Source organism: Myxine glutinosa, chromosome 3 (assembly GCF_964187855.1).
Source record: "Myxine glutinosa chromosome 3, kmMyxGlut1.1, whole genome shotgun sequence".
Classification (NCBI taxonomy): domain Eukaryota; kingdom Metazoa; phylum Chordata; class Myxini; order Myxiniformes; family Myxinidae; genus Myxine; species Myxine glutinosa.
Window position 1 is genome coordinate 32,367,744 of NC_136263.1, and position 110,235 is coordinate 32,477,978.

Below are 110,235 nucleotides of genomic sequence, written 5' to 3' on the forward strand. Positions count from 1 at the left end.
AGTTACATGGTACAGGGGGTTAAATTTTCATTGATATCCCAAAATGGTAACCAACAGTGACGCGTGTGCTGTGGAACCGCTGATCTCCCAAAATGGTAACCAACAGTGACGCGTGTGCTGTGGAACCGCTGATCTCCCAAAATGGTAACCAACAGTGACACGTGTGCTGTAGAACCACTGATCTCCCAAAATGGTAACCAACAGTGACGTGTGTGCTGTGGAACCGCTGATCTCCCAAAATGGTAACCAACAGTGACGCGTGTGCTGTGGAACCGCTGATCTCCCAAAATGGTAACCAACAGTGACTCATGTGCTGTGGAACCGCTGATCTCCCACAATGGTAACCAACAGTGACACGTGTGCTGTAGAACCACTGATCTCCCAAAATGGTAACCAACAGTGACGCGTGTGCTGTGGAACCGCTGATCTCCCAAAATGGTAACCAACAGTGACGCATGTGCTGTGGAACCACTGATCTCCCAAAATGGTAATCAACAGTGACGCATGTGCTGTGGAACCATTGATATCCCAAAATGGTAACCAACAGTGACGTGTGTGCTGTGGAACCGCTGATCTCCCAAAATGGTAACCAACAGTGACGCGTGTGCTGTGGAACCGCTGATCTCCCAAAATGGTAACCAACAGTGACGCGTGTGCTGTGGAACCGCTGATCTCCCAAAATGGTAACCAACAGTGACTCATGTGCTGTGGAACCGCTGATCTCCCACAATGGTAACCAACAGTGACACGTGTGCTGTAGAACCACTGATCTCCCAAAATGGTAACCAACAGTGACGTGTGTGCTGTGGAACCGCTGATCTCCCAAAATGGTAACCAACAGTGACGCGTGTGCTGTGGAACCGCTGATCTCCCAAAATGGTAACCAACAGTGACTCATGTGCTGTGGAACCGCTGATCTCCCACAATGGTAACCAACAGTGACACGTGTGCTGTAGAACCACTGATCTCCCAAAATGGTAACCAACAGTGACGCGTGTGCTGTGGAACCGCTGATCTCCCAAAATGGTAACCAACAGTGACGCGTGTGCTGTGGAACCGCTGATCTCCCAAAATGGTAATCAACAGTGACGCATGTGCTGTGGAACCGCTGATCTCCCAAAATGGTAACCAACAGTGACGCGTGTGCTGTGGAACCACTGATCTCCCAAAATGGTAACCAACAGTGACGCATGTGCTGTGGAACCGCTGATCTCCCACAATGGTAACCATCAGTGACGCGTGTGCTGTGGAACCGCTGATCTCCCAAAATGGTAATCAACAGTGACGCATGTGCTGTGGAACCGCTGATCTCCCAAAATGGTAACCAACAGTGACACGTGTGCTGTAGAACCACTGATCTCCCAAAATGGTAACCAACAGTGACACGTGTGCTGAAGAACCAATGATATCCCAAAATGGTAACCAACAGTGACACGTGTGCTGAAGAACCAATGATATCCCAAAATGGTAACCAACAGTGACGTGTGTGCTGTGGAACCGCTGATCTCCCAAAATGGTAACCAACAGTGACGTGTGTGCTGTGGAACCACTGATCTCCCAAAATGGTAACCAACAGTGACGCATGTGCTGTGGAACCGCTGATCTCCCACAATGGTAACCAACAGTGGCATGTGTGCTGTGGAACCGCTGATCTCCAAAAATGGTAATCAACAGTGACACGTGTGCTGTGGAACTGCTGATCTCCCAAAATGGTAATCAACAGTGACACGTGTGCTGTGGAACCGCTGATCTCCCAAAATGGTAACCAACAGTGGCATGTGTGCTGTGGAACCGCTGATCTCCAAAAATGGTAATCAACAGTGACACGTGTGCTGTGGAACCACTGATCTCCCAAAATGGTAATCAACAGTGACACGTGTGCTGTGGAACCACTGATCTCCCAAAATGGTAACCAACAGTGACACGTGTGCTGTGGAACCGCTGATCTCCCAAAATGGGAACCAACAGTGGCATGTGTGCTGTGGAACCACTGATCTCCCAAAATGGTAATCAACAGTGACACGTGTGCTGTGGAACCACTGATCTCCCAAAATGGTAATCAACAGTGACACGTGTGCTGTGGAACCACTGATCTCCCAAAATGGTAACCAACAGTGACACGTGTGCTGTACAGTGCCTTCAGAACGTAATCTGAGTGAGTAATCACACCCCTTGACTTTTTCACATTTTGCTGTTTCAGCTTGAATTTAAAATGGACTAAGTTGAGACTTTTTCTGTCACTTATCTACACATAATACCCCATAAGGTAAGTGGGATTTTTTTTGCTTCAGAAATCTGTGCAAAATCTATATTTGACAAGGATGTCTGTCTGTTCGTCCGTTCCCTGTTATCATTTTTTTTTATCATTATCTAGGCTCGGTGCACTGAGATTGGCTCCTGGCAAGATTATCGTATAGGCTTATTAAAAGCTGATATTCGAAATCTGATTCAATATTTTAATGATCGGAACGCATGTCTTAAATAATTACGTCGAAATCTAGAGTGAAATTGGAAAATAATTCGGAAAATCCAATTTTTTAAAACGCAATATGTAATTAAATAATATGCTCCACTGGATGTGAGGTAAAACTGCTCCAAACAGAAATGTTATATTCACAATCGCAATGAGTTTCCTATACCTTTTCTCATCAGTAGACTACGGATTTTTATGTTAAGAAAATAGGCCTTTTATGTTTTGAAAAGCGGAATTTTTTTTTTTTTATGTGAAAAAATCCCGAAATTTTTTTTTCCCCCGTTTTATTCATTTTTTATTATTACCAAGTTTTTCAGAAATCAGTCAAAAAAAGCACAAAAAATGGTAAGCTTTTTCCTGCACAACATTAAACACTCTGGGCTAGTAAACAGGTAAAAAATGACGTTCAGGTACCTTTATTGCAACCGCATTGTTTGATAAGTAGAGGACTAGAAGAAATTGACAAGACCCTTTTAGGAACGGTTAAAGTAGGTGTTTGAAATCATTATCTTGGTAATGTTCTCCTTGGTGAGGCGGTGTCGGCGGTCGGTGAGGACGTTTCTGTAGACGGAGAAGGACCTTTCCACGTCGACGCTGACGATGGGGCAGTACCTCAAGAGGGGGATGTCGGCAAGCTTGACTCCAGCCGGCACACCAACCTCAGATCCGTGCTGATCTCCATCCAGGATCAAAGCCACTGTCCTCAGCACACCAATGTCGGGATTGCGCTGCAGCACCGCCTTGAACTTGGTGAGCAGGATCTCCTTACGGCAGCCTCGGATCTTTTCGAGCTCCTCCTTGGCCTGATCAAGGAGCTGGAAGGCCTTGGCCAGCTCCATGCCGGCCTCCTCCAGCTGCTTAAGGATCTTCGGGATGAACGACACGTGGGCATTTAAGAAGACCAAACTGAGCTTGATGTCCGCCTTTCCGAACAGGTCCTTGGCACTCCAGATTGCCATCGCGTCATCGTTCAGCTGGTCCACAATGTCCTTGACGGCCTCGAAGTGCTCGGCGTAAAACACCGCGGCGTCGATCCACGTCCCCCACCGAGTCAGAATGGGCTCCGGGGGGAGAGAAAGATTGGGCTGCTGCTCCTTCCAAAAGACAACACGCGACGGGGCTTTGACGAACACCTTCTTCGTCGTGGCAATCAGGTCGTTGACGTCCTTCAACATTTCTCGGACTGTCTCGCAGACACGGTGGAGCGCGTGGGCAACGCAAGTCACATGCAGCAAGTCCGGGAAGAGTTCCTTCAGGACATGGCCGGCCTTGATCATATAGGCCGCGGCGTCGCTGACGAGAACCTTGAGGCACTCCGGCTTGAAATCAGGCCAAAGATAGCGCAGCGTGTCATTGACTGCACGCACGATCTCCCCGGAGTTGGTCTTCTCCAGAAACATGCACTGGACGAGGTGGGGACGAAAGTACCCCTCCTTGGACAAGCGTCCCGCGATGATGTTGGCCACATATTGACCTGCCGAATCGGTCGTCTCGTCGACGGACAGCCAGATGGGCTGCTGTCCGAGGTCGGCACGGATCCCCGCCAAGGCCTCGTCGTAGCACTTGTCGAGGTAGTGCTTTCGAATCCAGCTTTCATCGGGGATCTGGAGAGTGATGTGCTTCTCCAGGAACGACCGGAGGGCAGGGTTTTCCAATTTCGACCATGGGATGCCAGCGGCCAGCATGGCCTGGCACAGCTCCTGAGCCACGACGTCGCACTTGTGCCTCTTTCCGCCACCAAAGTCCTCCATGGTGGCTTGCGTGACCGTCCTCTTCTTCTTCAAGGCCAAGTTGCTCTTGTGGCGGTCTCCTCGGACATGTTGGGCCAGCTCAGACTTCTGCTTCGCCCGGAAAGTCTTTTCACAAGCTCGACAGAAAGCCGTGTCACTCGACATGTACTTGAAGGTGGCCCCATCGCCGCCAGCGTTGAATTCCTTCAGCCACTTGTCACGAAGAGCAGCACTCATCTTGATAGGAGACTTGTTCACACTTTGTGTACACTCTCTCACTGTAGTACACCGCCTCACTGCTGTACACGCTGGGGACGCAACGCACGCAAGTGGACGCAATGTTTTGTTTTCGAGATCGATCGCAGTTAAAAATTTCGATCGCAGTTACAAATTTCGATCGCAGTTTAAAATTTCGAAAAATTCCCTAATTTTTTTTAGCGTTGCCAGACATTTTCGACCAAAAAGGGCATTTTATTTTATTTTTCCCGAAAAAGGGCAAAATTCTTTTTTTCTCCGAAAAAGGGCGAAATTCTTTTTTTCTCTGAAAATAGCAAAATAATTTTTTTGCACGCAAAAACGCCGTTTTATGTGAAAAAATATTTTTTATTTTTTCACATAAAAATCCGATGTGCACTCATCAGTGTGTAAAGACCAACAGCGACTATTAAAAGCATCATCAAATGTCGAAAGGTTGCAGCCCATCGGCATCACAGGCGTTCTGAAGCACAGTTTGTGTAGGCCTCAGGCTTCAAGCCTACCGGTCTATAGAAGAATTCCTTTTTGGCCCAGTGGAATTGGAATCGATCAAAGCTAATATAAACACGATGTATTATTCGAGTACATGCACATAAGCAATAGCAATGTTTTGGCGTCATTACATAACCCGAGTTGTTATTTTTTGAGGCATCGAGCAATCAAGCCAGCATTCTGTGCCTATACACCGCCCGCGGTAGTCTTCATCCTGATGTAGCAGCACTTGCACGGAAGGAAGAAATCCCGCCAGTTTTGACCCGTTCATGTTTAGAATCCCATCTTGACCCGTTCCCATTTCCCATTCCCTTATTACTCCCGCTAGGGAGTAATGCATTCGATCGTGTCCGTCCGTCCGTCCGTCCGTCCGTGTGTGTGTGTGTGTTCGTGAACAAGATATCTGGAAAAGTTCTGAACGGATTTGGATGAAAGTTGGTGGGATGATTGCCTTTGGGATAAGGAAGAATTGATTAGTTTTTGGTGAAGCTCAGGATATTATTCCGGATCCAGGAATTTTTTACCATTGGAAGATAGGGCTCAGCAGCGGTCACCCACGGCGGGCGTTTGTGCTCTACTGAGTGGCGTTCTAGTTAAAAGCTGTAATTATTTGATTTTTATTTGACACCATATTTTGATTTTATTTTATTATCGGCCAGGGACACCAGTCACGATCTTTTTGGATTCGGATTCTACTTTGTGTCAATTTTTGTTGATCCCATGAGTCATTGTCTGTTCTGTGTTCTTGCTCTTCCATGATTCTTTATGATGTATAAAAAAATCCAATATTCTTTTATCATGTATCTCTTTACCAATATTAATTGTTTATTCATAAAGTAGTGCCACAAGTGCGTAAGATCGCCATCCATGTGGCGACTGTTATTGATTTGGGTGTCAGCAGAGTGTTTCTATGCATGTCCACACACTACAACTTCTTCTTTCACTGGCAACGTATTTCACTCCCAAAATGTCTGTCTGCAGTTCTGAACTCCAACCCTGTACCTTCACCCGATTATCTACCATTGGAAAGGTAATCTTCAATTTACTTGGTTGAAAAAATAAAAGTTGGTATGGTTATGTATTCCGTTTGAACGCACGTGACGATGATTGGGAAGAGAGGGGAGAGTGTGGAGATAGGAGATGGAGAGGGGAGTGTGGGAGCGAGGGGGAGGGAAGAGAGGGGAGTGGGGCAGAGAGGGGAGTGGGGCAGAGAGGGGAGTGGGAGAGAGATTGGGAGAGAGAGAGTGGGGGAGGAGAGAGGGGAGGGGGATCCTATGCTAGCTTTTCCCGTCACTTGGGACGGGTACTTTCCCTAGTGTTTCAATATATCATGGAAACTTTTGACCATTACCTCCCCTTCTCTTGTTACCTCCTCTTTTGTGGACTAAACAGTCCACATCTTTAACTTGCTTCTTCTTCGTTCGTATTCAGCACATGGCTGCAGGGAAGCATCATTGGATGAAGGCACTCACCAAATTGGAGATGTCGCGAGATCTTGGAGACGGCGGCAGGGATTTTCGAAGCTCCAAACGGTCTCCACGTTTTTCGAAGTTAAGTCTGTTCACAATTGTATTTTGTCGAAACTGTATTTATCTTTCGGTGTGTGAAGTTATTGTGTGCAACTTTGGTTGTTTCTCGGTGTTTATCTTTCATAAATTGATCGTCTGTTTGCCGTGTCGTGAGCAAGGCCTTGTACAGTGTGCACTGTACAACCTTGAGGCTTTGTTTTTCTCTCAGTGGTCCGTCGTTTGTGATCCAATAACTTTCGTTCTCTGTATTCCCAGGCTTTTCACCCATAGCCTACTTCCTTGTGTAAATCTCAACTCAAAAAAAAACAAAAAAAAACATTTCCTTCTCTGTTCTCATTCGTTTATTCATTCTTATTCGTTCGTTCGTTCTTCGACCACGTGTTTCTCCCCCATTTCCCCAGATAATTTTCACTCATTAACCTTCAATGTTTACACTTTCCCCTCAAGTTATGTATTCCGTCATATTTTATAACACCTTTTTCTTCTTCTTCTTTAAAAGGCTGCTTTCGACTTGCTCACCAAATCAATTCATCCCAAAAAAAATATCCATCTCCTATAGTGCCTTTGTTCTACATTCCCTAAACTCTCCTGCACTCCATCCTCCATCCAGCGTCCTTAAACGTATTTTTAACTCGAAGGTCACAAGAAACTCATTTTGCAATAAATGTTCGTTTCCCATAAATCGTACACTTTCAAAAATCCAATCTCACCCCTCCCCTCCAAATCTTCCCCATAACCCCTCCCCTCCAAATCTTCCCCATCACCCCTCCCCTCCAAATCTTCCCCATCACCCATCCCTTTCAAATCTCCCCCCTTGCCCCCTCCCTCCTAAACTACCCCCTCACCCCTCCCCGCCAAGACGCCCCCTCGCCCCTCCCCTCCTAGAATCCTGCCTCACCCCTCCCCTCCAAATCTCCCCCATATCCCATCCCTTTCAAATCCCTCCCCTTGTCCCTTCCCTCCCAAACTCCCCCCTCACCCCTCCCCTTCAAATCTCCCCACCCTCATTGCTTCTCAATTTCCCCCCGCTCACTCCCCCTCCTCAAAGCGTCCTCCCCGCTTCTTCCCCCTTCAAACTCTCACCTCCATCTCCCCCAACCTTCTGCCTCGCTCTTCCCCCTCCTCAAATAACACCTCATTGTGGCTCACCCAATCACCATCAAACCTTTTGTCCGCCCCATCCTTCCCTTTCTCCGAGCTATTCTGAAATCTCTGACACACCTTCAACAGCTCTCCCTACCTCTTCCACCTCTTCCACATCTTACCCTACCCCTCCTCCCCCCTGTTCTGTATCTGATGCTCCCCCTTCCTCTTCATTAACGGTATGGACCTCAAACATCCGGGGCCTTCGTTCAAACTTAACCGATCTCTCCATACAGGTTGCTTCTGTCAAACCAGACGTGATCTGCTTAACAGAAACTTTCCTCCTTTATGATGTCTCTGATTCCATAGTATCTCTCCCGGGCTACTCCCTCCTCCGGTATGATAGACCTGAGCCTCGTCCTGGAGGCGGGGTTGCTATCTTTATCAAAAACTCTCTTCCTCACTCGCCCTGCACTGCACTCTCTCCACCTCACCCCCAGGAATACCTCTGGCTACGGCTTCCCCTTCGCTCCCACCTCTTGTTCATATGTGTGTTGTACCGTCCACCAAACAGTGATGACTCCATCTACATCTCGCTGTCTGATGATATGGACCAACTTCTATCTAGTCATCCCAACTCTCTCTTCCTCATATGTGGTGATTTCAACTGTCATCATGCCAGTTGGCTGGGTGTGGGTACCTCTCTCACCAGCCATGGCTCCTCAGCAAAGGACTTCTGCGACTCACTGGGACTGACACAATCTGTCAATTTCCCGACCCGGATCTCAGTCAACGGAACATCTTCTCTTCTGGACTTGGTTATGACTAACTTCCCTGAAAATGTCTGCTGCTCTTCTTCTGCTCCGATCGGAACATCTGATCATGTCCTTGTTAAAGTGGACATCTCTCTGACCATCCTCAGGGAGCCTGCTCAGCGTCGACGAGTCTGGCATTTCACTCAGGCCAACTGGCACGGTCTTCAAGCAGCCATCAATCATCTGGACTGGTCTCCCATCTCTACCACCTCTGACATCAACTCATCCTGGGAATTCTTCCAAAGTAAATTGCTCTCTCTCATGCACAGATTTATCCCATCTCGTCTTCAGTTGTCATACCCTTCCTCCCGTCCATGGTACACGGAATCTTGTGGTGAGGCTGTTGCCCAGAAACAACTTGCCTTCGTCTCCTGGAAAGCAAATCCAACGGAAGGAAATCTCATTTCCTTTCACAAAGCCCGAAACAAGTGTGTGTCCACCCTCAGGAGAGCCAGGAAACAATATCTCTCCGTTCTCAAGACCGAACTCTCTTATCTGTCTCCCTCTTCCAAATCCTGGTGGCGTCTGGTCAAATCCGTTTCTGGTGTTTGTTCCCCCTCCATCCCCTCCCTTACCTCAAACGGCTACACAGCTGACTCCGCACGTGAAAAAGCTGAATGCCTCAACTCTGTGTTTGCCTCTAAATCTTGTGTCCCAAACCCATCCCTCTCTGTACCCACCATACCCAGTCGTACCCTGCTGCTCCTGGACTCCGTGTCCTTTCCTCCTGACAAGGTGGAAAAGTTTCTGTCAACCCTCGACTCTGATTCTGCAACTGGACCCGACGGCATCAGCCCACGGGTCCTAAAATCCTGCTCTGCTGCTCTATCTCACCCTCTCTCTGTTCTCTTCACCCTCTCTTTTGCTCAAGGTCAACTGCCATCTGCTTGGAAATCAGCCAACATCACCGCTTTGCACAAAAAAGGTGCAAAAACAGATCCTAGCAACTACAGACCAATCAGCCTTCTCCCAATTATCAGCAAAGTCATGGAATCCATCATTGCTTCTGATATGAAATCTTTCCTCTTCTCCAATGGCTTGATCTCTGATCATCAATTTGGTTTCAGACCAGGTCACTCTACTCTGGACATGCTGCTTCTGCTGTCTCAACAATGGATGGAGGTCCTCAATGCCAAACAGGAAATTAGAGCTGTCTCCCTCGACATATCACGTGCCTTCGACACGGTCTGGCACCCCGCTCTGCTCACCAAACTCTCCTCCTTTGGTATCCATGGAAATCTCCACGCATGGCTGGCGGACTTCCTCTCTAGTCGTCGTCAACGTGTGGCCCTGAATGGGTTTCTCTCATCTCCTCTTCCTGTTCAGGCTGGAGTTCCCCAAGGCAGTGTTCTGGGCCCCGTGCTTTTTCTGGTCTTCATCAATGATCTCTCTGACTCTCTCGAAAATCCTCTCTATCTCTTTGCTGATGACTCCACTCTCTGCCGCTCCATTCCTCTTCCCTCAGATCGGCAGTCTGCTGCCTCCTCACTCTCTGAAGACCTGGACAAAATCACAGACTGGTCAAACAAGTGGAACATGTCTTTCAATCCTGACAAATCTCACACTCTTACTATGTCTCTCCGAAAAGATCGACTGGACAACCCTCCCATCTACTTTCTCAACAATCCTCTCCAAGAAGTTCTGTCGCTCAAGATTTTGGGTCTCACTATCTGCCATGATCTTTCTTGGGAAAACCACATTTCCAAGCTGGCCTCCAAAGCCAGTCGCCGACTGGGCATCCTCCGTCGTGCGAAGTCCTTCCTCGGCACACCTGAGCTCCTCACCACATACAAGGCTTTCATCCGCAGCTCAATGGAATACTGTTCTCCCCTATGGGCCGGTGCTCCTGCCTCACACCTAGCTCGGCTTCACGCTGTTGAAACCAAAGCTTTCAGAATTATTGGAATCTCCCGCGATGAAGCTATCTCTGAGGGCCTTTCACTCACTCACCGCAGGCAGGTAGGTGGTCTTTCTGTCTTCTACCGACTCCTCTCCGGCCTTGCACCCCCAGCTCTCTCTGTGCTCTGTCCCCCAAATATTCCTACAGGTCGCACAAGATCTGCCAGCAACCCTCTGATGGTTAAACTGCCGAAATCTCGGCTCTCCGCTCACCTTCACTCTTTCATTCCTCTTTTCTCCCGCCTCTGGAACAAACTCCCTCACTCCCTTCAATCCCACTCCTCCCTCCAGGTCTTTAAAACAGCTGTTCACCACCATCTCTTATCTTCCCCCATCCAAAACCTTGATCTTTTCTACCCCCGCTAATTCACCCCAGATCCACCTTGTTTGAAATTCCAACTTCTTTCCTGGAAGTCCTGGCAGTGTCCATATGTTTTATACCTCTCCCACTGCCCCCTTCCCACGCCCCCCCCCTCCCCCCAAAGCCCTCGCCCTCTCTCAGATCTCTCGATGTCTCCATGTCTCTCGGTCCCTGCTCTCAAATGTTGTGTTTGTGTCCTTCCCCCTCTCTCCCCATCTTGTCTACCGCTCCCTATGTTATATGTTTTATGTGTCGGTTTGTCTTTCTGTGTGATTAATGTTCGCTCTTTCACGAGCCTCGATATTGTATACAAAAAAAAAAAAAAAAAAAAAAAAAAAAAAAAAAAAAAAAAAAAAAAAAAAAAAAAAAAAAAAAAAAAAAAAAAAAAAAAAAAAAAAAAAAAAAAAAAAAAAAAAAAAAAAAAAAAAAAAGGCATGGCTGTACCACTGATGCAGTGCCCTCTAACTTCACGCAGCAATTTGGTAGTTTTGATATCTCACCTACTCTTCGCGAAAGACATCATGAGATATTTAACGTCCACTAACGAAAGCCATCCAAGTTTAATGTCCATCCGAGGACATGTCTTCTGTGCTGTCCATGTACATGCCTGTGAAATACCTGGATGACAGTTTATAGCTGGGTCGGGATTCAAACCCATGTTCGACATCGTAGAGGCAAGTGCGCATACCTCACGACCATCCTGTCAGCCCTGCAACCTGCTTATTGTGGCCAAGGGCTTCTAAATTAAATCCTCTTTTCAAATTGCCCATGTCTTCTGTGCTGACTGTAATCAAAAACCTCTGCAGTTATTTCTTTGATTCATAATTGTATGCCTTTGTTCACTCCATTTCCATCATACAAGATTGACCATTTCATGGGAGTAAATTTAACACTAGATATTGCAAGGTCTAATCCTCCCAACTTCTCTTGCGAATGGATTGCAGCAAATGGGTCTATGGGACTGTGGTGCATCTTCCCCTCCCCTTACCCCCGCCAAAAAACAAATTGGACCTTCGAACCACAATGACGTGCCCAGCCTGCAGAAAAATCGGTGCACATCCACAAAAATCGGTTCCGATTGTTCCACAGTATATGCAAGCACTGAAGGACATCACTGAATGATGTTAAACATTACCTATCAGCAGGTCAGATGGGTTTATCATATGTAATCAGGAAAGCTATTCAAGCGTGCGTGGTTCATTTAAAACGTCCTTAACCCAGTTTAAATGCACTGTGTTGAAGATGCTTTTAGTATAAACAATATGGATATACCAGCTTTGATTTTAACAAAAAAAGCCGTTTTCAATAGGAAACTACAATGTAGGACCGGTGTTGATGTAAACCTTTTCCTGGTGATTTGCTTAGTATCATCTCCACACCAACAAGCAAACAAGGCATTGTGCAGAGCAATGCTTGCAAAATCCACCCTCACCGCCCCCCCCACCCCCCCCACAAAAACGCTGCCATGGATACATCAACTTGTCCATTTCATCAGGATTAAAATTAAAGATCTTAATCAATGCTCATTGCTCAGATGAAAAATTATTTTTCAGATGAAAAGTAATGATTTTAGAAGTTTGACCTTGAGTCGACTTTTGACCTCAAAAATAGTTCCTTTCTCAATTCAGTCACTCAATATGTAATTGTCATTTAATTTTCAAATTAATAGGATGAAAATTGTTGATTTTTCAGATGAAAATTGATTTTAGAAGTTTTACCTCCAGTTGACCTTTGACCACAAAAATAGTTCCTTTCCCAATTCAGTGATGCAATATGCAATTATTATTCAACTTTGAAGACAATCCGATAGAAAATGATGATTTTTCAGACAAAAATTGATGATTTTAGAAGTTTTACCTTTTGACCTGAAAAGATACTTGGTTTTCCAATTCAGTGAGGCACTCTGCAAATTGCTGTTTAAATTTCAAGTCAATCAGATGGAAAAGAATGATTTTTCAGACAAAAATTGATGATTTCAGAAGTTTGACCTTTGACCTTTTGACCTGAAAAGATACTTGGTTTTCCAATTCAGTGAGGGACTATGCAAATTGCTGTTTAAATGTCAAGTCAATCAGATGGAAAATGATTTTTCAGATGAAAATTAATTTTAGAAGTTCACCCTTGAGTTGACCTTTGACCTCAAATCGTTGGTTTCCCAATTCAGTGATGCACTACGCAATTGCCGTTTAATTTTCATGTCAATCGGATGAAAAATGACGATTTTAGAAATTCGACCTCAAGATGACCTTTGACCTCAAAATCAATAGGCTTCTCAGTTGTGACGACCTCTGCAACTTGGTAAAGTTTCATGACGATCGGTTTAGAATTGTGACCTGTGGGCGATTGACATACAAACAGACGGACAGGCAGACAGAGACAGAATAACGCACAAGACTACCCAATATACTTGTAAAATCTTCGATTTTGCAAGGAATAAGTAAAAAGAGATGTAAACCACGGAATGTAGGCATTTTATTCAAGGATATATTCACAAACGAGGAAAAGGAATACAGCATATCCATGTCAAATGCACCAGTGCACGAGCTGCACCGTACAGTTCAATATTGCACAGAGAGTCATTGCGATCCTAAAGAAACAATGCAACATTTACTTCTTTCAAAAGGTGGAATTTATGGGGCACTGAAAACATTGACATTTACATGTTTTTTTTCTCCTTTTCATTTCTTTTTCTGTCTGTCTACAGAAAGGTGAACTCTTGCAAATAGTTTTTGTCAGACTCACTCACTTGGCTGCGCCTGAATGGGTCTGAGGGCAGAGGAGTCACAGCTGAAACCCGAATCCTATCCAGGTTCCTCCTGACGACTCCACCTTTACCTATTTGGGTTCCTCCTGATTGCTTCAGTGCTGCATTTGATCTTTTAGCTGATACAATTGAGAATATGATGGAAACATGATAGCCAAAGAGATCATCAAAAACATTCATTTGTTAAGCGATAGCATGCAGACAGATAGGAAAAGTAAATTACAAGGACAACGCTGTGTTGATCGACAGTTTCAAATACAATTTGTTTTTTTTTTGAGAAATAAATAAACCAATTCGATCGAGTTTCACTTTCCACTGCATTTTGCATCACGTGATTATTTATCGTGAAATTTGGATATTTTACGTAAATATTTAATGCGGGAAATAAAAAAAAATTAATGTGGGAAATAACATGTAGATCACTCTTTGTTTTGAAAGATAAAACAACCAGGCTGCAGATAACATCACCATTCAAGACGAATCACGCACACACGTCACTATCATCGTTGAGCTACAAAAACTGTTCCGACCAATCAAATCTGAACAAGGAAATGTTTAAATTATGGTGCATTTCGAACATTTTTGAAATAACGTACGATACCCTCTTACCACCATAATCCGAAATGTTTTTTTGAGAACGAACAATAAATGACCCACTTTTTCTGCAACGATCACGTTGCAATAGACACTGAGAAACCCACAGCATGCAAAAAACGTTTCAGGAAAGCAAAACGACAAACACCCAAATGAACACAACCTACGTACCGGTTCGTCCTTTCGAGAACGCTCCGTAATTTACCCCGTCTGAGACAACGATGCCGAACAGCACTGCGCAAAGAGACTCTAGTATCGGTAGAGAAAAATCACGAATGCAAAACAATGCAACACATGCATACAGCATACACGTAACTAATATTATTTGTAAATTTTTCATCATTTTTACATTGACTGACTATTCCAATGTGAATAAACGAGTGATCAATCTGTTCAATAGCTATGTTTGCATTTTTATTTTAAAAAAAGCTACTTTCATTCAAGGATAGGTATTTGAACTTTTAGGTTACTTCGCAGCCCATTCTGTAAACCGTTAGTCCTGTATTTATAAACGATTTTACGCAAACTTCGGTCAACGTGCAAAACTTCACATGCCGCAACTGCAACGACAACGACAAATGGGGGAAAATAAATTGAAGTGTTTCTGATTACAAGAAGAAGAAGAAACCAAATTCACAATGAATCATTGTCCCTGAACCATTGTCACTGCATGAATCATCACTTGAATCTCAAAACTTTCCAAAATCATTTAGGATTTCATTTACCATTCTCTAAAACAAACTGATCAACTAGTTAACTAATACATTTAAATTGTGCTCTCAAAAAAAACGGAGTGATTGGTAATAAAATAATTTTTCACGCACACTTAACTGTCCTCCCCACCTTTCCCATTATTTCACCCGTTTTGCTTTTCAGGTCACCTGTATGCACAAAATGGCAAAGCGTTATTTGGAAGTGGAGCGGTACAAAACGACATCAAACATGCATGCACAATGTTGCTTTTTTTATTTCGATAGGAGATGAATTTGCGAAATAAAATTCAGCTGGGCTCTTTAGTAAGTGAGAATGCAAACATTTAAAAGGTGTTACTACTCGAGGGAAGAGCGGGGTGGAATGAGCTATTCATCGAAAGTACCAGATGGTGTTTTTTCTCTAATGCATTCAAAAGAGCAGCATTATATAGATGATGCATTCAAAATAGTAGGATGCCACAATAACAGCTAAAGTTTGAAAAATAAAATGTCCCCAAGTAGAATTTGTAGAATACAGACACCCAAAAAAACCCCCCCCCAAAAACCCAGAATTTAACCTGAGCTGGGATAGCTTTACAAGTGCTAGGTCAATTATGTGCAGTTTTCACAACCAAAGTAATTCTCCCAAGATAACCTCAATCAGTGCCAAACGAAGAAATGCAACACGGGCAATGATCAAGCAACAAACTGCACCACAAAACTCCAATTGATGAACAGGTGTTATAATAAAGTCGGAAACACGAAGGGAAAAAAATAATAATAAAATGAACAACCTTAAAGCACATCACAAACCCTCCAAAACGCGTTCTCTTTTCCATACAAAATGCTTGCAATGGAAAAGCATTGATGATGAGGGAAGTCTGAAGCTCAGAGGCATTTGTAGTGTGCACACAGGTACGATTCAATACAATAACTCTGCTAACCCGTTCTGGGTAGTAACGTTGCAAAACTCAGTTCGAGGTGTCGCCTGTGTAGCGGGGTTTCATCTTTGCATTCAACTGTGTTGTCTCATTGGCAGATGAAGGCTGCACAATAACGGGTGAGTCACCTGGTAAAGGACGATTCAGTTAGCGTGACACAAAGCATCATCATAAATTGCATGTTGTTGTGCACATGCACACAAAAAACTATTGTTATCCCCACCCTTAAAAAAACCAAAAAAAACAGGGGGATATTGTAATCAGCTCTGTCTGTCCGTCCGTCCGTCATGCTATCTCCTCCTAAACGGCTTTGCAGAAATTCACCAACTTGGTAGGTATAATCACCACATGGCACGAAGGTGCAAGAGCAGTATCATTTTTGGCCCTTACCCCTGGGATGGGGTCAAAAGGTCAAATAACAAATAAAGCCATTACGGGCACACATTCATACATTATTCAATGAAACTTTGTATATACAATCAATATTGGGAGGGACGCATGAAATATGGAACGATTTTTTGTCATTTGGCCCCCGGTTCATGCCCCAGCGCATTGGGACTTTGGGGTCACAGGGGTCAAAACGGGGGGGGGGGGGGGGGATATTTAAACTCAGTCATATGAGGTCATTCCTCATGGAACCTTTTGCCATCTTTCAAACTTTGCTTTAGGTGAGAAACGTGGGGATTCGCGATGGCGGAACATAGACTTCGCTCCAGTTATTTTTGTTGAAAATAAATTGAGATGGAGTGAAGTATCAATGCCAAACAAGGAAAAACAGGGCACAAGAAGAGGGATGTGGACTGTGTGCCCACTGCTAATGCGTTAAAGCCCGGAGGTGAGCACTTATTTTGAACAAACAACCGTGGAGACCAATGGGCCTTTTTGATGGGCCTTCTACATCACCTTTTTAATTTTTATTTTTTCTTGTACACAATGGCGAGGCTTGTGTAAGAGCTAACATTCATCACCAAAAAAAAACTGACATAAAACATGATAAAGGGCATGGGAGACAAGATGGGGAGAGAGAGGGAAACACACAAGTACAACAGTAGAGAACAGGGACACCGGGAGATCTGTGGGAGGAAGAGGGCTTGGGGGGAGGAGGCATGGGAAGGGGGCAGGGGGGGGGGGAGGCGAGGCATGGGAAGAGGCCGAGCTAGGAGGGGTGGGAGAGGTATAAAACACATGGACACTGTCAGGACTTCCAGGAAAGAAGTTGGTATTTCAAAAAAATGGATCTGGGGTGAATTAATGGGGGTAAGAAAAGATCAAGGTTTTGGATGGGGGAAGATAAGAGATGGTGGTGAACAGCTGTTTTAAAGACCTGGAGGTAGGAGTGCGATTGAAGAGAGTGAGGGAGTTTGTTCCAGAGGCGGGAGAAAAGAGGATTGAAAGAGTGAAGTGAGCAGAGAGTCTTGATTTTGGCAGTTTCACGAGAAAAGGGTTGCTGGCAGATCTTGCGCGACCTGCAGGAATATTTGGGAGACAGAGCACAGGCAGAGCTGGGGGAGCTAGGCCGGAGAGTAGTCGGTAGAAGACAGAAAGACCACCAACCTGCCTGCGTTGAGTGAGTGAAAGGCCCTTGGAGTTAGCTTCATCGCAGGAGATTCCAATGATTCTGAAAGCTTTAGTTTCAACAGCGTGACGCCGAGCTCGGTGTGAGGCAGGAGCACCAGCCCAGAGGGGAGTACAGTATTCCATTGAGCTGCGGATGAAAGCCTTGTATGTGGTGAGGAGCTCAGGTGTGCCAAGGAAGGACTTCACACGACGAAGGATACTCAGTCGGCGACTTGCTTTGGAGGCCAACTTGGAAATGTGGTTTTCCCAGGAAAGATCATGGCAGATAGTGAGACCCAAAAGATTGAGTGACAGAACTTCTTCAAGAGGATTGTTCACAAAGTATATGGGAGGGTTGTCTAGTCGAGAGACGTAGTGAGAGTGTGAGATTTGTCAGGATTGAAAGACATGTTCCACTTGTTTGACCAGTCTGTGATTTTCTCCAGGTCTGCAGAGAGTGAAGAGGCTGCAGACTGCCGATCTGAGGGATGAGGAATGGAGCGGCAGAGAGTGGAGTCATCAGCAAAGAGATAGAGAGGATTTTCAAGAGAGTCAGAGAGATCATTGATGAAGACCAGAAAAAGCACAGGGCCCAGAACACTGCCTTGGGGAACTCCAGCCAGAACAGGAAGGGGCGATGAGAGAAATCCATTCAGGGCCACACGTTGACTCCGACCAGAGAGGAAGTCCGCCAGCCATGCGTGGAGATTTCCATGGATACCAAAGGAGGAGAGTTTGGTGAGCAGAGTTGGGTGCCAGACCGTATCTAAGGCACGTGATATGTCGAGGGAGACAGCTCTGATTTCCTGTTTGGCATTAAGGACCTCCATCCATTGCTGACACAGCAGAAGCAGCATGTCCAGAGTAGAATGACCTGGTCCGAATCCAAATTGATGATCTGAGATCTGAGCCGGTCATTTTACGAATATACCCACCACAAATTGCAATAGTAATGAAACTTGGCATTTTTGCTTCTTTTGACCCATGTAATAACATAGTAAAAGTCAAGGAATAACGAGGCATTGGAACACATTCATTTCGAGCAACCACTTTTTGACAGTTATGCACGAAAATAAGCTAATAAAAATGCTCATGAGAAGTGTGAAAACCACAGGGGGACTAACAAGGGGTCGTGGAATGAGCGAGCCGCAAAGGATCACGTGGCTGCTGTCCACCCCCATATGTGCAGAGGTCAACATGGCTTTGCAAGAGTACACATCAGTGCAGTATGGGACCAGTGACCAGCACAAAGAACAAAGCGCAGCTCGACAAGGACGGGACACAGATGACACGCACAAACTTATTCGCTACCTGTCATCAAAGGATCCCTTTGGAAACGATCCAACTCTGCAAAGCATTGACACTGGCATCACAGCTGGAGATTCGGTCAATGCTGACCAAGCAGCGTCAGTCGGCAGGAAGATCTTAGATGGAATGCTTGACAAAAAGGTTCTTGATCACACGTTCAAGAAGAAAGATCAGGTTGTGACTCTTGACACACGTTCATCATTGAAAACTGGCAGACAATCCGTTCTGATAGATCCACAACTGTTGTTCCAACGTCTGAGTACGGCAGGATCACGCTGTGATGACCTCAAAGATGTCTTCAAGTACGAACTAAGCAGTTTCCCACCAGCACTGTTTAAGACCACTGATATCCTGCTTGAGGCCGACAAGCCAGCGCTAGCCGAAGCCATTTGGAAACAACTCCCCCTTGACGTTCGCAACACAGTGCTGCCACAGAATGTGCAATATGTTCTGGATGGTGGGGCATTGCTACACAGAATTCCTTGGAATTCTGGCGAGACATATGGAGGAATCGCCAGTCACTACGTGCGATATGTTGGAGACAGGTATGGTAACGCTGTCATAGTGTTCGATGGATATGTGAGCGCACCCTCCACCAAAGATGTAGCGCACAGCAGGCGCGTTCGATCTCACAGCAGTCCCCTTGTCAACTTCACAACGGACATGGTATGTACTATGAAGAAAGATGACTTCCTTGCCAACCAAACAAATAAACAACGTTTCATCAATCTACTGAGTGATGACCTTCAACGGCGGCACAACGCTGTTCATCATGCCAGGGCAGATGCAGATGTTCTCATAGTGGAGACAGCCATTGCATGTGCAAACACCAAGGACACCGTGATAGTTGGCGACGACACCGATCTTCTTGTTCTCCTTTGCAGTCGTGCAGGGCCCACATCTCACAACCTGTTCTTCCGACCTGAGCCTAAGCTGACGTCAAGGAGGCAAGCAAGATGTTGGAATATCGAGCAAGTGCAAAAGACACTTGGACGCAATGTTTGTGACAAGCTTCTTGTTGCACATGGACTCCTGGGTTGTGATACCACGTCAAGAATTTACTCGATTGGCAAATCAACAGCCTTGAAGAAGCTGAACTCCAGTGCGTATTTCTCCGAGCTTTTGGCAAACTTCAACACTCCTGGAGCGTCAAAAGAGGATGTCATGACAGCTGGAGAGAATGCCCTGGTTTGCTTGTATAATGCCCAGCCCGGGGAAACACTGGACATGCTGAGGCTTCAACGCTTCCACCAGAAGGTTTCAACAAGCACTGTCAGAGTTGAGCCTCGTACCCTGCCCCCTACATCAGCATCTGCAAAGCAACATTGCCTACGGGTGTATGTTCAGGTTCAGCAGTGGCAAGGAGTTGCCATGGATGCCAATGGTTGGGGATGGGCTATCCGTGACGAGAGAATGGTTCCCGTGATGACCGAGATGAAGCCTGCTCCAGATTACCTTCTAGATGCCATCCACTGTGGCTGCAAAACAGACTGCAGCACCCTACGATGCAGCTGTCGCAAGTACAGCCTGGAATGCTCTTACGCATGCAGTGAATGCAAAGGACTTCACTGTTCTAATGTGACCTTGTCAGAACCAGAAAGTGATCCAGAAGAAGAATAAGCTCTTAGGTTGGTGCTTGAATCGCAGTTCATTCAATTATTAAATAAAACACTTTTTTTTTTTTTCAATATATATATATTTTTTTCAATATTATTTTCAATATTATTTAACGATTTTTTTTGTATATATAATACGATATGAACTTGTTCACATAAAGCCATTACATTGCAGGCCTCAGGGACATAAAATTGCAGGTTCTCATAAGGATTTAGCACGGAAACAGTTTTTGGTCTGAAAAATTTATGCAGATTTTCGCTTAAAACCTTCTCTTAAAGATTGCAAAAATTGGAAATGTTCCAATGCTCCGATTCTCCTTGACTTTTAGTATGTCATTCTCCACTAAATTTGACATTGAAAAATGCATGTTTCATTACTATTGCAATTTGTGGTGGGTTCGACCCCAAAATGGCGTAGATTGACTGGACTAAAGAGGAAGGATTTGATGTCAGAAGCGATAATGAATTCCATGACCTTGCTGATTATTGGGAGCAGGCTGATTGGTCTGTAGTTGCAAGGATGTGTTTTTGCTCCTATTTTGTGTAAAGCGGTAATGTTTGCTGATTTCAAAGCAGATGGCAGATGACCTTGAGTAAAAGAGAGGGTGAAGAGAACAGAGAGATGGTGAGCTCGAGCGGCAGAGCAGGATTTTCGGACCTGTGGGCTGATGCTGTCTGGTCCAGTTGCAGAATCAGTCAAGGTTTGACAAAAACTTATCCACCTCATCAGGAGAGGACACAGATTCCAGGAGCAGCTGGGTTCGACTGGGTAAGGTGGGTACAGAGAGAGATGGCTTCGGGCACAAGATTTAGAGGCAAACACAGAGTTGAGGCATTCAGCTTTTTCACGTGCGGAGTCAGCTGTGTAGCCGTTTGAGGTAAGGGAGGGGATGGAGGGGGAACAAACACCAGAAACAAATTTGACCAGATGCCACCAGGATTTGGAAGAGGGAGACAGGTTTGAGAGTTCAGTCTTGAGAGTAGAGAGATATTGTTTCCTGGCTCTCCTGAGAGTACACACACACTTGTTCCGATCTTTGTGAAAAGAACTGGAGATTGCCTTCAGTTGGATTAGCCTTCCATGAGATGAGGGCAAGTTGTTTCAGGGCAACTGCCTCACCACAAGCTTCAGTGTACCATGGACGGGAGGAAGGGTATGGCAACTGAAGACGAGATGGGATAAATCTGTGCATGAGAGAGAGAGAGAGAGCAATTTACTTTGGAAGAATTCCCAGGAAGAGTTGATGTCAGAGGCGTTAGAGATGGGAGACCGGTCCAGATGATTGATGGCTGCTTGAAGACCGTGCCAGTCAGCCTGAGTGAAATGCCAGACTCTTCGGCGCTGAGGAGGCTCTCTGAAAATGGCCAGAGAGATATCCACAAGATATAACAAGCAAATGATCAGAAGAACTGATTGGAGCAGAAGAAGAGTAGCAGACATTTGCAGGGAAGTTAGTCCTAACCAAGTCTAGAAGAGCAGATACTCCATTGACTGAGATCCGGGTCAGGAAATTGACAGATTGTGTTAGTCCTAGTGAGTCACAGAAGTCCATTGCTGAGGTGCCATGGCTGGTGAGAGAGGTACCGACACCCAGCCAGCTGGCACGATGACAGTTGAAGTCACCACATATGAGGAAGAGTTGGGATGAGTGGATATAAGTTGGGTCCATGTTGTTCGACAGCGAGATGTAAATGGAGTCATCACTGTTTGGAGGACAGTACAGAACACATATGAACAAAAGGTGGGAGTGGAGAGGAAGCCATAGCCCGAGGTACTCCTGAGGGTGTGGTGGGGGGCGGGGGGGAGTGGGCAGTGCAGGGAGAGTGAGGAAGATAGTTTTTGATAAAGATAAAAACCACACCACCAGGACGAGGCTGAGGTCTATCATACCGGAGGAGGGAGTAACCAGGAAGAGATATTAAGGAATCAGAGACATCTTGAAGGAAGAAAGTTTTTGTTAAGCAGATTAAGTCTGGATTGTCAGAAGCAACCTGTATGGAGAGATCAATCAGGTTTGAGCGAAGGCCCCGGATGTTTGAGGTCCATACCATTAAGGAAGAGGGAGGGGGAGCATCAGGTACAGGACAGGACAGGGAAGGGGTAGGGTAAGATGAGGGGTGAGAGGGGGAGGTCGGGAGAGCTGTTGATAGTGTGTCAGAGATTGCAGAAGAGTTAGGAGAAAGGGAAGAATGAGGAGGACAAAGGGTTTGATGGTGATGGGATGAGGAAATCAATCAAGAAATCAAGATGATATCAAAGATTGATATCACCTAACATGGCAATTTCTTGAGAAATCAAGTGCTGTTTTGGGCCGAAGCAAGCAAGCATGGCCACAGGGAATTCTTTGTGTGATATGATTGACACAGCAGCCTCAAAGTATCACAATAAGCGAGAGGTCTTTGCGCTGTCGAAGGGCAAGGGCAAAACAGACTACTAAGACTAAGGCAGGGCTTTCAGGATGTTATCATGGAATTGTAAAAAATTGCAGCAATGTTGGAAGGAATAATAAAGAAGGAGCTGATTCTCTCGGTCCCCGGCCTTTTGGTTGGTATGAGGAATAGATGGGTAATATGAAAGTTTAAATCTTGAACGTTTTTTGAAATACCTTGTACAAAAGCCAAGTTACCAAGATGGTTGCCATGACAACATAATTCAGCCAATCACAGACATGATCTATTCTGGTTGAGACAATGTCATGATAATGTGAGGAATAGATATCTGCAATATGAAAGCTAAATGTACAATGGTTTTTTAAATACGGTACCACGTACACAAAAGTACAAAAGTACATAGAAATATCTACAGCTGCACCAAAGCAGGCAACTTGTGCGCCAAAAGGACACAAGAACTTCGGTTGGTTGGTTGGTTGTAAGACCAAGAAAGACTTTTTCAGTGTCTATGAAAACTAGCTGCAACCACCCCACCTCACTTGCCAAACATCTATAGCTAATAGAGGAAAGCATCGAGTTTGTGCTGGACCCTCTTCACCAAGGATTCAATGTTACTGTACGGCAGGATAGCTGAGAGGTATGTGGACTATGTGCATTGTGCACTCACCGTTGTGCTGGCTTTGAATCTCATCTCGACCCAGCTGTAAACTGGCATTCTGGTGTTTCATATTCAGGGCAAAGAATCAATGTGTGTGCCTTCCATCGGAAGGACGTTAAGCTGCAAGCCCCATTTGCCAGCATTGGCTGTTGATTGACCTTGAAGATGCCACGATACTTATTCGAATAAGCATAGGTGATTTTTTTTATCTTGGGCAAATTCCTGTCTTAACCAGTAGGGAGCACTGCATCGATGTCACAGCCAAACCCCAGTAATGACCTAACATACAGCTTGGTGCTTCACAGAAAAAGAATGAAAGATTCCACGCTATGCCGTACGATACTACACCTCACTGTCAAGCTGACAGCAGATTCCATCTCTGCCGATCTGGAAAGACAATATTGCTGGTTTCACAATGGAACATGCCATTCATTCCAGAAAAATGTCATTCTTCCGTCGTCGTCTTTCCAGAAGGAATGCCAAAGCAAGCACCTATCTTTTTTGATGATCAATCACTCAGAGATTCAGTCACTTGAACTTCTGGGTCTCACAATCAGTCAAGACCTCTCCTCGGAAGGCCATATAATCAAAGCCTACCTTCAAAGCCAGCTCTAAACTAGGCACCCATCATTATACAAAGTCATTCCTTGTTGAAAAAAAGAGCTTCTGATGGCATGTAAAACCTTTATCTGTAGTTATATGGCGTACTGCTCCGAAAAATCGGCCGATTTAGAAGTGGTAAATCATGACATCATAGTGCATTGTGCACACATGAAGTGGATACCATGCTGGATCAGTGCCGTGCCCATGATTGACATTATTGAGTGGCTGTGAATCGATACATTTAAACTCCCTTCTATAATCGATTGGTGTATAAGCGTATCGAGTTAATTTCAAAATCATAATTTTATTAAGGATTTTTGAAACCTCCTACCTACCTTACAACATCTGATGGGACCCCAAAACGCTCCACAGGAGGTTTGGCGGGGCTTAGCCCCAAAACTGAGGGAGTAGTTTGGAGACGGACAGACGGTCGGATGGATACTCCTGTTTTATAATATAGATGTGTACATATAGAGATATGTACATATAGAGATATGTACATATAGAGATTATATATATATATATATGTACATATAGAGTACATATATATATATATATGTCTATGTGGTGGAGAGGTTGGGTATGTGACAGACGAAATGGTTAGATTTTGGTAAAGATCCGAAAATCCGAATCTAAGAATTTTTCAAGTGATTCTTCACTATTGGGAGATAGGGCCAAAAACGATAAATAGCAGGATATCTCAAAAAGTTGTGGACAACTTTTGACAAAACTTGGTGAATGAGTTGGGCAGGTGACAAGAACAAGCTGATTAGCTTTTGGTTCAGGACCGGATCCAGATCTGACCTTTCAGTGGGATACAAAACGGAGATATGCTCTCCAGAGTGCCGTTATAATTACCTCCGCCACCAAAGGTGGATGGAGGTTATGTTTTCACCCCTGTCTGTCTGTCTGTCTGTCTGTGAACAAGATATCTCAAAAAGTTGTGGACTGATTCGGACGAAATTTGGCAGAGGTCTTGTGTGTGACACATACGATATGAATCTGGTGAATATCCGGATTCAGATCCGGCTCGTAGAATTTTCCAAGTGATTCTTCAACATTGGGAGATCGGGCCAAAAATGATAAATAGCGGGATATCTAAAAAAGTTGTGGACGGATTTGGACGAAACTTGGAGAGGTTGCGAGTGCGACAAGGAAGAATAGAGTCGTTTTTGGTGAAGATCTGTATCTGGATAGAAGAATTTAAGTGATTCTTCACCATTGAGATACAGTATATGGCCAAAACGATATATAGCAGGATGTCTCAAAAAGTTATGGACGAGTTCTGACATGGACGAATTATGACAAAACTAGGTGCATAAATTAGTCAGGTGACAAGAAGAAGCCGATTAGATTTTGGTTCAGGTCTGGATCCAGATACGACCTATCAGTGGGATACAAAACGTAAACTGTTCACCCGGCGGAGGTACGCTCTCTACTGAGTGCCGTTCTAGTTAGTCATGTCTTTCTTGGGCACTGACAGGAGGTACACACACTTGCCTCTAAAGCTGTCTAGCCTGGGTTCCAATCTTGACCCAGTTATAAACAGTAATCCCTGTGTTTCACAGACAGGGTGATTCATCGATGTGTGTGCCGTCCCTCGGATACGTTAACCTGGCACCCCGTCTGGCGACATTAGTTGGTGAACGCTAACAATCTGATGGTGTCCTTCGCGAAGAGCAGGCAAGCTATTGGCAGCACCACGAACAAATTACAAATTCCTGCCGCAACTACTTAATCGAACATCAGGCTGGGCCAGGCGTTTCGTGTGAAATACTTGGGCCAAACTTCCCCTGGCCAACCCCACAATTGGGATTAAGAGTGGCCGCTAAAAAAGAAGTTGTGTCAAATTTCACGAATCGTTTTTCATGCCTCTGCCGAGGAAGTTGCATGAGGCATTATGCGTTTGGGTTGTTCGTCCGGCTGTTCACGTGTCCATCCATGAAAGGTTTTTTTTTTTAGCTCACTTGGAACGAAGTTCAGGGGAGCCTATGCGATGGCACGTCGTCCGTCCGTCAGTAAACACTTGAAACTTCTTCTCCGAAACCACTGATGGGATTGCGACCAAATTTGGCACAAATGATATTTGTTGTGTTGTGACTAAAGTTTGTTCACGGCATTAAAAAAAAATCGAGGTCTAAGGGAGTTTACCGGGGTCAAATTGGGCCAGGTTTGACCCCCCAAAATAGGAATTTGCTATTTCCTCTGAAACTACACACAATATTTTGATGAAACTTTATCACAACCTTCACCACCAGTGATGTACTAAAGGTTGTTTGCGGCATTAAAAAAAAAAGTGACCCTTTAAGGGTCCGCGGGGGGTAGGGGGGAAGTTGCTCCCCAAAATAGGTATTTGCTTTCTTCTCAGAAACTACACACGCAATTTCGATGAAGCTTCACCCCAACCTTCATCACCCGTGCTGTACCAGTTTGTTCAAGGCATTAGAAAAATTGGGGTCTGAGGAGGTATACGGGGTTGGGGGACAGGGGGGTTCCCCCCAAAATAGGTATTTTTTGTTTGTTTGTTTGTTTAAAGTCTTATGATTATGTTAGTATGATTCTACATGTTGCCCTGTCTTCTAGCAATCATTGAAATTGGTTTAAAATACCTTTAGTCAGTGCAGTATACCGTTTATTCTACCAGGTGAGCCCTAAGTGTATTGCCCCTATGTTTACCTCCACCACCAAAGGTGGATGGAGGTTATGTTTTCACCCCTCTCTTGGTTTGTTTTCATGGAGTTTATGTCTGTCCTCCATGTCTGTTTGTGAACAAGATATCTCAAAAATTTGTGGACGGATTCAGACGAAATTTGGCAGAGAGGTAACGTATGTGACAAGGAAGAAATTATTAGATTTTGGTGAAGATCCGGATTCAGATCCGGCTACTAGAATTTCATTTTAAGTGATTTTTCACCATTGGGAGATCGGGCCAAAAACGATACATAGCAGGATATCTCAAAAAGTTGAAGACATATTTGGACGAAACCTGGTGGACCGGTTGGGTGTCTGACAAGGACAACTATATTCGATTTTGGTGAAGATCTGAATATGGATTCGGATCTGAGAATTATTTAATTTTTAAGTGATTCTTCACCACTCGGTGATAGGGCTAAAACCAACATATTGCAGGATATCTCAAAACGTTATGGATGGACTTGGACGAAACTTGGTGGATAGGTTGTGTGTGTGAAAAGGACGAATCGATTCAATGTTGGTGAAGATCCGGATCTAGCTCGGAGAATTTTTTTAATGATTCTTCACCTTTGAGAGATAGGACCAAAAACGATACAAAGCAGGATGTCTCAAAAAGTTGTGGACGGATTATTTTGATTAAATGCGATTCTGTGTTGTGATTTTCTGGTCGACTCTAGAATACAAAACGTAAATTGTTCACCTGGCAGAGGTATGCTCTCTACTGAGTGCTGTTCTAGTTGTTACTGCGATAACTTGAGAACGGGTGAAGGGATCTAAGTCGAACTTGGTACAGGTGTGTGTAAAGATGAACTGATTTTTAGATTATGGGGTCAAAAGGTCGGATTTGGACGAAACTCGGTGGACAGGTTGTGAGTGTGACAAGGACCAATCGATTCGTTTTTGGTGAAGATCTGGATCTAGATAGAATAATTTAAATGATTCTTCGCCATTGAGAGATAGGGCCAAAAACGATATATAGCAGGATGTCTCAAAAAGTTATGGACGAGTTCTGACATGGATGAGTTATGACAAAACTAGGGTGCATACATAGGTCATGTGACAAGAACAATAAAGGTCCAGTTTGGTAAAAATTCTGTTACCGAGCTAACTTCTGAACCAGTGATGGGATTTGGACCAAAAATGGTGTAAGTGTATATGATGATACAAGGATTAACCGATTGTATTTTGGCGTCAAGGGTCAGAGGTCATGATTAGTTTAAAATGTGATACTTGAGAACAGCTGAAGGGATTTAAATGAAATTTGGTGCCAGTATGTATAATGATGGAATAATGTTGGCGAAGGCATATTGGTCGACGTCGCGACGTCGAAGAGTGCAGTTCTAGTCTGCGATGTTTCTATTTTAGCTTCTTGTTCTAAATGTATAGGCTGGTGCAAAAATGTGCCATGTAAAAGGTTAATAAAAACACACTAGCCACTGGTGGAATGGGAAAAAAAAAAAAAAACTCACTTCTACAGGCCAGGTCAAGATGCATTGCAATCAAAAGTCTCAAATTGTCATGTTCAGTGCCTAGTACATAAAATGTCTTCTCGTCAAAGATGTGCAATTGGAGGTGGTGGTGAACCATCTATCTATAATTCCAGTAATCTCTGTCTGTCTGTCTGTACGTTTGTTTGTCTGTGACCGCTGTTTCTCGACAACCACGGGTCCGATATACTTTTAACTTGCCAGGTATATTGCTGGGGACCCGAGGATGTGCCTTTTCAAGGTTTCATATTAATCGGACAATTACTTACCGAGCTATGTCCAAAAAACGATTCAACCAATCAGAGAGCAGCGAACGATCGCGTGTGCCGGCGTTGCGAATGGACCAAACCATTCCATGTAAATAGAGGGGGGGGGTTCTGTGGTCGTTGCGAATGGACGAAACCATTTCATGTAAATAGAGGGGGGGGATTGTCACTGTACTCGCAAGCCGTTCGCCGTTCGCTTTGGCGTTGCGAATGGACCAAACCATTTCATGTAAATAGAGGGGGGGGATATAATTTTAGATAGATATATAGTACGGGCATATATATAGTACGGGCATGCCCTAGTACTACGCAATTGCAGTAGCCTATTTTCCAACAACTTAAGACCCTCATTAAAAGACAACATTTCATCAGTAGCTAGTTCTTTATCCAATCTGCCAGGCTTCCCAAAAATACTAAACTTATCCACTTGAGGAGCTTGAACGATTTTCAAAATATGATACCATGGTTAAATTGGTCTATCAGAAATGCAATCATTTTCATTAAATAACATTTGCTCATCGTTCATACCAAGTGATCCATATATAATCAAACCAGTGACAGATTCCGCAGAAGGAAACAACTTGTAATCTCAAATACCTTCTCACAACTTATAATATAATATATTTATTTGTCTGTGTACTTTAAATTCTTTCAACAACAACACTTGTCACATTCGAGGAGAAGGGGTTTTAAAGCTCTGCTGACAAAGCCAGCTATAATTACATTTTTAGGTGTTCAAAAGTTCTCATTTATTCAAACAATCACTTACTAATGCGACTTTAGCAATCCAATCATTGGCTCGAAAAACAAAAATAAAAACATTTTTTCATGAATTCCTACCAAAGTTTGCTCGATTATTTAAAAAAATCAAATAACAACCTGGAAATCAGCAATTTTAATCAAGAATTCACTTTCTGCCGTCAAAATCCCAGCTAATCCAAGAAATGTTGAAGCTGACGTACGTTTGCTCTTAAACTTGGGGACTGTGTTCATAGACTTGTAGATTCATTGTTCAAGGGGAATAGCACAAGAGGTGGGCTGGTTTCTTACAGTTACTGTTCATGGCACACACATCAGCACATGCAGTTAAACATCCACCAAAATAAAATAAACACCAAGTTCAACTTAGAACACAAAAGCAAAAAGCTGAAAATAATACGTGAGCTGCTAAGGCATTTGAATGGAATACGTTTTTCAGTCTATGACATTGAAACAAAAAAAAGTTACAAAATGAAAACATCACAGCATTTAAATAAATAATAGGCACTCTCACTCAGTATTGTACTTTACTGTGAAAGAAAAGTCAAGAAGAATTAATTAATTATGGTCCTGGCGGAGGAGAAGGTGGAAAGACCCGTTCAAAACCACTCGGACAAAGAGGCCTTCTCCGTGTCGTTTTCTAATGAGAAGCATCACATTCCTCCTCAGAAATCATAACTCCGCATGACAGTAGAGCAACCACCTATAGACCAGTCAGCTTGCTACTTGTAATGAGCAAAGGAATCAAGTTCAAAATCAATGCTGAAATCAGGTCATTCCATTTCTCATATCATCTAAATATGAATCAACAGTTTGATTTCCACCCCAGCCAAACAACTCTGGACAGGCTATTCCTCCCTGCACAACGATGAATAGAGACCCTGAATCATAAACAAGAGGCAAAGGGCTATCACTTACCTTCAAACATTCTGGCATTCAGCCCTGCTCACCAAGTCATCTGATTTGGCATTTATACAGATATACAGTCACGTGAAAAAGTAAGTACACCCCATGTAAAGTTTTGAATTTTTCAACATACAGCTATTTGATCTTCATTTCAACAATATTGATAGATAAAGGCGATTTGTTATTGATAACACATATCATGAAACATTTACATTTTGTAGTCCATTGTATAATTTAAATAAACATAAATGCAAATTTCGCATGTGGAAAAAGTAAGTACACCCTTGGCTCTAAAAGGTGGTATTGCCCCCTTTGGCAGAAAGGACCTCAAGTAGGCGTTTCTTATAACTGTCTAACAGTCTCTGACATCGACTGGGAGAAATTTTTGCCCACTCCTCCATGCAGAATTCTTTCAGCTGTGTGATGTTTGAGGGGTTTCTTGTATGCACAGCTCGTTTCAAATCCCCCCACAACATCTTGATGGGATTTAGATCCGGGCTTTAACTTGGCCATTCCAGAACCCTCCATTTCTTTCTTTTCAGCCATTCCTTGGTGGATTTACTGGTATGTTTAGGGTCATTGTCATGTTGCAAGGTCCACCTTCGGTTGAGCTTCAACTTTCCGACAGATGGCCTCACATTATCCTCAAGCACCTTCTGGTACAATGAAGAATTCATCGTGATTCTATGATGGTGAGCTGCCCAGGCCCTGATGCAGCAAAGCTGCCCCAAACCATAATATTTCCACCACCATGCTTTACAGTTGGTATCAGGTTCTTGTGGTCAAATGCTCTCTTTGGTTTTCGCCATACATGTCTTCTGGTACTGTGGCCAAATAGCTCTACCTTTGACTCATCTGTCCAAAGCACATTGTTCCAGAAGTGCTGGGCTTTACCTAGGTGTTCATTGGCAAACTTTAGTCTTGCCCTGATGTTCTTTCTGGACAGCAAAGGTTTCCTCCTGGCATACCTCCCATGTAGGTCAAATTTGTGCAACCTCTTTCTAATGGTAGACTCGTGCACTTTGACATCAACAGTGGCAAGAGCTACGTGTAGGTCCCATGATGACATTCTGGGGTTCTTAGAGACTTCTTTCAGCATCTTGCGGTCTGCTCTCGGGCTGAACTTGCTGGGGCGGCCTGGCCTGAACAAGTTGGCAGTTGTTTGGAATCTTCTCCGCTCGTAGATGATCTTCCGGACAGTCGAATGATTGATTTCAAATTGTTTGGAGGTCTTTTTAAATCCCTTCCCAGACTCATAGGCATCGATAACCTTCTTTCTGAAGGCCTCAGAGAGCTCTTTTGATCTTGGCATGGTGACGCCGCACACTTCAACAACAAAGAGGAAACCAAACGAAATGTCTGAGGTTTAAATAAGGCAGGTTCCTCCAAGATCCTCTCTAACGATGTTCTAATCATTTGCACCTGAGCTGGTGCACCTGATTCTAATTTTAGGTATTTGAAGTAATGATAAATGTAGGGGTGTACTTACTTTTTCCACATGCGAAATTTGCATTTATGTTTATTTAAATTATACAATGGACTACAAAATGTAAATGTTTCATGATATTTGTTATATTATGTCACCTTTATCTATCAATATTGTTGAAATGAAGATCAAATCGCTGTATGTTGAAATATGTTGAAAAAGTCAAAACTTTACATGGGGTGTACTTACTTTTTCACGTGACTGTGTATATTTTTTTGCATACAAGATCGAGGCTCGTGAAAGAGCTAACATTAATCACAGAAAAAGTCAAACCGACACATAAAACCGAAAATAAGGGGAGTGGTAGACAAGATGGGGAGAGAGGGGGAAGGACACAAACACAACATTTGAGAGCAGGGACATTGAGAGAACTGTGGGAGGGAGAGGGCTTGGGGGGAGGTGCGAGAGGGCTTGGGGAGGTGGGAGAGGTATAAAACATATGGACACTGCAAGGACTTCCAGGAAAGAAGTTGGAATTTCAAAAAAGTGTATCTGGGGTGAATTAGCGGGGGTAGAAAAGATCAAGGTTTTGGATGGGGGAAGATAAGAGATGGTGGTGAACAGCTGTTTTAAAGACCTGGAGGGAGGAGTGGGATTGAAGGGAGTGGGGGAGTTTGTTCCAGAGGCGGGAGAAAAGGGGGATGAAAGAGTGAAGGTGAGCAGAGAGCCTAGATTTTTGCAGTTTAACCATAAGAGGGTTGCTGGTAGATCTTGTGCGATCTGTAGGAATATTTGGGGGACAGAGCACAGAGAGAGCTGGGGGAGCAAGGCCAGAGAGGAGTCGGTAGAAGACAGAAAGACCACCAACCTGCCTGCGGTGAGTGAGTGAAAGGCCCTCGGAGTTAGCTTCATCGCAGATTCCAATGATTCTGAAAGCTTTGGTTTCAACAGCGTGAAGCTGAGTTAGGTGTGAGGCAGGAGCACCGGCCCAGAGGGGGGAACAGTATTCCATTGAGCTGCGGATGAAAGCCTTGTATGTGGTGAGGAGCTCAGGTGTGCCAAGGAAGGACTTCGCACGACGGAGGATGCCCAGTCGACGACTGGCTTTGGAGGCCAGCTTGGAAATGTGGTTTTCCCAAGAAAGATCATGGCAGATAGTGAGACCCAAAAGCTTGAGCGACAGAACTTCTTGGAGAGGATTGTTGAGAAAGTAGATGGGAGGGTTTTAGTAGATGTAGTAGTTGTAAAGTACATGGAATTGTTGAGAAAGTAGATGGGAGGGTTTTGGTAGATGTAGTAGTTGTAAAGTAGATGGGAGATGGCTAACTTCTTTCTTGCATGCAAACAGCATGTAGTGCTTGATGACTTTAGCTCTTGCTTTGGAGACTGGCATAGCGTTTCACTACATATTGGACCAATTCTCTTCTTTGTTTCCATTGAATAGTTGCCTTTTTAAAATATAACGCACTTAGATAGATGACTACTCCAGTGATATTGGAAGTATCCCTCATAAGCAGACCTCTAAAAGATCAAAAACTGGTCCAATGCCAATAACACACTTTCAAATCCAAGTAGGTGCCACATCCTCACAGTCTTTCTTCAAGAACCATCAACCAAACACGCTTATTAACTCTGCCACTGAAGGTGGACAAAGCTTATGTTTTCACCGTTTGTCTATGAGAAGGATATCCCAGAAGAAAGAAAAAGTTGTGGACTAATTCAGACGAAACCTGTTGACACCCTTGGTGACATGACAAAACTTGTTCAGACACCCAACCTTGGTGGACAGGTTTGGTGGCTGACAAGGACGAATCGATTAGATTTTGGGGAAGGTCCAGATCCAGATACAAGAATTTTTAAAATTTAACAAGTTACTCTTCACCATTGAGAAATAGGGCTGAAAACGATATATAAAATAATATGCCAAAACGTTGTGGATGGATGACAAAATTTGGTGGATGAGTTGGGTATGTGACAAGAACAAGCTGATTAGATTTTGGTTGAGGTCTGGATGCAGATCCGGCCTAACTGTGATACAAAATGTAAACTGTTCAGCCTGGTGGAGCTAGGCACTCTACTGAGTGCCGTTCTAGTCCAATTCTGACAACTTTTAAAGGTTCAAACCCTGAGCTATTGGGCCAAACGATCATATATGAATTCTTCTGAAGAGATCACATTTCCAAGCTGGCCACAGAAAGCAAGGCATAGACTGTGCATTATGTGCATTATGCACCAGAAGAAAGGTTTTCCTTGGTTATGCAGAACTTTTAATGGCCTGCAAAGCATTCGTTTGAAGCACAATGAAGAACTGTTATTCTGTGTGGGCCAAGACACCTGGCATTCACTTCTCACTCATGGAGGCCGTGGATCGTAAGGCTGCCATAAAAAGTCGACTGCTTTCTCACTGTCTAACAATTGATGGTCTTTTGCTCATCTACCAGCCCTTTTCCTGTCTTGATTCATCTACCCTTTCAGCTGTCTGCCCTTCCCCAGCTCAAACAAAGGAAACACAGTAACCTCCTCCTTTTCAACCTTTCAAAGTCCAGATTTCTTGCTCCTCTGTTTTTACCTCCACCACCAAAGGTGGATAGAGCTTGTTTACACCCCTATTTGTATGTCTGCCTGTGAGCAGGACATCTTGAGGTTGTGTACTGATTCAGACGAATGTTGGTGGACAAGTTGGGTGCATGACATGGACGAATTACTTCGATTTGGGTGAAGATCCGAATAGGACAATTTTTTAAATTTTCTTTATACTGTGGGACCCCGCTATTCGCGGGAAATACGTTCCTGGAAAATCCTGCATATTGCGAAACAGTGAATAGTGGGGCATTGTTTCAATGGAAAAAGGGGGGATAGGTTCCCAAGTTGTGAAAATCCACGAATAGAGAGGAACAAACCACGAATGGCGAGGCAAAATCTGCGAATGGTGAGGCAAATCCCGAGAATGTCGACGATAATCCACGAAAGTCGATGAAAGTCCCGGAAATGGCAGGACAAAACCCGTGAATGTCGCCGATAATCCGTGAAGGTCGATGAAAATCCCATGAATGTATGCCACGACATTGTTTCAATGGGGAAAAGGGGGATAGGTTATATGTTCCCGGCAGTGCCCGATTCATAGGGGAAATTTTTTAAAGTTTAAATGTTTTCGACTGCAAATGCACATGATTACAGTTTCACAAAAAATGCGTACCAAAAAAACCGACAACACCAGGTACCATTTCCAATTTATTGAAGGAATGCGCTCAGTTTATTAAAAGTGCTTAACCAGCTTAACCATACCGTACCTTGAAAGTAAAAAAAAAAACACCACCATCATGTACCGTTTAAATTTTTTATTTTACAAACACACGCAACTTTCAAATGATGATGATGATGATTATTATTATTATTATTATTAATTAAAATCCCATGAATTCCTCGAACTTTGAGGGTGACCTAAATGATGGTGCAGCAAAATCGTGCACTAAGGGAGAGCCAGGAGAGGTAGGAGAAGGTGAGTACATTGGTGAGAATGCTGGTGAGGACGCTGAGAGGGCGGCAGGAGAGGGTGTTGATGGTCTTGAGGTGGAGGGAGCAGGGCTGAAGAAATGGGTAATGGGGAGCTGCCTGACAGATTGGCCAACATTTTGATGTAGCTCTTTGTATGGGAGCAGCACATCATCCAAGCCCCTCTTGAACTTGAGGTACCTCTCCACGACTGGGTCAGCATCTTGCACCCAGTCGGCAATCGCTCGCATGTCCTGCAGCACCTCGCCCAGGAACTGGACTGTGAGGTTGGACTTCGGTACCTCTTCCTCATCACTGCCTGCCTCCTCCTCCTCCTTGGAAACCTTTGGAATGGCCTTCAACTCATCCTCAGCGAGCGGGTTTAGGGAACGGTTCAGCATCATGGTTATCAGCATGAAGTCCCTCGTAGGCGTGTTGTCCTCGATACATATTCTGAGAGTCTTCTCCCTCCTTTCCATCTGGACATCTCAGGCATGGGTGACCACCTTCGTATTAAATGCAGTGCTCGCTGAAACTCTCTCACGAATTGCCTTCTCCTTCTTCCGTATGTAGCGAACGATGGAATCGTTGACGCCGTAATGCCTGCCCACAGAGGCCACACTCTCTCCTCTCAAAAGCCGGTCGAGCAGCTCCATTTTCTGGCTCAGGCTCATCCCTTTCTTCTGCCTCTTGGGAGTCGACATATCTCCGGCACTGGTCTTGCGCTTGGGAGCCATGATTGAACGATGAGCAGAGCGAGAGTCAAAAACGCAGGTCAAAGCAACGGAACGAGAAGAATGATCGAGATCCAGGACACAGTCTGTATATGTAGGAATGCGAGCATTGTGGGTAGCTGCGGGATGGGTGAATCTCCTGGACATTTTTTGTGGGGGATGTTATCGGATGTTGCCGTATTGAGCCTGTCTGCTAATTTCAACAATATATTTAATGAAGCATTTGCCTTCTATAAATCGCGGGGTTGACATGTTTACGCAGCTGATGGAACATCTCTTGAAGCGTTTTCATTGTGTAAGATCTCTGATGATGTTTTATCATAAATTGCAAATTGTAATAGATTTAATGAAGCGTTTGCATTCTATAATTCGAGGGGTTGACTTGTTTTCGTAGTTGGTGGAACATCCCGCGAAGCTCTCAATTATAGTCCAGCTAAAATTTACGGCCACAAAAGCCATGAAAACACAAATCACACAGCAGTGAATGTACAAGCAGGTCATGCTCGTGGCTCGTAGATGTTTTTTTTGCGTACGTACGTATGTCCAGCTGCTTTATACATGGCTGGTGAAAGATGGGTTTTATAAATGTGTCACGCTAGTGTTACGGATTCGTCACTTCCGTCTTTGTGGTTTTCATCCACTGGAAGCATTTTTAGTTCCATGTACTATTATTATTATAGTTTGAGTCGATCAAATTTGTATGTATTTACAAAAATTCTCTAAAAATAGCGGCAAAAGTTATTTATCGAAAAAAAGTTGTACTTTCACAAATTCCGTGGATGTCAGTGACCATCGTGAGATATGTACAAATTGAGACAAAAAATTTAGAAAAAAAAAGAAAATAATCATGATTTACACAAAAAAAAACGAAAATCTGCACACAACCCGAACAATTTTTCACAGGTTCATCATCGTACTGTATAGATGACAAAGGCTTACCTTGTTCACCTGGGCAGTCGATCCCCGTACGGGCCACCAAGGGGACCAAAAAAAAACAACAACAACCACGGTGCCCGAAAAAGGCCAATCCCCGCTTTGCGGGGAGAAAATGGCCTCTAAAGGTGTTTTTCTTTTTTGAGTGAAATGGAGATAACTGTCTTCAAAAGGAAAAATTAGTGTTTTAAAAGAAAAACGAAATGGATTGGGAGAAACCGGAAGAGGGAGAAGAGGAGGCTGAAGCGGAGCAAGTGAGGACGGGAGAGAAAGGCCGATCGGCTTCAAGGTATCGAGCGGACGCTGGCGAACGTTGGTCACGAGCGAATATTGGTTTCCCCGGGAAAGGGATTCCTGTGACAGAGTCGATATCGCTGTGGCAGATAAACTTGCGTGAGGGGTTTTGTGGTTCCGAAGTGAATCGTTGTTGAAGAGCAGGTACGCCTCCATTACGGGCCCGTCCACCATTTCACCTCACTCCAGCCATTTCACCGTGCCCCAGCCGTTAGCCTGGTTCGCGTGTGTAACTTGGATTTCGATTGGGAATTCGCTGTTTTCCGCTTAGGGAGCCGCTGCTTGTTCATATCAGCGTCATTGTCTGGTGAACCGAAGGTGTGAATTCCCAGTCGCCTTTTGGGTGAACTTTTGCCTGACCGACGTCGGCCCGACACCCACCCAGCGGCTCTTCGGCAGCGTCGACTGTCAGCCGACCTGGGGTCTGGTCTCAATACGACCTTTTTCTTGTGATCACCGGAGCATTTGATCACCGGCAAATGCTTGTGATCACCGGATCACCGGATCACCGGATCGACTTTGGCCTGGTGCCGGGACAGTGACTTTGGGGGTGTTACATTTCGCTCACGTGGAGCACCGTGAGTTATTGAGTTAAGAAGCTGGTGGTACCATCATAGGAATTGTATGGTATTTGTTGTGCAATTGAGATTTTATTGTACTTATGCAAGTTGTTATTATTGTGTGATCTTAATACAATACTTGGTTTTTGGTATCAACTGATTGGTGTGGTTTCACCATTGGTCATTGGCACACATAATAGCACATCTTTCTGCCGTGACTCCTTTCGGGGCTCGGAGGTACACCGTGACCGGGGTTTGGGGAGGAGCACGTAACACTAGCGGCTGCAGAAGCAGGTCCAGTTCGCAGCTCGTAGAAGATGTTTTTTTGCGCAAGTATGTCCAGCTGCTTTATGCATGGCTGGTAAAAGATGGGTTATATAAACGTGTCAAGCTAACAGCTCGTGTAAAAAAAGCATTTTTTGCGCCCCTGAAAAACCGCGAATTCACGGAACACGGCCACGAATGGGGGGGGGGGGGGGGGGGGGGAGGAAACATTTTTTGCGCCCCTGAAAAACAGCAAATTCACGGAACACGGCCACGAATAGGGGGGGGGGGGAACCGCGATTTCGTGGGACACAGATGAGAATAGAAAAAAAACATGAATAAAGAAACATGTCGCATTTTATCAACCGCGAATACGTGGATCCCGCGAATAGCGGGGTCCAAATGTACTCGCAGTGGACTCTTCACCATTGAAAGATGGGGCCAAAAACGATATGGAACTTGCTATTTCAAAAAGTTGTGGATGGATTATGACAACGTGGTGGACAAGTTGGTTGGATTTTGGTCCAGGTCAGCAGATACAGCCCATCAGTGGGGTGCAAATCGTAAACTGTTCAGTCTGGTGGAGGTATGTACTCTGCTGAATTCAACCTGTGACATTACCTTTCTGCATCTGCTGCATCTTTTTTCTCCCTGCACTACTGTAATGTTGCAGATAATCACCAGCTCAAGTTGACTTCCATTGATGATCTTAACCCTAGCTATAAAAAAAAAAAAAAGTACCACATAACAAACCAAACGCACCTTATCCTTTGCCTTCAGTTATTTATTTGTATGCAGCTTGTGGCTGCTGGCTGCATCATTTTCTGGGGACACAGCTGTACCACTGATGCAATGCCTCCAGCCAGCTGGTACTCATTTTGCCAACCTCGGAAGGATGACAGGCTGAGTTAACCCACTTGGTGTTAATTCAGCGGAACGACAGGGGCTTGAACTCAAGACCCTAGGATCCTACGCCGGCCACCTTAACCGTTAGGCCAACAGCAGGTTACGTGCCTTCGGTATTGTATGGGAAATACAACAGAGGTGTAAAATAAAAAAATTAAAAATTATTTTTGTATCGACAATTTATGAACAACCCATATATCTGAAGATGTGGAAGTTATATAGGGTTTATGAAATAGTGCATAATGATTAAAAGAGGAAACAAAACTTCTCAAAAGGAAGAGGAAGAAAGCAACGGATCGAAAGTGAAACGTTCATGACATTGTCAAACATTACCATCAGCAAGATCCTCGGCCTCTAGGTCTTCAGGGTTCACATGTGAATAATCTGGCTCCTCAGGGATGCGTGGTTTGCAACGGCCACAACAACAGTTGCAGCAGCAGCAAAGACAGCAACAGCAGTAGCAGCCCGTTATTGCAGCGCAGAACACAAACAATGACTGCAAAGATAATCATCGGAAATAATTGGTGCAAGACAAGTAAGGAAGGACATGAAAAACGAAACAACAAAATATGAGTATATACCCAGGCCCAGTCTCCACGGGACTAGAATTAGTGCAAAGAGTAGTTGCACATTACTGTATGACCTTGAATAAGGAAATGAAGAGGCCATTTGGCCCACCATTGTCATGTTACAGTCCAGAGTTAATTTTCTCGACAGCTTTAAGCAACAATCTTGTTGACATTTCACTAAAGTCTAAATAACCTGATCGTGATCAGGTGACCCAACGTATGTGTGTGTATGTGTATATGTTTATATATAAATACATTAAAAATATGTTTTTAACCATTTTCAGTGGTTGCTTGGAGACAGTGCAGCATGTAGAAAATCCGTTATAAATAACAGTTTGAATATTTGAATAACAGTTCGATTCAGAGGCACGTGGGGTGTACGTGCTGGGTGGTGAACATGTTGTATATAAGGTAAGGTGTGTATGATTTAATATACAGTATTATATCATGGAAGGTGTGATGAGAGTTATAAATATGTGATAATACATTACACCCTATAGCGAGTAAAGTTTGAATAGTGATGTTGCACTGATGGGCTGACTGACTGGATGCATCTGAGGTTGTGGATCTACTGATGATCCGTGCGGTCGGGAAATCAGTAATTTGCTAACAGGTTAAGATTCTTGTTTGAGGTAGGGGAACTATGTTTTGAGGTTAACAATTTAAACAAAGTTGAATATCGGATGTTGTGAAATCAACATCATTTACAGCAATCCTTTGAATTATATTTTAGGAATAGCCGATACTGTACAATTAATTTTAAAAAGTGTCAGATGTGTGTGTGTGTGTGTGTGTGTGTGTGTGTGTACGTCGATGGTTATCTCCATATGCGAGTTTTAGAAGATGTAACGAGTCATCGAAGATGGAGTCATCCAAGGTCTCAGGAATGGATCACGATTCATGGACTAAATTGTGAAGTTTTCTTGTTCTTAAAGTTTTGTTCCGGGATGTTTTTTTTTTAAAGACCTCTGTGAGGTTCTTCTTCATCATTCCCATTGCTCCAATTATCACTCGTACAATTTCGGCGCTCTTCAGATTCCAGGATTTTTCACATCATTTTTGAGGGCTTGGTGTTTGGTCATTTTCTTGATTTCTGTGTTGCTTATGCCAAAGTCGCTGTGTACTGACATCTCAATTAGCAATGTCTTCTTTTCTTATTTATACTTATGTACTATACCCAATCGCCATGCTTTTGTTTTCTATGTTCACGCTCGATGGGATCATCAGGTCGTACGTGAGCATTACTTCCTTGTTTTCAATGATTGCTTTTGGTTCATTTTTCCATTAGTTTTCTGGAACTGGGATACTGAAGTTTTTGCAGATGTACCAGTAGATTACTCAACATACTTTGTTGTACCTTCATATATACAGCTGTTCTGACATCGGTTTATTCATCCCGATAGGCGGTGACCAGAACCGTATTTTTCTATCTTGCAGAACCTACACCATCTCTGATTGACTCAGTCCTGCCATTTTCTTAAAGCCATTTGTATAGTGTCCTTGGTGTTAGGCATTTATTAGGCTTCCAGTGAGGTTCCCCCTGGAAGCCTTTTGTTCTTGTAAATATTATTATTCTCACTAAATTTGTGGAGATTATTTCAAGAAAACCGTTTTAGCTAGCTCTATGAAACTTTAACTCATTATAAGATACGAATGTAACTTAGTGCATCACGAAGTTTGTTTTCGCAATTTTGAGTTACATTGGCTGCCATTGCCTATGACATCATAAACTTTAAACATCTTCTCCAGAACAGCTGAACGAATCGATGCCAAACTTTACAAATAGCATCACCTAGCCATGGGGGTAAAAGTTTGCAAAAACAAAACAAAAAAAAGGTCATCGCTCACGTGGTAAGGTTAAAAAAAAAAAAAAAAAAAAAAAAAAAAAAACTTCTCCGAAACCGATTATCTGATCGATATGACACTTGAAATATGTTTACACACTGAAAGGGAAAAAAAGTTTTTTTGCAAACTATGATGTCATCAGTCATGTCGTTTGGCCGCCATCTTGAATTTAAGGATGTAAAAATTAATATTTTGCAGAGAACCGCTTAACAGATCAATACGAAATGTCACACATATGATCAGCTACTGATGGGGGAAAAAATATTTGTAAACTATGACAATCACGTCAGGTGGTATGGTGGCCATCTTGGATTTAAGGAAAAAATATTTGAAAATCTATATCTGCAGAACTGCTCAACGGATCAATCCGAAACTTCACAGGCATGATTGACTACATGAGGATTTTTTTTTTGCAAATTCTGACATCATCAGTCATGTGGTATGGCAGCCATTTTGCCTGGAAGCCTATATAATCACTGCTCGCAGTTCGAGTTACAATTTGTTCTCCATCACGGTTGAGCTGACCTCTTCTTAACCATTCCAATGAGCCTTCTTTGTCTATGTCCAATCTGTCCAACTCGTTTTATACCTTCCTGCTCTTTTATCATTTTTCCAGTTGTCGGTGTATATCTGATATTTCGTTTTACATTTTAGTTTTGTCTTTTTTGCAATCAATAGGGCTGTATATGTTGCTGTTTTGGTTTACTGTGTGACATCTATCATTCGCTCCAGTCTTTGGAAATATTTCGCTAGGTGGGTTAGGGATACCTTCTTTGGTTTGTTGTCTTCGTGTTTGCTTTCAAATTGGATTCTGTAGTCTGCTGCACTTTTTGAGTACTTAGCCAATCCTACTGTTGTCATTCTGTGCATTTGGTTGAGTTCCATCAGAACGCTACCTCCATCTCATCTTGGCAGGTACATTATCGGTATGCATTGATTTTTGTAAAACATTTTGTGGATCGTAAACAGTTTTTGTTTTGATATCAAGTTGATCGATTTCCACTTGTGGCCAGTTTATTATTCCACAGCTGTATCTAAATACTGGTATTTGCGAGTTGGTTTATGGCTTTGATTTTGTTCCTTGGAGAAAGGTATGTTTTCAGGATCAGCCTTGTTCTACACAGGTATTCTTTGGTAATTGTTTTGCACATTTGTTTGTGACATATTTGATGACCCTCTTCTACCCCAAGGTATTTGTATGATGCTTTGTTTTCTAGCTCCTGTAATGTTGTATTTGTGTCTTTTTAGGTTTTCCCTTTTTGATGGACTACCTTATACGAATGTGCACTTGGCACACTTATCTAGGCCAAATTTCATTTGAATGTTGTCGGATCAGATCATTCATATAAACCATTCTAATACGTCCCTGTTTCACCAAGTCATGGAAATCGCGGGGGGGAGTGGAATTTTCTCTTCCATCAAATAAATCAATTTGGAGGCAAAAATGCAAAAATTCACCAAATGGAGGAGGTCTTGCACATCAGACATGCACACCTCAAGGGAGTGGGCTCAAGCACGTGCAGCAGCTTTTATTTTCAGATTTTACATGTACTGTATCTCAAAGCAGAAATGTACCGATCATATTTTGGCCTCAAAATAATTATATGACAGGTGACAATTTTTGTAAACTTGCATTCAATGACCAAATATAATCAAATTACACAAGCATAAATTCAACAAAGTTAAAATTCGATTTTTGGTTGAACTAATTTTAATCCAACTTAAAACTACCTGGAACCCACAACATCCATAAAATATGTGAAAACAACTAATATGACCTGGGCAATCACCATAGGAACATAATGTAAACTTATCCATCAAAAAAAAATAATCCAATACTACTTTACTCCTCCAACTTCCCCCTTCATTGTCATTCACAGTGTAGACTTAATTCTTTGTGCACACTTCATATTCCTGTACATTTATGCAGTACACCACCAACAATTATTCAAACATGACAAATGTCAATTGTCAAGGTGACTCGAAGAATTTTTTTATTTTGGTTCCTACCTTTGCCCACCAGCTGGAGAACATGAAATATGTATGGACATTGTCTTCACCAAACTGCTCGGCTACATAGAGCCCAAGTGAGCCATACTGATCATATATGTTGCGTTTCTTGAGGTCTGAAAGTATAGCATTTGCGTTGTTGATTTCTTTGAATTTATCAGCTGCCTCTGGATCATCGGTATTCTTATCCGGGTGGTACTTGAGAGCAAGCTTCCTGTGTGTGAAATTTGTGTGCCGCTGTTAATACCACATAGTACGTCACTGGAAGATTACCTTTAGTATCTGAAAATTTTGAATATAGTTTGGCTTCCTAGTCGTACTAAAGCAACAATGACTTAAAAAAATAGCCATTGCCATCTAGAGCAAGGTCAAAGCCAATCAATGTAGCTGGCAAGCTGACAGGATGGCCTTAGAGGTATACACACTCACCTCCAAGCTCCTTGGCTTTAATCTCTACCCAGCTATAAACTGTTATCCCAGTGTTACACAGACATGGTGATTCATCAGTGTGTGTGTGTGTGTGTGTGTGTGTGTGTGTGTGTGTGTGTGTGTGTGTGTGTGTGTGTGTGTGTGTGTGTGTGCCATCCCTTGACAGGCTTTTTGACTAGTTAATAATAATGAATTATGCAAAACTCAGAAATTCTTCATTTTATCTTTTTTTTCAAAAAGTATTTGCCTCAATCAGCTAAGTTTCTAGAGGATGTTGGGGGGTGGGGGGTAACAAACCTGTAAGACTTCTTTATTTCATCTGCAGTAGCACCCTTTTTCAAATCCAAAACAAGGTACAACGCTTCTCCAGCAGTCGACATTGATCGTTGCCTTGCTTGTCCAGCCATATTGTCTTCAATGCTGAGGACTTCACTTTAGTAACTTGGGTGAAACAAAAATGAGAACAAAACGCAGCGAGGAAAGATGAATTTTAATAACAGCATCAAAATGGCAGTTGACAGAAAATTGTAATACTCAGTAAATACTGTATTATATAATCTCTGAAGAAAATTATATTGTAGATTATTTTAAAACATATTGTTATTGTTACGTGTATGGGGGTAGGCAATGAAATACCATAGTCCAAATAGGATGGTATAGAGTAGTGTGCTCTGAATGTCGCAAAGAAGAAACCTTCCTGTAATTAAATCAGGCCCGGATGTCCATGTAAGCGTTATATGATCCACCAGGCGGTAACCTGGGTTGCCCCGTGATTTTTAATCATTTTACATAATTAATTAATCTATTTTAGGGGGAGTGTAACCCGGGTTCGTGTGATAGGAAAATCCTGTCACATTGATTAAAAATCAAGGGGCAACCCAGGTTACCGCGTGGTGGATCATATGTCTCCAAGTGAGGGGTGGAGCTATGCTAATTAGTTAGGGTATAAGGGTAGATGTCCTGTGTGTAAATTGCCTCTGTAGTTTTCCCTTTGTTCTTATAAAGCACACTCGACCAGCCATGCACTCGACACATAATTGCCTACGATACCCAGACACGGCTACACCACCCACCGAATCATCTCAATGGGCACAGAGTGTGGCCATGAGACCACGCCCCGAAGTACGATTGGGTAAGGAGCGATGCGATGGTGCGGCACGATTGGTGAGAGTGACGTCAAAGAGAACGCTCGAGACCAAGGAACAAAAAGGCCAAGGGCCACCATATATATATTTTCCTGTGTTTTTTCTTTTCTTCTTCTTCTTCTTCCTTCTCTCTCTCTCTCTCTCTCTCTCTCTGAATTTGGTCGCATATCATACTTTCTCTCTGTTCTGGCATTCGTGGCAGGCGGTTCGAGTTGCCTCGTCTCTCTTGTGCTGGGCAGTCGCATTTTCACTCTCCCTGTTCCAGGCTGGGGAAAAGGCGGATGCATCCTTCCCCTTGTGTTGTATACGAGTCTGTATGGGGGTGCCCCAATTAGGAATTAGATTTTACCGTATTCATTTTTGTTATCCTGGTATTATTTTCATTAAATCATTATTTATTGCATTTCCTTGTTGTGCCTGTCTTGTACGTTTATTTAGCTGTGGGGATCGGATAACCACCGTGCCGCATCCGTCCGTACAGGTAAGCCCTCGCTGCCATCCACTACCCCCCCCCCCCACTCCCCACGTTTGCACAAGGTACTGCCATAGTTGGGTGTATGCCTCGGAGTTAAAGCTCGTTTGGTCATCTGTCGCCCTGAGGTCTTCACTTCAGGGTAGACACGCGACAATATTATACAGTATAGTATGGAAATTATATTGCAGCAAACATTTACTTGTACACAATCTTGTCCATGCAAAGACTCACCATGATTGTACATACACTACCAGTCAAAAGTTTTAGAACACCTCAATTTTTCCAGTTTTTATTGAAATTTATGGAGTTTAATGTCCAGTAAATAACCTGAAATGGTACAAAGGTAAGCAGTAAACTGCTCGAGGTTAAAAAAAAAGTTTAGGTTATCAAAAACAGGAAAATAATGTAAATTGCACAGTTATATTGTAAAAAAACAAAACCTTCTTCAGGGAAAAAGTAATGGGTTAACAACTTACAGCTGTTCTGCAGCAATGTAAATAAATTAAGCCTTGAAAGTTGATGCAAATTGCTCTGTCCCAACCTCTGCTGATTATTTGATTACAAACCCCCTGTCTGTATAAAAGCAGTATTGGAACAGACTGTTATTACACCCTCTGAAGCATTATTTGGACAATATTGCACTGCAGGAAGTAGTATATTGGAAACTGGAGGAAACTGACAGGAAGCGGTCTGGCAGACCCAAAGCCACAACAGAATCAGAAGACAAGTTTCTGAGAGTCAACAACTTGCGTGATAGGCGGCTCACAGGACAAAAGCTTCAAGCACGGCTTAACACTGGTCGAAGTAAGCAAGTCTCAGTTTCAACTATGAAGAGAAGACTTCGAGCTGCAGGTTTGACAGCTCGAGTGGCAGTAAGAAAGCCATTGTTAAGATGGCAAAATAAGAAAAAGAGGCTTGCCTGGGCCATGAAGCACCGCCAGTGGACTAATGAAGATTGGAAGAAGGTCTTATAGACCAATGAATCAAAATTTTAAATCTTTGGTTCATCACGCAGGGTTTTTGTATGCCGTCGAGTAGGCGAAAGGATGGTTCCTCAGTGTGTGACACCAACTGTCAAACATGGAGGAGGAAGCATGATGGTCTGGGGCTCTTTTGCTGGATCCAGAGTCGGCGACTTGCACAGAGTGACTGGCACCCTGAACCAAAAGGGCTGCCACAACATTTTGCAGCGCCATGCAATACCCTCTGGTATACGCCTAGTTGGTCAGGGGTTCATCCTCTAGCAAGATAACGACCCTAAACACCTCCAGGCTATGTCAAAACTACCTTTGAGGAAAAGAACAAGATGGTAGGCTTCAAATCATGGAATGGCCAGCACAGTCTCCAGACTTAAACCCCATCGAGCTGGTTTTGGATGAACTTGACAGCAGGGTGAAAGCAAAGCAACCTACGAGTGCAACACATTTGTGGGAACTTCTGCAAGTGTTGGGAGGAACTTCCCGAACAATATTTGATTTCCATTGTAGAAAGAATGCCACGAGTGTGTTCGGCGGTTATATCTGCAGAAGGTGGCTACTTTGCAGAGTCAAAAATTTAAATTAAATTTTGTTAAACAAAATGATTCTATGATTTCTTTTTTATCTCCAATTGTTTATTTGTTCTATGCTTAATTTCAGAGTACATTGAGACATTAAACTGCATAAATTTCAATAAAAAGTGGAAAAATTAAATGTTCTAAAACTTGTGACCGGTAGTGTATTAGCATTTATGTCACAGCATGTTCAGGGCCAAGATCCCTGCTCCAAGTCAAGACCCATACACAGCTCCTTTTTGGACTCCTTCCCATTTTTTCTGCACCTGCCCAAATTCTAGCCGTCTTTTCCATTCCCCTTGTTTTAATGTTCAAAAGCCTCTAACTTTTCCACCTTTCCACACTCACGGCATCACCAAACTCCTCTGTGATCTTCTGATTCCAATCCAGTCTTGAAGCAACTTTCGAACCTCCCATGTCATTACTTTCGATGATTCACACTGCATTTCCAAAATTTTTGCTCTGTCCTTCGTTTTTACCAAATTGCTCCAATCAATCATTTTTCAACTGACATTTACATTCTCAAGGTAATTACCTGAGTTCGCACTCGCATTCATGCAATCAATCTGGGCTTTCATACTCTTCGTACATGCATTCATTCATTCAAGATTTTGCTTTATTTCGGCTTTCCCACTTTCTACACACACTCAAGGATACAAATCAACAACTTCAACAATTTAAATCTGTATTCCCACAGGAACCATGTCCGATTACCTGCAGCTATTACCTATGACTACCAAAATGTAAATTTAACGACCAGGGTTCAAATTCCATGAAGCTAACCCGGGTTTATGTCCGCAAAATCCGCGAGTAGCTGGAGCATGGTGGGCTAGGAATGTAGGGACAGAATACATGTAAAAAAAATACCGTGAGTAGCTGGGTTACGCGAATTGCGAATGTCAGGGTTTCATGGTATATTTGAGCTAAGCTGTGTTGTAATCATAAAGTTCAATTTTGCAATTGTTCTCTGACCAAAATGGTGATGTTGCACATACCATTAGCCAGCCATTGCTGCTTGGTTCTCAAATACACACCTGTTGATGCATAAATAGGTACGATTTAATCTAAAACCCGAGTCCATAAGACTTTTCTTTATTTTTAAAACGGTTTTACTTTGGACTGGTAACACGAGGTAATAAAGGGAGATACCTCACAAACACCTAAATTAATGTCGATCCAGATATATCAGGAAAATGATGAAATTAGGAGTTAAGAAAAATCAAAGCCAAACAACCTACCAAGTGCTGATATGTTTAGACAGGCCATGATGTCTCTTCTGTATCACTGACAACCTGCTATGTGACAACTGACTATGATGGTGAAGGAAAATAACACAGAGCCAAAGTTCCCTATCCTCGGCAGCCATTAGTACATTGTGGCATTAACCGTGTATTGGATGGAGTGGTGTTTATGTTAAATAGAGTGCGTACAATATTGTCATGAGCCAGATTCGTTAGTGTACATTGTGGAAAAATAGTTGGTGTTGTATTATTGTACACATCTTGTCATTGTCCAAATTGTTTTACATGTTTCACCTGCACATATGTTCTGCACATTATCTGTTTGAATCTGGTAAAAGAGGGCAAATAAGAAATCAGCATCTGCGTGACTTCATTGCTGGTGATGTAAGCTGAAACAGTAGAATGCACATCGAGTCACATTTGTCTGTCTTCAGCATTGTGCATAATTCTAAATAATCAACGTCATCAAAAACAATATTATTGGGGCATTCTACACCATCTTAACTCACCCTACCAAAAAGTCTCCCAGCTGACTCCATAATCAGGAGAATCCTACCTCACTCCTAGGTTGACCCAAAACACACTTTTAATAATTTTCATCATTTGGAAAAGTACAAGCTCACACAGACACTTTGTCGGTGGAGCCATAAAATAAATAAATAAATAAATAAACTTACTGCAGCTGATACCTGGGAGTGTCAATGGTGAAACTGCAAATCCCATAATCCGCGAAAAATTGGTTCGTGCGCTTTAACCAACCGAAGCTTTAACTTTCAACATCGCAAATGGGTTGTTTTAGGAGGTTGTATTACAATATCTCACCCCCGTCACATATTGTGGTGGCAATGAGGTGACAAGGAATAATGTATTCAAACCACATCAACTCAGTAGTAATTTTCCAGGTGTCAAATTGCGTTTCGACTTGTGTAAACCACAGCTGAGGGTCATTCAGCCAAAATGGCGGTAGCTTTATCGAAACCGCCACCACAGATGGAACTGGTTGAGTGATCGGAAAAGCCATGGCTGGTTGGCCATCCCCGGCAACTGGCACCATGCTTGCGACTGGTTGCCTTGTCCGTCCATTAGGATTACATCAGGGTAACCAAATTTAGTGTGTGTTAAAATGACACCTGAAACGTTCGGAATCCGACTCAATTCCTTCATTAAAACCAGCAACCGACAAACCCGCTCGTCTCTCTTCTAAAACCACCCGGTACCGGAAATCCCTCGATCAACCAGAGCTCAAGCATATTTTTATATTATAGCATCAAAGGCAAAATGATGCTGTGGAGAAAGATTGGCGTTGTTCAGGTGAAAATCTAAACCCTCCCATCTACTTTCTGAACAATCCTCACGAAGAAGTTCTGTCACTCAAGCTTTTGGGTCTCACTATCTGCCATGATCATTCCTGGGAAATCCACATTTCCAAGCTGGCCTCCAAAGCCAGTCGCCGACTGGGCATCCTCCATAGTGCAAAGTCCTTTCTGGGCGCTTCAGAGCTCCTCACCACATACAAAGCTTTCATCTGCAACTCAATGAAATACTGCTTTCCCCTCTGGGCTGGTGCTCCTGCCTAACACTAAGCTCGGCTTCACGCGGTTGAAACCAAAGTATTCAGAATCATTGGGATCTCCGGCGATGAAGCTGATTCTGAGGGCCTTTCATTTGCTCACCGCAGGCAGGTTGGTGGTCTTTCTGTCTTCTACCGACTCCTCTCCGACCTTTCTCCCCCTGCTCTGCCTGTGCTCTGTCCCCCAAATATTCCTGCAGGATGCACAATATCTGCCAGCAACCCTCTTCTTGTGAAATTGCCAAAATCAAGACTCTCTGCTCACCTTCACTCCCCTTTTCTCCCACCACTGAAACAAACTCCCACACTCTCTTCAATCCCTCTCCTCCCTCCAGGTCTTCAAAACACCTGTTCACCACCATCTCTTACCTTCCCCCATCCAAAACCTTGATCTTTTCTACACCCGTTAAAACACCCCAAATCCGCCTCTTTCAATCCCCAACTTCTTTCCTGAAATTCCTAGAAGTGTTAATTTGCTTTACAACATGTACCCCTCCCTCCTCCCCCAGCCCTCCCCCTTCCACAGATCTACCGACGTCCCTGTTCTCTACTGTTGTGCTTGTGTGCTTCCCTCTCTCTCCCTTCATTGCATGTTTTATGTGTATGTGCATGTTTTCATGTTCAATGTGTTAGCTCTTTCATGAGCCTCGATTCTGTATACGAAAAGAAAAAAAAAAAGCAAAAGCAAAACACAACTGCATTAAGATATTACTGAGCCAGCAAATGCTTGCACATGCAGTAGGAGCAGTTTTAAATCAGAAAATAAAAATAAATGGCATTGACAAAATTATTGACACCCTAGACTTAATATTTGGTAGCACAACCTTTAGACAAAACACTGCAGTCAAGCACTTCCTGTAGCCATGAATGAGCTTCCTACACTTCTCTACTGGCAGTTTGGCCCACTCTGCTTGTGCAAACTGCTCCCGTTCTCCCAGTTTTGAAGGGTGCCTTCTCCCAACTGCTGTTTTCAGATCTCCCCACAGGTGTTCAATGGGATTTAGATCTGGACTCATTGCTGGCCACTTCAGAACAGTCTAGCGTTTTGTCTTGAACCATTCCTGGGTGCTTTGAGAAGTATGTTTGGGGTCATTGTCCTGCTGCAAGACCCATGACCTTCGACGGAGACCCAGCTTTCTGACACTGGGTTGAACATTGCGCTCCAAAATGCCTGGGTGAAAATGAATGAATGATCGTTTTAAGGCCATTTTTCCCCGCTAGGGCGGGGGTTAGCCTTGCGGGCCCCATGACAATCATGGTACCCTGTTTGAGGCAATGTTAATCTCCTGAGAAGGGTAATCTCCTGATTTCATGATGCCATGCACACATTCACGGCACCCAGTGCCTGAGGCAGCACAGCAACCCTAAAACATCGCTGAACCTCCTCCATGTTTGACTGGAGGGAAGGTGTTTTTCTTTGAAGGCTTCATTTTGTTTTCTGTAAACACAGGGATGATGTGCTTTTCCAAAAAGCTCTAATTTGGTGTCATCCATCCACAGGACATACTCCCAGAAGGATTTTGGCTTGTTCAGGTGTGTTTTGGCAAACTCTTCTGTCTCTCTCTCAGCATTGGGGTCCTCCTGGGTCTCCTACCATAGAACCCCCTTTCTTTGAGTTGGCGACGGATGGTGTGAGTTGAAACTGCCATGCCTTGTGTCTGAAGGTCAGCTTGAATCTGTTTGGCAGTTGATGGAGGTGCTTTCTCCACCATTCGAACGATCCTTCGCTGCAATCTTCGATCAAGTTTTCTCTTGCAGCCAAGGGAGGTTGGTCTACAGTGCCATGGACATTAAACTTCCTGATAACATTGCGTACGATGGAAACAGGAACATCAAGGTCTCTGGAGATGGACTTGTAGCCTTGAGATTGTCCATGCTTGGCTACAATCTTGTGTCTGGCCTCCTCAGACAATTCTCTGGTTTTCTTTGTTTTCTCCATGCTCATTGTGGAACACACAATGACACAAAACAGCAGAATGACTCCTTTTCTCCATTCAAACTGGCTGAATGAGTGATTTAAAAAAATATTGAAGGCACATGCAACTCACCTCAGGTGAGTTCAATAAATTCCAAAGTAAAGGAGAATCACCTGCTTGAAATCTAATTATTTCTAACAACTTCTAAAAGGTGCCAATAATATTGTCCGGGCCATTTTAAGATTTCTGTGTGGAATAAGCTAAGATGTAGTGATTTTTTCAGCTTTTTTTGTTTTGTTCCATTGCAAACAAAAGAAATACATTTGTGGATACCAAAATATTTTTTAATTTCAACAATTTTCTGGAAGAAATGGTGCATTATTTGAAAAAAGTGCAAGGGTGCCAATATTTTTTGGCGACAACTGTACATACATACTATCATGTCGCCAGTGATTAAGATCACAGGCGGTAGATAGGCGAACAGTTTGCTTTAACTCTGAGGCGAATAGTTCGAAACTTGGCGGTACTTTTTGGGGAGCACAGGATGGGAAGGAACTGAGGACTTACCTACACTACGGCACACTGGGTTAATCTGAACCCCACAACAAAGAAACGAACGCCACAAATGAAATGCAACAATAAAGGATAAAATGAAAATAAATGCAAGAGATAAAAATGAAAGGCAAGGTAAAAACTAGAATTCCTAATTGAGACGTCTCCACTCGCAGACTCACAACGACACGACAGGGGAAAAGATAAAATAAAATCCCTTTTTAATGTGCTGGCACTCAGCTTTGGCTTCAACGAGGATGTGTAGGAGCTAGGTGGTCGGCAATCATTGAAGCCGCCGAGTGGGAAGCGCACAAGATGGCGCGGAGTTGCGCTCCTCGACGTCCCAACGTGAGGTACATTTCGACGGTGCCCTCCTTCATGTTCCTCTGCTGTCCGGGGAAGCACAACACAGCCCATCCCCCCACCCTCCCCCCAGCGCCTCCAAAGAGCACCACCGTCGCCAATGCCTCCTCCTCACGCTAAAACGTGAAAGTTGTCCACAACAGCTCTGGAAAAGCTCTCCTCGCAAGCGCACCTGAGCCAGACGCAGCCCCGAGCCCAAGACAGAAAACGTCCGCTCGCCATCAAGCCAGCATGAGAGAGAGGGGGAGAGAGAGAAAGAGAGAGAGAGAGAGAGAGAGAGAGAGAGAGAGAGAGAGCGAGAGAGAGAGAGAGAGAGAGAGAGACTCAGATTCTTCCTCTTCAACGCTGCCCATGCAGCCAAGAGCTCCTCACTCTTCAAAAGCACGCACCAAAACTTACATGAGCAAAATTGCAACAACACCACCAAAGATAAATATGTTGCAGCTTCTTGTTCAAGCCAGAACCAGCAGAGAGAGTGATTCTTCTTCCTCCCCTGCTCAAACCCCTCAATGACGTCACCCCCGCCAATCATGGATTTCGGGGGCGGGGCCTGACGGCCGTCTTGAGCGCCCACTGATTCTCCACCTCTACTGGGCGGGGCTTATTGCCGATTACGATTGTCGGAGGCGGGGAATATTTACCGATCGTAAAGTCTGGGTCGCTGTCGGCATTATGTCGGTTGTTGTGGTTGGTTGATGGAGTTTTGCATGGCGGCCTGGTAGTTGTAAAAAGCCACATAGGGGAAAATCACAGGAGGCAATTACATACTGGGAATTATCCTTCAGCCCTATCTAATACAAAACCACCCTCCGTGTGGTGACACATAAACAACCTTAAGCTCACAATTTTTCTACTTAAGTACATCAAAACGTCTTCTTACTCGTCACACAGTCCATGCTAATCTATATATTTCTGTCTCCACTAGGGTATGTCATCACCTACCCCCAAAAACGTAACAATACATTACAAATTAATTTTGTTTTTAGTTGTTCCTCTTCATAAAATAAATCGAAATCTTATTTCAATTGAAATAATGCAACGTGTTTTTCCAGGGCAAACCTGCAAGCAAACCAATTCAATTTAATCTGCAATTCACCAATGAATCTGCAAGCCAACTAATTCAATCAGGTAGTCAGTGAACTCACCTGTTATTTCAGTGCTTCAACTATAGGACTTATGACAAAGCATCAGAAAAAACCCTCAAAAATATCATGGCATGATGAAAACAAAGTTTAAAAAGGTATAAATCTACATCTGCTTACCCCAATTGACAGATTATTGTTTATATTGACAGACACTTGAAGGATTTACAGACGTCTTGAAGGAATGATATGGGTACAGTCTTTATGAGATGCAGCAGTTAGGCCCTCCTTTGTTTTCTATGACATTCAATGAAGCTGTTAAGAGAAAGAAAAAAAAAAACACATTGTTAGAGCAGCAGAAACTTTGAAACCATGCAAACATCATTTCCATTACAAAGTAAAAGGAAACTTGTGATGACTGATGACGATAGACAAAATAACATAAAAAAGAAAATTAACCAACTCCATTAACCCAAATAACATTGATATACTGTTCTCAAAATATCAATTGCAATCGTGCTGAAGCAATTTTACTACACTAGTAAAAAACTAGTCTTTACAAAACGTATGATTCCTCCAGAATTGGCATATTTTAATACGACTTGTAATACCCGCACATACCAGAAGCGGCGCTTTACCATTCACATTGAGAGAATTGTGGTTCTCACTCACCCACTCCCCAACCCCCAAAAACTGAACCCCCGAGGCACTTGAAATTTTTACTGCCGAAAGCTTCCCGTGCACACCCCGAGTATAACCACCAGTTTTCAACGAATTTGGTCCAGTGGTTCAGGAGTGCATACAATTTTAAAAAAACAAAAAAAAAACACAGACAAACAACAGGCACTTCAAAAATAATTGCATGATGCTAAGTTTTCTATTTGAACACACCCCTCATTAATCTGCAATGCCATCTATTGACAAGACTTTGCAAAAGGACTACAATATCACATGAAAGACCAAAGTAAATAAATAAATTCAGTAGGTTTAACTTTGTCACCGAGCTACAATTGCATCTTCATCACAATCAACATCGGCAAACACACAAGGACTAAATACATATTTTAAACCAAGCATACACAGCAAAGGCATCGACGCAATTGAAATCTTTTGCTGACGTGACATCATTTTATCTCCTTGAGCAGGTTTATGCATATACAAGGCACGGCATACAGTCGTGGCCAAAAATATTGGAACTCTTGCACGTTTTTCAAATAATGCACCATTTCTTGTTTATATTCAGCGCTTTTGGAGATATAGAAGTGCAAAGTTTTTCGTACTCGAAATATGAGTCCATATTTCGTAAGAAATATGTACTCGTATTTCTTTGGTTTGCAGTGGAACAAAACAAAAAGAGCTGAAAAAAAATCATGAAACCTTAGCTTATTCCACACAAAAATCCTAAAATGGCCTGGACAATATTATTGGCACCTTTTAGAAATAATTAGATTTCAAGCAGGTAATTCTCCTTTACTTTGGAATTGAACTCACCTGTGGTGAATTGCAGATGCCTGCAATATAAAAATCACTCATTCAACCAGTTTGAATAGAGAAAAAGAGTCATTCTGCTGTTTTGTGTCACTGTGTGTACTGCAATGAGAATGGAAAAAAGAAAGAAAACCAGAGAATTGTCTGAAGAGGTCAGACATAATATTGTAGCAAAGCATGGACAATATCAAGGCTACAAGTCCATCTCCAGAGACCTTGATGTTCCTGTGTCCACCGTACGCAAAGTTATCAGGAAGTTTAAGGCTCATGGCACTGTAGCCAACCTCCCTGGACGTGACCGCAAGAGAAAACTTGATCGAAGATTTCAGCAAAGGATTGTTCGAATGGTGGAGAAAGCACCTCGATCAACTACCAAACAAATTCAAGCCGACGGTCAGACACAAGGTACGACAGTTTCAACTCGCACCATCCGTCGCCAACTCAATGAAAAAGGGTTCTATGGTAGGAGACCCAGGAGGACCCCACTGTTGAGAGGGAGACAAAAGAAATCCCAACTGGAGTTTGCCAAAACACACCTGAACAAGCCAAAATCCTTCTGGGAGAATGTCCTGTGAAGAGTTGAGACCAAATTAGGGCTTTTTGGTAAAGCACATCATCTCTATGTATTCAGAAAGAAAGTGAAGCCTTCAAAGAAAAGAACACCTTCCCTACAGTCAAACATGGAGGAGGTTCAGTGATATTTTGGGGTTGCTGTGCTGCCTCTGGCACTGGGTTCCATGAATGTGTGCATGGCATCATGAAATCAGGAAATTACCAAGGCATTTTGGAGCGCAATATTCAACCCAGTGTCAAAAAGCTGGGTCTCCGTCGAAGGTCATGGGTCTTGCAGCAGGACAATGACCCCAAACACACTTCAAAAAGCACCCAGCAATTGTTCAAGACAAAACGCTGGACTGTTCTGAAGTGGCCATCAATGAGTCCAGATCTAAATCCCATTGAACACCTGTGGGGAGATATGAAAACAGCAGTTGGGAGAAGGCACCCTTCAAATCTGGGAGAACTGGAGCAGTTTGCACAAGAAGAGTAGGCCAAACTGCCAGTAGAGAGGTGTAGGAAGCTCATTCATGGATATAGGAAGCTCTTGACTGCAGTTATTTTGTCCAAACTTACTTTCCAAACTGTCCAAATTGTCCAAACTTTGTCCAAACTACCAGGTATTAAATCTAGGGTGTCAATAATTTTGTCAATGCCGTTTCTTTTTATTTTCTGATTTAAAAGGATATATTAAGGTCTGAATCAAAAGCAAAGGTTGTGTAATATTAACAGTGAAATAAGGAATTGTGGAGACTAAATACTTTTGTCAATTTCAACTTATTTTTAGAGAAAATTGTGAATTATGTGAAAAAGGTGTAAGGGTGCCAATGTTTTTTGGCCATGACTGTATATGCATATGCACAAATACCCAAAAGAGACCCTGTTGCCCATTTCATGTTGAAAAATAAAAGGCAAGTTAAATGCTAAACCTTACTGGGCATCACATTAAGACTTCAACCCACAAATGTACCAAGGTAAAGCTGTAAGGCCTTTACTTACAAAACTGCTTCACAACTAGTGACCTCTATGCTATAAAAGGAGCCACCAGGCATGTGAGTTCCACCCATTGGTTGGACAGTTCCCCTGACTCCACCCACAATTTCTATACTACGGCCGCTAATTTAGGAACCCTTTAGACATTTAGAACTTACCCTTTGGAACACTTTCTTTGAAGCAGCGCTTTTACTGTGGAGTGCGGAAGTTACACAGGTTCTTGCTATTATTTCCTATTTTCTGTTAAAATTGTGAGTTGAACAGGTGACTGACGGATTTTGGTGAAGTCGTTGATAGAATGATAGGGGAGCAGAAAGCGTTAAATATTCCACTGTTTTGACATGGGAATGCCCATTTGCTTTAATGAGCTGCAGCTGCTCCTGGACTCTGTCCTTCTCTCCTGACAAGGTGGAGAAGTTTCTGTCAAACCTCGACTCTAATTCTGCAACTGGACCAGACGGCATCAGCCCATGTGTCCAAAAGTGCTGCTCTGCCGCTCTATCACACCCTCACTCTGTACTATTCACCCTCTTTTGCTCAAGGTCATCTGCCATCTGCTTGAAAAATCAGCCAACATTACCACTTTATAAAAAAAGGTGCAAAACAGATCCTTGCAACTATAGACCACTCAGCCTGCTCCCAATCATCAATCAGCAAGGTCATGGAATCCATCATCGCTTCTGACATAAAATCCTTCCTCTTCTCCAATGGCTTGATGCCAGATCAACTTGGGTTCAGACCAGGCTGTCTCAACAATGGATGGAGGTCCTCAACGCCAAACAGGAAATCATAGCCGTCTCCCTTGACATAGCTCATGCCTTCGATATGGTCTGGCACCCCACTCTGCTCACCATATGGTTCTCCTCCTACGGTATCCATGGAAATCTCCACTCATGGCTCAGGGACTTCCCCTCCGGTCATAGTCAACGTGTGGCTCTAAATGGAATCCCCTCATCTCCTCTTCCTGTCCAGGCTGGAGTTCTTCAAGGCAGTGTTCTGGGCCCTGTCCTTTTTCTAATCTTCATCAATGATCTCTCCCACTCTCTGGAAAATCCTCTATCTTTTTGCTGACGACTCCACCCTCTGCCGCTACATGCCGAATTGGTTAGAGAAACATTCAAATCTACAATGCATAATCAGGTACCATTATGAAATTGGATTTCACAATTTCTCTGGGTCAGTCGCTCTCCTCGTCTACTGCATTATATGCACAATGCATATTAGAACACCCGGTACACACACAGCTCAGTGAATACGACATCGCTCACACGACATGAGCATCACTTTGACTCGCAATTGCTTTTTTACCTCCGCCACCGAAGGTGGATGGAGGTTATGTTTTCACCCCTGTCTGTCTGTTTGTTTGTCTGTGAACAAGTTATCTCAAAAAGATATGGACAGATTCGGCCGAAATTTGGCGGAGAGGTAGTGTATGTGACAAGGACGAAATGATTAGATTTTGGTGAAGATCCGTATTTGGATCCGGCTAGTAGAATTTTTAAAGTAATTCTTCACTATTGGGAGATGGGACCAAAAACGATATATAGCAGGATATCTCAAAAAGATGTGGACGGATTCCGACAAAATTTGGCGGTGAGGTGGCGTATGTGACAAGGTCGATATGATTAGATTTTGGTGAAGATCTGGATCCAGCTAGTAGAATTTTTAAAGTGATTCTTTACCATTGAGAGATAGGGCCAAAAACGATACATAGCAGGATATCTCAAAAGGTTATGGACAGGCACTTGTCCACAACAGCTCCGGAAAAGCTCTCCTTGCAAGCGCACACGAGCCAGACGCAGCCCCAAGCCCAAGACAGAAAACATCCGCTCGCCACCAAGCCAGCACGAGAGAGAGAGAGAGAGAGAGAGAGAGAGAGAGAGAGAGAGAGAGAGAGAGACTCCGATTCTTCCTCTTCAATGCTGCCCATGCAGCCAAGAGCTCCTCACTTTTCAAAAGCATGCACCAAAACTCACACGAGCAAAGTTGCAACAACACCACCAAAGAGAAATATGGCGCCGCTTCTTGTTCAAGCCAGAACCAGCAGAGAGTGATTCTTCTTCCTTCCCTGCTCAAACCCCTCGATGACGTCACCCCCGCCAAAAAATAATGATGACATCATCGGTCACGTGGTTCGGCCGCCATCTTGGAAAAACCGAAAAACTTTGCACTTCTACATCTTCGAAAGCGCTGAATATATAAAATTGAGACACGGCTCATTGTAAAGAACTCTCCATGGGGAATCTATATTATAATAGGCGACGGTGATTCTGTCTGTCTGTCTGTCCGGGGGTGTGGCTTACTCCGTTTAGACAGTAGCTCCACCCATTCTGGGAGAGGCTTCATACAAACAAATATCCACCATTTTATTAACTCGAATAGCTTTGAGGCCTGTTTAGTTAGGCCCGTGCTGTCTCTCCCTCTCACAGGTTTATTTCAACTCAAATTCGATATATCATTTCATTTTTAACAGTCGCTAACATAGTTTTAGACTCGGTTGAAAAAAAACGGGAAGAAAATCCCATGAAAGTTTCCGTTTATAGAACGAAATGAATTCTCAAAGGCCTTTAAAATAAAGCCCATTCATTGAGTCACCCTCACGATTTTATCTCGAATTCTCCATCTGATTTAATTTTATCGATGGCTTTAGACTCGGTGTCAGAAATAATTGAGAACATTCACGCACACACGGGAAATGCAGAGTTTTTTTTTTGAAATCGCGCCACGATGATATACGAAAATACACCGCCTACAATAACAGATGGGGGAAATGTCGACATATATTAAAAATTCGCTTTTTCTTTTCCGTTAAGATATTGTTGCGGTTTTCAGTTTTGTACAGTCAGTATAATAAAGGTTAAAATTCCCCCACATAGTTAGTCACACAAGCAACATGTAGCCTCACGATAGTGTAGTTATCTCTTAGTATTTGTGAGCTTAGTCCTTTTCCTATGTTAGTTCTGCGTTGAGTAAAGTAAGGAGAATAGGTCCTACTTCTATTGACTATCCCGCCTCCTTAGCCTCATGCCCCTTTGTGCTGACTTTTGTTCATTTTGGGCGAATTAACACGAGGCAGGCCTAGGAGGGTCGGGGCGGAGCCGAATGAGGGCGGCAGAGGAGCTGACGGTAAGCACGAGCTGTCAACCAGGGCTCAGAGGGTGTGGCGGCAGCACTGCATCACAGGGCGTGGTTGGAAGGTTTGAGAGGGTTCGAGCAGGTTCGGGGGCGTATCTATATAACCCATCGCGCAAAGCCCCCTTGAGGACTTGAGGACTCGCTGATGAGAGAGAGGACTTGAGGACAGGAGGACAGGAGGACTCGCTGATGAGAGAAGGACTTGCCCCCGAGAGGACTCGCGCGCACTGACCAACCAGGAGGAATCGTTGACGAGCAGTAGTTGAGAGCGTCAAAGAACATTGAGAGATACGCGGGTGAAGAAAGACGCGCATGAACCGGATTACACGCTATTATAAAGTGACGCTCGGTTGGGCTGGAGGCCGAGCCGCGTACAGTGCATTAAGTCACGTGAGTGATAACGGCTGTGTAATTGCCAGCCGCGCTAGGAGACGCGCCTTTTTCCCTTATACCTCATCGGCTGCCTTTGTTCGGGAGACGTGCTACAAGGTTCCTTCCACCACCTGCTGCCATCTTCGTGGGACGTGCTGGGACCGCGGAGAGCCAGACGGGGCCGTTCCTGGACGACCACTTCGACGCGTTTGGCTGAACATCAACCCATCTGCAATTCCCTGTGTGAATGTGATGGGCTCGAGTCTGGGAAGTAAGAAAAGACTGTCTAAGTGCTGCTCTGTGTCTCTGCGTCCCGATCATTGTATATACGTGTGGGAATAATTAAACCTGTGTTCTTCCTTTGATGTCATTGGCTAAGCGTGGTACGAATAGAACCGCTCGAATCGGGTTCCACTACCTAAACTGCACGGACCACGTGGTACTCAATCCGCTCGGCGTACCCAAACCACACGTGGCCCGTGCGAGGCTTGCTTCCTCGCTTCCGTGGCGGCGCAGGGATTTAGGTACGAGCGAGACTTGGTCCCGAAACCCTACTTTGCGTTTTGCCCGGAAGAGGCGTTTCAAGTCTCGGTTCCGCCAAGCCCAGAAAGAACAAGGGGATTAATCCCCCTTTGGTAAGGGGAAGAAGGGTGGCGGAGAACCGTAAGAATATATTACTTTTGATGACAATCATCACACTAACGTCAACAATGATGCCGATATATATATATATATATATATATATATATATATAAATACGTGTGTGTGTATGTATGTGTATATAATATGTATGTATATATATATATATATATGTATATATATATATATATATATGTATATATATATATATATATATATATATATATATATATATATATATATATATATATATGTGTGTGTGTGTGTGTGTGTGTGTGTGTGTGTGTGTGTGTGTGTGTGTGTATATATATATATATATATATACCTATATATACCTATATATATATATATATATGTGTGTATGTGTGTGTGTGTGTGTGTGTGTCTGTGAACAAGAGAGACAGAATTGTGAGGAACAGAAATGAAAAAACGAGGTGTGTGTGTGTGTATGTGTACAATGTACATGTGTATGTGTACGTATGTGTGTACGTGTGTGTGTGTGTATATATGTATGTATATATGTATGTATATATGTATATATATGTATATATATGTATATATATATATATGTATATATATATATATATATGTATATATATATATATATATATATATATATATTAGGGTGCATCAAACGCCCCTATGTCAAGAAAACAATCTGTCCCCAATTTTATTTTGTTCCAGTCATAAAATAAAGTTCCTATGCAAAATTTGGTAAGGTTTTGATATCATCTTCTGGGTCCACCTCAGCAAATTAGATTTTGGGTCGGTAGTATCAGAGTCAGAAATTTGACACGCAGCTGTTTTGAGGCCCATAAATAAAAATGAAAGGATTGACCGATTGCTACATACAATAGCTCTTTGGAAAGGTATTATTGTGCTCTGTAGCAATATATAATCATCATAGGGATAGGGATATAATTCACTTATACACAAATAGTCAAAATCATGATTTTATTGGTATAATCATATGTATTATAGATACCAGAATGATATAATTTTTATTACAGTAGAATCATATATACACAATCTTAGCATTTATCATCTTAATACGAGTACATCTGACTATGGATGAACAAGAAAATAGAAACAAAACAAAGATACTGTAGTTTTCATGGATATTTCTGACAGTTTAGTCTTGAGCTGCTCGCTTTCGAAGATTCGGTTCCTCCTTGCGGTTGTGCTCAACAACTTGTAGCACATTTTGGTAGTGGTCTTCACTTCTGGCTGCTGAAAGGAAGTCAGAGCTAAGCTTAACTCCCCTTTCTGCAGAGTCATTCACCACATTCAAGGCTTCAACATTAGTCCATGATGTCTGGTAGGCTGCAGAGTTAGTCCATTCTTGAACATCGGTAACTAGAAATGCCCAGTCAAGCTTCAGATGATGAAATAGGTACCATGAATCTGGTCCAACAAAATCAGCCAGAGTGGTCTTCTCAGTCAAGTCATCAGGAAATCTGGGCTTTCCAAACCCAGTACCAAACCGTCCATGTGGGTTGGTTACTGGAAAATCTGGCTGAACCTCCAGAAGTCTGTCTGCCAGAGCACGGCGATGGTCATGAGGAACAACTGAGCTGAAGAGGGCAAGTGGAACCATCTCTTCTGTGAGGTACCAGAGATGTCGTTTGAAGGCTTTCAGGGCACTTCTTGAGATTCCAGCATTGACAGCTTCATACTGTTTCAGTTTGGAGATGAGCTGCAGGTCATTCCATGGGGCATCGGTGACAGAGGTACATGTCATCCACCAGGAGCTGTATACTAGAGTGACAAACGTGACAAATTCTCTGATCTTTGGCACTTGTTTTTCTGTGGTAATTGTACCTGCTGGAAGATCAGCGATTTGTTTTTCGAAGAGACATAATTTGATTGAGTAGAGGAGCTTCGCCATCCATCTGGCTTTATGCAGTGCACCAGGACGCTTGAAGGTTATTTGATGTTCAGCTACTTCACCATCAAGGAATACAGTACATAGATCAACAAATTCCAAATAATCATCACGTCTTAGAGATTGCTCGGTGTGACAGAGTCTGAGAACATTATTTTGCCAGTCACTTGTCAAACTTGTTGCTGCTTCATTTAGTTGAGATGGATCAAATCGTGAAAGTGGTTCATTGAATGTGTGTGGAAACATTTCAAAGTTCTTGCGAAACCTTGAGAAGAGGAAGATATCTGGTGACTTAGATGCTTCAACTTTAAGATCAGTAAAAATGTGCGTAAGAATGACTTCACAAATGTGGTGTCTGCAGCCTGACCACAGAAGAGCTTTGTTAAGCCGTTGTTGAATTGTTACACAAGCTGCACTGATGTGGCCGGTGTTAGATACAGTTGTGTCAAATGTCAAGTTGACAACATTCTCTTGGCAGTTCCATGATTCAAGTAGGTTATTAGTCAGCTGAGCAATTATATCTCCAGATTTACGGTCTGTTCCAGGCTTGTAGGATGGAACACCCAGCAGCTTCATATCAGTTTGAGAACCCAAAAGCACAGCCAGGCGTTCTTCAAAAGTGTTTTGGTTAGTTAAGCATGGAAGCAGCTTTGAGTCCCAGTGCAACGTAGCAAGCTTCAGAGGTATCCATTTGTCCTTACAGGTAGTAGCAATATGCTGTCCAATTTTGCGTCTTGATTTATCTGCTGTAGCATATGATGTTGACACCTTCGCTACATCCCCTCCTGTTTCTTCAATAAGAGCTTCTGTGAAAGCAGCCTGTTGGGTTGGTGTCATCTTCATCCTTGTTGCCAGTGAAACAAGACTGGGCCTCTTCAGGATGTCATGTGGAATGAAAACTGATGTGCCAGGTCTAACTAAACGATGATGACTTCTTGAGGTTGTTGGTGTGCTTGTTGAAGGTCCAAGAGTTACTTCTGTCACTAATATTATACACAGTGGTTGTAGTATTTATGTTGAACTCCAGCTCCATACTTGCTCGCCTCTCTGATTCTTTTTCCTCGCGGTTCACTTTACGCTGCATCTTATCTGCCAACAGTTTATCTTGGCAGCCAAATGTTGCACAGCGATCTGTCTTCATAGATTCCAGGAATGCTAAGTCTTCAGGATTCTTGATGTGAGAACTAGCATCATTGGGCCACAAGGGAAATGTCTCCATAAATTTCATCTCCATTTGATTCACCTTTGTGATGCTTGCTGGAGTTGTTCTTCGGTTGATAGGGATTGATCTAAGCTTGGAATTATCATCTGCAAGTTTGATAATTTTCTCAATAGCCTTGCGTTCAGAGATGATAGGAATATTAGCCTTGCCATAAAATGGTGTCACTTTCTGCAGTACAAGCTTTGCTGATTCCCACCGAGAGCGTCGTTCAAGTTTGCCATCTTCCGTGTGCCACATGAAACAACGTAGTACTTGTAAACAAGTTGGAAGTCTGGTGCCATTGATCTGGGAATCTTGTTCAGTTATGGCACTTCCAAGACCAAACACCTTGGTGGACTCTCTTGTTGCAACAGATGCTTTCTTTACTGTGCCATCCATTGTTTTATCTGAAAGAAATAGGTAGTATTAGAAACAATAATGTCATTTCATAATTATGTACAACAAATAAATCAATTATCCAATTTTATTAGAGTATAGCCTAATAATTGTTTTAATCATCTTGTCTAGTTAAAAGATCTCTGTAAAGACAAGATGACTACAACATTCAGGATATTCTTTAATTTATATATTATATTTTAAAAATACTCTTCATTTAGCTTTATATCCATATTTTGAAAAAAATCATTATTTTGACTATTTGTATATAAATGAATTGTATCCCTATCCCTATGATATATTGCTACAGAGCACAATAATACCTTTACAAAGAGTTATTATATGTAGCAATCAGTCAATCCTTTCATTTTTATTTATGGGCCTCAAAACAGCTGCGTGTCAAATTTCCAACTCTGATACCACCGACTCAAAATATGAAATGGTGACGTGGACCCAGAAGATGATGTCCAAACCTTACCAAATTTTGCATAGCAACTTTTTTTTAATGATTGGAACAAAATAAAATTTGGGACAGATCAATCCAACATCTTTTAAAAAATAGTTGGGCGTTTGATGCACCCTAATATATATATATATATATATATATATATATATATATATATATATATATATATATATGTATGTATGTGTGTGTGTGTGTGTGTGTGTGTGTGTGTGTGTGTGTGTGTGTGTGTGTGTGTGTGTGTGTGTGTGTGTGTGTGTGTGTGTGTGTACATGTGTGTGCTGCAGTTGGTAGATTCAAACAAGTTTTCTTTAATCTATCTATAATTCCAGTAATCTCTGTGTGTGTGTCTGTGTGTGTGTATGCGACCGCCGTTTCTCGACAACTACCGGTCCGATATACTTGAAACTTGCCAGGTATATTGCTGGGGACCCGAGGATGTGCCTTTTCAAGGTTTTAAATTAATCGGACAAGTAGTTACCGAGCTATGGCGATTTCTTTACCAAACTCCGCAAGCCGTTCGCTTTGGACCAAACCATTTCATGTAAATAGAGGGGGGGGATTGTCACCGTACTCGCAAGCCGTTCGCTTTGGACCAAACCATTTCATGTAAATAGAGGGGGGGGATTGTCACCGTACTCGCAAGCCGTTCGCTTTGGCTTTGCGAATGGACCAAACCATTTCATGTAAATAGAGGGGGGGGGATATAATTTTGTACGGGCATGCCCTAGTCTATCTATAATTCCAGTAATCTCTGTGTGTGTGTCTGTGTGTGTGTATGCGACCGCTGTTTCTCGACAACTACCGGTCCGATATACTTGAAACTTGCCAGGTATATTGCTGGGGACCCGAGGATGTGCCTTTTCAAGGTTTTAAATTAATCGGACAAGTAGTTACCGAGCTATGGCGATTTCTTTACCAAACTCCGCAAGCCGTTCGCTTTGGACCAAACCATTTCATGTAAATAGAGGGGGGGGATTGTCACCGTACTCGCAAGCCGTTCGCTTTGGACCAAACCATTCCATGTAAATAGAGGGGGGGGGGGGGGGGGATTGTCACAGTACTCGCAAGCCGTTCGCTTTGGACCAAACCATTTCATGTAAATAGAGGGGGGGGATTGTCACCGTACTCGCAAGCCGTCCGCTTTGGCTTTGCGAATGGACCAAACCATTTCATGTAAATAGAGGGGGGGGGGGGGGGATATAATTTTGTACGGGCATGCCCTAGTATCACAAAAAGGCATCAAATCGAATTAGTAAAATACAATACGAATATTTAAAATATTATTCATGAGATCTTCATGTAAATACAGTACAATATAATAATTAAGGTTGACTGACTGCCTGGACCGGTGTGTACCCCAGTTTAGAATAGGTACACCGTATCCCTGCGTGTCGTAAAAGGCGACTAAAAGGGTTGGCGTCAGGAAGGGCATCCGGCCAAAAAAACATTGCCTCAAAAAGGGAACCATGACAATTACAACTAGATATGGGCAGGGTACAGCCCGAAGTACCCCGTGGGGGACCCCACTCCCTCTCGTCAAAACTCAAGGTGGGGAACCCGATCGAAGCAAGGGTGGAAATCACTCCATTTATGATGAAAAGTCTGATGCCCGACGTGGAGATCGGTTTCTGAGGTTTGAGACGTGGAATGTAGGGACAATGACAGGGAGATCAGGAGAAGTGGTGGAAGTATTGGTCAGAAGAAGAGTGGACATATGTTGTGTGCAGGAGACAAGATGGAAGGGAAGTGGTGTGAAAATGGTGAAGGGTAGGCAGGGACAGAAATACAAGTTTGTGTGGCAAGGGTGCCCAGAAGGCGTGAATGGTGTTGGTGTCCTGTTTTCTGAGGAGTTTGTAGATAGTGTGGTGAGTGTGAAGAGAGTGAGTGAAAGGTTGATGATGGTGAAAATGATGATTGGAAAGCTCTTGGTGAACGTCATCTCGGGATATGCTCCGCAGGTTGGTGAGAGCGATGAAGAGAAGGACAAGTTCTGGTGTGCAATAGAGAAGCTGATGGAAAACGTGAAAGATAAGGAAGTTGTTGTGGTAGGAGGACACCTAAATGGACATGTGGGAAGGAGTATGGATGGTTTTGAGGGAGTTCATGGGGGTTACGGATATGGTGTGAGAAATGGAGAAGGTGAAAGGATTTTGGAGTTTGCTGATGGAGCTGATTTGTTGATTTGTAATACTCAGTTCCAGAAAGAGAATAATAAGCTTATTACATACACGTCAGGTGGGTCGACGACGACCGTCGCCTACCTGATGGTGCCTCGGCAAGATAGGGGGCACCTCCGGGACACAAAGGTGATCCCGGGGGAGGAGGCTGTTTCACAGCACCACTTGGTTGTCTGCGACATCAGGTTGAAAGGTGCGAGGAGAGCTCGGCGGGTGAAGTACCAACCGAGAATGAAGGTGTGGAGGTTGAAAGAGGTGACAGTGAGGGAGGCATTAAAAGAGAGGCTGAGTATGGTAGAGGATGATGTGGTTGAGCTTGAAAGTGGTTGGATGTCAATGAAAGAAAGTCTGTTGGGAGCCGTTGGTGAGGTATGTGGATGGACAAAAGGACCACCGAGGCACCCGGAAACATGGTGGTGGGATGATGAAGTTGGAAAGAAGATTGACGAGAAGAGGAAGAAGTTCAAGGAGTGGCAGAAGGCGAAGGGTACGGGGGCAGAAAAGGAAGAGCATGAAAGTTATAAGGCAGCCAGGAAGGCTGCAAAGAAAGAGGTAGCAAAGGCGCAGGAGGCATGTCGGAAAATGTTCGGAGAACGCTTGGATTTGGAAGAGGGTCAGAGAGCGGTATTCAGGATTGCAAAGCAGATAGCGAAAGAGAGGTGTGATGTGATGGGGGTGAGTTGCTTGAAGGAGGAAGTGGGACAAATCGTTGTGGACCCAGATGGATTTAAAGGAAGATGGAAGAGATATATGGAAATGCTGTTGAATGCAGAGAATGAATGGGATGGCAACATAGAGAGTAACCCAGTTTTAGGACCGGCCGAGAAGATAACCGAGAAGGAAGTTGAGGAAGCGATTAAAGCAATGACGAGTAGAAAAGCGGGAGGGCCGACAGGAGTTGTGGGAGATATGTTGAAGGCAGCGGGAAATTGGGGTGTGAAGAGAATGACAGAGATCTGCAATCTGGTGGTGAAAGAAGGCCGCATTCCAGTGGATTGGGAACTGAGTACCCTCGTCCCTCTATACAAGGGGAAAGGTGACCCTCTGGACTGTGGCTCGTATCAAGCGATAAAGTTATTGGAGCATGGCATGAAGGTATTGGAAAGGGTGTTGGAGAGGAGGATAAGGAAGAAAGTGAAGATTGACGAAATGCAGTTTGGATTTATGCCAGGAAGAGGAACGACAGACGTGCTTTTTATTGTGAGGCAGTTGCAGGAGAAGTACATGGAGAAGAGGAAGAAGTTGTTTCTTGGGTTTGTTGATCTGGAGAAAGCATTCGATAGGGTTCCACGTGAAGTAGTGACATGGGCATTGAGGAAGTTAGGAGTGGAGGAATGGTTGATCAGAGTAGTGATGGCAATGTACAAAAGGGAGCGCACAGCTGTAAGGACGAGAACAGTGGTGAGTTTGAGGTGAAGGTGGGAGTGCATCAGGGGTCAGTACTAAGTCCACTACTATTTGTAGCTGTGATGGAGGTGCTGGCTTGGAACGTAAAGGAGGGTTTACCGTGGGAGTTGTTGTATGCAGATGATCTGGTGTTGATTGCAGAAAGTATGGATGGACTGAAGGAGAAGATGAACAAGTGGAAGGAATGTATGGAGACGAAAGGTCTGAAGGTGAATATCGGAAAAACAAAGGTGATGGCAAGTGGTAAAGCATGTGGTGAGGTGGAAAGAACTGGGAAGTGGCCATGTGCTATGTGCAGGAAGGGTGTCGGAGTGAACTCAATTCAATGTACAATGTGCACTGAGTGGGTTCATCAAAAATGTAGTGGTTTGAGAGGGTCGTTAACCAGTGTGGCAGCTACATTCAAGTGTAAGGTGTGCACAGAGGGAGCTGCAGATGGAGGAAATGTTGAGATGGATCTTGGAGACGGCGTGAAGCTGGAAGGTGTGAAAACATTTTGTTACCTCGGGGACATGCTGAATGGAGAAGGTGGATCAGACTCGGCAACGGTTGCTCGAGTGAGATGTGCATGGAAGAAATTTCGGGAACTGAGTGGCGTGCTGACGAGGAGGGGAGTGTCGTTGAAGCTGAAGGGAAAGGTGTATGCTGCATGTGTGAGAAGTGTTATGATTTATGGGAGCGACACATGGGTAATGAACGTAGAGCAGCAACTAAGGCTGGAAAGGGTGGAAATGCGAATGGTTCGGTGGATGTGTGGAGTATCGTTGAGAGAGAGGAAGCCAAATGATGAATTGCGAAAGATGATGGGAATAGAGCCTGTGATGGATGCTGTGAAGAGAAACAGTTTGAGATGGTTTGGTCATGTGTTGAGGAAGGATGAAAGTGACTGGTTGAGAAGAGTGATGGAAATGAATGTGGAAGGAAGTAGAGGACAGGGAAGACCGAGAAAGACTTGGCTAAAGATGGTCGAAGAAGAAATGCGGGCCATGGGGTTAACAAGGGGAGATGCAGAAAATAGGGAAAAATGGAGAAGATTGTCATGGGGACCGCAAGGCTAACCCCTGCTCTCGCAGGGAAAATGGCCTTTTAAAATGCCTGTTGTTGTTGTTGTTTGACTGCCTGGACGCAACTGAGGTTGTGGATCTACTGATGTACCATCTATTGATGTGGATCCATGATCGAGGTTGTGGATCTGCCGTTTGGAGAGGTCCTGGGCTGAAAGGATCGAAACCTCGAGGAAGAACGTTACCCAGCTGATGATCCATGCAGTCGGGAAAACGAGTCAATTGCTTACAGGTTAAGGTTCTTGCTTTAGGTGGAGAAACTATGTTTGAGGTTTACAATTTAAATAAAGTTGAATATGGGATGTTGTAAAATTAACATCATTTCCAACAATCCTTTAAATTATTTATATTTAAGTTTAGGAACAAGCGATACTGTACAATTATTAATTAAGTGTGTGTGTGTGTGTGTGTGTGTGTGTGTGTGTGTGTGTGTGTGTGTGTGTGTGTGTGTGTGTGTGTGTCTGTGAATAAAAGATATAATTTTGAGGAACAGAAATGAAAAAATGAGGTGTGTGTATATATATATATATATATGTGTGTGTGTATATATATATATATGTGTGTGGGTGTACGTGTGTGTGTGTGTGTATTTGTGTGTGGGTGTGCACGCACATTCATTCACATGTTATCAGAAGTAAATACATTGTGTAGATGACATATCATTTGTGCATCTGATAAATTGCCAGTAACCATTTTGTGAAACTGAATGTGCAGGTGCAGCATCTAACTCAATGTCGAAATGTCACACACGTCAATGCCCGTGGGATTCCCACGGGTGACCCCACCAGTAAAATATGTTAATGATGTCATAATTCGACAAGTACAAAACTTCATCCTATCAAGATGAAATTTCTTGTGTCATGTAGGCATCAATTGGCGGAGAAAAAAAAATGACGACGTCATCGGTCACGTGGTTCGGCCGCCATCTTGGAAATACGGAAAAACTTTGCATCTCTATCTCCAAAAGTGCTGAATAGAAAAAAATTGAGACATGGCTCATTGTAAAGAACTCTCCATGGGGAATAAAATATGTTAATGAAGTCATAGGCGCTTCCATTATGACGTCATAATTTGACAAGTACAAAACGTCATCCGATCAAGATGAAATTTCTTGAGCATCTCGGAATAAATTAATGAATAAAAATAAAATAATGATGATTTCATCGGTCACGTGGTTCGGCCGCCATATTTCTTAAACACAAAATCCTTAAAAACCACTGAAAATACATCCTGGCGAGGGTTTGCAATCTCCGATTGCTCTTTTTCTTGTTTACATTTGCAATGGACCAAATTCAGGAGTTCATCGTGTGCTGGCTCCCTGGTCATCCACCTAATGCTGAGGGTGTTACATTCCACCCTCCACCCACAAATATCTGGACTAGGGGCCTGAATGTACTGATCAGCACATGTTGATGGAGGGAAGTCTGATAATTTGCACGCAGGGAATGCTGCCACATGGCATATCACTTGTAGGTGGCAGAGAGTGGTCCTCGTTTGAGGTGAGACAGAACAACCAATAACAGGCTTCATCAAAAGACACATACTTCTGGTCGTCTAGGTCCATGACAAAGGCCTCAAGCAATAATCACAAATGTTGGAGGGGATAAAATGTCCAGAGTTGCCAGAAAGTGTCAGTGGTGTGGGGAAGCAAGGACTAAATCTACAGGCTTTTTCTTCCCTTTATCCTGGAAGCAGCTCATGGAGTCACATCCAGTGAATGCATGTAAACCGACAAGGGATTTACAGAGATACAGAAGTGTCCTGTTCAAATTGATTGTCTTGGCAGTACCTTTGAAACCGGTATGGAAATGTACCTCACCAGGAATTTTGTCCAACTGTTTAAAACATGGATCAAATATATAATTTGAAAACATCTGTAGGTATTATTTGCGTGGTAGGAGTCAGGATTTTTTAAATTTTATTTTAAACTGCCATAGTCTTATTTGATTTCCCTAGTTATAGTCCACCTACCTACTGACAGGAGCCTGCCACACCTTCTCTCCCTTCAACATGGATCGGTTTTTTGTTTTCAAAGATTTCTCTACAATTATTCATGTCATCAGTGTGGAAATTCACCTGCATCAGAGTCAGGTCTCACACAAAATTGAGTCCAAGCGCCAACATGGTAACTACATTGTTGTAGGAACTGTTTCAGAAGCTCCATTGTAACTTTGTATGACGAAACGCCATAACCCCACGGATCTCTGTTGAACAAACAGTCGGTATGTATACATGATAGACTTGTGTGTCTCTTGTATTTATACATCCATGTAGACACCCTGCTACCACGTGTCCACAGAAAGTGCATTGATCAATGAGGAGGGGGATGACAAACAAACAACCACCTTTTCGTTTGGCTTCTTCCACCTATTTTCTTACCTTCTCCTTGAAGTTGCTCACTGTGGGCAATGATTCCGTCAGCACCATCTAGTCTGGATCACTTCAAAACATACTCTTTTGCCCGTGCTCAACTATACTCTTTGAATAGAATCAAATTACTGGCGTTTTTGGAACATAAATGGATCAAACATCGTAATTTATCCTGGCACGTCACCTGACACACGCCTCGCATGGAGGTCGGCATCCTTCAATGAGCAGATAAAAACAATCACTTGTTAATCCACGGACGATTTGAAGGCTTCCGATTGGTAGTGCGCTCAAAAACTAGCGCGATTTTTGGCGGTAAACGCCAATAAACATGCCACTGAAATGAAATCTCGAATGTGAAACTACTTTTTCATGCTGAGCGTAGCCTATGACTTAGAAAAATCTAAATTTCAAGTGGAGGCCCGATGGGTGCAAGGAGCTTGAAAGAAACATCCACTTGGCTTATGGCCTATGTTGGACTCAGAACCAGGACAAAAACGTTTACATCTCAAACATCACTGCAAGCACTTTCACTCAATTATTTAGCGCTAGGTAGAGGCCTGCTGAAAAAACAATCACATAAACAGCTATTACTTGTGACTGCCAAATGATGTCAATAACATCTTTCCATGATGTGACTAATATACAACATAGCCACAGTCTAGAATCTAGATTGACACAATAGTCAGGTTCACTATGTTAACAAATATAATTTCGTTCCAAATTTTGGGAGATTAGCAAACCTGTACATTTTTGGAATAATCAGAATATGGAGAATCCGAAAATCAATGTTGGCATTTGCACAGACACCTGCATGGCCGCCATTTTGGATTTTCAAAATGGCCGCCATAAAATACATATTTTGCGCTATCTCGGCTTCTAGTGAACCTAGAAAGTTAATTAAATATGCTACTCCTATGTTTTCTGGGTTAAGGAATCCAATAAAGGCCTCAAAATAGTGCTCAGGATTATAGAAAAGCAACAAACAAAGGTAATTGAAAACCATTGTCTTTATATTTGTGATATACCTGTATTACATAATACATGATATTGCAGGTCCTTTGAAGTTATAGGTTGTTATAGGTAGTATCAGATTGAACTATAAGTCCTATACACAGGATCTACTGGGTCTACACCATTCAGGAATATGCTTTTACAGATCTTCATCACTGTCCTGAGGGTCATTTTCGCAAAGGTGTCTACGCAAATGCAAACATTAATTTTTGGATTCCTCATGCTCTGAGTATTCCAGAAATGTATAGTTTTGCTAATCTACCAAAGTTTTGAACGAAAAAACATAGTGAACCTGACTACAACTTATTAGAGAGTACTTTCAGTGTAAAAAAAGATGCTTTGTCAGAGTATACTGACAGATATTCAAAGTGGTAGGGTCATAATTTGCTATTTAATATTGGTGAGGAAATGACTCCTAAGGGTTAACATTCTAGTATAACAGTAAAAGTTTATAATTGAAATAAAGCGGTTATAGGATAAGTTAAGGTTTTGGTTAAATTCACTGTTACGTTATATACGAGCAAAGGTACCTGGCATTGCCAGGCAACAACGGTTTCCTCCTCCCACCCATTCCCCTGCCTCCTACCATCCAACCCTCTCCCTCCCTCCAGACTAGACTCCCACTCCTCCTCCTCCTCCACTCTTTCGCTCCCACATCTATTGGACGACCGCAATTAAGCACGTATTTAGGGACAAACATTTTATTTATCAAGCTGCAAAATATTGAGCAGAAATATCAACAAAATAAAAAAACATATTGCAATGCTTTTGGGTAGACAATATTGAATGTTTTTCCATCAAGGGCAAGAACATGTATACGGATCTTGTATTAAATTATTCCGCAGGGTGTATGTGTAGAGCCGGTAGCTATCTATGGTGGTAATCTTTTTTTCTACAAACTATTCTTTCACCCTTGAGCGTTATGCCATTAGATGAATAGTAAGTAACATTGCCTTTAAATCGCCATAAAGGTTGTATTTGCACCACTTTCGCTCATCTTACCAATCGTTTAAACGTCCTAATTAAGTTATTTTTCACATTTGATATCATATTTGACGATAAGTGCTCACCATCTCACCATCCGGGTAGAAATCCGAAAGAAATTGGGCTTTTTATAAAGCATTGTATATATGTATCTACCCCCGGAGATGGCAATAGGTGGTGGCTCGTGTGTTTATAACATGAATTGTGAGAAAATGACTTTGAAACCCCTAGTAAGGTGCATCGTGGTAAAATATGATCACATTGAGTTTTGTCACAATTAACGTTGGGAGGTCAGAGGAGTCGGGGAAAATCGCATCATATAATGGAGTATGGAAAAGAACTGAGTTTAAGACCTATAGCATTGACACAAGCGATTCATAGGTATGAAGGTCAGGCATTCGATATGAGTGAGGAGGTGAAATAAAATTGCTCCCTTTTTAGCTTTCACGAGCCTCGATTCAGTATACAAAAAAAAAAGAAAAAAAAGAACGTTGTGGCCTGCTCCAAGTCAAGGCATTGTTGAGCAGGCTGAAACAAAATGATGGCTTAAGACCCGTGAGGTGACAGCGGGCTGACCAAGATGACGCGCCGCCATCTTGGTAAGCCTTTTTTGTTTTATTATTATGAGCAGCCCATAAATTATCTTCAAACGTGGTGTTTAAATTTACCCAAGTACCCAGTTTCCATTCATGCACTCCACTGGAGTTCGCTTAGTATGCATGCAAAGTTTTGCGCCGCTAGGTTTCATGGTTAGCTCACCTGGAACGAAGTTCAGGAGAGCTTATGCGATGGCACATCGTCTGTTCATCAGTAAACACTTGAAACTTCTTCTCTGAAACCAAATAGGATTGCGACCAAATTTGGCACAAATGATATTTGTTGTGTTGTGACTAATGTTTGTTCACGGCATTAAAAACTAGAACACTGACTGTCACCAATATACCTCCGCATAGTCCCACAACGGGTAGATGCCATCATCTCTCTGGTAATTGCATATGTATGAGTAGGGGATCAGGTTTGTGAAGTTTCGTTTTGATCGAATAAGGTTCGTTTTTCTATCCTAGATGGCTGCCAAACCACGTGACCTATGACATCATTTTCAAACTATATGCAACAGTGCTGTTAGATGATATTTGTAAAATTTCACATCAATAGGGTGTGTTTTCAGATACAATTATTTAATATTTTCTTTCAATCCAATATGACTGCCAAACCATGTGACCTATGATGTCATAAATGTAATATTTCAATACAAATGGGTCATAGATCATGTGCATGCAATTTCAGATTTTTAGGATAAGGAATTCGATTTAAACATTTTTGGCTGGTATACCACTTCACCTATGATGTCAACATTATCACATCACTTCCGCTTCCGGTCCGGTCCGGAGAGGACGCTGGCGTCGCTTGCTCGCCGCTTCTCCGACTGGGCCATTGTCTTTAGCTTGCTTCTCTGGTGGTCGTGGCGGATTTTTGGCCATTGAGTCTGCCCTCTGCATGGTCCCGGCTCTGCTCCTAGCTTCGCCTGCCCGGCTCCTTCGCTGTTTCCTCGGGCCAGCTCCCGTGGGTTGTGGCCATTGTTTGCAGCGGTGGTGGTGGCGGTTTGCCGCCGTGATCTTGATTAGCGGCGGCGGTCGTTTGCCGCTGCATTTGCCGCTTTGCCTCCTCAACCTTGGCCTCGTGCTGGTCTCTTCGCTCCTGTCTGCCCTCTGCTCGGTCCCGGCTCTGCTCCTGGCTTCACCTGCCCGGCTCCTTCGCTGTTTCCTCGGGCCCGCTCCCGTGGGTTGTGGCCATTGTTTCGCCTCCTCAACCTTGGCCTCGTGCTCGTCTCTTCGCTCCTGCCTGGCATGGCTCTGCGGTACTCCGCCGCAAGGCTTCTTCTGCTTGATACCCGCTTCACCCCATCATGCATCTCTGCAATCAAATCCAATGGACTCCTGCAACGACCCAGGTACATTCACCGTGGCTCCGGTCGTAAGTTTGTTCATTTACAATCAGGTCACTCCATCCCCGTCCTCTGGTCGGCTCAGCGCACTCCCACTCATCGTCCCAGCGCACCTGGTCACAGCAACGCACACAATCGCACCTCCTGTCTGCGAACCCTGGCCAAATCACCCGAGTTCATCCCCGCCGTACAAAAACAACATCAAGCTCACCCTGTTCAATACCCGGGCCCTCAACAGAAATCCCTCATCCTCAACGACTACATCCTGGAAAATAAACTGGACTTTCTCTGTCTCACTGAAACCTGGCAACAACCTCTGGACTACTTCGCACTCAACCTCACCACACCCAATGGATATTCCTACATCAATAAAACACGCTCGGAGGGCCGAGGTGGTGGAATTGCTGTTATTCACCGACAAGACATCAGGATCAGCCTCATCTCCATCGCATCTGCTCCATCATTTGAACACCTGGCTTTTAAACTCTCTGGTCACACACAGTCAGTCATGGCTGTTGTCTACCGCCCTCCCAAACCACACCCATCATTCCTGTCTGACTTCTCCTACTTTCTGACCCAGCTATGTTCCCTCTCCCCCTCAATCCTCCTCCTTGGTGATTTCAATATCCACATGGACCCCACTGACTCCACGATAACCACTGACTTCACTGATTTACTCACCTGCTTTAACCTCACTCAGCATGTCAACTTTCCTACCCATAACCGTGGTCACATTCTGGACCTTGTCTGCTCTACTGGATTAATCTTGCACCATCTCTCTGGCTCCGACCTCACCCTCTCTGACCACTTAGCCATCACTATGACCATCAACATCCCCGCCCCAACACCAAGGCATTATCGCACTATCAACTTCCGTAAGCTAAACGCTCTTTCACCTACCTCATTCTCATCCACCCTCTGAAAAAATGTCCGCTTCTCCCTTCGTTGACCTCCACAACCCTTCTGATCTCACTGACTACTACAACCACACTCTCTCCTCCTGCCTTGACCAACTTTCGCCTATAAAAACCAAAACAGTTTCTTTCACCAATTCTGCTCCCTGGTTTACCCCTGAACTCCGCCTGATGAAAACTCGTGCTCGCCAACTTGAAAGACTCCGCAATAAAACATGTCTCACAATTCACTCCCAAGCCTACAAGGACCACCTACAACACTACAAAGATGCCCTCTCCCGCGCCCGCTCCGCCTACTACTCTCAAATTATCCACTCTGGCTCCGGAAACCCAAAAGCACTCTTCTCTACAATAAACAAACTCCTCAGCCCCCTGAGCACCACCACCCAGTCATTCACAGGAGACAACTGCATCTCCTTCCTTTCATTCTTCCAACGCAAAGTTGAAAACATCTACAACAGCTTGACCACCGCCACACCCGCTCCCCCTCAAACCACCTGCCCCCCCTTATCCTGCCATCCCCGTCTCAATTCTCCCCAATCTCCCCTACTGACCTCTCTGAACTCCTCACAGGAATGAAAACTGCCACCTGCACTCTTGACCCCATCCCCTCCAGCTTTGTCAAGGCCTCCCTTCCTGCTCTCTCTCCACTTATCATTGCAACAATAAACTCCTCCCTTTCTACAGGCATCGTCCCACCATCCCTCAAAATTGCTGCTCTTACCCCCATTCTGAAAAACCCTGGACTAAACCCTGACACCCTAAACAACTTCAGACCCATCTCCAACCTACCCTTTCTGTCGAAAGTTTTGGAACGCGCTGTAGCCGCTCAACTCAAACATCACCTCTCTGCCAATAACCTGTATGAAACATTCCAATCCGGATTCCGCTCCAACCACAGTACTGAAACTGCTCTCCTCAAAATCACCAACGACCTTCTCCTCTCCTCTGACGCTGGCAACCTCAACATTCTCATCCTCCTCGACCTCAGCGCCGCCTTTCACACCATCGATCACACCATCCTCCTCACCCGACTTGAAACCACCTTTAACGTTATTGGCACTGCCCTCTCTTGGATTAAATCATACCTCTCTGACAGACGCCAGTTCATCTCCATCAATAACTGCAAATCCCCCACTGCTCCCCTCCCCCAAGGTGTCCCCCAAGGTTCAGTTCTTGGCCCCCTCCTCTTCATCCTGTACCTGTCCCCCCTCGGTCACTTAATCCGCCGTCATGGTCTCCAATTCCACTGCTTCGCCGATGACATCCAGCTTTTCATCTCCACCGCCACCCACTCTATCCTGACAAACTGCATCACTGAAATAAAATCCTGGCTTCAAATTAACTTCCTCAAACTTAACTATGATAAATCTGAAATAATCATCATTGGCCCAAAAACGCTCATAAAATCCACCAATAACTTTGCCCTCAACATCGACGGTATCCCAGTATCCACCTCCCCTCACATCCGGAATCTTGGCATCATCTTTGACCAAACCCTCTCCTTCGACAAATACACTAAACAGATCACAAAGCCAGCCTTCTTTCACCTGAAAAACATCACCCGTCTCCGTCCATCCCTCTCCTCCATGGCTGCAGAAACCCTCATCCACGCCTTCATCACCTCCCGTCTGGACTACTGCAATAGCCTCCTCTATGGTTCACCCTCAACAATCACCAATAAACTCCGATACATTCAGAACTCCGCTGCCCGTCTACTCACCCATTCCCGGACCCGTGACCACATCACCCCCGTCCTTTACAAGCTTCACTGGCTCCCCATCTCCCAGAGAATCCAGTACAAAATCCTCCTCTTGACCTACAAAGCCCTCCATAACCTGGCCCCATCCTACCTGGCTGACCTCCTCTCCAGACACACTCCCAACCGCAACCTCCGCTCTGCTGGTACCAACCTCCTGACCCCCCCCCCCATCCGGACCAAATTCAGATCCTGGGGGGACAGGGCGTTCTCCATCGCTGCTCCCACCCTCTGGAACTCACTACCTCACACCATCAGAGACTCCTCCTCACTCACCACATTCAAAACATCACTCAAGACCCACCTGTTCAACACTGCATTCAACATTTAACCCACAGCATTTAACCCCTGACTATCTCTTCTCCTTCTCCCTCCTTTTTGCTTTGAATATTTCCCTATTGATTCTTGTTTTTTTGCAATTGTTTTTATGTTTTGCTATGCATTATGTTTTGCACTCTGTCAAAGCGTCTTTGGGCTCCCTGAAAAGCACTATATAAAATAAATGCATTATTATTATTATTATTATTATTATTATTATCATCTTCATGCTTTTGTTCCCCATTGGGAGTACTTGACAATGTGTCAAGTTTCAAATTTTTCTATTCAGTGGTTTTCGAGAAATATATTTTAATTATTTGCTTTCATCCAAGATGGCCGCCATACCACGTGACCTTTGACGTCACAATTATCATACAACAACAACAACATGCATTTTAAGGCCATTTTCCCTGCTGGAGCGGGGGTTAGCCTTGCGGTCCCCATGACAATCTTCTCCATTTTGCCCTATTTTCTGCATCTCTCCTTGTTAACCCTCTTGCACGCATTACTTCTTCCAACATCTTTAGCCAAGTCTTTCTCGGTCTTCCCCGTCCTCTACCTCTACTTCTACTTCTACCGAGAACCCGTTCAACAATGAGGGTACAAGGCTTGACGTGTGTCTCCCCAATCGAGTGGGGTTTTTTTCTTCTTTGCAATTTCAAGAGAAACGTCATAAGAAGCCTGGACAGTTGCTACATTTTGTTGTTGAAAAGCTCCTCCTTCATCCAACTTCTGTCGCTTTAAATTTCTTTCATGCCGCTTGAAAAATTCGGGATCCTGCTTTGCATGTTGTGCGTGATTCGTCTTGAGGTGCAACTTCAACTTGGATGGCCTCATGGAACTTGTGACACAGTACACATTGTGGTTTCTCTTGGCCATACACGGTAATGGACATTAATCCAAGCTTTATGTATTCGTCAAGATACTTTATTTTTTTACTCCCAGAAACAACGTCAAATTTGCAATAGGAAGAAAAAAAAAACAATATCAAAGTCAAAACAATATCAATACACAGTGCGTATCAAAAAAAAGGTAATCCGAATTCAAGGGGTTAATATATGCAAAGGTTATTTATTTTGACAATTTACATGTGGTTTACTAAGAGGAGATCCTCAGCTTTCCATAGATACCTTCCATGCATCATTGCTGTCACACATGACCGAGTACATGTTCATTTTCAATGACCGAGTTCATTGAAAATGACAAGTTCAAATCGCATTTTTACAAGTTTGGCTAATCGATGCAAGTCAGGATAATTGGTGCAGAATGAACGTCAGATGTGAACTTTTCTCAGGAATGATTGGCCTTTATGCACCCACACCTTCAACATGACTACCTCCCCTTTCAACAAAAAGCTTACAGCGGCGGAGCATGCCCTGAACTGCTCGTCTCACCATAGACGGGTCATTGCGCAAAGCATCCACTTCATGTCGAATACAGCCCTGCAATTCGTCAAGATCACGGGGAGGAGTTACGAACACCTTGTTCTTTAAATGTCCCCAAAGGAAATAATCACATGGTGTGAGGACAGGTGATCTTGGAGGCCATTCCACTGCATGGTTGAGGGCGATGTCTTGGTCTCCAAAGAGTTCCCTCAGTCGATCTCGGACAGCGATAAGACGATGTGCTGGGGCGCTCTCTTGGGCCCACCAGAGATATCTGAAGACACCACGAACCTGTCGCTCAAAGTTCTCCTACAGCTGCGGTAAAACCATTGATGATTGATTGATTCATCATTGATCATCTGCAGATACCTGTTACCATTGACATTCCTTTGAAAGAAAAAAATGGTCCGATCACCTGACCACTTCCACAAAGTCCCAACCAAACAGTCCACTTTTGTCGATTCATGTTGGTGTCAAAATTAAATTCCGGGGGTTGTCCTGTCGGTGCATATTCAAGAACATTATGGGTATTGACCTTGCCGACCATGGCGAAAGCAGCTTCGTCACCGATAACGAGATACCACAGGAAATTGACATCTGCTTCGCAACGTGCTATCAACCATCTGGCAAGCACCAGCCTCCTGGCAAAATCCCCTGGCGTAAGTTGATGCCGGATGTGAATCCGATATGGGTGTTGGTGGAGATCCAGTCTTGTGATTCGGTTGAATGTTGCCGGAGGCAATCCCGTCCCATTTCGTCTTGCGCTGGTATTCCTAGGATGCTCCAAAACTTGCTGCCTTACTGCTGCAATGTTCATTTCCGATCGCCCAGTGCGCCTCCTACCAGAATTCCCCTTGTTGAGGTTGAGGCTAGTGCCATGCTCTTGGTATTTTCTAACATTCGCCCAGATGGTTTTGGCTGCTGGAGGCTCCCGTTCTGGGAAACGTTCCTTGAACGCATCACGAGTTTGCTGCAAACTTCCAGTTTGGTGAAAGGTTGTAACCACGAAGGTCCGCTGTTCAGTCGTAAGTTGAACCACCTTTTCAATGACTCAGACCGTCTCTTAAACCCATACACTGTAGGCCCATCTTAAACTCATCTTAAACAAAGGATGACGCAACCGACGATTACCAGACCAGCTTAAAATTTTACATAATCAACTTGGCAGTCGACAAGTAATGCGTCCATTTAAAACTGTCTTGCACCGATTAGCCAAACTTGTAAAAATGCGATTTGAACTTGTCATTTTCAATGAACATGTACTCGGTCATCTGTGACAGCAATGATGCATGAAAGACATCAATGGAAAGCTGAGGATCTCCTCATAATTGGTTAAAAAACAAAACAAAAAAAAAACACCTTTAGAGGCCATTTTTCCCCGCAAAGCGGGGGTTGGCCTTTTTCGGGCACCGTGGTTGTTGTTGGTCCCCTTTTTGAAGCAATGTTTTACGGCCGGATGCCCTTCCTGCCGCTAACCCTTTTTGTCGCCTTTTACGACAAACAGGGAATTACCAGTGAACTGGTACTCAATTAGCCAACCTCAGAAGGATGACAGGCTGAGTCAACCCCCCTGGCGTTAATTCAGCGATCGACCGGGATTCGAACCCAGGATCCTAGGATCCTAAGCTGGCACCCTAGCCGCTAGCCCAACACCAGGGATTCTCCTCATAATTGGTAAACCACATGTAAATTGTCAAACTAAATAACCTTTGCATATTAACCCCTTGAATTCGGATTACCTTTTTTTTGATACGCATTGAATATATATATATATATATATATATATATATCGTTGTGGTTTTGAGAATAAAGGCAACCCCCCTTTAGTTAGTTGCACCACAACATGTAGCCTCGCTTTAGTTCAGTTATTTCTTATTAAATGTTAAGTATAGTCTCCTTCCCAGTGTTAGTATGAGTTGAGACAGGTAAGTAAGTGTAGGCCTCATTGGGCCTGGAATGCCATGTGCTGGGCCTGGGACAAGTCTAGGAGGCCCGAGGGAAGAGCTAAAGGGGAGTGGCCAACAACGGCAGCCAATGGGAGCTCAAGGGGAGTGGCTAACGACGGCAGCCAATGGGAGTGGCCAACAACGGCAGCCAAGGGGAGTGGCCAGCAACAGCGACCAGGGGAGGTCCTTGGAACATTCTAGTGGGACTCCGGGGGGGGGGGGGGGGGGCTATAAAACACGGTCCCGGGTCCCCGAACTCTCTCTCTGTCCCGGGATTCTGAAGCACTCAGCGCTCTCTGCCCAAGCTCTCTCTGCCCCGAAGGTTGAAGCTCGAGGTCTCTCTGCGTTCTACCCCTGCTCCCCTGTTATAAACGCTCTCGCAGGACGATCTCTCTCGTGGCCCTGTGCTCTAACGATCTCTCCTGCCTGGACGCCCTGCACGTGCGCTTCGCCTCGCCGACTTCGGGACACGCTGCGGAGATTCCCGTGCGTGCACGACTGGAGGCCGACGTCCTTGCCGCGAACATCCTCGAGGGACACGCCCAACGAGCCGTCCGGGGCGAGCAGCACCAAGCGGCCGCGCTTTGAGCGCGTCCTCTTCTTCCTTCCTTTCCCTGCGTGAGTCAGAGGGCCCTTGTCGGGGAACGTAAGTTAAGAACAGTTAAGTTTCTATCCTGTATCTCTTTTCTCTGGCCATTGTACATTGTGAATAAACCTGTGTTTTGCTTCCAACTTGGCCATATACGTCTTTTCCACCATTGGCCTCGCATTGCACAAGATAAAACCGCTCGATCGGGTTCAGAGTAATTAACGGCACGAGTCGCGTGACACGCAAACCGCTCGGGCGTAACAATCTAGCGCGACTCGTGTGAGGTTCAGCCCCCGTGCTCGCAGCGGCACGTGTATCGAAGGTACTCGGGTATTTGACCGGAAACGCTTCCGCGCGCTCGCTGCGGGGCTGGTGGCTGGAATTGTTTAACAATCCACCCCCACGAGTGTAAAGTGGGTAGCGGCCTCGTGGACTCGAAGCTCGAGGGGGAGAACTTAATCCCCCCTCAGTACGTCGACGGGCTCGAGATCCGCAATATATTTAATTTTTAGTATGGTTCAAATTACCCCCATGGCCCCCCGAGAAATACACCATGGCCCCCCAGGGGGCCATGGCCCCCAGGTTGGGAACCACGGCACTAGCGTCTTACCTCATACCAATGTTCTTACCTCATACCAAGGCATGCCCGAGTGTATGCGCATGCGCTATTCAATAATTACACCTAATTTGTGTCAAGTTCTGTGAAACGAGATTGATATGAAAACATTCATGTTGTCTTTGTTGCTAAATTTATTCTGGTTTCTTCAAACAAATCGCGATTTTAGTCCACGATGTTCTTACCTCATACCAACGCACGTCCGAGTGTATGCGCATGCGCTATTCAAAAAGGCACCCCAACAACAAGAACAACAACGCGGTCCTCTCATAGAGCTGCTCGTCACATCTAAAAACACTGTGCATGAGTGTCACTCCTACACTGAAAGTTTCGTCTCAACAGGACATATGGTTGCTGAAAAAAAACGAGGTTTAGCCCGTACGGACGTACGGACAACCCAAAAACATAATGCCTCCGGCGACTTTGTCGGCGGAGGCATAAAAATAATCGGGGTCTAAGGGGGTCTACCGGGGGTCAAAGTGCATCCAGGTTTGACCCCCAAAATAGGAATTTGCTTTTTTCTCTGAAACTACACACAATATGTCGATGAAACTTGACCATAACATTCATCACCCGTGTTGTACCAAAGTTTGCTCACAGCATTATAAAAAATTTAAAATAAAAAAAATTCGGGCCGTGAGGGGTCTACTGGGGGGTTTGCCCCGCAAAATAGGTATTTGCTCTTTTCTCTGAAACTACATACACAATTTCAATGAAACTTCACCACAACCTTCATCACCCATGATGTACCAATGTTTGTTCAAGGCATTAGAAAAATTGGGGTCTGAGGAGGTATACAGGATGGAGGGATGGGGAGGAGTAAGGGTTGCCCCAAAAATAGGTTTTTTTTTTTTTATGGGATTTTGCCTGCCACAATGCCTACGAAGCCACTCGAGGTGGGGGCTATACAAAGGAAAGAAAAGTATAGATATTAGACAGAAAGGAGTAATCTATTGACATTCCTCTTGAATTGAGGTAGGTTGGGGGTAAAGGGGAAAGCAAGATGCAGGTAAACTGTTCCAGAGTGATGCAGTACAGGGAAAAAAAACAAGAATACCTCAAAGTCTTACACCTCGGGACAGATACAGTGTATGAATGGGAAAAAACTGCTAAACGTGAAGAGCAACTGAAAATATGCACAGGTGGGACAACCTGTGAAAGACCCTCAGAGCACATTCCATAATAATATCGATAGAAAAGGCTCATGGAAGCAACAGAACAGCGGACTGAGAGAGACTCCAGGGATGATGCAAACTCCTGTCCCACCAGAATGGTGGCACATCACTGGATTATATCAAGAAGAGATAGGTGACAGGCTGGGGCACCAGCCCAAATATGGCAACGATACTCCATAACAGGTCATATATAGAGACCTTGTATAGATGGATGGAGAATAGCAGCTTGAGAAAGGTATCGCCGAGCACGAAAAAAGCAGCCAAGGCGCTGGGAGGCTCTTTTAGCGATATTAGAGATGTACTTTTCCCAGCTGCGGTTTGAGCTGATGTCCAATCCAAACAGACAGATAAACAGGAAGTTCCTGCAAAGGTGAAAGATCCATAGACAGGATTGGAAAACAAGGATTTGTATACACCAAAAGAAAAAAATAAGGTGATCTTGAACTCGACAAAGACAACAAGTGGGTCTTGTTTTGGTTCAAAGTAACAAGCCAGTCTTTTCCCCAGTTTATCACCCTCTCAAAATCCTGATTGAGGGTGGTACTGGCATGGTCACGGGTAGAACGATACAAGGTTCCTGGGTAGGTAGTATACAGTGTTGAGTCATCTGTGTAAATGCATAACTGAGAAAGAATCCAATCAGACAGATCATTGATGTTCAACAAGAACAATATTGGACCAAACACAGACCCCCTGAGGAATACCAGCATTAGTATTATGGACGGAGGATGACTGTCCCTCATGTACCACAAAGATTTGGCAATTTTTAAGGAAATCAGAGATTATATCGAGCAATCTTCCAGAAATGCCGTATGATATTAGTTTATGGATGAGGCCCTTGTGCCACACTTTGTCAAAAGCCTTCGAGATGTCGAGTGCAACAACCCCTGGCTTCACCACGATGATCCAAAGTCCTATTCACATGTTCAGTGATGAGAGATAGAACATCACCAGAAGACCTAGACTGTCGAAAGCCATACTGGACATCAGTTAGGAGATTGTGGGTTTCCAGATGAGTCATGAGTTTTTGTTTGATCAAAGATTCAAACACTTTGCTCATAATGGGCAGAAGGCTAATTGGCCGATAGTTAGCAGGATGAGATTTCTCACCAGAGCCTTTAAAGACAGGGACTACAGAAGCTTGCTTCCAGCTAAGTGGAAACAGACTTTGACAACAACAACAACAACAACATGCATTTTAAGGCCATTTTCCCTACTAGAGCGGGGGTTAGCCTTGCGGTCCCCATGACAATCTTCTCCATTTTGCCCTATTTTCTGCATCTCCCCTTGTTAACCCTCTTGCCCGCATTTCTTCTTCGACCATCTTTAGCCAAGTCTTCCTCGGTCTTCCCCGTCCTCGACTTCCTTCTACATTCATTTCCATCACTCTTCTCAACCAGTCACTTTCATCCTTCCTCAACACATGACCAAACCATCTCAACCTGTTTCTCACAGAAAACACAGACTTTGACAGACATAAGCAATACAGTTTTGAGAGAACAGAAGATGGTTCAAGTGAACACATCTTCAAAACAATTACAGGAATTCTATCTGGTCCAGTAGATTTTGAGATATCAAGCCCTTGAACAATCTTAGCAACCCTCCTCGATGTGATGATGATAGTGGAAAGCCTGGCGTCAAGACGGGAAGGACAATTAGGCAATGGATGTCTGTGGTCTTAAAGTGTAGAGTTTGCAGCAAAATGCTGAACGAAGAGGTTAACTTTATCAATAGGAGAGGTAAGCACTTCAGGACCATTGAAGAGGACAGGAATCGATGAACTCTTACAGTTGAGAATGCTGTAAGCAATTCTCCAAAAATCTCTGGAACCTAGCTGCTTATTTGAGATAGAATCACAAACAGATTCTGCATATCTAACATTCTTCAAAGGTATTTTTTTTGTTTGTTTGAAGTCTTATGATTATGTTCGGATGATTTTACATACTGCCCTGTCTTCTAGAAAACATTAAAATTGGTTTAAAATACCTTTAGTCAGTGTAGAATACTGTTTATGCTACCAGGTGAGCGCCAGGGGTATTGCCCCTATGTTTTGGAGTTATGGAAGAGACACACTGACACGCACACGCACACTTTATTTATTTATTATTGTTATAGGATATATCATTTCTGGGGCAAAAGCTCCATTCCTAATCGTGCCAGGGGATAGGACACTGCTGTTGTCATTATCACCTACACCAATTGCTGTGTTTATGATCCCCATGCTGTTTGAAGGAAAAAAGGGGGAAAAAAAAAAAGTGGGGAAAGGGGGATATTGTAATCAGCTCCGTCTGTCTGTCTGTCTGTCTATCTATCGATCACGCTATCTCTTCCTAAACAGTTTGGCAGAAATTCCCCAAACTTGGTAATTATGATCACCACATGGCAAGAAGGTGCAAGACCAGTACCAACTGGGAGCTGGGACAAAGAGGTCGAATACCAAAAAAAAAAAAAAATTGCAATTATGGGCACATTTTAAAACATTTTGCACGCAAAAGAGAATGTACAACAGTGAAGGAACATATTTCTCCTGGGGGGGAAATTGGGTCATTTCCCACATCATCACTTATGTGGAAGTGATGATGTGGCAATTTACAATATCTAAAAAAAAAAAAGAAGCTGAAAAGAATTGAAAATGGAACTACTAGCTTCATATTCTCATGAATAATTAATAGCTGGCAGACTTTGCATGACAAAAAAAGTTTGACTAACTTGATATGCACCTTCTATTCACTTGTGCCCACTCATTTTTCTACTTTTCATGTTTATTCTTACTATTTCCTGAATATAAATGAGCAAGGAATTTTTCACATTTATTTATGGAATATGCAGCACTTATGTCACCTCTTGAATTCAATCAAGGATGTGATGTAGCAATCAAGAAAATTGAAAGATATGATCAACACAAATGTATCCTAAAGAGGAATAACAGCTGGCTGAGCAGAAGTTTGTTATAAAATCTCACTCTATGAAGTTCAACAGGAGCAATGGTCATTGGTCACTGTACACAAGTTATCAGGAAAACTTGCCAATCCAGCTACACTCGATACATAGGACTAGTAATCACATAGCATGATCTCGAAACTCACCTCATTCTTAGAGAAGTTTATCAGAAGGGCCAAACAGCACACATGCTCCAAGAAAACGGCACACATATCATTCCTGTAAAGAGACTAAGAACAAGTTCGTGATATCTCAAATTCAGATTTCAATAAGTGTTTTACACGGAGAATAAAACGCCAGAGCATGAAGAAAAAGAAAGCACCAAAAGTTATCAACTGTGTAATTAACGTTATCAACTGGCCAATTTCTTTGTCATACTTCAGGTATTGAAGAGAAGAAAGTACGAGAGAGGAGGGAGGGATGATCAAGCCCAAACAAGTGCAAAATAAAAATTCAAGCAAAGAAAAGACAGCGACAAAATTGAAATAATGATGGGTGGTATAAAAGAGGATTTAACAAGTGCGTGGGATGTGAAACATTTTTGAGGTCAGCTTTCACACCGATAACATACCAGATTCAGCCCTCCCCACATCCACCGACGAGGGGCCCTCTCCCCACAGCCACCGACGAGGGGGCCCTCTCCCCACAGCCGCCGACGAGGGGCCCTCTCCCCACAGCCGCCGACGAGGGGGCCCTCTCCCCACATCCGCCGACGAGGGGCCCTCTCCCCACAGCCGCCGACGAGGGGCCCTCTCCCCAAAGCCGCCGACGAGGGGCCCTCTCCCCACAGCCACCGACGAGGGGCCCTCTCCCCACAGCCGCCGACGAGGGGCCCTCTCCCCACAGCCGCCGACGAGGGGCCCTCTCCCCACAGCCGCCGACGAGGGGCCCTCTCCCCACAGCCGCCGACGAGGGGCCCTCTCCCCACAGCCACCGACGAGGGGCCCTCTCCCCACAGCCGCCGACGAGGGGCCCTCTCCCCACAGCCGCCGACGAGGGGCCCTCTCCCCACAGCCGCCGACGAGGGGCCCTCTCCCCACAGCCGCCGACGAGGGGCCCTCTCCCCACAGCCGCCGACGAGGGGCCCTCTCCCCACAGCCGCCGACGAGGGGCCCTCTCCCCACAGCCGCCGACGAGGGGCCCTCTCCCCACAGCCGCCGACGAGGGGCCCTCTCCCCACAGCCGCCGACGAGGGGCCCTCTCCCCACAGCCGCCGACGAGGGGCCCTCTCCCCACAGCCGCCGACGAGGGGCCCTCTCCCCACAGCCGCCGACGAGGGGCCCTCTCCCCACAGCCGCCGACGAGGGGCCCTCTCCCCACAGCCGCCGACGAGGGGCCCTCTCCCCACAGCCGCCGACGAGGGACCCTCCCCCCAGCCACTAACGCGGGCATTGAATGGGCAGCCAATTGTGCAGATATACAATCATCATCAGCCTGCCAGCAACGCATGAATGGAGGCAGGCCATTCCAGCCAGTCAGTTAACCAAGCATGCAGTCCGTCAGACAGGCAATCAGACATTTATTCAGGAAGTGAAATAGCCAACCATGCACTCATGCAGTCACAGCCACACACATCCTTACCATCATCCACGGGGCAGTACGCGTTTGTCGCACTACTCCTCCTACAGTTCTAGCCGATTACATCCAGATTTGCTACATAGGGTAAAGCATGACCCCAATTAGTGCACAGGGGTGTTTTTCATATTTGCCAGTTTTCTTGGGGTCGGTGGGGATGGGGGGGGGGGGGGGGGGGGGGTGAAACCCAACTTCTCTATGTAAATGTGTATCGTGTAGCGCCACCTATAGGTGGGAGCAAGTATTACAGGTCCCGCCCTTTACAGTGTTTACACTTTACAGTATTTTATTCCTGTCCCCACGTTCTCCAGAGTCGTGAGGTGTTTTGAATGACACGTTTGAATAAGGATAACACAACCCCCGCCGGCTACTCCTGTCGGGAGAGGGTGCTTCTCGTGTACATAATTATCCATATCGGGAAATCGAACCATATTGTATTGAGAGCAGCTCTCTCCCTCATTTTTTTCCCGGCATTTTCAATCGAATAACTGATTGCTAAGCGTTAGTCTCGACCTCGATGAATGCTTAAATAAATGACGGCGAATTGTTTTTTCCTGAGAAAAACGTTGTACCAACAGCACGTTGCCTTATCTTAATCTCAGCTGAGAAAGATAAAGCCTGAAACCGATCACCAAACTCGGGCTGACTGGAAAAAGACAGTAATCAGTCTATTTCTTATGCCACAATGAGCACAACGTTGTGTCGAACTCAGATTATGCTTATTGTCATGCATACGATACGTACAACGCAGACGTAAGAAATCTCACAGTTAGATAGATATGCGAACACGGTAAAGAACGCTTTTTGCAAACGATATAAATATAACTGAGGTGATGGAGGTCATGCATCGTTAAATTGCGTTAAAATATATAAACTGAAAAAAACCATCCATTTCAAAATCACGAAACGCTGGTGGACTGACTGACCTGAGAATTTCCAATTCCTGACAAGGCAACTGCAGCGTGACGTCACCGACACGCCTTGTCAAATTTGTCTATCACTCAGAACATTTGTTATTTATACTGGAATATTATCCGTCAGTTCAGGATATTCTTTGTTTTCCCTTCCGTTTTGTATAAATTTTAACAAGGCGTTATCCGATGAACAAAAAAGGGATAAATTACCAGCCTAGCTGTTTAATACACCTAAAGCACCCTTTCCGCTTTCCCCCATGTGACTCTCGAGAGACCGATGGTGATGACTTCATGCAGTGACTCACAACAAATTATGATTACAAAGCTCGATGGTGTTGTATTTACCTATGAGCTGTCTTGTGTGGGTTCGATTCCCGACTAAACCCGCATCAGTGAGTTCGCCTTTGTTTGGAAGGGACGTTAAGCTGACGGTCAGGTGTGTTTACATTCGCCGATGGACGTTCAAAATCACCGGTACGCATGGAAAAGCCTGTGTGCCGGTACCCTGCGGCCACACAATGTGTACATCTACGAGGGTCATGCTGCATTACATGATGATGAAGATCACATAAAGTTACACAATCGCCATTCATCGATAAATTGGTGGGATCGAACCCCGTGTGGTTACCATTGGTCTGTGCCGCGCAAGCTACCAATGCGTGCGGCTCGTGAGCTTACCTGTACGTCCATTTACCTGTAAGTCCATTACCATTTGATTATTTGAAGAGGAGGAAGGTACCACCATTTATTGTGTAAACCTGTAAGAATATAACGAGTGAAGCCATTGGTTCAACTCCTATTTTGATCTACACGATGCATGGTCGACAAGTGACCGAAAGACAATTATTACTAATAGTAATACCCATTAATAGTAATACGGACTATCAGAAACCATCTACATTACCACTACTACTAATATTACTACTACTATTATAACTACTACAACTATTACTACTACAAGTACTACTACGACCACTACGTCTACTGATACCACCACTACTCACTTTTATAACTATGACTATTGTTACTACAACTACCCCGACCACCACTACCACCACAACTACTAATACTACTACTATTACTACTACTATTACCACCACTACTACATAATAATACTACTAGTACAACTACTACTACTACTAGTACTACTACTACCACTACGTCTACTGATACCACCACTACTTACTTTTATAACTATGACTATTGTTACTACAACTACCCCTACCACCGCAACTACTAATACTACTATTACTACTACTATTACTACTACTACTACCACCACTACTACATAATAATACTACTAGTACTACTACAACTACTATTACTACTACTAGTACTACTACAACCACCACTACTAATACTAATACTACCACCACTACCACTACAACTACTACTATTACTACTACTACAACCACAACTACTAATACTAATGCTACTATATTACTACCACAACAACTACAACTACTACTACTACTACTACTACTACTACTACTATTATTACTACTACTACTACTACCACCACTACTACATAATAATAATACTAGTACAATTACTACTACCACCACTACTACATAATAATACTACTAGTACAATTACTACTACTACTACTACTACTACTACTACTACTACTACTACTACTACTACTACCACTACTACTACTATTACTATGACTATTGCTACTACAACTACGTCTATCACCACTACCACCACAACTACTAAATCTACTATTACTTCTACTACTACTAGTACAACTACTACTACTACTACAAGCACTGCTATTACTATGACTATTGCTACTACAACTACTACTACATAATAATAATACTACTACTACAACTACTACTACTACAACCACCACTACTAATACTACTACTACCACTACTACATAATAATAATACTAATACTACTACAACTACTACTACTATCACCACTACCACTACAGCTACTACTACTACTACTACCATAAAGGCCCCAAATGTTCCCCCCTTGTACGGTCACCTAGGGAAAGTTTTTGGCTCAAGTCTTTCATGATCCGGTTGGGCAGGCTTTATATTTTACTGAAGGTGCCAGGGATTTTGAATTTAGCCAGGATGCCGGTGATAACTTGCCCACTCCTCGTAAAGAACAGCATGGCTGTAACACCCACCAAATAATGCTGCTTGCCTAACAGTTACGAAGGTCACAGTATTTGCCATATGGTTGGGCGAGCGGGATTCGAACCCCGGGCTGGACAGCTCACAGGTGACTGCGCATTCCTCGAGGCTCTCCTGCCATCCACTGATCAGAAAGGCTTGGGATCCGAGGATCCTGGGTTCGAATTCCGGTCGATCGTTGAATTAACGCCAGGGGGGTTGATTCAGCCTGTCATCCTTCCGAGGTCGGCAAATTGAGTACCAGCTTGCTGGGATGAATGTGAAGGTGTGTGCCCCGGTTTAGAATAGGTACACCGTATCCCCGCGTGTCCTAAGAGGCGACTAAAGGGTTGGCGTCAGGAAGGCCATCCGGCCATAAAAACATTGCCTCAAAAAGGGAACCATGAGTCCATGATGATTGTCATGGGGCCCGCAAGGCTAACCCCCGCTCCAGCAGGGAAAATGGCCTTAAAAAGGGAATTTTTAAAATACTCTTGTTATGTAATATATATTCTCCTATTCCTGGTATGTAATATATAGACTCCTATTCCTGGAATGTAATGTATAGACTCCTATTCCTGGTATGTAATATATAGACTCCTATTCCTGGAATGTAATATATAGACTCTTATTCCTGGTATGTAATATATAGATTCCTATTCCTGGTATGTAATATACAGATTCCTATTCCTGGAATGTAATATATAGACTCCAATTCCTGGCATATAATATGTAGACTCCTATTCCTGGTATGTAATATATAGACTCCTATTCCTGGTATGTAATATGCAGACTCCTATTCCTGGAATGTAATATATAGACTCCTATTCCTGGAATGTAATATATAGACTCCTATTCCTGGAATGTAATATGTAGACTCCTATTCCTAGAATGTAATATATAGACTCCTATTCCTGGAATGTAATATGTAGACTCCTATTCCTGGTATGTAATATGCAGACTCCTATTCCTGGTATGTAATATATAGACTCCTATTCCTGGAATGTAATATGTAGACTCCTATTCCTGGTATGTAATATGCAGACTCCTATTCCTGGTATGTAATATATAGACTCCTATATCTGGAATGTAATATATAGACTCCTATTCCTGGCATGTAATATATAGACTCCTATTCCTGGTATAGGAGTCTATATATTACACTATATAGAATTACCCTTTATAATTACCCCTCAGAATCACCCTTTCTAAATACCCCTTAGAATTACCCTTTGTAATTACCCCTTAGAATTACCCTTTATAATTACCCTCAGAATTACCCTTTAGAATTACCCCTCAGAATCACCCTTTATAATTACCCCTTAGAAATACCCCTTTATAATTACCCCTTAGAATTACCCGTTAGAATTACCACTTAGAATCACCCTGAAGAATTACCCCTCAGAATCACCCTTTAGAATTACCCCTCAGAATCACCCTTTATAATTACCCCTTGGAATTACCCCTTTATAATTACCCCTTAGAATTACCCCTTAGAATCACCCTTAAGAATTACCCCTCAGAATCACCCTTCATAATTACCCCTTAGAATTACCCCTTCGAATTACCCCTTAGAATTACCCCTCAGAATTACCCTTTATAATTATCCCTAAGAATTACCCTTCAGAATTACCCCTTAGATTTACCCTTTAGAATTACCCCCTTTAGAATTACCCTTTAGAATTACCCCTTTAGAATTACCCCTTAGAATTACCCTTTAGATTTACCCTTTGGAATTACCCCTTTGGAATTACTTTTTAGAATTACCCTTTAGAATTACCCCTTTAGAATTACCTTTTAGAATTACCCCTTTAGAATTACCCTTTATAATTACCCCTCAGAATCACCCTTTATAAATACCCCTTAGAATTACCCTTTATAATTACCCCTTAGAATTACCCTTTATAATTACCCCTTAGAATTACCCTTTTAATTATCCTCAGAATTACCCTTTCGAATTACCCCTTAGAATTACCCTTTATAATTACCCCTTAGAATTACCCTTTATAATTACCCCTTTAGAATTATCCTTTAGAACTACCCTTTGGAATTACCTTTGAGAATTACCATTAAGAATTACCCCTTAGAATTACCCCTCAGAATTACCCCTTGGAATTATGCCTTTATAATTACCCCTTCGAATTACCCCTTCGAATTACCCCTTAGAATTACCCCTTAGAATTACCCCTCAGAATCACCCTTTATAATTACCCTTTATAATTACCCTCAGAATTACCCTTTAGAATTACCCCTCAGAATCACCCTTTATAATTACCCCTTAGAATTACTCCTTAGAATCACCCTTAAGAATTACCCCTCAGAATCACCCTTTATAAATACCCCTTAGAATTACCCTTTGTAATTACCCCTTAGAATTACCCTTTATAATTACCGTCAGAATGACCCTTTAGAATTACCCCTCAGAATCACCCTTTATAATTACCCCTTAGAATTACCCCTTTATAATTACCGTCAGAATGACCCTTTAGAATTACCCCTCAGAATCACCCTTTATAATTACCCCTTAGAATTACCCTTTATAATTACCGTCAGAATCACCCTTTGTAATTACCCCTTAGAATTACCCTTTATAATTACTGTCAGAATGACCCTTTAGAATTACCCCTCAGAATCACCCTTTATAATTACCCCTTAGAATTACCCCTTTATAATTACCCCTTAGAATTACCCCTTAGAATTACCCCTAAGAATCACCCTTAAGAATTACCCCTCAGAATCACCCTTTATAATTACCCCTCAGAATCACCCTTTATAATTACCCCTTAGAATTACCCCTTTATAATTACCCCCTTATAATTACCCCTTAGAATTACCCCATAGAATCACCCCTTAGAATCACCCTTAAGAATTACTCCTCAGAATCACCCTTTATAATTACCCCTTAGAATTACCCCTTCATAATTACCCCTTAGAATTACCCCCTTCGAATTACCCCTTAGAATTACCCCTTTATAATTACCCCTTAGAATTACCCCTTTATAATTACCCCTTCGAATTACCCCTTCGAATTACCCCTCAGAATTACCCTTTATAATTATCCGTAAGAATTACCCTTTAAAATTACCCCTTAGAATTACCCTTTAGAATTACCCCTTTAGAATTACCCTTTAGAATTACCCCTTTAGAATTACCCCTTAGAGTTACCCTTTAGAATTACCCCTTTAGAATTACCCTTTAGAATTACCCCTTAGAATTACCCCTTAGAATTACCCTTTAGATTTACCCTTTGGAATTACCCCTTTGAATTACCCTTTATAATTACCCTTTTAGAATTACCTTTTATAATTACCCTTTAGAATTACCCCTTTAGAATTACCCCTTTAGAATTATCCTTTATAATTACCCCTCAGAATCACCCTTTATAAATACCCCTCAGAATTACCCTTTATAATTACCCCTTAGAATTACCCTTTATAATTACCCCTTAGAATTACCCTTTATAATTACCTTCAGAATTACCCTTTCGAATTACCCCTTAGAATTACCTTTTATAATTACCCCTCAGAATCACCCTTTATAAATACCCCTCAGAATTACCCTTTATAATTACCCCTTAGAGTTACCCTTTAGAATTACCCCTTTAGAATTACCCTTTAGAATTACCCCTTAGAATTACCCTTTAGAATTACCCCTTTAGAATTACCCTTTAGAATTACCCTTTAGAATTACCCTTTAGAATTACCCCTTTAGAATTACCCTTTAGAATTACCCTTTAGAATTACCCTTTAGAATTACCCCTTTAGAACTACCCCTTTAGAATTACCTTTTAGAATTACCCTTTAGAATTACCCTTTAGATTTACCCTTTAGAATTACCCCTTTAGAATTACCCTTTAGAATTACCCTTAAGAATTACCCTTTGGAATTACCGCTGAGAATTACCCGTTAGAATTACCCCTTAGAATTACCCCTCAGAATCACCCTTTATAATTACCCCTCAGAATTACCCTTTATAATTACCCTTTTGAATTACCCCTTTGGAATTACCCTTTAGAATTACCCTTTAGAATTACCCCTTTAGAATTAGCCCTTATAATTACCCCTCAGAATCACCCTTTATAAATACCCCTTAGAATTACCCTTTGTAATTACCCCTTAGAGTTACCCTTTAGAATTACCCCTTCAGAATTACCCCTTAGCATTACCCCTTAGGATTACCCCTAAGAATCACCCTTAAGAATTGCCCCTCAGAATCACCCTTTATAATTACCCCTCAGAATTACCCTTTAGAATTACCCCTTCGAATTACCCTTTAGAATTACCCCTTTAGAATTACCCTTTAGAATTACCCCTTTAGAATTACCCCTTAGAGTTACCCTTTAGAATTACCCCTTTAGAATTACCCTTTAGAATTACCCCTCAGAATCACCCTTTATAAATACCCCTTAGAATTACCCTTTGTAATTACCCCTTAGAGTTACCCTTTGGAATTACCCCTTTAGAATTACCCTTTAGAATTACCCCTTCGAATTATCCTTTGGAATTACCCCTTTATAGTTACCCCTTAGCATTACCCCTTAGAATTACCCCTAAGAATCACCCTTAAGAATTGCCCCTCAGAATCACCCTTTATAATTACCCCTCAGAATTACCCTTTATAATTACCCCTTAGAATTACCCTTTCGAATTACCCTTAAGAATTACCCTTTGGAATTACCGCTGAGAATTACCCGTTAGAATTACCCCTTAGAATTACCCCTCAGAGTTACCCCTTAGAATTACCCCTTTATAATTACCCCTTCGAATTACCCCTTAGAATTACCCCTCAGAATCACCCTTTATAATTACCCCTCAGAATTACCCTTTATAATTACCCTTTTGAATTACCCCTTTGGAATTACCCTTTAGAATTACCCTTTAGAATTACCCCTTTAGAATTACCCCTTATAATTACCCCTCAGAATCACCCTTTATAAATACCCCTTAGAATTACCTTTTGTAATTACCCCTTAGAGTTACCCTTTAGAATTACCCCTTTAGAATTACCCCTTAGCATTACCCCTTAGAATTACCCCTAAGAATCACCCTTAAGAATTGCCCCTCAGAATCACCCTTTATAATTACCCCTCAGAATCACCCTTTATAAATACCCCTCAGAATTACCCTTTATAATTACCCCTTAGAATTACCCTTTATAATTACCCCTTAGAATTACCCTTTATAATTACCTTCAGAATTACCCTTTCCAATTACCCCTTAGAATTACCCTTTATAATTACCCCTGAGAATTACCCTTTAGAATTACCCCTTTAGAATTACCCTTTAGAATTACCCTTTAGAATTACCCTTTAGATATTACCCCTTTAGAATTACCCCTTTAGAATTACCCTTTAGAATTACCCTTTAGAATTACCCTTTAGATTTACCCTTTAGAATTACCCTTTAGAATTACCCTTAAGAATTACCCTTTGGAATTACCGCTGAGAATTACCCGTTAGAATTACCCCTTAGAATTACCCCTCAGAATTACCCCTTAGAATTACCCCTTTATAATTACCCCTTAGAATTACCCCTTAGAATTACCCCTCAGAATCACCCTTTATAATTACCCCTCAGAATTACCCTTTATAATTACCCTTTTGAATTACCCCTTTGGAATTACCCTTTAGAATTACCCTTTAGAATTACCCCTTTAGAATTACCCCTTGTAATTACCCCTCAGAATCACCCTTTATAAATACCCCTTAGAATTACCCTTTGTAATTACCCCTTAGAGTTACCCTTTAGAATTACCCCTTTAGAATTACCCCTTAGCATTACCCCTTAGAATTACCCCTAAGAATCACCCTTAAGAATTTCCCCTCAGAATCACCCTTTATAATTACCCCTCAGAATTACCCTTTAGAATTACCCCTTAGAATTACCCTTTAGAATTACCCCTTTAGAATTATCCTTTGGAATTACCCCTTTATAGTTACCCCTTAGCATTACCCCTTAGAATTACCCCTAAGAATCACCCTTAAGAATTGCCCCTCAGAATCACCCTTTATAATTACCCCTCAGAATTACCCTTTATAATTATCCCTTAGAATTACCCTTTAGAATTACCCCTTAGAATTACCCCTTTAGAATTTCCCCGTAATTCCAAGGGGTATGTATGTAATATATAGACTCCTATTCCTGGAATGTAATATATAGACTCCTATTCCTGGTATGTAATATATAGACTCCTATTCCTGGTATGTAATATGCAGACTCCTATTCCTAGTATGTAATATATAGACACCTATTCCTGGAATGTAATATATTGAAGTGTGGTGCTGCGCACACAACTTGCTTGCCAAAGAGGTAGGCCACAACGCGTTTGTTAAAACCAAAAGAGTCTTTATTTCGAAAGCTCGAACTGCAGCACTGAACGGGCTCGAGCTTTGAGCCCGCATATATGTGCCGAGGCCACGCCTAGTCCCCGGGCGTGCCCGATCGGTCGAAGGGCGGGGTATGTACCATCGGTCCCTGCCTAGGCGCTCGCGCCACCCACTGGTGCGCGGAATTATTACCCCTTGTGCCCTCCACACGCGCCCCCCCAGAATTCCCGCGCACCTGAAGGGTGAGTTTGCGGGGAAGCCGGATGACCCGGCCGAAACGCCCCCTGGCGATGGGTGCAGGGCTGGGGGGTAGCGGGCCGGCGGGGCTAGGGCGTGCCGGGGGTCCGACAGCCGGGGGGCGGCCCCGACGCGGAGGCAGAGCTGCTGGCGGGGGTTGGTCCGGATCGAGGTGGGCCGGCTTGAGGCGGTCCACGGAAATGCGATCCGGTGCACCGCCGATGTCGACCGTGAAAAATTTGACCCGTCGTACGCTTCAGCACGCGGAAGGGCCTGTCGTACGGGGGCCGTAGCGGTGCCCGGTGGGCGTCGTGCCGGATGAACACGTACTTTGCCGTGCGAAGCTCCAGGGTGACGTGGGAAGGCGGGCAACCGTGGTGTGCCGTTGGCACCGGGGCGAACCCCCATGTGGTCTCCTGAAGGGCGGAGCGCTGTTGCGCCGCGGACCAAGGAGCCGTGGAGTCGGGGATAAATTCACCCGGTACCCGCAGTGGTTGCCCGAAGACCAGCTCCGCCGAGGACGCGCGCAGGTCGTCCTTGGGCGCCGTCCTGAGGCCCAGCAGGACCCAAGGGAAGCCTGTCGACCCAGCCGCCGTCGCGGAGGCTGGCCCGGAGCATGGCCTTCATGGAGCGATGAAAGCGCTCGCACAGGCCATTGGCTTGGGAGTGGTAGGCCGTGGTGTTGTGTAGCTTCACCCCGAGCCCTTGCGCCACTGCGGCCCAGAGCTCCGAGGTGCACTTGGGGCCACGGTCGGACGAGATGTCCGAGGGGGCACCGAACCGGGCAACCCAAGTGGAGATAAAGGCTTGCGCCACCTCAGCCGCAGACGTCGCCGCCAATGGGACGGCCTCCGGCCACCGCGTGGTGCGGTCGACCATGGTGAGGAGGTGGGTGAACCCTCGCGAGGGGGGCAGAGGTCCCACCAAGTCGACGTGCACGTGGTCGAACCGCCGCTCGGGCACCGTAAACGGGGCCGACGGTGCCTGGGTGTGGCGGTGGACCTTTGCGCGCTGGCACGCGAGGCATGACCTGGCCCAGTCGCGGACGTCCTTCCTGAGGCCATGCCAGACGAACTTCGCCCCGACGAGTTTCTGGGATGCCTTCGCGCCAGGGTGGGACAGGCCGTGGATGGCGTTGAACACTGGGCGCTGCCAGCCAGCAGGCATGATGGGGCGAGGCCGGCTGAGGGAGACGTCGCATAGGAGGGCCGTGCCCGCGGCGTCGAACGGCACCTCGGTGACGCGGAGGCCCGTGACGGCGGTCCGCAAGGCCTGGACGCCGGGGTCGGCGGTCTGGGCCTCCGCCATCCAGGCATAGTCGACCCCGAGGTGGACCGCATGCACGACAGACCGGGAAAGGCAATCCGCCACCGGGTTGTCCTTACCCGCCACGTGACGGATGTCCGTCGTGTACTCGGACACGGCAGAGAGGTGGCGCTGCTGCCGTGCCGACCCCGGCTCGGCGACCTTGGCCATCGCGAACACAAGGGGCTTGTGGTCAACGAAGGCCGTGAACGGGCGGCCCTCCAGCAGGTGGCGGAAGTGTCGGACCGCCAGGTGGAGCCCGAGCAGCTCGCGGTCGAAGGTGCTCTACCGGCATTCGTGCGGGCGAAGCTGCCGGCTAAAAAACGCCAGTGGTTGCCAAGCACCACGCACCCATTGCTCGTGCACCGTGCCCACTGTGTAGTCCGACGCGTCGGTGGTGAGGACGATCGGTGCATCGGGCGCCGGGTGCACGAGCATGGTGGCGTCGGCCAGAGCCAGCTTTGCGCCCGCGAATGCCGCGGCCATCGGCTCCGACCATGCGATGTCACCTTTGCCCGGCTTGCCCCGAAGGGACTCGTGCAAGGGGCGGAGGAGCCGGGCGACGTGGGGCACGAAGCGGTGGTAAAAGTTTACCATGCCCAGGAACTCCTGGAGCCCCTTGATCGTGTGGGGCCGTGGGAAATCCCTGACCGCCTCCACCTTGGCCGGTAAAGGGACGGCCCCGTGCTCGGTGATGCGGTGCCCCAAGAAGTCGATGGTGGTGACGCCGAAACGGCACTTGGCAGGGTTGATGATTAGGCCATGCTGGCCCAGGCGTTCGAAAAGCGTGCGGAGGTGGAGCAGGTGCTCCTCCCGGGACGTGCTCGCGACTAGGATGTCGTCCAGGTAGACAAACAGGAAAGGTAAGTTGCGCAAGACGCTATCCATAAGCCGCTGTAACGCCTGGGCCGCATTCTTCAACCCGAAGGGCATCCGTAGGAATTCGAAGAGGCCGAAAGGGGTGATGACGGCCGTCTTCGGGACGTCGTCCGGTTGGACGGGGACCTGATGGTAGCCCCGGATGAGGTCCACCTTAGAAAACACGGTCGTGTTGGCCAACCGGCCGGAAAAGTCCTGAATGTGTGGGACCGGGTAGCGGTCGGGGGTGGTGGCATCGTTGAGCCGGCGGTAGTCCCCGCACGGCTGCCATCCCCTGCCGGGCTTCGGCACAATGTGCAGCGGAGAAGCCCAAGCACTGTTGGAGCACCGTACGATCCCTAGCCGCTCCAGCGTGGCGAACTCCGCTTTCGCCACGGCGAGCTTCGTGGGCTCGAGCCGGCATGCCCGGGCAGAGACCGGCGGCCCGACCATGGGGATGTGGTGCTCCACCCCATGTTTAACGGCCACCGCTAAGAAGGTGGGCCGCGTGAGGGCCGGGAAACTGGCGAGGAGGCGGGTAAAGTCGTCCGCTGCCGGAAGCGTGCAAACCAAACTCGCCGGGACGGAATCTTCCAGCAAGCCGCTTGGCAAGCCGCTCGGTGAGCTGCTCAGCGAACAAGCGAGTGAGCTCAAGGTTTCGGCCTGGACGAGCCGTCTGCGCTTCACGTCGACCAACAACCTATTCGCACATAGGAAGTCCACACCAAGCAATGCCATTGGCACGCTGGCGGTCACGAAAGACCATTGAAAGTGCTGCCCTCCGAACCGCAGGAAGAGGCAGCGCTTCCCGAACGTGCGGATGGGTGTACCGTTGGCGGCAAGCAACGCGGGGCCCCGGCCCGCGGTTCGCTTGTCGGACGTGGAGGCGGGGATGACGCTTACCTGCGCTCCTGTATCGCAGAGGAAACGGCGCCCGGACAAGGTGTCCGTGATGAATAGGAGGCTGCCAGAATGGCCGACGCTCAGGGCCGCTAACGAGCGCCGGGCCGGTCGTTTCCAGACTTGTCAAACGAGCAAGGCGGGCAACACTTCTTAGCCTTGTGGCCGAACCTGGCGTGGAAATAGCACCAGGCTTGCGGCGGCGGCGGCCGCGGCGGCCGTGGTGTTCTCGGCAGCGGTGGTGGTGGGCGGGCGTGGCAGCGGCCACGAGGGACGCTGTAGCCTCTGCCCCGGGATCCACGACGGTAGCACCGTAACTCGACCGTGTGTCGCAAGCCACGAAGAACTTGTCGGCCTCTATGGCCAGGGCGCGGGGTTCCCTTATTTTGGAACCGGCCAGCGCGAGGCATACCTGTAGAGGTAGCTGGCGTAGGAAAAGCGCCCGGAATAAGAAATCCGGGGCTTGGTCACCCAGCAGCGACAGCATAAAATCCATCCGCACGGATGGTCGTGTGTCGCCGAGTTCGGGAAGGTCCAGGAGGCGGTCGGCCAGTTCGATCTCCGTGAGGCCGAACGTGGCGATGAGGAGACGCTTGAGCGCCCCGTACTTGTGGTCGACCGGTGGGTGCCGCGGGATGGACACAACTCAGGCGGCAGTGCCGGGCCCGAGGGCGGCGACCACGTGGTAGTAACGGGTCTCATCCGCCGTTATGCCTCGAAGCTGAAATTGCGCTTCGGCCTGCACGAACCACACATCGGCCTGTGCTTCCCAAAACTCTGGGAGTTTTACTGTGACGGCGTTGGTGGCCATGGCGCGTTTGGTGGTCAGCGATGGCTGAACCAATCGGGGTCACCAGTGAAATGTGGTGCTGCGCACACAACTTGCTTGCCAAAGAGGTAGGCCACAACACGTTTGTTAAAACCAAAAGAGTCTTTATTTCGAAAGCTCGAACTGCAGCACTGAGCGGGCTCGAGCTTAGAGCCCGCATATATGTGCCGAGGCCACGCCTAGTCCCCGGGCGTGGCCGATCTGCCGAAGGGCGGGGCATGTACCATCGGTCCCCGCCTGGGCGCTCGCGCCACCCACTGGTGCGCGGAATTATTACCCCTTGTGCCCGCCACAATATCTATCTATAATTCCAGTAATCTCTGTGTGTGGTCTGTGACCGCTGTTTCTCGACAACCACGGGTCCGATATACTTGAAACTTGCCAGGTATATTGCTGGGGACCCGAGGATGTGCCTTTTCAAGGTTTCATATTAATTGGAGAAGTAGTTACCGAGCTATGTCCAAAAAACGATTCAACCAATCAGAGAGCAGCGAGTTATCACGTGTGCCGAACGTGGCGAACAGACTCTGCCTCGGACGGCACATTTGAGAGCGTATTCATTTATTTCACGTTGGCAAACTATGTTGCCGCTATGTTGGCGTTAAACTATGTTTTAAAACTAATTAAAACTAATTTGCGATTCTTTCGCTTTCCTGCGCGTTTGTGCACGCTATGGCGATTTCTTTACCAAACTCCGCAAGCCGTTCGCTTTGGACCAAACCATTTCATGTAAATAGAGGGGGGGGATTGTCACCGTACTCGCAAGCCGTTCGCTTTGGACCAAACCATTTCATGTAAATAGAGGGGGGGGGGATTGTCACCGTACTCGCAAGCCGTTCGCTTTGGACCAAACCATTTCATGTAAATAGAGGGGGGGGGGGGGGGGATTGTCACCGTACTCGCAAGCCGTTCGCTTTGGCTTTGCGAATGGACCAAACCATTTCATGTAAATAGAGGGGGGGGGATATAATTTTAGATATATATATAGTACGGGCATGCCCTAGTAATAATAATAATAATAATACATTTATTTTATATAGCGCTTTTCAAGAAGCCCAAAGGCGCTTTGACAGAGTACAAAAAACAAGTGAAAAAAGACAAAAATCAATAGGTAAATAATCAAAGCAAAAGGAAGCAGAAGGAGTAGAGATAGTCAGGGGTTAAATGCTGTGGGTTAAATGTTGAATGCAGTGTTGAACAGGTGGGTCTTGAGTGCTGTTTTGAATGTGGTGAGTGAGGAGGAGTCTCTGATGGTGTGAGGTAGTGAGTTCCAGAGTGTGGGAGCAGCGATGGAGAAGGCCCTGTCCCCCCAGGATCTGAATTTGGTCCGGATGGGGGGGGGGGTCAGGAGGTTGGTACCAGCAGAGCGGAGGTTGCGGTTGGGAGTGTGTCTGGAGAGGAGGTCAGTCAGGTAGGATGGGGCCAGGTTATGGAGGGCTTTGTAGGTCAAGAGGAGGATTTTGTACTGGATTCTCTGGGGGATGGGGAGCCAGTGAAGCTTGTAAAGGACGGGGGTGATGTGGTCACGGGTCCGGGAATGGGTGATTAGACGGGCAGCGGAGTTCTGAATGTATTGGAGTTTATTGGTGATTGTTGAGGGTGAACCATAAAGGAGGCTATTGCAGTAGTCCAGACGGGAAGTGATGAAGGCGTGGATGAGGGTTTCTGCAGCCACGGAGGAGAGGGATGGATGGAGACGGGCGATGTTTATCAGGTGAAAGAGGGCTGTCTTTGTGATCTGTTTAGTGTATTTGTCGAAGGAGAGGGTTTGGTCAAAGATGATGCTGTGGCGGACACGAAAGCCCACTGGCGTGGTGACATCATTCCGCGCACCAAGTGGGCGGCGGCCACGCCCGAGGGGTAGGCGTGGCCTCAGGATATACAATGGGCGCGCAGCCCAGAGCGCGCGAGTGCTACAGTGACCTCTTGTGAATAAAGACTCTTTTGTTTAACCGCGTTGTCCGCTTCCTCCTTGGTAGCAAGTAAGCGCGCGTAGCACCGCGCTTTAATTGGTGACCTCCGACGTTCTGGTCAGCCGTCGCTGACCACCCGACATGGCAACCAACGTGGTAGCAATGAAGCTCCCCGAGTTCTGGGAAGCTCAGGCGGAGATCTGGTTCCTGCAGGCCGAAGCCCAGTTCAGGCTTCGACGCATCACGGCGGACGAGACACGCTACTGCCACGTGGTCGCCTCCCTCGGGGCCGGCGCGGCCGTCCGCGTCGTGTCGGTCCTGAGGAACCCACTGGCCCACGACAAGTACGAGGCGATCAAGCGCCTCCTCCTCGCCACGTTCGGCCTCACAGTGGACGCACGGGCCGATCGCCTCTTGGACCTCCCCGAGCTCGGTGACATGCGACCGTCGGTCCGAATGGACCATATGCTGTCGCTCATGGGCGACGAAACCCCGAACGCTCTATTCCGGGCGTTTTTTCGATGCCAGCTGCCGGCACGAGTCCGCCTCACGTTGGCCGGTTCCGCGACGACGGAACCCCGTGCGTTCGTGGCCGAGGCCGACAAGTTCTACACGGCTTTGGACACGCAGGCGAGTTTCGGTGCGGCCGTAGCGGCTCCCGAGCCCGAACCTCCTGCGGGTGCCCACCCCTGCTCCGAGGGGCGCCTCGTGGCGGCCGCCATGCCCCGCCCACCACCACCGCGGAAACCGCGGCCTCCGGCTTAGCCGCAAACCTGGTGTTTTTTCCACGCTAGGTTCGGCCACGAGGCTCGGCAATGTCGTCCGCCGTGCTCATTCGGCAGGTCGGGAAACGCCCGGGCCAGCCCTCGGTAGTGGCACTGAGCGCCGGCCGATCAAACAGCCTCCTGTACATAACGGACACCTTGTCCGGGCACCGTTACCTGTGCGACACGGGAGCGCAGGTGAGTGTCGTTCCTGCCGGTACATCCGACAAGCAAACCGCGGGCCGAGGTCCCGCGCTGCTTGCGGCCAATGGTACGTCTATACGCATGTACGGAAAACACTGTCTCTCTCTGCGGTTCAGAGGGCAGGTTTTCCGTTGGTCGTTCGTTACGGCCGACGTGCCTATGGCACTGCTCAGCGCGGACTTCTTATGTGCTCATGGATTACTGGTGGATGTAAAGCGCAGAAGGCTTGTCCAGGCTGAGACGTTCAGCTCGCTCGCGTGCGCGCTGCCCGGCTCGTTGAGCAGCTCACAGAGCGGCTCATCGAGCGGCTTGCTGAGCGGTTCAGTTCCGGCCAGGTTCATCTGTACGCTTCCGGCAGCGGACGAATTCGCCGCCTCCTCGCGGGTTTCCCGGCCCTCACGCGGCCCACTTTCTCGGCGGGGGCCGTCAAACACGGGGTGGAACACCACATCCCCACCGCCGGGCCACCGGTCTTCGCCCGGGCACGCCGCCTCGAGCCGACGAAGCTCGCCATAGCTAAAGCGGAGTTCGCTACGCTGGAGCGGCTCGGCATCGTGCAGCGCTCCGAGAGTGCTTGGGCGTCCCCGCTCCACATCGTGCCCAAGCCCGGCGGGGGATGGCGACCGTGCGGGGACTACCGGCACCTCAACGACGCCACCACCCCCGACCGCTACCCCGTCCCACACATCCAAGACTTCTCCGCCCGGTTGGCGGGGATGTCCTTCTTTTCAAAGGTGGACCTCGTACGCGGCTACCATCAGGTCCCTGTCAGGCCGGAGGACATCCTGAAGACGGCCGTCATCACGCCATTCGGGCTTTTCGAATTTCTTCGGATGCCCTTCGGTTTGAAAAATGCGGCTCAGGCGTTCCAGCGCCGAATGGACAGCGTCTTGCGCGGCTTGGATTTTTTGTACGTCTACCTGGACGACATCCTCGTCGCCAGCGCGTCCCGTGAAGAGCACCTTCATCACCTCCGCACGCTCTTCGAACGCCTGGGCCAGCATGGCCTCATCGTGAACCCCGCCAAGTGCCGGTTCGGCGTCACCGGCATTGACCTTTTGGGGCACCGCGTCACCAGGCACGGGGCCGTCCCCCTACCGGCCAAGGTGGAGGCGGTGAAGGGGTTTCCGCGCCCCCGCACGATCAAGGGGCTCCAGGAGTTCCTTGGCATGGTAAACCTTTACCATCGGTTCCTGCCCCGCATCGCCCAGCTTCTGCGCCCCTTACACGAGGCCCTTCGAGGGAAGCCGGGCAAAGGTGACGTTACCTGGACCGAGCAGATGGACGCGGCGTTCTCGGGCACGAAGCTCGCCTTGGCCAACGCCACCATGCTCGCGCACCCGGCGCCCGATGCACCGATCGCCCTCACCTCCGACGCCTCGGACTACGCGGTGGGCGCGGTGTATGAGCAATGGGTGCGTGGTGCCTGGCAACCGCTGGCGTTCTTCAGCCGGCAGCTTCGCCCGCCCGAGCGCCGTTACAGTACCTTCGACCGCGAGTTGCTTGGGCTTCACCTGGCGGTCAGGCACTTCCGCCATCTGCTCGAGGGCCGTGCGTTCACGGCCTTCTTCGACCACAAGCCGCTGGTTTTCGCGATGGGCAAGGTCGCCGAGCCGTGGTCGGCCCGGCAACAGTGTCACCTCGCGGCCGTGTCCGAGTACACGACGGACATCCGGCACGTCGTGGGAAAGGACAACCCTGTGGCCGATTGCCTTTCCCGGGCCGTCGCCCACGCAGTCCACCTTGGCATCGACTATGCCCGGATGGCGGCGGACCAGGCCGCCGACCCCGGGGTCCAGGCCCTGCGGACTGCCGTCACGGGCCTCCGCATCACCGAGGTGCCCTTCGAAGGCACGAGCACGGCCCTCGTTTGCGACGTCTCCCTCGGGCGGCCTCGCCCCATCGTGCCCGCAGGCTGGCAGCGCCAGGTTTTTGACGCCATCCAACGGCCTGTCCCACCCGGGCACGAAGGCCTCCCAGAGGTTGGTTGCCGACAAGTTTGTCTGGCATGGCCTCCGGAAGGCCGTCCGCGGCTGGACCAGGACGTGCCTCACGTGCCAGCGCGCGAAGGTGCACCGGCATACCCAGGCCCCATTGGCCCCGTTTACGGTGCCGGCACGTAGGTTCGACCACGTGCACGTGGACCTGGTGGGACCTCTGCCCCCTCGCGGGGTTTCACCCATGTCCTTACCATGGTGGACCGCACCACCCGGTGGCCGGAGGCCGTGCCTTTGGTGGCGACGACGGCGGCAGACGTCGCGCAGGCGTTCATCGCCACCTGGGTCGCCCGGTTCGGCGCCCCCTCGGACATCTCGTCCGACCGCGGCCCCCAGTTCACCTCGGAGCTCTGGGCCGCGGTCGCGCGGGGGCTCGGGGTCCAGCTGCACCGAACCACGGCCTACCACCCCCAGGCCAACGGCCTGTGCGAGCGGTTCCACCGCTCGTTGAAGGCCGCGCTCCGGGCCACCCTCCGCGACAGCAGCTGGGTCGACAGGCTCCCCTGGGTCCTGCTGGGCCTCCGGACGGCACCCAAGAAGGACCTGCGCGCATCCACGGCGGAGTTGGTCTTTGGACAACCGCTGCGGGTGCCGGGCGAGTTCCTCCCCGACCCCATGGCACCTTGGTCCGCGGCGCAGGAGCGCTCCGCGCTGCAGGAGACCGCCCGGAGGTTCGCCCCGGTGCCGACGGCGCAACACGGGCACCCACCCACGCACGTCGCCCCGGAGCTTTGCACCGCGGAGTATGTCTTCGTCCGGCACGACACCCACCGGACACCACTGCGGCCCCCGTACGACGGGCCTTTCCGCGTGCTGGAGACCGGGGTGAAATACTTCACATTGGACATCGGCGGTACTCCCGACCGCATCTCGGTGGATCGACTCAAGCCGGCCCACCTCGACGTGGACCACCCACCGCCGGTGGCTCGGCCCCCGCGTCGGGGCCGCCCCCCGGCGGACGGACCCCAGCACCGCCGGCACGCCGCCCCCCGGTCCGGCACCCATCCCGGGTAAAGCCGGGGGCATCCCAGCTGGCATCCCTGCACCCCGGACGCCGCCGGTCGCCAGAGGGCGCTTCGGCCGGGTCATCCGTTTGCCCCGCAGACTGGCCCTCCAGGTGCGCGGGAATTCTGGGGGGGCGCGTGTGGCGGACACGAAAGCCCACTGGCGTGGTGACATCATTCCGCGCACAAAGTGGGCGGCGGCCACGCCCGAGGGGTAGGCGTGGCCTCAGGATATACACCGGGCACGTAGCCCGGAGCGCGCGAGTGCTCTAGTGACCTCTTGTGAATAAAGACTCTTTTGTTTAACCGCGTTGTCCGCTTCCTCCTTGGTAGCAAGTAAGCGCGCGTAGCACCGCGCTTTAATGCCAAGATTCCGGATGTGAGGGGAGGAGGATACTGGGAAACCGTCGATGTTGAGGGCAAAGTTATGGGTGGATTTGATGAGCGTTTTTGGGCCAATGATGATTATTTCTGATTTATCATAGTTAAGTTTGAGGAAGTTGATTTGAAGCCAGGATTTTATTTCAGTGATGCAGTTTGTCAGGATAGAGTGGGTGGCGGTGGAGATGGACTTGGTGGAGATGAAAAGCTGGATGTCATCGGCGAAGCAGTGGAATTGGAGACCATGACGGTGGATTAAGTGACCAAGGGGGGACAGGTACAGGATGAAGAGGAGGGGGCTGAGAACCGAACCTTGGGGGACACCTTGGGGGAGGGGAGCAGTGGGGGATTTGTAGTTATTGATGGAGATGAACTGGCGTCTGTCAGAGAGGTATGGCCCTCCAGGTGCGCGGGAATTCTGGGGGGGCGCGTGTGGCGGACACAAAAGCCCACTGGCGTGGTGACATCATTCCGCGCACCAAGTGGGCGGTGGCCACGCCCGAGGGGTAGGCGTGGCCTCATGATATACACCGGGCGCGCAGCCCGGAGCGGAGCGCGCCAGTGTTACAGTGAGCTCCTGAAATAAAGACGCTTATAAGTTACCGCTTGTCCCCTTCCTCCTTGCTCGCAAGCAGCGCGCGTAACGCCGCGCTTTAATATAGACTTATATTCCTGGTATGTAATATAATTTATAGACTCCTACTCTAGGTATGTAATATATAGACTTCTATTCTTGGTATGTAATATGTAGACTCCTATTCCTGGTATGTAATATATAGACTCCTATTCATGGTATGTAATATATAGAGTCCTATTGCTGGTATGTAATATATAGACTTCTATTCCTGGTATGTAATAAAATTTATAGACTCCTACACTAGTTATGTAATATATAGACTTCTATTCTCGGTACGTAATATATAGACGGTCCCACTGGATCAGGTGAATTATGTGGAATAAAATTTGAAGACGTCACGAGAAATACATTCAGTATTATTTTGACGTCACGTTTATTTCTCGGGCCGCGATAAAAGTAAAGGAGGCAGTGACGTCGTCAATAATAATGATAAGTGAAAATGGTTGTTGTGTTGTGAATTCTTGTGGTGTTTTGTGTGAACAGCAGCAGGTTGAGGTCCTTCATTATAAGTAGCGAGCGGTGTAACGAACAAGGAACTGTTTAGCCTTAGGTGGTTGTTGTGTGTTCTCATGCGGACGGTTCATACATTGTCCATTTGTACCCGAGGACTTTGAGGCGTTTGACGAAATACATAAACACGATGAAGTGAGTTCCGATCGATCGTCCATTGTCGGAACCGCCGAAGCCGTCTATCCTTTTCCGCTCCCTTCAGTGATTCGTTGCGTGTGGGACTAGCGGTGAATGGGCTCGGTCCGGAAGTCTGCCGCGCAAGATCTAGGCGACACCGTGCGCCTTGGGGCCTAGCGATTTAAGGCCCGAAGTGTTATTTATGTGCTTGGACCACAAAACTTGGGTATGTATGTGCGAATGTACGTTTACGTGTCATGTACGAAATACTGTAAAATCGAATCCCGATATTTTAAGAATAACCTGTAAACAGAATTTTTAATATTTAGTAACTTTAACCATATAATGTGTTAACCGTTATGAGTACAGAAGAATGAACAAGTGTGCTAACTGATATTTCATTATTTGTAAGAGTATATCGGAAAGTTCATTTCTGAATAGTTAAGAAGAACTTTGTCAACTTTTCTTTTTTCACAATTTGATACTCGTGTGATTATAAAGGGATTCTGGACAGGAGGAGGGAATGGAAAACAAACAAACAGGTGAAGTGCCGTTTCCAGCAAATGCTTTGGGAGCACAATAGAAGTGTCGTGGTGTCTGGTATTGGATTACCAGACAAGAGCATCTCTGGTACGTCTTGAAGATACATGAATAAAACTACCACCCACCTAT

General features: G+C 45.3%; 2 protein-coding genes across 13 annotated transcripts in view; one reads left to right on the forward strand and one right to left on the reverse strand.

The window, feature by feature from the left end:
• Positions 1-13,092: 13,092 nt before the first annotated feature.
• LOC137423699 (dnaJ homolog subfamily C member 5) lies at positions 13,093-89,528 on the reverse strand. Of its 7 annotated transcripts, XM_068111129.2 has the most exons (8): positions 89,463-89,509; positions 87,108-87,191; positions 53,412-53,546; positions 43,633-43,776; positions 42,907-43,120; positions 38,816-38,978; positions 29,171-29,263; positions 15,627-15,756 (listed from the first exon to the last, which is right to left on the reverse strand). In XM_068111129.2, exons 4-7 carry the CDS (start codon positions 43,740-43,742, stop codon positions 29,214-29,216), a joined length of 537 nt encoding a protein of 178 aa, XP_067967230.1. In that variant the 5' UTR covers positions 43,743-43,776; positions 53,412-53,546; positions 87,108-87,191; positions 89,463-89,509; the 3' UTR covers positions 15,627-15,756; positions 29,171-29,213. The 7 variants fall into 7 exon arrangements, with proteins under 7 accessions (XP_067967226.1, XP_067967224.1, XP_067967227.1 ...); XM_068111125.2 differs by lacking the exon at positions 29,171-29,263 and having other exon boundaries at positions 13,093-15,756; positions 87,108-87,180; positions 89,463-89,528; XM_068111123.2 differs by lacking the exon at positions 29,171-29,263 and having other exon boundaries at positions 13,093-15,756.
• Positions 89,529-109,264: 19,736 nt separating this feature from the next.
• GID8 (GID complex subunit 8 homolog) overlaps positions 109,265-110,235 on the forward strand; it is a 43,865-nt gene continuing 42,894 nt past the window's right edge. Inside the window, exons 1-2 of one of the 6 annotated variants that reach the window (XM_068111120.2) lie at positions 109,274-109,789; positions 110,065-110,193. In XM_068111120.2, coding sequence (XP_067967221.1) covers positions 110,127-110,193 — 67 coding nt within the window. In that variant the 5' untranslated portion in view covers positions 109,274-109,789; positions 110,065-110,126. Of the gene's footprint in view, positions 109,790-110,064; positions 110,194-110,235 lie in introns of all 6 variants that reach the window. The other 5 variants (XM_078773844.1, XM_078773841.1, XM_078773843.1 and 2 more) reach the window with 5 other exon arrangements.

Bases quoted from the DNA above. Each gene is read 5' to 3' on its own strand.
- LOC137423699 (XM_068111125.2), bottom strand. From the start codon at position 43,742: ATGGCTGGACAAGCAAGGCAACGATCAATGTCGACTGCTGGAGAAGCG. The intron at 43,121-43,632 runs GTTTGTTACCCC...TTTCACACACAG, and splicing joins GAAATAAAGAAGTCTTACAG to GAAGCTTGCTCTCAAGTACC. The intron at 38,979-42,906 runs GTAGGAACCAAA...TTATCTTTGCAG, and splicing joins TCTCCAGCTGGTGGGCAAAG to TCATTGTTTGTGTTCTGCGC.